Here is a 142,836-nt window from a genome sequence, read left to right on the forward strand (position 1 = left end):
CACTCTCTGGAAACCATTTGGATCCATTAAGTGGCGGGGGCGGACCATCCGAATCGGCCCCACCTCCCTGCAGAGGGGATGGGTCGCGGAGAAGTCCAGTTGCACCAGGAAGTGATCTGACCATGGCACTTCTTTCGTTTCGCTTTTACTTAGTGTCAGATCACCAACATCCGTAGAGGTAAACACCAGGTCCAAGGCATGTCCGCGGCTATGGGTTGGGCCAGACTTATTCAGGGACAGCCCCATGGAGGCCATGCTTTCCACGAAGTCCCGAGCGGCCCCTTGTAAGGTCGTGTCGGCATGGATGTTAAAATCCCCTAGGACGACCAAGCTAGGTGTCTCCAGGAGAACATCCGCCACAACCTGAAGCAGCTCGGGCAGGGAATCCTTGGTGCAGCGGGGAGGTCGGTACACCAAAAGGAATCCTGTACTTCCCCTATTGCCCAACTTCCAGAACATGCACTCAGAAAACTGGGTCTTCCCAATAGGACGCCTGGTGCAAACTAATGACTTCCTAAAAATCACTGCAACCCCCCCTCCCCGCCCACATGACCTGGGTTGCTGTGCGTAAGAGAAACCTGGTGGACAAGCAGCGGCAAGGACAGGCCCATCTGCTTCATCCAACCAAGTCTCTGTTACACATGCCAGGTCAAGTCCTCCATCCATGATCAAGTCATGGATGGCAGTGGTCTTATGAATCATTGACCTGGCATTGCACAGCAACACTTTCAGGTCATGTGGGTATCCCTTGCTGATTCTAGTATTCATCCGGTCAGGACCAGACCCAGAGGCAGGGATAGTCCTCAGACAATGACTAAACCTGCCTCCTCTGTAATGACATGGTCTGGTCTTAGCGTAACTCCTCCTCCTACCCGTGATCACTGAGATCGGTTGTCCCAGTGCATTCCCCCCTGTGAAGCATATCCCAGCCATTTTGTGTGCTGGGGCCCATTCCCCGGCAGCCCTGACCCCTCCCCTTAAGAACAAAATAACCCCTTTAAGAAACAAACAAACAAAAAAACACACAAATAAGACAATATAAACAAAAAACAATAAAAATTACAAAAATTACAAAAACATAAAATCAAACAAATTCCCAGGCCCAATAAACATCCACCGCACCCCCCCCCCACATACAAAAAATTCAAAATAAAAATTTTAAAACATTTTAAAAGCACTCTGCACCCCTCCGGCAGTAACAGCAACTGTTCTAGTGAGGCCCGTCAGGCCCTGCCCCAGGCCAGATGGTGAGTGGCAGGAAGGAGCAGGACCCCATACACTCACACAGGAGAGTCCTCCCGGGCAGCAGAGTCCAGCAGTCCTTTATGAGGCTTCAGGCCCCGCCCCAGGCCAGATGGTGAGTGGCAGGAAGGAGCAGGGCCCTCAGACACTCACATACAGGAGAGTCCTCCCGGGCAGCAGAGTCCAGCAGTCCTTTATGAGGCTTCAGGCCCCGCCCCAGGCCAGATGGTGAGTGGCAGGAAGGAGCAGGGCCCTCAGACACTCACATACAGGAGAGTCCTCCCGGGCAGCAGAGTCCAGCAGTCCCTATGAGGCCCCAGGCCCCGCCCCAGGCCAGATGGTGAGTGGCAGGAAGGAGCAGGGCCCTCAGACACTCACATGCAGGAGAGTCCTCCCGGGCAGCAGAGTCCAGCAGTCCTTGTGAGGCCTCGGGCCCCACCCCAGGCCAGATGGTGAGTGGCAGGAAGGAGCAGGGCCCTCAGACACTCACATACAGGAGAGTCCTCCTCTCAGTTAATATCTTAAATTTTATTCAAGGCTTCTTGCCCTGCCAGACAAATCTGGAAATATCTCTCTGCCACTTCTTGAAAGAATCCATCTTGTCCAAAATTTGCAATGTTTGAAACAAAAACAACATCCTTGGCAATATATTCATTTTTATCGTAGCAATTCGACCTAGCAATGATAACTTCAAATTTGACCATATTTCTAAGTCCTTTTTCACTTCAATCCAACATTTTTCATAGTTATCCTTAAACAAGTTCACATTCTTGGCAGTCATGTTAACCCCTAAATATTTCACTTTCTTAACCAATGTTAATCCTGTCTCCTCCTGGAACTTCTCTCTCTCATTCACAGTTAAATTTTTCTCTAAGTCCTTAGTTTTCATTTTGTTCAACTTAAAGCCTGCTACCTGTCCAAATTCTTGAATCAGTTCCAGTACCCTTATGGTACTAGATTCTGGCTCCTGTAAAGTCAATACTAAGTCATCAGCAAATGCTTTCAGTTTGTACTGTTTAGCTCCCACTTGTATACCTTTAACCAATTGGTCCTTTCTAATCATATTTAACCAAACCTCCAGGACCGATATGAAAAGCAATGGAGAGATTGGGCAGCCTTGTCGTGTTCCTTTCTCAATCTTAAACTCTTCTGTCACTACATTGTTCACAATTAATTTTGCCTTTTGTTCTGAATAAATTGCACCTATACCATTTTCAAAACCTTGACCTACCCCCATCCCCTGTAAATTCTTCTTCATAAAGCTCCAAGAAATATTATCGAAAGCTTTCTCCACGTCCACAAATATCAGAACTGCCTTAGTATTAATATTCACTTGTAGTTTTTCTAAAATATTAATTATGTTCCTCATATTGTCAAACAAATGTCTGCCCGGGAGAAAGCCCACTTGATCTTTATGGATTTCTTCTACTAGCACCTTTGTAAATCTTTTAGCCAAAATGTCTGCAAAAATTTTAAAATCCACATTAAGCAGCGATATGGGGCGGTAATTCTTAAACTGTGTCTTTTCAATCTCTGTTTTCGGTATAAGTATAATATAGGCTTCCTTCCACTACTCTGGTGCCCCTTTCCCTTCCAATATTTCATTACAAACTTCCTTCAATGGTTGTATTAACCATTCTTTCAAAGATCTGTAATATCTTGAAGTCAAACCATCCGGTCCTGGAGATTTACCCAATTGCATGTTCTGGATGGCCCCTTCCACTTCCTGATCCGTTATTTTATAATTCAACATTAACTTATTTTCCTGAGAGATTTTCTGTAGTCCATTTATTTTCAAAAATCGATCAATGTCCATTTCTTTCTGCTTCTCCTGTGTATAAAGTTGTTTAAAGTACCTCTGGAAGCACTTCCTGATCTCCACTGGGTTCTGTATATTCTTTCCTTCCACTTCCAAATTCGTAATATTATTAAGTTTTTGTCTTTTTTTCATTTGCCAACAATTTTCCACACTTATTTGCCGATTCAAATGTCTTTTGTCTCATCTGTTTAATCTTCCATTCTATTTCCTGATTCATCATTTTCATATATTGTACTTGATATAGCTTTATCTTTTTCAGGATCTCCTGTGACTTTGGTTTTGCTCTCAGTTTCTTCTCTCCTTCCTTTATTTTCTCCAGGGTTTTATCATTTTTTTCATTTTGAATTCTCTTCTTAATTGCATTCTGTTGTATCAAAAATCCTCTCATAACCGCTTTACTTGCGTCCCAGATTCCTCTTTTTTCCACTGTAGTATTCATATTTATCTCAAAATAATCTCTCAAGGTCTTTTGGGCCTTCTTGGTCACTTCTTCATTCCTAAATAAAGTATCATTCATCCTCCATCTAAAAGAACCAATTGGTGTCAATTTCAATTCCATCTTCACTGCATTATGGTCAGAACAAGTTTTGGGGCAAACAGATATAATCTGCCCCAAACAGATATAATCTTTGGTCTATCTTCTTAATACCTGCTCCCACCAAACCTAGCAAAAATTCTTCCAGCTTTTTGGGAAAACTATACTTAAACATCTTTTTAAACTCATTATAAATCAATTCCCAAAATTCTTTTATTTTATTCTGTGACCACCACATGTGATAGAAGTCGCCGTCCTTTTCCTTGCATTTCCAACAGGTCTTACTACTTGTCCTATATATTTTTGCCAATTTGGTGGGAGTGAGGTACCAACGGTAAACCATCTTCATAACATTCTCTTTTAAGGCAGAGCAAGCGGTAAATTTTAAACTCTCCTTCCAGAGTTTAGCCCATGCATCGTGGTCTATGTTATGTCCTAAATCAAGAGCCCATTTTATCGTGGCCTCTTTTATGAATTCATCTTTTGTGTTCCATTCTAGTAAGAGATTGTACATTTTTGAAAGTAACTTGGACTTACTTTCTATAATATCTGTTTGGAATTTTGATTTTTTATCTTCGAATCCCAATTTTTTATCATCTTTAAAAACATCATTAACTTGATGGTATTGCAACCATCCTGTCAATTTTCCGGCAATGCAGTTATAGGGCTTCAATTTCCAACCTTTCTCTGATTTCATTAGAATCTCCTCATAAGTGGCGCCTCTCCCTTCTGTGTTCAATTTTTTGACTGTTAACATATCAATTGGTGACACCCACCACCGAGTTTTCCTTTCCAACAAATTCTTATTTCTGTCCCAGACTTCAAATAAAGCACCCCTTAGCACATGGTTTGTAAACCCTTTATGCACTTTTGCCTTACCATACCAGAGGTAGGAGTGCCATCCAAATCTATTGTTGTATCCCTCCAGATCTAACAAGTCTGGGTTCTCCTGGGTTATCCAATCCTTTGTCCAACACAAACACGCCGCTTCGTAATAGAGTTTTAGGTCAGGTACAGAGAATCCCCCTCTTTCCTTCTTATCCGTCAATATTTTGAATTTAATTCTTGGTCTTCTCCCTTGCCATATAAAGCACGAGAGAGTTTTTTGCCACTCTTTGAATTGTCTTAGACCTTTAATTATCAGGATTGTCTGGAACAAAAATAGCATTTTCGGTAATAAATTCATTTTTATTGCTGACATTCTTCCAATCATTGACAGCTTTAAACTATCCCATATTTCTAAATCTCTTTTAACCTCCTTCCATACTGGTTGATAGTTGTCATTAAATAGATTTATGGTTTTTGCCGTCATCCAAATTCCCAAATATTTTACTTTTTTGACCACCTTAATTTCACTTTCTTGTTCCAATCTTTCTACCTCCCTCACTCTTTTCTAAGTTTTTGCCTAAGTTTTTCGTCTTTCTCTTATTTAATTTAAATCCTCCCAGTTGTCCAATTTTTTCCATTTCTTCCAATGCTATTTTGACACTTTCTCGAGGTTCTTCTAAGATTAGTACCAGATCATCCGCATAGGCCTTGAGCTTGAATTCCTTGGCACCTATTCTGACCCCTTTTATCTCTGTCATTCTTCTCAGGCAATTTATTAATACTTCTAATACTATGATAAACAGTAACAGGGACAAAGGGCACCCTTGTCTGGTACCCTTTGTAATATCAAATGAGTCTGTCAAGGTGTTATTCACAATTAATTTCACCTTCTGTTCTGAATAGATTGCCTCGATACCTCTTAAAAAGGTGCCACAGATCCCCATGTTTTCCATACTTTTCTTCATAAATGACCAAGAAACGTTATCAAATGCTTCTTCAGCATCAATGAACATCGATATGGCTGGCTTATCGTTTCTTACCTCCAGGTATTCCAATACATTAATAATATGTCTCGCATTATCTTTTAATTGCCTGCCTGGTAAGAAACCTCCTTGGTCTTTATGAATTAAATCATTTAATATTGTCTTCAATCTGTTGGCCATGATATCCGCAAAAAGTGTATAATCATTGTTTAACAATGATATTGGTCTGAAATTTTTGACACTCTGGTGGTCTGTGTCCTGTTTGGGGATAAGCGTTATATACGCCTCCTTCCAGGAGTTTGGTACTTTCCCTTTTCCTTGTAAAATAGCATTCTTTACTTCCCCTAGGACCGGTATCAGCTGCTCACCAAGTGATTTGTAATACTTAGTGGTTAAACCATCTGGTCCTGGGGCTTTGCCTTGTTTCATTCTCTTTATTGACCTTTGGATTTCTTGGTTTGTTATTGGGGCATTTAATAGTTCTCTTTCCTCTAATGATATCTGCTTCCCTTTATGAATTTCCAGATATCTTTCTATCTTTTTTATGTCTTCTTTTTCTTTCCGGTAAAGCTCCTTATAAAATCCTTGAAAAGCTCTTCTTATTTCTTTTGGGTCTTCCGTTAACTGTTCCCCTATCCTGATTTTGTTGATTATGTTTTGACTTTGTCACTTTCTCAGCTGCCATGCCAAAAGTTTCCCAGTTTTATTTGCTGATTCAAAAAATTTTGTGTCTCATTAGTTTTTTGTTTTTTTAAATAAATATTTATTGAGATTTTACAAAATCATAACAAAATACAGCGAGAAAAAAGAAAAAAGAGAACAGAAAAATACAAGATACAAAAAACAAAAAGTGGATAAAAAGAAAAAGAAAAAAGAAAAAAAATCAATCTTTCCTTTTTTAACTTTAAAGCTCATTACCTTGCTTCCTTGACCTCCTCACACCTCCCCTTTTTGTATTCCCATTTACATAATCAAATCAGCAAATCCTTGCCCTCTTTCAATTTATCATCTTTAACTTTGTATCTTAACATATCACAACTCAAATATCTTCATCCATCAATTCATTTTTGCATACTCTTTCTAACTTTATCACTAATGCCACTTATTTTTAATCCAACATCATTTTAGCATTCATAAATATATAAAATTTGTGTCTCATTAGTTTTAATTTCCATTCCACTTCTTGATTCACCAAGATGGAATACTGAGTTTGTAACATTTTAATAGTCTGTTTAATTTGTTCATCTTTTGGTCTTATTGTCAATTTTTTCTCATTTTCCATGAGTTGAACCCGGATTTCCTCTTTTTTCCTTTCTCTTTCTTTTTTTTATGACTGTTTTGCTGAATTAGAAAACCTCTCATGACAGCTTTACTCGCGTCCCACACAGTGTCCAAACTAGTTTCTTTGTGTAAATTCCAATCAAAATAATCCTTTATTGTCTCTTTCACTTTCTCTACAATTTTTGGATTTTCAAACAAAGTGTTATTCATCCTCCATCTAAATGAGGATTGTTCTTCACCTTTTAATTCCAAATAGATCGAATTATGGTCCAATAGAGTTCATGGAGTGATCTCAATTTTATTTACTCAATTTTATTTATTCTTTGGAGGCCCAAACATAGTCTGTCCGACTCAAGCTTTGGTGGGGCTCCGAGAAAATAGTGAACTGTTTTGTAATTGGGTATTTCCACCTCCAAATATCTCAAAATTCTCAACCAATTCAAAGAAATTCCTGGGGAGTTTACCCTCATTTATGTTTTTTCTCTTTGACATTCTATCCATTTCTGGCATTACCACTCCATTACAATCTCCCATCAGAATTATCTTCTGGTTCATAAATGCCACCAATCTTTCCTCTAATCTTCCAAAAAATTCCGCCGTATTATCATTAGGGGCATATATTCCCACAAGGATTATCTTCTCACCCTGCAATGAAATTTGTACCACAATGACTCTCCCCTCATCATCTTTGGTAATCAATTTTGGGTCTAATCTCTCCTTTATATATAGCACCACCCCTCTTTTTTTGTTAACATCAGAGGTTACAAACTCTTTTCCCAGTCTTTTATTGATCAGTACATGTCTATGTTTTTTAGCAATGTGAGTTTCCTGTAAACAGATTACATCAACATTGTTTTTCTTCAAAACATGTTCAATTTTATTTTGTTTAGATTTTTCATTAAGTCCATGAATATTCCAAGTTATCAATTTCAACGTCATTTCTTTAAACATTTGTTACAGAGAGGGGAAATTAAATTCAGGTGGTTTTGCTAATGTCTTCTTCATCCTCTTCTTCTTCTTCCTCTTCTTCTTTGTTTTGATCTTTATTTTTCTTCTTTTTGTTTTCCTCTTCCCCATAGAGGTCTGCTCCGATGGTTCTGGGTCCAGTAAGGCTTCCTTCTATCTTACCTAATTCTTTTTCATATCTTCTGGAGAATTTCTTTACCTCTTGTAGATCTGTTGATCTAAATCTTTTATCCTTGTAATAAAAAGAGATTCCTTCAGGAAACTCCCACCTATGTTGGATTCCGTTTTTCTTCAGTAACGTCACCAGTTGTTTGTACCCGTCTCTTTTTCGTAGGAATCTAATAGGAATCTCTTTACATATGATAATTGGTCTTCCATCAATTAATAACCTGTTATTATAACTCATTCTCAGAATTGCATTTCACATCTCTAGTGAATTAAAGATCATCAAACAATCTCCAGGTAGTTTTTTAGTTTTAGCTTTTACAGATCTCACCTTCATTCTAAACACATTCTCAATTGTGTACTCAATTTCTTCTTCCTTCATATCCATCCATCTTGCCAGTTCTTTAATCATTTTTGTTTTAATATCTTCATTTGGCTCTTCTACTACTCCTCTGAATTTTAGGTTTTTCTGTTTCTGCCTCATCTCCATCAGAGCCATATTGTCCCAGATCTGCTCTTGTATTTTGCTGACCTCAACCAAGTCCTTTTTTATTCTATCTGACTCTTTTCTATTTTCCTTAACTTCCTTCTGAGTTCGTTTCACTAGCTCTTCTGTTGTTTTAGATCTAACTGTTAAGTCTTTGATTTTACTTGACAGTTCCCCCCACCACTCCCTCTATTTTTTTATCCAGGGTTTCTTGCACTTCCACCAATTTTTTCCTCCATGTATTGTTCATTTTGTTTGAATTCTTCCTTTATTTTCAACCAAAGAATATCTAAATCGTTAATTTCATCCTGTTTTGACTGTCTTCGGTCACCTGGAGTTCCTCCAATTCCCCCCCCATTTTTTCCTGACATTTTTATACAAATAAATCAATATTAACTACTTTCACCACTGAGGGGGGGTAGTTACACCAGAGAGCTGGAAATCGGGTTTGAAGGAAATTGTTAGATAATGGCCTCTAGGGGTCTTTCTTTCCCTTTTCCTCACATTGACTTAAAGTTCTTATCTTAACCAAACACTTCAAAATTCACCCCTTTGCACCTATATCAACTGTATGACAACTATATATCAAATATTATTCTGAAGAGAGGGGGAGAGAGATAGGGAATACTACACATCAAAGATATATAAACATTATCCCAAATTGCATCACAGTTTAAATGTCACCTTCCCAACTCAGTCCAAAATGTTTATTTCATCATAAAAAGCCCATCTAACAATAACTCAAATACTGTTTAGTTTGAGGGTCCTCTTCTGTCCTCTTCTTTTCTTCCACCTCTTATAAACTCAGTCCAACTTAAAAGTCCAAATAAAAGTCCAAGCAAGTCCATATAAGTCCATAAATCCAAATATAACTGTAATCAGCTCAGGGAGTCGGAACATAAACTTCTAGCCACTTGGAGGCTTAAACCTCAAAAAAATATAGATATAAATATAGGATATTCCCCCAGTTAGTCTTCTTTCCTCCTTTCGTACTCCAGGGGCGATGAGCATAGTCGCAGTTTAATTTCAAGCCTCTGCTATATCCATTAAATCCAGGGGAAATAAGGAAAATAAGGAACAAAGATACTTCTAACTGCTCCACTTTCCCTTGTCAGTCCCTTACGCTGTTGCAGACCTCCCCCCCTTAGCTTTATACAGGGGTCTATACAAAGTAACCAAGGCTCTGGATTGAGGTTTGAACACGTTACTGTTTCTCCGACCAAGTCATCAAGTCTTCTCAGAGAAGAAGGAGATACAAAGTTCTCAGCGCGTTACTTCTGAGGTCTTTCAGCTTACACTTACTCAGAAGGAAACTTTCACTTCTGTCTTGTTCTCATGTCTTTGTTCTCTGCTCTATCTTTGACACAGCAGCCGTGATGGACTCTCTTCTCTTTGATGTCCGTGCTTGACCGGAAGTCCTTGTGTTTTGAGTCAATCTCCTGTCAGAGCAGATCACAGAAGTTCAGCCCATTCTAGCCACAGCTGGGACACTTTATGGCTGCTCTACAGAGAGAAGCCAACTCAGTTCACCAGAGTTCAGATTGCATAAACCTCGGGTTACCGATGCTTCAGGTTACAGACACTTCAGGTTACAGACTCCACTAACCTAGAAGTAGTACCTCGGGTTAAGAACTTTGCTTCAGGATGAAAACAGAAATCGCACGGCAGTGGTGAGAGGCCCCATTAGGTAAAGTGGTACCACAGGTTAAGAACAGTTTCAGGTTAAGAATGGACCTCCAGAACGAATTAAGTACTTAACCTGAGGTACCACTGTACATTATTAATAACACTAATACTATGTTGTTGTTGTTGCCACCCATTCTGCATCTGAGGAAGTATGCCCTACAAATAAATACAATTAAGTCTTTAAATTGCCACAGACCTTCTCCTATTTTTATATACAACTTAGATAAAAAGAAGCAATGGGGAGGTGGGGAGACAGGGGACTGTTTGATTTTGTTGTAAAATTCCAAAAATAAATAACAAAAAGTTGTTTGCATTGCTAATTAAAAGTAAAATGTTGCATTTCTGCTGTCTGGATGTCATTTGCTAAAACCAAATGTGTTTTAAAAATTGAACCTATACAGCAGAAATACGCACCACTGTGTTCAATGGTGCTTACTCCCAGCCATGCACAGAACTGCAGTCATGTGCCATAAATTTAATTGTGTGATTTTATTAGTAATTTGTTGTGAATGTCTGTGTTTTTAAGGTGGAGGGATTTTTTAAAGCAATGTGTTAGAAAAGCATGATATTTAAATCCCGGTGGCCTGACTCTGGATTTCATTATGGAGCTGTCATTGATGCACTACACAGTTAGGAATAGCCCTCAAATGTTGCTGGGAACTGCAAATGAGGAGGAGAGCACTGTAGCGCTCAGTTGCTCCTTGAGGGCTTCTCATAGGCATCTGGTTGGCCACAGGGAGAACAGGATGTTGGATAAAATAATAAAATTGCTGTACTTGCATAATCATTACAAGTGACAGTATTCAGTTTGTCATAGTATTATTTATTTAGCTCTGGGAGGGTGAAGGACATCTATAAAGCCATTCCATTTCACAAACAGGTAAAAAAATACATACATCTGGATGTGCTCTTATTCTCCAGAAGAAGTGGAGCAGTAGTTTTCTATGCTAGTGAAACCAGCACACTTCTCCAAACTTTGGTTTGGAGAAGACCTTCAGGAGTTTCAAAGCGGACAGAGGACATTCATTTCAAGTCCCGAATTCTTCTCCAGTTTGAATTAAAATGCAAATCAGATACAAGTTCATTCCTCTTGCCCCTTCCATTCAGTGCAATGGAGAAACATTACTTCATTACTTTGAATAGGAGCATAATTGAGAGGGTGAAGGAACCCAAAACAAGAATTCTGAAGACAGAAGAGGAAGACCATTCTTCCTTGGTTAACTTCATAGGTGGACTTCCCCTCACCAATTTTGCCCATGCTGCCTCTGCATTTGTACTAGGGAAACATTTTTCTGTTACACTGAATGGGAGCAGGGTTGAAGGAAGACTGAGAGGAAAGAAATTCTGACAATTCTTTGAAAGTTTTCCTTCTCCAACTCCTCCTGGAGATTTTCAGTCTTCCCTTGGAGAATATTCAGTGAAATGACCTTCCTTATTTTGCCACCCACAAAGTAAGTGGATTACAGATTGGCATGAGCAGATGCTCATGTTAGAATATCTACAATTAGCAAAACTGACGGGATCAGTTAGAGGAATATCAAAACAAAAAACAACTAGAGAACGGATAATATTTAAGAATTATGTAAAACTTTATTGTACAAATAACTCCATATTAGCAGAAATTGAGTGATATTTGTAAAGAAAAAAATCAAAGGAATCTATACCAAAGAGAAAGAAATGATATTATACAATGTAAACCTGTGTAAAAAAGAATGTTATATCAAACAGTATAATGAGAATGATGGGAAGGATCGTGCCGATGAGTACTTTTACTATGTAAATAACTCTGTCTTCTTCTTTTTTTGATTTCTTTGTTTCTTATCTTTGTTACTTCTTTATTTTTTATTATAAATTTTCTATTTTATATAATTTTCTTTTTTTTACCTGTTAAGAGATAGTACATAATGTCTGTATAGACATGCAATTTTTTTAATCAATAAAGAGATGAAATTTTTTACAAAATGTCTACTATGTGCAATAGTCTCTAGCGAGATCCCCAAAGTAACAGTTCCACAACAAGTCAGGTAAGAAGATAGGGCTCCACACCTGAGGAGATATTGTGTTATGGGTTTTTTGAACAAAGATTTGCCAGGCTGCGACTTTTCCACATGTGCAGCCCTCCTGAGGCAGGCTTTTCAGCGAGGGACAATGCAGAGCTGATAGGGCCGAGGGAAGTTGCCTATGCCACTCAAAGCCGATGTGAGATCGATGTCCTTGGGGTCAATGATGGACTTCAGAGTGAAATTCTGTAATATGGTGGTCAAGAACAAGAAGATCTCCATACGGGCCAGACCTTCCCCCGCACATATCCGCTTCCCTGCAAAGGAAACCCAAAGTGTAAGATGCATAACAACCACTTTGGCTGTTACGGAGAAAATAACAATCATGCAAATGGAGCAAAGGTGCTGCTCCAGAACAGCTCCTAGGAGAGTCACTCTTTCCACCATTTCCTTTGTTTCAGCTGGCCACAGGAAAGGTGCAAGGAGTTCTGATGGACCCAGAAGCCTCTGCCCCTCCCTGACAAACTGCGAGCCCTTCCAGTTTAGGCTGCAGGAGGAAGACGGTTCCCCCTCATTGCCCCGACACCAGCCGATTAGGGAGACGGAAAAGACCTGAGCTGGCCAAGACCGCAGCCAACTGGGGAAGCAGAGATCTTACCTGCTGAGAAAGGCATGAAATAGTCGCTCTTCCTGAAGGTGCCATCTTTGTGCAAGAAATGTCCTGGGTGAAATTCTTTGGGGTTTGGAAATTCTTTGCTGTCATGTAGCACAGATGTCAGACTTGGATATATGGTAGTGCCCTGCAGAGAGTGCAAAGAAATGGGCTGGATGGCCATGACACCCAACTAATGGTGTGGGAAGGCACTAACAGGAAGGAAGGTACTTGGTTGATACAGAAGAAGATTGGATCAGCTTCAGAAGGCAATAGGGTGTTTAAAACGAAGTCCAGGCTTCAAGATGCCCAGCTACACTTTAGGTGTTGGGCATAACTACTTCCCTTGCTTGTACATTAGAAGAGAATAAAAGCTCTGCTGGATCAGTCCAGTGGCCCCATCTGGTCCAGCATACTGTTTTCATGGTGTCCAACCAAACGCCCATGGGAAGCCCTTCAACATAATCTAAGCAAGACAGCACTCTCAATTCCTGTGGTTTCCACCCACTGGTATTCAGAAGCATGCTGCCTCTCACCATGGAGGTAGAATATAGCCATCATGGCTAGCAGCCTACTATTACTACTCAGAGCCTTGAAAAGAGCTGACCTTTGGAATGACATATTGTCTGAACGGTGTGTCTTTGAGTACTGCATGTGGAGCGCTCAGTGGGGCAATAGAGATGAACCTCTGGATCTCATGGATGACAGCATCTGTGTAAGGCATTTCCCCACGATCTGCCATGCAAGGACTTCGTGATCGGCCAATAACTCGGTCAATTTCTTCATGCACTTTCTCTGCAATGGGAAGAATGAGGTTTAACACCAGTGCAGGAAACATTACAGAAGAAATTGAAACTCATTGGGAATGGTTGCAAGGCCCTGCACATTTTGGAGCTTTCAATTGTTTCCTGATTCCAACTTTCTACTAACTCATCACCACAGGCAAGTTATTGTAGCTCACCTTCAGTAATCCATCTGTAAACAGGGAAACATAGTATAACTGCAATTATTTATATATTAATTTAATTTCTATCCCAAAGGAGCCCAGCGGGACAAAAGCTTATGGAATGTTATAGGAGCAAGTGATGGTCCAGCTTAGAGAGATTCCTATTGGAGGCACTGTCCTGCAGTGATTCTGATCCTACCTGAGGACCCTTTGGCCCCTGGCCCTTGTGTTGTGCCTTTGTCTAAAGCAGTGGTGTCCAAACTTTTTTCAAAGAGGGCCAGATTGGATGAAGTAAAGGGGCCGACCAAAGGGCCAACCAAAGTCATGGATCTTTTTTTAGGATTTTACCCCAGGAAATAAACGGCCACTGGGGCAGCAGGCCGGATTAGGTCCCCAAAATGGACTTTGGACATGCTTGGTCTAAAGGATCTGCACTGGCTGCCAGTACACTACTGAGCCAAATTCAAGTTGTTACTGTTTGCATATAAATCCTAGGGTTTGCAATATGGTCAGCTGTAAGAGCTCATCCACACTTCTGTTTTTGCTGGGATTTCTAGGCACAGCTCTGTGGTTACTAGGCACGGATATGAGCATTTTGTCCAACCCCCCACACCCACTGTTGTCTCCAGGAAAGCCTTCTGTCTACTGCAGATGTCAGTCAGTGATGATTAACATTCAGCGATGAACAGTGGGTTTTCCTAGGGAAAGTGGCAGAACAACCATCTCTTGGACCTGTGACACATAAATCTGGGAAAGAACTAGAATAATAAGAACTAATAACGCATCTGTTTTACCTTGTATCTCTGGGTATTTGAGGAGGATCATGAACCCGTATCGCAGTGTGGTGCTGGTGGTCTCTGTTCCAGCCCCAAACAAGTCAACTGTGCTTATGGCCAAGTTTTCAATGGTGAAATGGGATGCCCTATTACCTTTTTCCTGCAGAAACACACAACACAGTCAGTGGAGTCAACTCAATTGTTCTGAGTACAACATAACAAGAATTTAACTGTGCCACTGGGACCAGCTCCCTTCCCAAGACACATCTTATCTCAAGTCTTTTTATAGCTCGTTCCTCTGGACATTCCTTGCCCAGAGGGCTAATCATTAGAAAGAACTTCCCACTTACTGCAGGAACAGGTCAGCAATGGGAAATGAATCTACTCCAATGGGGTGTGAGCAGGAATCTCTTTCCTTGGCATTCCCCACAAGAAGCTGGATGGAAGTCTGCTGGTTGGGAAGCTTCAGGAGTGGCAGGAGAACCCACGTGGAGAGTTCTGTGAGTTTTCATGATTACCTGATCCATTTTCATAAGGAAGCAGTCGATAAAATCCCGAGGTGAGCTGGGGTCCAGAGTGGGCTTGTGTTCTTCAACCTCCTCCAAAACAAACTCTCTGAGTGCCAAGTTGTTTTTCAGCACTTTGCGGTGGGGCAAGAAGGAAAGAGGTTGTAGAGCTAGAAGAAACACCACAAGAGACCCTTTGGCACCAACCTCAGTCAGGGTTTGTCCACACTCAGGCTTCAGTATAACTTTGGCCACTGTTGCCTTGTGTGCATTTCAACTCTGTGGTCCACACACCAGCATTTTCACTACCAATGCCTCCCAAATCTATGTAGATGTTCCCCATCTGCATTACTGGGTGGTGCTTCATTGAGTGTACTGCACTGTATTGCGCGGACAGGCGGAGTCCCCAGATCCCGAGTGGTCCCCCCCGTCACGTGGAATAACGACTCTAGACAACGTGCTATGGGATTAAATTGGCCACAACTTTATTAAATTTCAAATGTGGGTAGACCTTGGCTCAGGCATTGGGCGTTCTCCCTCCCCAGTCCCCAGCTGGGGACCTAGGGAGCATCAGGGTTATCCAGTGTGGGGGGGGATGGGCCGGCTCTGGAGAACATATGTTCAAGCAGAGATAGCCGCCCCCGTTACGCCGCCGCCGCAGGGGAGAGCAATGACGACCTTTCGGCGTACGGCCAAAGCCTCCCTTCAAAAACCCCTTTAATGTGGAACCCTGGTATCGCCGCCGCAAAGAGGAAGATGGACTAAAGGATTCCGCCCAAGGCCTGATACCACCAAAGTTGTGACGTTTTGCTACGGGAAAGGCGAAACCTGCCAATGCAGGGAAATTCCTTTCCGGCCCTTTAACAGCGACCTTATCGTAGCAGCGCCCGCATACCTGTGGAGACAGGTTAACCTGCAAAACCTATGAAGAAAAGTTAACCTGCAAAAGAAGACATTAACTGAGGGTGGGTAGGGTGGGAGAAGCTCTGGAGCCAAGTGAGGATTACCAGGTAAGATCCACCCTCTATTGTGTGGGCAGGTAATCCCTCCCCCTACCTGGCCTGGTTTCCCTGGCTACGCTTCCCCCAGGTGGGATTGGACAACTCACTGGGGTAGGCGGGGACCTCCAGGTATCCCTCCTGAGGGAAGGCAAAGCCTATGCTGATGGGGCCACTCCAGATCCAGGGCTGCACGTGTCCACGCAAAGGGCGCCCCCCGTTTTAAGTGGGGAGCGGTCATTATCTTCCCTTCCCCTCAATTAGTGCTTTCCTACTCTCTACCTAATGTTTGTTGAGGTCATATGCAGATATTTTTTTAATTTCACCTATGTGTACCTTTAGAAAAATCTGAAAAATCATGCAACATTCCCCCCACCCCTGTTGCCAAAACCGCAACAGCTGGGTAGGAAGCTGTCTTATATTATTATTATTATTATTATTTTATTATCATTTATTGAATTTATACCCACAGGTCTCAGGGCGGTTCACAGACTAAAATCAAAATATAAAACCACAAAATGCATAATCAAAATAAGAGCAACAACCCAATTACCCCCCCCCCAAAAAAAAATTTCCACATGTTGAAAGGTATATACTGAATGAGACCACTGTTCTCTCAAGGTCAGTACTGCCTATGGAGCTGCTCTGCTGGGTATCATTCAGGAGTCCCATTCCTAACTAGGGATGCTACTAGGAATTGACTCTGGGACCCTATATAAATAAGCCAAATGGTGTAAAGCTGAACTATGGGGTTACATACATATCTCTAAATTTAGTCCCATCTGCTCCTCCTGTTGAAACCAGGCTGTGTACAGCAAGGCAGCAAGGCAGAATAGATATGGATTGTGGCTAACGTCATGTATTCACACCTTCTCAAACCAGTAGTGGAAGCACACTGGATGCAGAGGCAATGGCAGTGTATATACATCCCAAGTGATTAGTTCCTGTGGGTTTTACTGGTTAAGCTTTACTTCCTGCTCCACTGGGCTGCTGTTAAGTCAAACCTTGGTTACTAGACGCAGGTGCATTGTGTGCCTTGACTGGATCTCCAAATTAAAAACATAGGAACGTATGAAGAGACTATTGAATCAGGCCAGTGGCCCATCGTGCTGTTACAGTGGCTAACCAGTTACCCATGGCAAGCCTGCAACTAGGACATATGAAGAGGCAGAGGCATTATGGGCCATGAGAAGCCTGGAAGAAAGATATTTAAACAGCAGGAAAATGGCCACAGCCAGAGGCAGTATCTACATAAAATAAATATTCCACATGCAAGTAAACTTTAGACTTTGTGGAAAAGAATGCATTTAACCAGATGGCACCTACCTGTCCCCAAGGAGAGCTAAAAACCTGAAAGTTTTCATTTACTAAACTTAGCATGGATAGCAACTTCTTGTCATTGTAATCGTATCATTTCCCAAAGATAATTGCACAAATGACATTGGAGATGGCGCAACTGAGTGAGAAGGTTGGATCCAAGGGCTTCTCTGAAAGAACAAGAAAAAAATAATTATACCCATTACAGGTTTTAGGCAATAATCTAGTCTGGAATTTCTGAGCTGTCATTTCCTGGCTCCTGGCCTCAGTGGTCAGACAGGGAGCTGCCTTTCTCACAACAATTCTGGAGGCATGGGCATCTTCAGTGGCTATGAGTGGTTTCTTCCAAGGACTTTCCAAGGTGCTTTCCTCCAGCTTCAGCCAATATATCCTTAGATAGGATAGAGTGACCACAGTGGTGCAGGCCTTGGTGAAGGCTAGACTAAAACTAGGGAATCTAAAGCACTTCAGATGCTGCTAGACTCTAACTTCTGGACCACTGTTGACCGTTGGGGCTGAAAGCAGCTGGAAATCAACAATATCTGTGGAGGACTCTTCCAGTTGATAGAGAAGCAGCAGCCGGACTTTAGATGGAACTGGTCTGTGTCAGCATATTACACCCCTGCTGAAAGCTATGCATTGTTTGCCAGTACATTGACAAGGTAAGTTCAGTGCATTACTGGTGTGTATGAAGCCCTCAGTGACCTAGGACCATGTGGTGGTTCATAATCTGTTGTAATGTACTCCAGATTCTGTTGTGATGTTTTAGGGGGTCTGCTTGATAAGCCTATGTGGATGAGGGGCAATGGCAACCCACCCTGAGTGTCCTGGAGCTTTTCTAGCAGGAACTGTGCTTCCTCCTGGATCCTCTCCTCAATACTTTTCTTTCCCATGCCAAAGTTGTGCAGGATGGTAAGGGCAAAACGTCGGAGCTGCTTCCATACCTCCCCATTGCTGAATACAATTCCTGGAAAGCAGAAGAGGAAATGGGCATGAAGGAGATGGATGGACTGAAAGGGAGAGCAGAAGAAGCAGGTTGGAAGAGCAGGAGGCTCTTATTCTTGGCTCCAGACCACCTGGAGACTTGGTACTTTGGCGCCTCCTTATTCCATAATCAGTAGCTGGCCAGTCTTCTGATACATGCCCTTACTGTAAAATATATGTGTTTAATGTGCATAAAATGCTATGTTTGTGTGTGTTGTGTATGAAACGTAGTGGAGGTTTGCATTTGCAGAATGTCCATTTTTGCAGCTAAAGCTTAAAAAGAGGTTTCAATGTTTTGATATTTATGTTAACTGATAATTCATCTCTTGGAGTCTGGGTCGTTCTCTGAAGCTGCCAGTATAATGAAGAAGCAATAGTTCTTGGACTTTATTAACCAGAAAGAACTTAAAGAAAACTGGACTACATTGCTAGTTGTTTAAGTAAAATGTGTTGATTTGTATTTATTTGTTTTCTTGGTAACAAATTTATAGATAGTTTGCAGTAACTTTGAAACACTTACTGCCCACACCAGAATTACCCCAGACCATTATTTTTAAAGGCTAGAGACTCATTCAATCCTTCTTTAATTTTTGGAGCTATTTGCTCCAGCATATATATAGCTATGCCATTAAAAGGCTGCTAATTATCTATTGCTACTGTCCAGTGGGAACATTAATTAGGAATGTTTATCTCAAGATGCAATGACTTGTCTTTGCAACCTTTCATGATTTATTTTCATGAATAGAGGGATTTTCCTGTGCCCCCCTCCATTGGTCAACCAGCATAAAATACCTAATCCCTTGTTGACATCATCAGCTAATGGCAGGTGTCCCCTGGCAGCAAATTCATCTCCACGGTCGATCAGTGCTTCTTTCACTGCATCATAGCCATGCAGCACCACAACCCATTCTGTTCCAAAATACATTGTGAACACAGAGCCATACTTCTCACCAAATTGTAAAAAAGATAGAGAAGGACACACATCTAGGTGGGTTTGCGGGTTAGGAGATAGTACAAGAATACTTGGCAAGTTTAGATGTATTCAAGTCCCCAGGGCTCCAATCCATAAATCTTCCAACACTCAGCTTTAATTGAAGACTCCAAGTTTTAGCATTACAGACCCTTCAAGTGTCCCTATTTTCCAGGGACATCCCTGATTTAGAGAAGCCATCCCAGTTTGATCACAGAATGTCCTCAGGCTGTCCCTATTTTCATTGGAGAAATGTTGGAGGGTATAGAGTTATCCGACCCCCTCTGAAGGCAATCCTGAATAGGGAAGTGTTTTTTTTGTTTACAACCCAGTAAAGTGTGTGGGCTATAGTAAAATTATTGTTATGGAATGGGATGTTCCTCTTTTCATTGGAGAAATGTTGGAAGGTATGGAATTATGAGAGGGGGGTAAAAGTGTTTTCCCGTCCACTTTCTCTATACCATGAATATGAGTATATTACTCTGTTATGTCTCCCTCACACTCATTTTTCTAAGGGAATTCTTAAAGTACCTTCCAACCAAGCACATTCTGGGGGAAATAAAGGAGCAGCTTTTCAAAATACAAGAAGACTATGAACTCCACACTGTCCAGCAGAGGCTAAAACTGTTCAGAGGGCAAAAATGCCCAAACCAACCATGTGTGGAGGGAGAATTGGAGCCGCCCCACCCCCTGTCTCTAAAATAGTATGAAAATTGCACTATTGCTTTTTAAAGTTCGTTACTCAGAAGGGGGCTTTATGGCTTTTATTTTAAGCATAAAACAATAAAATGACAATAAAACAACCCCCTTTCTGGAGTTGTGGGACCTGCTCAAAGTCCACCTCTTTTCTGTGGAGCCTTTGGGACAAGTCCCTGCTCCCCATCCCTGCTGATGTACCCAAGTGCAAGTCCGTGCCACAGAAATCACAGTGATTCTGCGATTCTTTTCCTCTGATCTGGATGCCTCCCCTCCCTTTCTTGCTTCTCCTCTGTCAAAGTGCAGTCTGTTGCCTTATACTCTGCAAATGTGCCCTGCACCCAGATGGTACCATCTACAAATAAACAAACTGACAATGGATTGTCCCCTTCCAAAAGAGTCAGATGGAAAGATGCTTGCAAACAGGTAACGGTCATCAACAGACAGCTGTTGAGGAAGGTGCTCATCTTTGGCTTACCTCCTGGAGAACCTGGGCCAGGTTGTTGGTCTTCAGCTGCAGAGCGTTCCCTACGATGGGCAGTGGAGGTGGGCCAGGTGGCAGCTGCTTTGCATTCTCTGGCGTCCTGCTCCTGACTGCAAGGAAAACAAGGCAAGAGATACATATGCTCATCAAAATGGTCACTGTCCCTAGAGGCTCCATGGCACCAGCTAACAGTGACTGAAATGACTCTAGACGAATTAATTTGCTTTCCAATTTTATATACTCTGAGGAGGTCACATATACATGGACTTTCACCAATAGGAATTCTAGGTTTCTCTGAGTAAATGAGATTAGCCATTAAGTAGATAAGATTGCAGAATCAAGAAATGAACTTCTCTGAAATTCAGTCTGTTTTCTTTTCAATCATTAAGCAGAAGTCAGTTGTGGTTCGAGGACCCAAACCCTGCACAGTGGAATGAAACACAAGGACACGTGATATAAGGTTAATGGGCAAGAAAAGGCCACAACTTTATTGATTACAGCAAGTGAAAATGTATTGGCTTAGGCATTGGATTAAGTCAGCTGACTCCACCCACTTGGAGAGGGGTGAGTCTAAAAAACAAAAGGGGTTTATTCACCAGTAGGTGGAGCCTGTTGATGCTAATCCAACTATAGGCTCTCCCCCGATGTCACCGAGGGTCGTGCCATGGCCTCCCGCCAAGCAGGCATCGGACAGAATACACGGCCGCCAGATACCTTTAACGGAATACCCAAAAATTGAAGGCGCAGCCGATGGCCACACCTAGCCCTTCGACACCACAACACATTATTCCAATGCGTAACCTACCCACCAATACCACGAAAGTTGTGACGATTGCTACGAGGTAGGCGAAAAAACCAAAAGGCCTAATGCCAAATGGAAAAATTCCTACCAGGCCCCCTGGACAACCAGGGAGACCAACCTAAGGTCCATAGCAAGGCCAAAAGAAAACTGGAAACCCTGCTCTAAGGGAGTGGAGGGTGGGTGACTCGTGACAGGATGACAAAAAGTGAGGGCTGGAGGCTGGCGTCGCAGCAATTCAGGCTGCTGTACACGCCCCCTTGAAGGCACCTGGTTGGGTGCCTGGCCGAGGGCGTGGGCGCCAGCCAGGTGAGTGGGAGGCAGGGGGCAAACGCCCCCTGCTTGAGGCGGAGTCCGGCTCCTGGCCACAACCACTCCCCTCTCTTGCAGGGAGGAGAGTCTTTGTGGTTCGAGGACCCAAACCCCGCGCAGTGGAATGAAACACAAGGACACGTGATATAAGGTTAATGGGCAAGAAAAGGCCACAACTTTATTGATTACAGCAAGTGAAAAGGTATTGGCTTAGGCATTGGATTAAGTCAGCTGACTCCACCCACTTGGAGAGGGGTGAGTCTAAAAAACAAAGGGGGTTTATTCACCAGTAGGTGGAGCCTGTTGATGCTAATCCAACTATAGGCTCTCCCCTGATGTCACCGAGGGTCGTGCCATGGCCTCCCGCCAAGCAGGCATCGGACAGAATACACGACCGCCCGATTCCTTTAACGGAATACCCAAAATTGAAGGCGCAGGCAATGGCCACACCTAGCCCTTCGACACCACAACACATTATTCCAATGCCTAACCGCCACCCGAGCCCAAAAGGGGCTCGCCGCCAATACCCTCACAGCTGTAACCAATCCCTGATGCTGCTGATGATGCTAGTTAACCAAATGTCATTCCCTTGGTCTTAAAGATGAACCCCATCATTCCGGTACAAGGCTTGGTCGCCAATCCAGATACGGTCATGAGAGATGACTCGGCCATACAAAAAGTGCACCCAACGAGCTATTGCACGATTTAAGAGTTTGCTGGATTTTTCAATGGCCATACAGTTCTGCACACTGCGCCACACAATTCTCTTCAGGAAAGAGGACCAGAACACCGTTGTTCCGGGACACAAGGCAGCAATCTCATCCAAATCTCTCTTTATGTGCCACGACAAGTCCACACTTCTTCTGCTAACAAGGTCATTTTCCCCTAATTGAAGGATAAGGATGTCAGGAGGGCCAAACGCGGGAACTCTCCCTCTCAGCAATGGCATAAGCAATGCCTCGTCTCGAAAACCAGGAAACTCGCACTCCAGGTGGCTGTCAGGAGGGCCAAACGTGGCAACTCTCCCTCTCAGCAATGGCATAAGCAATGCCTCGTCTCGAAAACCAGGAAACTCGCACTCCAGGTGGCTGTCAGGAGGGCCAAACGCGGCAACTCTCCCTCTCAGCAATGGCATAAGCAATGCCTCGTCTCGAAAACCAGGAAACTCGCACTCCAGGTGGCTGTCAGGAGGGCCAAATGCGGCAGAATCAAGAAATGAACTTCTCTGAACTTCAGTCTGTATTCTTTTCAATCATTAAGCAGAAGTCAGTTATGGATTGGAGACCAGGACAGGGCCCTGTTTCGATTCATTCACCTTCATCAGCTGGAAGTATCAAATATTAAATGAAAATACATTTAAATTCTTACAGGGCACCTTCATCAGGTAGTATATTTAATAACAAGAACTCCAACTTATAAAACATTGTAATGTAGCCTTGTGGCAAATTGTTCTGCTTCTAAGGTTTCTACAGGAGAGCTTCTTCTACACTCTGAGTGCTTGGTTGGACATTTCTTGCACCTTAGATGCCCACAAATGTGACAAATTGTGTCAGAAGTGTAGAGAAAACTTGTGTTAATTTTTATTTTAAAAATCAAAGGTATGTATGCCAGCTGCAGTGATCATGGAGCCCAAGAAAGTAAAATCTCTCACTGCCTGACAGCAGTCATGAAATTAAAAGACACCTGCTTCTTGGGAGAAAAGCAATGACAAACCTAGACAGCATCTTAAAAAGCAGAGACATCACCTTGCCCACAAAGGTCCATATAGTTAAAGCTATGGTTTTCCCAGTAGTGATGTATGGAAGTGAGAGCTGGACCATAAAGAAGGCTGATCAACCAAGAATGGATGCTTTTGAATTCTGGTGCTGGAGGAGACTCTTGAGAGTCCCATGGACTGCAAGAAGATCAAACCGATCCATTCTTAAGGAAATCAGCCCTGTGTCCTTTTCTTCATTGATTAGTAAGGCAATGATAACGGCATTACTGCACACAAGGTCTACAATGTAAGACAACCAGGGTTTCAGGGTTTTTTCTGCCAAACATTGTAACGTAGCCTTGAGGCAAATGGTTCTGCTTCTAAGGTGCTTTCAGGACCAGGTTCCTGCAGGAGAGCTTCTTGTATACTCTGAGTGCTTGGTTGGAGGTTTCTTGCACCTCAGATGCCCACAAATGTGAAATAAAATTGAAATAAACTTGAAGGCAGGTCCATAATGGAGCTCAGCCTAAGCAGTTAGGAGACCTTGCAGCTTGGGTGAAGTAAACTGAGAGGTTTATGTACAGTTTCTGGATTTCTACAGCTTTATTCATGCAGGAACAGAATTATCTTAGCAAGAACGATTTACAGGATGAGTAGAGATAAAAAGAGAGAGCAATAGCAGGCATCTTATCAGGAGAGAACAACAAAATGCTTTTACAGGTGGAGTTAACTTAGAAAAAGACTACGAGCAAATGCTGGCTTGCTTGCTACACAAACAGTGCTCTTGTGTGGTTTAAAGTAATACATGCATTAGCTAGAGGTTCAGGAGAAGGAAGTTTATTTGCTTTCCCCCAACAATCCCATCTAGCACTACCCACTAATGTGGACAGGACACACCAAGATAGATTTTGGAGACATAAACCTGGAAGTGCTTTTGTATTGATGAGACACACTAATGTGCTTATCAATGTAGTGACTCACATGTGCCCTTGTGGGGACAAAACCATGGTCACTAGTGTACATGGTGACACAGAACATTAACTTCTTGTTTTCATTTAGTCCAGTTCTTCCATCCACCTCTGGAAATTATTATTTATTTATTTATTTATTTATACCCCACCCATCTGAATGGGCTTCCCCAGCCACTCTGTGCGGCTTCCAAAAGAATATTAAAATACATCAAACATTAAAAGCTTCCCTAAACAGGGCTGCCATCAGATGACTTCTAAAAGCCTGGTAGTTGTTGTTCTCTTTGACATCTGGTGGGAGGGTGTTCCACAGGAAAGGCGCCACTACCGAGAAGGCCCTCTGCCTGGTTCCCTGTAACTTGGCTTCTCGCAGTGAGGGAACCGCCAGAAGGCCCTCGGTGCTGGATCTCATTGTCCGGGTAGAACGATGTACAAGTATTTAGTACAAGAGGGGAGCATGCAGATGATGGAAGCCTGCGAAGTTATTTATTTAAAGTATTGAGCGGTCCCCTTTTAAGGGGTAGCTCCTAAAACAGGAGTGATCATATCCTAAAGCATTTCAAAAAAACGATGTCAAAAAGAAGAGATTAAATATCCCGTTGTGTATATTAGCTGGCCTTTTTACACTGATTCACAGCTTAAACACACTCCTGGAACAAGTTATAGACATCCATAAAATTACTGTAATTAGCTGGGATAATATCTCCCTTACACCAATGTTAAATTCTCTTTCAGACTGACTTGTGAGTTCAGTTTGCATAAACTTATTTGAACTCATGGTTCAGTTCATAAGCCAAAGTGCACCAGGTCTTCTTGCCAACAACTGTTGCTGCTCTGTGTGTTTTGAGTCAATCTCCTGTCAGTGCAGATCACAGAAGTTCAGCCCATTCTAGCCACAGCTGGGACACTTTATGGCTGCTCTGCATAGAGAGGCCTACTCAGTTCACCAGAGTTCAGATTGCATAAACTGAGTTTCTTTGCCAGAGCAAATGGTGAGGTGGTAAAGCCTCTGCCTTACAAGCACATGGTCCCAGGTTCAAGACCCGTTATCTCTCAGTAGGGGCCTGAAGAGCCCTGTGACTCGGGATAAGCCAGCTTCTTACATTCTTGTGTCAGGGCAAGGCACCATGATCTGATTATTATAAAGGCAGTTCAGGGGTACCTCGGGTTAAGTACTTAATTCGTTCTGGAGGTCCATTCTTAACCTGGAGGGATGCAGGGGTACACATACCCCTAAACATTTTGTGAATCTAACGGGAGAAGAAACTAAAAAAATTAAAATATTTAATTTCTTCTCAGCGTGGTGAATCGGCAGTTCTGTTGCTACCCCTGATGGCAGCCTTTAGTCCATTTACTGCATTTATTTTCCCCTCTCATTTTGAATCAAGAAAATCACTATTTTATAGTTCAAATTAGGAAAAATAAATGCAGTAAATGGACCAAAGGCTGCCATCAGGGGTAGCAACGGAACTTCCACTTCACTACGCTGAGAAGAAATTAAATATTTTAATTTTTTTAGTTTCTTCTCCCGTTAGATTCACAAAATGTTTAGGGGTATGCGTACCCCTGCGTCCCTCCAGAAAAAAGCACTGTACAGTGGTACCTTGGGTTACAGACGCTTCAGGTTACAGACTCCGCTAACCCAGAAATATTACCTCGCGTTAAGAACGTTGCTTCAGGATGAGAACAGAAATCGTGCTCCGACGACCCGGCAACAGTAGGAGGCCCCATTAGCTAAAGTGATGCTTCAGGTTAGGAACAGTTTCAGGTTAAGAACGGACCTCCAGAACGAATTAAGTACTTAACCTGAGGTACCACTGTACATTATTAATAATATTAATACTATGTTGCTGTTGTTGCCACCCATTCTGCATCTGAGGAAGTATGCCCTAGCAAATCTTACTCCCTTTACAAATAAATACAGTTAAGTCTTTAAATTGCCACAGACCTCCTCCTATTTTTATATACAACTTAGATAAAAAGAAGCAATGGCAAACTGCTTAAAAGTGTGGGCATGGGAGAGGGTTTTCGTCAGCTAATATAAGCTTGTTCAGTGGGGCAGTTTGAGACAAAATACTACACTTTAATCCTGTGTGGATGTGGTCTATAAATGTCTGTAAATTCTGGATTGCTTGCATTGTTACATCATAAGCAGCAGGTCATCCTTAGATTAGATGTGTCAGGGGAATCGATAGTGAAAGTACAGGTTTGCCACTGATCATACAAACAAATACAAATGCAGTGGGTTGGGGAGGGGAAGAGGATTAAGGGCAATTGGGGCTAGGGAGGAATACAGAAGTTTGGGGGCATGTGAGGAAGGGGGAGGATGCATAGGGGAGGTGGGGAGACAGGGGACTGTTTGATTTTGTTGTAAAATTCCAAAAATAAATAACAAAAAGTTGTTTGCATTGCTAATTAAAAGTAAAATGTTGCATTTCTGCTGTCTGGATGTCATTTGCTAAAACCAAATGTGTTTTAAAAATTGAACTTATACAGCAGAAATACGCACCACTGTGTTCAATGGTGCTTACTCCCAACCATGCACAGAACTGCAGTCATGTGCCATAAATTTAATCGTGTGATTTTATTAGTAATTTGTTGTGAATGTCTGTGTTTTTAAGGTGGAGGGATTTTTTAAAGCAATGTGTTAGAAAAGCATGATATTTAAATCCCGGTGGCCTGACTCTGGATTTCATTATGGAGCTGTCATTGATGCACTACACAGTTAGGAATAGCCCTCAAATGTTGCTGGGAACTGCAAATGAGGAGGAGAGCACTGTAGCGCTCAGTTGCTCCTTGAGGGCTTCTCATAGGCATCTGGTTGGCCACAGGGAGAACAGGATGTTGGATAAAATAATAAAATTGCTGTACTTGCATAATCATTACAAGTGACAGTATTCAGTTTGTCATAGTATTATTTATTTAGCTCTGGGAGGGTGAAGTACATCTATAAAGCCATTCCATTTCACAAACAGGTAAAAAAATACATACATCTGGATGTGCTCTTATTCTCCAGAAGAAGTGGAGCAGTAGTTTTCTATGCTAGTGAAACCAGCACACTTCTCCAAACTTTGGTTTGGAGAAGACCTTCAGGAGTTTCAAAGCGGACAGAGGACATGCATTTCAAGACCCGAATTCTTCTCCAGCTTGAATTAAAATCAGAGACAAGTTCCTTCCTCTTGCCCCTTCCATTCAATGCAATGCAATGGAGAAGCATTACTTCACTACTTTGAATAGGAGCATAATTGAGAGGGTGGAGGAACCCAAAACAAAAATTCTGAAGACAGAAGAGGAAGACCATTCTTCCTTGGTTAACTTCATAGGTGGACTTCCCCTCACCAATTTTGCCCGTGCTGCCTCTGCATTTGTACTAGGGAAACATTTTTCTGTTACACTGAAAGGGAGCAGGGCTGAAGGAAGGCTGAGAGGAAAGAAATTCTGACAATTCTTTGAAAGTTTTCCCTCTCAAACTCCTCCAGGAGATTTTCAGTCCTCCCTTGGAGAATATTCAGTGAAATGACACTGGCAATCACACAAGGTTCCCGGACATTTGATGATCTATTGATCCCTGTGCCACCACTGTGCTCGCTTCCCCGCTGCCACCATCCCGTTACTCTCGAGTACACACTGAGTCCAGACAGTTGTTAAAATTAAATCAAATAAACAAGTTTATTTTGTAAGCATTAACAAACATGGTTTCTCAGTTAATTTTCTTGTCAGTTTCTAATTCTTAGTTTTTTTACCGGCCTATACCTTTCTAACACCTTCTAACTGATTATCCCAACTGTTTAACTGACTCCTCTTAACTGATTCTCTCACGTTCTCACATCAAACTAGCCCAACCCACAGACTTATCCTCCCTCTCTCTTCTCTAACTCTCCACTGACTTCTTAACAACTCTAACACTAACTCTAACTCCTCCCCTTGGGTTCCTATAGGTTAGTCATTTTACAATTAGTTAACCCTTTCCTTATGAACCCAGTATGATGTCACACACCTAGGAGGGCAAATGCCACAATGACCTTCCTTATTTTGCCACCCACAAAGTAAGTGGAGAATGTGAGGGAGGGCCGTTTTCACTCTGTTTCTCATCCAAGTTCATCCAAGGTGGGCTTGGGAGATCTTGCCCATCTATGCTCTGTGCCTTTCTTGAAGATATGCTTCCCAGGACTAGTAGATTACTGGATCCAACTTAGTTCATTCCCATACTTACTCAGAAGTTCAGTTGCATCCAGTATTGCTATCTGTTCTTTAGAAAATGGTTACCCTTAAAGGGATTTTTGGCAAACATTTGTAAATGTCAAGTCTCAAGGATGTTCTACTAGGTGAAAGGGGCAAAGATTTTAAAAGCTATTGATTTCTGCAGCACCCTCCAAAGACTTTCCTTCTTAGCTCAGGAAAGACACAAAGAGCAACAGGACTTCTTCTCAGTGGCTAAAAGCTTCCATCTTGGCAGATTGTGCCCATCACACTCATACAGTGGTGGAAGAAGGGGGTGTGGGGGTGCAGTCTGCCCTGGATGTCATCATTGAGGGGTGTGTGACAAAATGAGTTTTTAAAACCACATGTGGTTTTAGCAGAAATGATATAAAGGATTAAGTAAAAATGGATTGTTAATTGGTGAAAGAACAGAATGCAAAATTATAGTATATTAAGATAAATTATTAGGATAAAAATAAAGATGGAAAGAATTTGCTGAAATATCTAATTGAATTAGAATACAAAAAAGGGAGGTGTGAGGAGGTCAAGGAAATAAGCAAAGGAAAGAAAGTTATGTAAAGGATTGATTTGTTGTTGTTTTTTTAATTATCTGCATCTTTTTTTCTCTCGTGTTTTTTTTCCTTTGTTCTTGTATTGTTCTGTATTTTTATTTTTTTATTTTTTCTGTTTAAATATGTTCTTTATTTTTTCTTTTTGTAACCTTTAAAATCTCAATAAAAATCTATTGGAAAAAAAAAAGACAAAATGAGTTTTTATAAAATTGGGCTCATGAAATTTTTTTGAGTGACATGGTGGCTTAGTCACCTGCAAGTTTCGCGCTGCAGCGTGGGATTTGTGTCTGCCTACTGCCTCTCCCTCAGACACCCAACAGCTGAGGGGGAGGCGGCGGAGAGGCTCCAAGCATTGGAGAGGGTTCGCCCCGCCCCCATGGGTGGCTCGACACACCCCTGGCTGCAGGACACGCCCATGCACCAGTCATTCCAGCGGCTAGATATGCTGCTGCACACATATACATATGAAGGGGCAAGAAAGATTAGAATGGGATTTTTTTGTGTGGGACTAATTTCTAAATCCTGCTATTTGTCCTTTGCAATAATGTCTTCAACGTGAAATAGTCTCTAGCACGATCCCCAAAGTAACAGTTCAACAAATAGTCAGGTAAGAAGATAGGGCTCCACACCTGAGGAGATATTGTGTTATGGGTTTTTTGAACAAAGATTTGCCGGGCTGCGACTTTTCCACATGTGCAGCCCTCCTGAGGCAGGCTTTTCAGCGAGGGACAATGCAGAGCTGATAGGGCCGAGGGAAGTTGCCTATGCTGCTCCACACCGGTGTGAGATCGATGTCTTTGGGGTCAATGATGGACTTCAGAGTGAAGTTCTGTAATATGGTGGTCAAGAACAAGAAGATCTCCATACGGGCCAGACCTTCCCCCACACATATCCGCCTCCCTGCAAAGGAAACCCAAAGTGTAAGATGCATAACAACCACTTTGGCTGTTACGGAGAAAATAACAATCATGCCAAAGGAGCAAAGGTGCTGCTCCAGAACAGCTCCCGGGAGAGTCACTCTTTCCACCATTTCTTTTGCTTCAGCTGGCCACAGGAAAGGTGCAAGGAGTTCTGATGGACCCAGAAGCCTCTGCCCCTCCCTCACAAACTGGCAGCCCTTCCAGTTTAGGCTGCATGAGGAAGGAGGTTCCCCCTCAATGCCCTGACACCAGCCAATTAGGGAGACGGGAAAGACCTGAGCTGGCCAATACCCCAGCCAACTGGGGAAGCAGAGATCTTACCTGCTGAGAAAGGCATGAAATAGTCGCTCTTCCTGAAGGTTCCATCTTTGTGCAAGAAATGTCCTGGGTCAAATTCTTTGGGGTTTGGAAATTCTTTGCTGTCATATAGCACAGACGTCAGAATAGGATATATGGTAGTGCCCTGCAGAGAGTGCAAAGAAACGGGCTGGATGGCCATAACAACCAATTAATGGTGTGGGAAGGCACTAACAGGAAGGAAGGTACTTTGTTGATACAGAGAAGAATGCAGCAGCTTCAGAAGGCAATAGGGTGTTTAAAACGAAGTCCAGGCTTCAAGATGCCCAGCTACACTTTAGGTGTTGAGCTAAACTACTTCCCTTGCTTGTACATAAGAAGAGAAGAAAAGCTCTGCTGGATCAGTCCAGTGGCCCCATCTGGTCCAGCATCCTGTTTTCCTGGTGTCCAACCAAATGCCCATTGGAAGCCCTTAAATATAATCTAAGCAAGACAGCACTCTCAATTCCTGTGGTTTCCACCCACTGGTATTCAGAAGCATGCTGCCTCTCACCATGGAGGTAGAATATAGCCATCATGGCTAGCAGCCTACTATTACTACTTAGAGCCTTGAAAAGAGCTGACCTTTGGAATGACATATTGTCTGAACGGTGTATCTTTGAATACTGCATGAGGGACGCTCAGTGGGAGGAGAGAGATGAACCTCTGGATCTCATGGATGACCGCATCTGTGTAAGGCATTGCCCCACGATCTGCCATGCAAGGACTTCGTGATCGGCCAATAACTCGGTCAATTTCTTCATGCACTTTCTCTGTAAAGGGAAGAATGTGGTTTAATGCCAGTGCAGGAAATATCATAGAAGCAATTGAAATTTCATGGGAGTGCCTGCCAGCCCCTGCACATTTTTGGAGCTTTCAATGTTTTCTGATGCCAACTTTCTATTGACTCATCACATTAACTCAGACAAATTATTGTAGCTCACCTTCAGTAATCCATCTGTAAACAGGGAAACATAGTATAACTGCAATTATTTATATATTAATTCAATTTCTATCCAAAAGGAGCCCAGAGGGACAAAAGCCTCCTCTTTAGGGACGTTTTAGGAGCAAGTGATTGTCCAGCTTAGAGGGATTCCTATTGGAGGCACTGTCCTGCAGTGATTCTGATCCTGAGGGCCATTTGACCCCTGGCCCTTGTGGCTGTGCCTTTGTGGGCTACCCTTCAGGCTGGCACAGAAAGTCCAGCTGGTGCAGGATGTGATGCCTTTGCCTAAAGGATCTGCACTGGCTGCCACTATACTACTGGGCCAAGTTCAAGTTGTTACTGTTTGTATATAAAATCCTGGGGTTTGCAATATGGTCAGCTATAAGAGCTCATCCACACTTCTGTTTTTGCTGGGATTTCTAGGCATGGGTATGAGCATTTTGTCCACACACACATCCCCACTGTGGTCTCCAGGAAAGCCTTCTGTTTACTGCTGATGTCAGTCAGCAATGGTTAACATTCAGCAATGAACAGTGGGTTTTCCTGGGGAAATTGGCAGAACAACCACCTCTTGGACCTGTGACACATAAATCTGGGAAAGAACTAGAATAATAAGTACTAATAACGCATCTGTTTTACCTTGTACCTCTGGGTATTTGAGGAGGATCATGAACCCGTATCGCAGTGTGGTGCTGGTGGTCTCTGTTCCAGCCGCAAACAAGTCAACTGTGCTTATGGCCAAGTTTTCAATGGTGAAATGGGATGCCCTATTACCTTTTTCCTGCAGAAACACACAACACAGTCAGTGGAGTCAACTCAATTGTTCTGAGTACAGCATAACAAGAATTTAGCAGCGCCACTGGGACCAGCTCCCTTCCCAAGACACATATTATATCAAGTCTTTTTATAGCTCGTTCCTCTGGACATTCCTTGCCCAGAGGGCTAATCATTAGAAAGAACTTCCCACTTACTGCAGGAACAGGTCAGCAATGGGAAATGAATCTACTCCAATGGGGTGTGGGCAGGAATCTCTTTCCTTGGCATTCCCCACAAGAAGCTGGATGGAAGTCTGCTGGTTGGGAAGCTTCAGGAGTGGCAGGAGAACCCACTTGGAGAGTTCTGTGAGTTTTCATGATTACCTGATCCATTTTCATAAGGAAGCAGTCGATAAAATCCCGAGGTGAGCTGGGGTCCAGAGTGGGCTTGTGTTCTTCAACCTCCTCCAAAACAAACTCTCTGAGTGCCAAGTTGTTTTTCAGCACTTTGCGGTGGGGCCCAGGGATGCATTTCATCAAAGAAGGAAAGATGTTGTAGAGCTAGAAGAAACACCACAAGAGACCCATTGGCACCAACCTCAGTCAGGGTTTGTCCACACTTGGGCTTCAGTATAATGTTGGCCACTGTTGCCTTGTGTGCATTTCAACTCTGTTGTCCACACACCAGCATTTTCACTGCCAATGCCTTGAAAATCTGTGTAGATGTTCCCCATCTGCATTACTGGGTGGTGCTTCATTGATTGTACTGCATTGTATTATCTTCCCTTCCCCTCAGTTAGTGCCTTCCCACCCTCTGCCTAATGGTTGTGGTTCGAGGACCCGTACCCCGCGCAGTGGAATGAAACGCAAGGACACATGATATAAGGTTAATGGGCAAGAAAAGGCCACAACTTTATTGATTACAGCAAGTGAAAAGGTATTGGCTTAGGCACTGGATTACGTCAGCTGACTCCACCCACTCGGAGAGGGGTGAGTCTAAAAAACAAGGGGGGTTTATTCACCAGTAGGTGGAGCCTGTTGATGCTAATCCAACTATAAGCTCTCCCCTGATGTCACCGAGGGTCGTACCATGGCCTCCCGCCACGCAGGCATCGGACAGAATACACGACCGCCGGATTCCTTTAACGGAATACCCAAAAATTGAAGGCGCAGGCGATGGCCACACCTAGCCCTTCGACACCACAACACATTATTCCAATGCGTAACCTACCCACCAATACCACGAAAGTTGTGACGATTGCTACGAGGTAGGCGAAAAAACCAAAAAGCCTAATGCCAAATGGAAAAATTCCTACCAGGCCCCCCGAACAACCAGGGCGACCAACCTAAGGTCCATAGCAAGGCCAAAAGAAATCTGGAACCCTCCTCTAAGGGAGTGGAGGGTGGGTGACTCGCCACGGGACGACGAAAAGTGAGGGCTGGAGGCTGGCGCCGCAGCAATTTAGGTTGCTGTACACGCCCCCCCTTGAAGGCACCTGGTTGGGTGCCTGGCCGAGGGTGTGGGCACCAGCCAGGTGAGTGGGAGGCAGGGGGCAAACGCCCCTGCTTGAGGCGGAGTCCGGCTCCCGGCCACAACCACTCCCCTCTCTTGCAGAAGGAGAGTCTTTGTAGAGATTTTTTTATTTCTCCTATGTGTACCTTTACAAAAAACTGAGAAATCATGCAAAAATCCCCCACCCCCACTGCCAAAACTGCTTAAGCTTTACTTCCTGCTCCACTGGGCTGCTGTTAAGTCAAACCTTGGTTACTAGACCCAGGTATTGGCATTGTATGCACCGACCTTGACTGGATCTCCAAATTAAAAACATAAGAACGTAAGAAGAGACTATTGAATCAGGCCAGTGGCCCATCGTGCTGTCACAGTGGCTAACCAGTTACCCATGGCAAACCTGCAACTAGGACATTAACAGAAATATTAAGAGGAAAGGCAGTATGGGTCATGAGAAGCCTGGAAGAAAGAATTTAAACAGCAGGAAAATTTAGACTTTGTGGAAAAGGGCCTTTAAAAAGATGGCACCTACCTGTCCCCAAGAAGAGCTAAAAACCTGAAAGTTTTCATTCATTAAGCTCATCATGGATAGGAACTTCTTGTCATTATAATCGTATCGTTTCCCAAAGACAATTGCACAAATGACATTGGAGAGAGCGCAACTGAGTGAGTAGGTTGGATCCAAGGGCTTCTCTGGAAGAACAACAAAAAAAATATTTATACAACCCCACTACAGGTTTTAGGCAATAATCTAGTCTGGAATTTCTGAGCTGCCATTTCCTGGCTCCTGGCCTCAGTGGTCAGACAGGGAGCTGCCTTTCTCACAACAATTCTGGAGGCATGGGCATCTTCAGTGGCTATCAGTGGTTTCTTCCAAGGACTTTCCAAGGTGCTTTCTTCCAGCTTCAGCCAATATATCCTTAGATAGGATAGAGTGACCACAGTGGTGCAGGCCTTGGTGAACTCTAGACTAAAACTAGGGAATCTAAAGCACTTCAGATGCTGCTAGACTCTAACTTCTTGACCACTGATGACTGTTGGGGCTGAAAGCAGCTGGAATTCAACAATATCTGCGGATCACTCTTGCAGTTCATAGAGAAGCAGCAGCCGGGATTTAGTTGGAACTGGTCTGTGTCAGCATATTACACCCCTGCTGAAAGCTATGCATTGTTTGCCAGTACATTGACAAGGTAAGTTCAGTGCATTAGTGGTGTGTATGAAGCTCTCAGTGACCTAGGACCAGGTGACTTAAGGACCACCTTGTCCCATACACACTGCTCAGATCACTATGACCATCAGGAGAAGTTGGTGGTTAATAATCCGTTGTAATGTACCCCACAATCTGTTGTGATGTTTTAGGGGGTCTGCTTGATAAGCCTATGTGGATGAGGGGCAATGGCTACCCACCCTGTGTGTCCTGGAACTTTTCTAGCAGGAACTGTGCTTCCTCCTGGATCCTCTCCTCAATACTTTTCTTTCCCATGCCAAAGTTGCGCAGGGTGGTAAGGGCAAAACGTCGGAGCTGCTTCCACACCTCCCCATTGCTGAATACAATTCCTGGAAAGCAGAAGAGGAAATGGGCATGAAGGAGATGGATGGACTGAAAGGGAGAGCAGAAGAAGCAGGTTGGAAGAGCAGGAGGCTCTTATTCTTGGCTCCAGACCACCTGGAGACTTGGTACTTTGGTGCCTCCTTATTCCATAATCAGTAGCTGGCCAGTCTTCTGATACATGCCCTTTCTGTAAAACATATGTGTTTAATGTGCATAAAATCCTATGTTTGTGTGTGTTGTGTATGAAACGTAGTGGAGGTTTGCATTTGCAGAATGTCCATTTTTGCAGCTAAAGCTTAAAAAGAGGTTTCAATGTTTTGATATTTATGTTAACTGATAATTCATCTGTTGGAGTCTGGGTCTCTCTCTGAAGCTGCCAGTATAATGAAGAAGCAATAGTTCTTGGACTTTATTAACCAGAAAGAACTTAAAGAAAACTGGACTACATTGCTAGTTGTTTAAGTGAAATGTGTTGATTTGTATTTATTTGTTTTCTTGGTAACAATTTTATAGATAGTTTGCAGTAACTTTGAAACACTTACTGCCCACACCAGAATTACCCCAGACCATTATTTTTAAAGGCTAGAAACTCAGTCAATCCTTCTTTAATTCTTCGTGCTTGCTCTAAACCAGAGGCGGAGCTAGCTGCTCCAGCATAAATATAGCTATGCCATTAAAAGGCTGCTAATTATCTATTGCTACAGTCCAGTGGGAACATTAATTAGGAAAGTTTATCTCAAGATGCAATGACTTGTCTTTGCAACCTTTATTGCTTTATTTTCATGAATAGAGGGATTTTCCTGCGTCCCGCCCCCCACTGGTCAAAAAATACCTAATCCCTTGTTGCATAAAATACCTAATCCCTTGTTGACATCATCAGCTAATGGCAGGTGTCCCCTGGCAGCAAATTCATCTCCACGGTCGATCAGTGCTTCTTTCACTGCATCATAGCCATGCAGCACCACAATACGTTCTGCTCCAAAATACATTGTGAACACAGAGCCATACTTCTCACTAAACTGGAAAAAAAGATAGAGAAAGACACACATCTAGGTGGGTTTGTGGGTTAGGAGAAAGTCATATAGCTGATGTAGAGCCTCGCTGCCCCCAGACTCACTATGGGCATCTGAACCACATGACTCTTAATAACATACAGAAGAGTTCTGCAGCTAGATCAGGCCAAAGGCCAACTAGTCCACGACTGTTATCACAGTGGCCAACACAGTTCTTCTGGGAATCTCAAAAACAAGACTTGAGTGCAATAGCACGCTCCCCTCCTGCAGGTCCCTGGAACTGGTGGAGGTTCAGCATCATCGCTAGCAGCTATGGGTAGCTTTATCTTCAATGAATTTTGTCTTAACAAAATTCCACAGTGAATTCCATAGTTTCAATATGCACTGTATGAAAAACTATCTTGCGTTTGTTGTAAATCTTCCAGCACTCAGCTTTAATTGAAGACTCCAAGTTTTAGCATTACAGACCTTTCAAGTGTCCCTATTTTCCAGGGACATCCCTGATTTAGAGAAGCCATCCCAGTTTGATCACAGAATGTCCTTAGGCTGTCCCTATTTTCATTGGAGAAATGTTGGAGGGTACAGTATAGAGTTATCCGACCCCCTCTGAAGGCAATCCTGAATAGGGAAGTGTTTTTTTGTTTAATTTCTAATGTTTTCATTACGTTTTTATATATGTTGGAAGCTGCCCAGAGTGGCTGGGGCATACCAGTAAAGTGTGTGGGCTATAGTAAAATTATTGTTATGGAATGGGATGTTCCTCTTTTCATTGGAGAAATGTTGGAGGGTATGGAATTATGAGAGGGGGGTAAAAGTGTTTTCCCGTCTACTTTCTCTATACCATGAATATGATTATACTACTCTTTTATGTCTCCCTCACACTCATTTTTCTAAGGGAATTCTTAAAGTACCTTCCAACCAAGCACATTCTGGGGGAAATAAAGGAGCAGCTTTTCAAAATACAAGAAGACTATGAACTCCACACTGTCCAGCAGAGGCTAAAAATGTTCAGAGGGCAAAAATGCCCAAACAATCCATGTGTGGAGGGAGAATTGGACCTGCCCCGGCCCCCTGTCTAATATAGTATGAAAATTTTACTATTCCTTTTTAAAGTTGTTTACTCAGAAGGGGGCTTTATGCCTTTTATTTTAAGGATAAAACAATAAAATGACAATAAATCAACCCCCTTTGTGGAGTTGTGGGACCTGCTCAAAGTCCACCTCTTTTCTGTGGAGCCTTTGGGACAAGTCCCTGCTCCCCATCCCTGCTGATGTAGCCAAGTGCAGGTCCGTGCCACGGAAATCACAGTGATTCTGCTATTCTTTTCCTCTGGTCTGGATGCCTCCCCTCCCTCTTTTGCCTCTCCTCTGTCAAAGTGCAGAGTCTGTTGCCTTATACTCTGCAAATGTGCCCTGCACACAGATGGTACCATCTATAAATAAACAAACTGACAATGGATTGCCCCCTTCCAAAAGAGTCAGATGGAAAGATGCTTGCAAACAGGTAACGGTCATCAACAGACAGCTGTTGAGGAAGGTGCTCATCTTTGGCTTACTGTTATGTACTGAGTTGAATAGGATCCAAACTGCAGCAGTCTGATTGGTCCTAGAACAATAGGCTCCAAAAGGCAGCAGTCTGATTGGTCCTAGAACAATAGGATTCAGAATGCAGCAGTCTGATTGGTCCTAGAACAATGCAGCAGTATGATTGGTTAGCAGGAACCACCCAATCATGCTCCAGATAGAAGTGAATCCACAACCTGATTGGCCTACAGTAGAATCCTGGAATTAGCCAATCATGTGCAGCCCATTGTGTAAATAATGTATATAAAGCAGATACTTTGAGGGGACATTCATTCATTCCTCCTCACCACTATGAGCTGAATAAAGAGCATGAAATCACTTTGCGACTCTGAGTATATTTCACTGGTGACGAGGATGGGATCCCGCTGAGCTGACTGCCACACACAGCACCGCAGCACCGCCACCTGCCGCACCGCTGCCTCGCACCGTGTATCCAGGCTTCAGCTCCGGGACACAAGGAACTCAGAATGGCAACTGACAGCAGCTTCTCGCCATTCAACCCAGCATCTGGAGACTGGGAAGCGTACGCCTCCCGTTTCACCTTCCTCCTAGAAGCCAAAGGGGTCACCGATGAAGAAGACGCCAAGAAGAGGGCAATATTCTTCAGCGTCTGCGGAGAGGAGACATTTGAAATCGCCCGGGCTCTCCTTGCGCCTGAAGACGTCGCTACTGTTCCATACAAAACAATAATGGAACAGCTGAAGGGGCACTTTTCGCCACAGCCCTCAGTGGTGGCTCGTCGAAATGCCTTCTACGCAAAGCGGCAAGCCCCTGGGGAAACCATAACTGGGTTTGTGACCTCTCTCCGCCAAGCTGCCCGGTTCTGCAACTTCTCAGAGCTGGAGAACATGCTTCGTGACCGCCTCGTCGGTGGCCTGAAGGATGAGAAGCTGCAACGACGCCTCTACGCTAAGAAGAACCTAACGTTCCAGGTCGCTCTGGAGGAGGCCCTGGCAACGGAAGCTGCTGAGAGGTCGACGCAAGAGGCACGGCTGAGCCAGCCATCCCAACCGAGGGTCCACCACGAAGACCTCACCAACGACTCGGGATCCGACAGGGAGGAGGTGCACCGAGTACAGCAGCGCACTCAAGCAGCCCACATACCACAGCTGCCTCGACGAGAAGGAGGGAACTGCGCAAGCTGTGGAGAAAGTCACAAGAGGAGGACCTGCCGTTTCCGCAACGCAGAGTGCAGGCAGTGCAGAAAATTGGGACACATCGCCCGGGTGTGTCGGGCTCGGCCCACCCGAAGCCAGGCATCAGATGACCAATCCAAGAGCCCCAGGTCCCGGGGCCCAACGCACCAAGGCAACTCGACGGAGCTCACAGACTTCCAGGTATACCAGTTGCCCCACCCCAACGTAGAGAAAATTTATGTAGAGGTACAGATAGAGGGGGCCCCATGCCGCATGGAGCTTGACACGGGTTCAACTCTATCCATAATCTCGGCAAGGACCTTAAGGAAACTGTGTCCTACTGGGGGTCCCAAACTCAGGCCGGCCCCATTCACCCTCCGGGACTTCCAGAAACGTAAGGTCCCCACAATGGGGGTGGGGACCTTCAGGGTGCAATACCGAGGGCGGACGCGGCAACTGGACTTGCTTGTGGTCAAGGGCCCCTACATTAGCTTACTGGGGTTGGCATGGTTTGGACCACTGGGACTAGCCATCACCGGGGTGAACCACATGAGCTTACAAGTGGACGTGGACGCCATATGCAAGGAGTTTCCGGGGGTTTTCGATGGGAAATTGGGACAGTATACGGGCCCCCCCATTGCTCTACAGCTTGACCCCGCAGTACGACCAGTCAGGCTCAAGGCCCGCCGGGTCCCATTCGCCCTGAAACCCCGTATAGACGAGGAATTGGACCGACTCGTGGAGCAAGGAGTGCTGGAGCCGGTGCCTAATGCCCCCTGGGAAACCCCAATCGTCACACCCGTCAAGCCTAATGGTTCGGTCCGCATCTGCGCAGACTACAAATGTACCATAAACAAGGCCCTCATGGCCCATGCATACCCAGTGCCAGTGGTCAGCCATGTCCTTGCCACCCTGGCTGGGTCGAAAATTTTTGGCAAGCTGGACTTGGCCCAAGCATATCAACAGCTGCCAGTAGATGAGGCCACAGCAGAGGCACAGACGATTGTGACGCACAGAGGAGCGTTCAGGGTAAAGCGGCTGCAATTCGGGGTCAGCGTGGCACCAGGCATATTCCAGAATCTAATGGACTCTCTCCTTAAAGGGATTCCTGGTGTCACCCCCTTCTTTGATGATGTGTTGATTGCCGGGCCCACACCAGAGGAGTTTGAGGACCGCCTCCGCACTGTTCTGCACCGTTTCCAGATGGCGGGTCTCAAGGTGAAGCGGGAAAAATGTCTACTAGGAGTGCCTCAAGTGGACTTTCTGGGATTTATGGTGGATGCAGAAGGGGTTCACCCGACTGGGGACAAGGTACGGGCCATTTGTGATGCCCCAGCGCCCAAGAACAAGACTGAACTTCAGGCCTTCTTGGGATTATTGAACTTTTACCATTCCTTCCTTCCCCACAAGGCGGCGGTAGCGGAGCCCCTACACAGACTCCTGGACAAGCGGGCCCCTTGGGTGTGGGGCCAGCGCCAGGAGGCCGCATTCCAGGCAGTCAAGGACTTGCTTGTCTCAAACTCGGTCTTGGCACACTTCGACGAGAGGCTGCCGGTGGTGCTAGCATGCGACGCCTCGCCCTATGGCATCGGCGCTGTCCTGGGACACCAACTCCCGGATGGAAGAGAGGTACCGGTAGCATACTTTTCCCAGACACTCAACGAAACCGAGCGGAACTACTCGCAAATCGACAAGGAGGGTCTGGCAATCGTGAAGGGAGTAAAAAAATTCCATGATTTCTTGTACGGGCGGCCCTTCACCGTGGTGACTGACCACAAGCCGTTGCTTGGCTTGTTTGCCCCCGAAAAGCAGACCCCCCAAGTGCTGTCTCCTCGCGTCCTCAGGTGGTCAATTTTCCTTGCCAGCTACCAGTATGCACTGATTCACCGCCCTGGAAAGGCGATGGGCCATGCAGACGCCCTCAGCAGGCTACCACTACCGGAAACAGGCCCCGACCCAGCACCTGCACAAGAGGTTATGAGCCTGGAGCTGCTTCCTGACCGCCCCATTCAGGCACAAGAAGTTGCACACCATTCCAAGAAAGATAGGGTCATCTCCCGGGTCCTGGACTGGGTGTGGAGGGGATGGCCCAGCCGCAGCCCCGGGCCAGAATTCGCCGGCTACACAACCCGCAAACATGAACTGTCAGCCCACAAGGGGTGCCTGTTATGGGGAAGCAGGGTCGTTGTTCCCCAGCCCCTCCGCAAAAGGGTCCTCACAGCCCTACACGAGACACACCCAGGGGTAGTAAGAATGAAGGCCCTTGCCAGGAGTTATGTGTGGTGGCCGGGGATCGACGGAGAGATAGAGGCCTGGGTCAAACACTGCCAGGCCTGCCAGGAATCCCGCCCAGATCCCCCAAGGGCCCCAGTCCAGTCCTGGGAGTCCGCCCGAGCACCATGGTCACGCCTGCATGTGGACTTCGCTGGCCCCTTTCAGGGGAAAACATTCTTCATAGTGGTGGACTCCTACACCAAATGGCTGGAAGTCGCACTGGTACCGTCCACTTCTACGTCCGCAGCCATCCGGGTACTACGCAGGCTGTTTGCAACCCACGGGCTCCCTGACACTCTCGTCTCAGACAACGGGACTGCATTTACATCAGGAGAATTTCAAACCTTCACAGTGCAGAACGCCATCCGCCACATCCGTTCGGCGCCATTCCACCCTGCCACCAATGGCCAAGCAGAACGCATGGTGCGGACCACCAAGGACACCCTTCGCCGCATGACGCAAGGGGATTGGGAGTACCGCCTTGCCACATTCCTTCTAGCACAGCACAGCACCCCCAGCTCAACGACTGGCCGGAGCCCCGCTGAACTACTAATGGGTCGGCGCCTTGCAATCAGATTGGACCGCCTTCACCCCGATAGAGCTCAGGATGAGGTAGTGGTGGGGGAAGGCAGGAACCCCCGGACCTTCGAGGCCCAGGACCCAGTGTACGCAAAGAATTTTGGGGCAGGCCCTGCATGGGTACCTGCCACAGTCACCAGGGTCACGGGCCCCGTGTCGTACGAGGTGCTAACAGATGGGGGGCAATGCTGGCGCCGCCACTGCGACCAGATACGGCGACGATTCCCGGGAGAAAACCAGGAGGAGGAGGACAGGTCAGAGGAGTCCCAAGGGAACAGTGGGGCAGTGAGGCCCATAGAGCAGCAGGGGCAAGCAGGAGAGGCAGAATCAGTAAATACAGAGAGGACCCGCGAGGCCGAAAGGACACCGGAACCAGAACCACGACTAAGCGAGCCGGTTGCGCCAGACCAAACAGCCCCATCCTTGGAACACGAGCCAGAACCTGAACCCCGGACCAGGGAACACCCCAGGCCGCAACGCACACGTAGGCCACCGGCGTACCTTGAGGACTATGAATGCGACCTTCCGGGCAGGACTGGAACTTAGAGGGGAGGGGTGTTATGTACTGAGTTGAATAGGATCCAAACTGCAGCAGTCTGATTGGTCCTAGAACAATAGGCTCCAAAAGGCAGCAGTCTGATTGGTCCTAGAACAATAGGATTCAGAATGCAGCAGTCTGATTGGTCCTAGAACAATGCAGCAGTATGATTGGTTAGCAGGAACCACCCAATCATGCTCCAGATAGAAGTGAATCCACAACCTGATTGGCCTACAGTAGAATCCTGGAATTAGCCAATCATGTGCAGCCCATTGTGTAAATAATGTATATAAAGCAGATACTTTGAGGGGACATTCATTCATTCCTCCTCACCACTATGAGCTGAATAAAGAGCATGAAATCACTTTGCGACTCTGAGTATATTTCACTTACCTCCTGGAGAACCTGGGCCAGGTTGTTGGTCTTCAGCTGCAGAGCGTTCCCTACGATGGGCAGTGGAGGTGGGCCAGGTGGCAGCTGCTTTGCATTCTCTGGCGTCCTGCTCCTGACTGCAAGGAAAACAAGGCAAGAGATACATATGATCATCAAAATGGTCACTGTCCCTAGAGGCTCCATGGCACCAGCTAACAGTGACTGAAATGACTCTAGACAAATGAATTTGCTTTCCAATTTTATATACTCTGAGGAGGTCACATATACATGGACTTTCACCAATAGGAATTCTAGGTTTCTCTGAGTATGGTAAATGAGATTAGCCATTAAGTAGATAAGGTTGTATAATCAAGAAATGAACTTCTCTGAACTTGTCTGTATTCTTTTTCTTCATTGATTAGTAAGGCAATGATAACGGCATTACTGAGCACAAGTTCTGCGATGTAAGATAACCAGGGGTCAGTTTTTCCCCCTGCCAAACATTGTAATGTAGCCTTGAGGCAAATTGTTCTGCTTCTAAGGTGCTTTCAGGACCAGGTTCCTGCAGGAGAGCTTCTTGTATACTCTGAGTGCTTGGTTGGAGGTTTCTTGCACCTCAGATGCCCACAAATGTGAAATAAAATTGAAATAAACTTGAAGGCAGGTCCATAATGGAGCTCAGCCTTAGCAGAAATACATCCCTGTTAGGAAACCTTGCAGCTTGGGTGAAGTAAACTGAGAAGTGTATGTACAGTTTCTGGATTTCTATAGCTTTATTCATGCAGGAACAGAATTATCTTGGCAAGAAGGATTTACAGGATGAGTAGAGATAAAAAGGGAGAGCAATAGCAGGCATCTTATCAGGAGAGAACAACAAAAGGTTCAGCTTTTACAGGTGGAGTTAACTTAGAAAAAAACTACGAGCAAATGCTGGCTTGCTTGCTACACAAACAGTGCTCTTGTGTGGTTTAAAGTAATATATAGCTAGAGGTTCAGGAGAAGGAAGTTTATTTGCTTTCCCCCCAACAATCCGATCTAGCACTACCCACTAATGTGGACAGGACACACCAAGATAGATTTTGGAGACATAAACCTGGAAGTGCTTTTGTATTGATAAGACACACTAATGTGCTCATCAAAACAGTGACTCACATGTGCCCTAGTGGGGACAAAAACATGGTCACTAGTGTACATGGTGACACAGAACATTAACTTCATGTTTTCATTTAGCCCAATTGTTCCAACCACATCTGGAAATCATATTTAGTACAAGAGGGGAGCATGCAGATGATGGAAGCCTGCCAAGTTATTTATTTAAAGTATTGAGCGGTCCCCTTTTAAGGGGTAGCTCCTAAAACAGGAGTGATCATATCCTAAAGCATTTCAAAAAAACGATGTCAAAAAGAAGAGATTAAATATCCCGTTGTGTATATTAGCTGGCCTTTTTACACTGATTCACAGCTTAAACACACTCCTGGAACAGGTTATAGACATCCATAAAATTATTGTCATTAGCGGGGATAATATTTACCTTATACCAATGTTAAATTCTCTTTCAAACTGACTTGTCAGTTCAGTTTGCATAAACTTATTTGAACTCATGGTTCAGTTCATAAGCCAAAGTGCACCAGGTCTTCTTGCCAACAACTGTTGCTGCTCTGTGTGTTTTGAGTCAATCTCCTGTCAGTGCAGATCACAGAAGTTCAGCCCATTCTAGCCACGGCTAGGACACTTTATGGCTGCTCTGCATAGAGAGGCCTACTCAGTTCACCAGAGTTCAGATTGCATAAACAGTTTCTTTGCCAGAGCAACTGGTGAGGTGGTAAAGCCTCTGCCTTACAAGCACATGGTCCCAGGTTCAAGACCCGTTATCTCTCAGTAGGGGCCTGAAGAGCCCTGTGACCCGGGATAAGCCAGCTTCTTACATTCCTGTGTCAGGGCAAGGCACCATGATCTGATTATTATAAAGGCAGTACAGGGGTACCTCGGGTTAAGTACGTAATTCGTTCTGAAGGTCCGTTCTTAACCTGGAGGGACGCAGGGGTACACATACCCCTAAACATTTTATGAATCTAATGGGAGAAGAAACTAAAAAAATTAAAATATTTAATTTCTTCTCAGCGTGGTGAATCGGCATTTCTGTTGCTACCCCTGATGGCAGCCTTTGGTCCATTTACTGCATTTATTTTTCCCAATTTGAACCATAAAATGGTGATTTTCTTGAGTAAAAATGAGAGTACACCTACACTATACTGAACAGAAATCGCACGGCAGTGGCGAGAGGCCCCATTAGCTAAAGTGGTAGCTCAGGTTAAGAACAGTTTCAGGTTAAGAACGGACCTCCAGAACGAATTAAATACTTAACCCGAGGTACAACTGTATATTGAATTCTTCCCTGCTTTGCACCATAAGGTCCCATGGCAGGTTACAGCAATCTAAAATATCAATATTAAGCAGTATAGTGTAGGTGTACTCTCATTTTGACTCAAGAAAATCACCATTTTATAGTTCAAATTGGGAAAAATAAATGCAGTAAATGGACCAAAGGCTGCCATCAGGGGTAGCAACGGAACTGCCACTTCACTACGCTGAGAAGAAATTAAATATTTTAATTTTTTTAGTTTCTTCTCCCGTTAGGTTCACAAAATGTTTAGGGGTATGCGTACCCCTGCGTCCCTCCATAAAAAAGCACTGTACAGTGGTACTTTGGGTTACAGACGCTTCAGGTTACAGACTCCGCTAACCCAGAAATATTACCTCGGGTTAAGAACTTTGCTTCAGGATGAGAACAGAAATTGTGCTCCGACGACCTGGCAACAGCAGGAGGCCCCATTAGCTAAAGCGATTCTTCAGGTCAAGAACAGTTTCAGGTTAAGAACGGACCTCCAGAACGAATTAAGTACTTAACCTGAGGTACCACTGTACATTATTATTAATATTAATACTATGTTGTTGTTGTTGCCACCCATTCTGCATCTGAGGAAGTATGCCCTAGCAAATCTTACTCCCTTTACAAATAAATACAGTTAAGTCTTTAAATTGCCACAGACCTCCTCCTATTTTTATATACAACTTAGATAAAAAGAAGCAATGGCAATCTGCTTAAAAGTGTGGGCATGAGAGAGGGTTTTCGTCAGCTAATATAAGCTTGTTCAGTGGGGCAGTTTGAGACAAAATACTACACTTTAATCCTGTGTGGACGTGGTCTATAAATGTCTGTAAATTCTGGATTGCTTGCATTGTTACATCATAAGCAGCAGGTCATCCTTAGATTAGATGTGTCGGGGGAATCAGTAGTGAAAGTACAGGTTTGCCACTGATCATACAAACAAATACAAATGCAGTGGGTTGGGGAGGGGAAGAGGATTAAGGGCAATTGGGGCTAGGGAGGAATACAGAGGTTTGGGGGCATGTGAGGAAGGGGGAGGATGCATAGGGGAGGTGGGGAGACAGGGGGATGTTTGATTTTGTTGTAAAATTCCAAAAATAAATAACAAAAAGTTGTTTGCATTGCTAATTAAAAGTAAAAGGTTGTGTTTCTGCTGTCTGGATGTCATTTGCTAAAACCAAATGTGTTTTAAAAATTGAACTTATACAGCAGAAATACGCACTACTGTGTTCAATCGTGCTTACTCCCAACCATGCACAGAACTGCAGTCACGTGCCATAAATTTAATCGTGTGATTTTATTAGTAATTTGTTGTGAATGTCTGTGTTTTTGTAGATTAAAAAAAGAAAGAAAAAGAATTAAACAAATCAATACAATACAATACAATACAATACAAAAACAAAAACACTAAAACATTGAATTAACAAAACAGAACAAGAACAATTAAAAACACTTCCAATATTTTCAAGCTTATCTTTCATTCACTTGTTTCATTGACTTCCTCACGCCTCCCTTTTTGTGTTCCACTTCAATTAACTGTTTTAGCAATTCCTTTCCATCTTCCTCTGTTTTCTGTCCTGTAATTAATCTTAACATATTCTAACCTTGTTTTTTCCCCTTAATACATTAACAATCTATGTGTACCTAGTTCCTTATAACATTTCTGCCAAAGCCATATAACTTCATTCCACCATTTTTCTAAAGCTCATTAATTTTACAATATTTCTGTAAATAATCTTTAAATTTTTTCCAATCTTCTTCCACCGACTCTTCTCCGTGGTCTTGGATTCTGCCAGTCTGTGTTTTGAAGGTGGATGGATTTTTTAAAGCAATGTGTTAGAAAAGCATGATATTTAAATCCCGGTGGCCTGACTCTGGATTTCATTATGGAGCTGTCATTGATGCACTACACAGTTAGGAATAGCCCTCAAATGTTCCTGGGAACTTCAAATGAGGAGGAGAGCACTGCAGCGCTCAGTTGCTCCTTGAGGGCATCTCATAGGCATCTGGTTGGCCACAGGGAGAACAGGATGCTGGACTAGATAGGCCTTTGACCTGCTCCAGCAGAGTTCTCTTATGTTCTCTCTCCCAGGGCAGGTTAGACTGCCAGAATCTTCTGAGAGCAGCCATTCAAACCACCCTAAAAAGCTACCTAAAACAACCCAAAACAAAAATTCTGAAGACAGAAGAGGAAGACCATTCTTCCTTGGTTAACTTCATAGGTGGACTTCCCCTCACCAATTTTGCCCATGCTGCCTCTGCATTTGTACTAGGGAAACATTTTTCTGTTACACTGAATGGGAGCAGGGCTGAAGGAAGGCTGAGAGGAAAGAAATTCTGACAATTCTTTGAAAGTTTTCCCTCTCAAACTCCTCCAGGAGATTTTCAGTCCTCCCCTGGAGAATATTCAGTGAAATGACACTGGCAATCACACAAGGTTCCCGGACATTTGATGATCTATTGATCCCTGTGCCACCACTGTGCTCGCTTCCCCGCTGCCACCATCCCGTTACTCTCGAGTACACACTGAGTCCAGACAGTTGTTAAAATTAAATCAAATAAACAAGTTTATTTTGTAAGCATTAACAAATATGGTTTCTCAGTTAATTGTCAGTTTCTAATTCTTAGTTTTTTTACCGGTCTATACCTTTCTAATACCTTCTAACTGATTAGCCCAACTGTTTAACTGACTCCTCTTAACTGATTCTCTCACGTTCTCACATCAAACTAGCCCAACCCACAGACTTATCCTCCCTCTCCCTTCTCTAACTCTCCACTGACTTCTTAACAACTCCAACACTAACTCTAACTCCTCCCCTTGGATTCCTATAGGTTAGTCATTTTACAATTAGTTAACCCTTTCCTTATGAACCCAGTATGATGTCACACACCTAGGAGGGCAAATGCCACAATGACCTTCCTTATTTTGCCACCCACAAAGTAAGTGGAGAATGTGAGGGAGGGCCGTTTTCACTCTGTTCTAGATTTTTAAGGACAGTGAGAGCCTCAGTTGGGCTCAGGAGAAAAAAAAAGTTTTCTCATCCAAGTTCATCCAAGGTGGGCTTGGGAGATCTTGCCCATCTATGCTCTGTGCCTTTCTTGAAGATATGCTTCCCAGGACTAGTAGATTACTGGATCCAACTTAGTTCATTCCCATACTTACTCAGAAGTTCAGTTGCATCCAGTATTGCTATCTGTTCTTTAGAAAATGGTTACCCTTAAAGGGATTATTGGCAAACATTTGTAAATGTCAAGTCTCAAGGATGTTCTACTAGGTGAAAGGGGCAAAGATTTTAAAAGCTATTGATTTCTGCAGCACCCTCCAAAGACTTTCCTTCTTAGCTCAGGCTGAAAGTGAAAGACATTTTGTTCTAGCACCGGGAAACTCCAAACTGAGTTTATTGGAATATCTTTCCAAACAAAATTGTCTCCCTGTGCTTTATTATTAGCATTGAGATACCTGCCAATCTCAGTGTACAGATCTATAGAAGGGTTACCAAAAAAGCTTATGTTGTCACTCAGTTAAACAACTTTGCTGTATCTCAGGTACGACATGTGAGGGAATGAAAAGGTCATCTCAGACAGGGGTCTCATCCCACCCAGCTTCTACAGCCTGCAGCACTTCAACCCACCAATTTAAGGTTGGAGATTTTGTTGCTGGACTGCAGCTCCCATTATCTCCAGCCACCTAGCCAATGAAATGGGATTATGGGAGTTGTCCCAACTGAGCCCTCATGGCAAGAATGGGGAACCTGCAGCCCTTCAGATATTCCTGGACTCCAGCCCCCATCTGCCCCAGCCAACATCAGGGGTGATGGGCGCAAGACTCCAACCACCATTGAGGGTCACCAGTTCGTCTGTGGTTGACTAAGTTCCTTCCACTCTGATTGGCTTCATTTAGCACAAAGAGTAACAAGACTCAGTGGCTAAAAAGCTTACATCTTGGCAGATTTTGCCCATCACACATATACAGTGGCGGAGGAAGGGGGTGGGGGGGGTACAGTATGCCCTGGATGTCATCATTGAGGGTTTGTGTGACAAAATGAGTTTTTAAAAAACTGGGCTCATGAATTTTTTGGGAGTGACATTGTGGCTTAGGCACCTGCAAGTTTCGCGCTGCAATGTGGGATTTGTGTCTGCCTACTGCCTCTCCCTCAGATGCCCTACAGCTGAGGGGGAGGCGGCGGAGAGGGTCCAAGCATTGGAGAGGCTTGCCCCACCCCCATGGGTCGCTCAACACACCCCTGGCTGCAGGACATGCCCCCGCACCAGTCACTCCAGCGGCTAGCTACGCTGCTGCACACATATGCATATGAAGGGGCAAGAAAGATAAGAATAGGATTTTTTTTGTGGGACTAATTTCTAAATCCTGCTATTTGTCCATTGCAATAATGTCTTGAACGTGAAATAGTCTCTAGCAAGATCCCCAAAGTAACAGTTCAACAAATTGTCAGGTAAGAAGATAGGGCTCCACACCTGAGTAGATACTGTGTTATGGGTTTTTTGAACAAAGATTTGCCAGGCTGCGACTTTTCCACATGTGCAGCCCTCCTGAGGCAGGCTTTTCAGCGAGGGACAATGCAGAGCTGATAGGGCCGAGGGCAGTTGCCTATGCTGCTCCACACCGGTGTGAGATCGATGTCCTTGGGGTCAATGATGGACTTCAGAATGAAATTCTGTAATATGGTGGTCAAGAACAAGAAGATCTCCATACGGGCCAGACCTTCCCCCACACATATCCGCCTCCCTGCAAAGGAAACCCAAAGTGTAAGATGCATAACAACCACTTTGGCTGTTAAAGAGAAAATAACAATCATGCCAAAGGAGCAAAGGTGCTGCTCCAGAACAGCTCCTGGGAGAGTCACTCTTTCCACCATTTGTTTTGCTTCAGCTGGCCACAGGAAAGGTGCAAGGAGTTCTGATGGACCCAGAAGCCTCTGCCCCTCCCTCACAAACTGGCAGCCCTTCCAGTTTAGGCTGCATGAGGAAGGAGGTTCCCCCTCAATGCCCCGACACTAGCCAATTAGGGAGACGGGAAAGACCTGAGCTGGCCAATACCCCAGCCAACTGGGGAAGCAGAGATCTTACCTGCTGAGAAAGGCATGAAATAGTCGCTCTTCCTGAAGGTGCCATCTTTGTGCAAGAAATGTCCTGGGTCAAATTCTTTGGGGTTTGGAAATTCTATGCTGTCATGTAGTACCGACGTCAGAATAGGATATAAGGTAGTGCCCTGCAGAGAGTGCAAAGAAATGGGCTGCATGGCCATGACACCCAACGAAAGCATAAAATTGATTCTCACAAAGGAATGGTGTGGGAAGGCACTAACAGGAAGGAAGGTACTTTGTTGATACAGAGAAGAATGGGGCAGCTTCAGAAGACAATAGGGTGTTTAAAATGAAGTCCAGGCCTGAAGATGCCCAGCTACACTTTAGGAGTTGGGCTAAACTACTTCCCTTGCCTTGATGTATGGAAGTGAGAGCTGGACCATAAAGAAGGCTGATCGCTGAAGAATTGATGCTTTTGAATTATGGTGCTGGAGGAGACTCTTGAGAGTCCCATGGACTGCAAGAAGATCAAACGCATCCATTCTTAAGGAAATCAGCCCTGAGTGGTCACTGGAAGGACAGATCCTGAAGTTTAGGCTCCAATACTTTGGCCACCTCATGAGAAGAGAAGACTCCCTGGAAAAGACCCTGATGTTGGGAAAGATGGAGGGCACAAGGAGAAGGGGACGACAGAGGACGAGATGGTTGGATAGTGTTCTTGAAGCCACAAACATGAGTCTGACCAAACTGCGGGAGGCAGTGGAAGACAGGAGTGCCTGGCACGCTGTGGTCCATGGGGTCACGAAGAGTCGGACACGACTAAACGACTAAACAACAACACTTCCCTTGCTTGTAGATAAGAAGAGAAGAAAAGCTCTGCTGGATCAGTCCAGTGGCCCCATCTGGTCCAGCATCCTGTTTTCATGGTGTCCAACCAAATGCCCATGGGAAGCCCTTAAACATAATCTAAACAAGACAGCACTCTCAATTCCTGTGGTTTCCACCGACTGGTATTCAGAAGCATGCTGCCTCTCGCCATGGATGTAGAATATAGCCATCATGGCTAGCAGCCTACTATTACTACTCAGAGCCTTGAAAAGAGCTGACCTTTGGAATGACATATTGTCTGAACGGTGTGTCTTTGAGTACTGCACGAGGGACGCTCAGTGGGAGGAGAGAGATGAACCTCTGGATCTCATGGATGACCGCATCTGTGTAAGGCATTGCCCCACGATCTGCCATGCAAGGACTTCGTGATCGGCCAATAACTCGATCAATTTCTTCATGCACTTTCTCTGTAAAGGGAAGAATGTGGTTTAATGCCAGTGCAGGAAATATCATAGAAGCAATTGAAATTTCATGGGAGTGCCTGCCAGCCCCTGCACATTTTTGGAGCTTTCAATGTTTTCTGATGCCAACTTTCTATTGACTCATCACATTAACTCAGACAAATTATTGTAGCTCACCTTCAGTAATCCATCTGTAAACAGGGAAACATAGTATAACTGCAATTATTTATATATTAATTCAATTTCTATCCAAAAGGAGCCCAGAGGGACAAAAGCCTCCTCTTTAGGGAAGTTTTAGGAGCAAGCTTAGAGGGATTCCTATTGGAGGCACTGTCCTGCAGTGATTCTGATCCTACCTGAGGGCCCTTTGGCCCCTGGCCCTTGTGGTTGTGCCTTTGTGGGCTACCCTTCAGGCTGGCACAGTAAGTCCAGCTGGTGCAGGATGTGATGCCTTTGCCTAAAGGATCTGCACTGGCTGCCACTATACTACTGGGCCAAGTTCAAGTTGTTACTGTTTGTATATAAAATCCAAGGGTTTGCAATATGGTCAGCTATAACGTCTGTTTTTGCTGGGATTTCTAGGCACAGGTCTGTGATTACTAGGCATGGGTCTGAGCATTTGGTCCCCCCCCCATCTGTTTTCTCCAGGAAAGTCTTCTGTTTACTGCTGATGTCAGTCAGCGATGATTAACATTCAGCAATGAACAGTGGGTTTTCCTGGGAAAAGTGGCAGAACAACAACCTCTTGGACCTGTGACACATAAATTGAGGAGAGAACTAGAATAATAAATACTAACATCGCATCCATTTTACCTTGTATCTCTGGGTATTTGAGGAGGATCATGAACCCGTATCGCAGTGTGGTGCTGGTGGTCTCTGTTCCAGCCACAAACAAGTCAACTGTGCTTCTGGCCAGGTTTTCAATGGTGAAATGGGATGCCCTATTACCTTTTTCCTGCAGAAACACACAACACAGCCAGTGGAGTCAACTCAATTGTTCTGAGTACAACATAACAAGAATTTAACTGTGCCACTGGGACCAGCTCCCTTCCCAAGACACAATATCTTATCTCAAGTCCTTTTACAGCTCATTCCTCTGGACATTCCTTGCCCGGAGGGCTAATCATTAGAAAGAACTTCCCACTTACTGCAAGAAAAGGTCAGTAATGGGAAATGAATCTACTCCAATGGGGTGTGGGCAGGAATCTCTTTCCTTGGCATTCCCCACAAGAAGCTGGATGGAAGTCTGCTGGCTGGGAAGCTTCAGGAGTGGCAGGAGAACCCACTTGGAGAGGTCTGTGAGTTTTCATGATTACCTGATCCATTTTCATAAGGAAGCAGTCGATAAAATCCCGAGGTGAGTTGGGGTCCAGAGTGGGCCTGTGCTCTTCAACCTCCTCCAAAACAAACTCTCTGGCTGCCAAGGTGTTTTTCAGCACTTTATGGTGGGGCCCAGGGATGCATTTCATCAAAGAAGGAAAGAGGTTGTAGAGCTAGAATAAACACAAGAGACCCATTGGCACCAACCTCAGTCAGGGTATGTCCACACTCGGGCTTCAGTATAATGTTGGCCACTGTTGCCTTGAGTTCATGTCAACTCTGTTGTCCACACACCAGCATTTTCACTACCAATGCTTCCCAAATCTATGTAGATGTTCCCCATCAGTTGTCTTATATCATTATTTTTTATTATTGTTTATTGAATTTATACCCACAGGTCCCAGGGTGGTTCGCAGACTATAATCAAAATATAGAACCACAAAATGCATAATCAAAATAAAAACAACAACCCAATTACCCCCCCCCCAAACTCCACATGTTAAAAGGTATATACTGAATGAAACCATTGGTCTCTCAAGGTCAGTAGTGCCTATGCAGCAGCTCTGCTGGGTTTCATTCAGGAGTCCCATCCCTAACCAGGAATGCTACTAGGGATTGACTCTGGGACCCTATATAAACAAGCCAAATGCTCTAAAACTGAGCTATGGGATTACATACATATCTCTAAATGTAGTCCCATCTGTTTCTCCTACTGAAACCAGTCCGTGTACACATCCCTGGCTTAGAATTCAGCAAGGCGCAACATTTCATAAGAAATGGCATGTTAGATATCGATTGTGACTAACATCATGTATTCACACCTTCTCAAACCATTAGTGGAAGCACATTGGATGCAGAGGCAATGGCAGTGTATATACATCCCAAGTGATTAGTTCCGGTTACAGTATTGAGCCTGTGGGTTTTACTCGTTAAGCTTTACTTCCTAATCCACCGGGCTGCTGTTGAGTTAAGTCAAGCCTTGGTTATTAGACTCAGGTATTGGTATTGGCTCTCCAATTTAAAAACATAAGAAGAGACTATTGAATCAGGCCAGTGGCCCATCGTGCTGTCACAGTGGCTAACCAGTTACCTATGGCAAACCTGCCACTAGGACATTAACAGAAATATTAAGAGGCAGAGGCAGTATGGGCCATGAGAAGCCTGAAAGAAAGACATTTAAACAGCAGGAAAATTTAGACTTTGTGGGAAAGGGCCTTTAAAAAGATGGCACCTACCTGTCCCCAAGAAGAGCTTAAAATCTGAAAGTTTTCATTCATTAAGCTCATCATGGATAGGAACTTCTTGTCATTATAATCGTATCGTTTCCCAAAGACAATTGCACAAATGACATTGGAGAGAGCGCAACTGAGCAAGTAGGTTGGATCCAAGGGCTTCTCTGGAAGGACAACAAAAAAATAATTATACAACCCCACTACAGGTTTTAGGCAATAATCTAATCTGGAATTTCTGAGCTGCCATTTCCTGGCTCCTGGCCTCAGTGGTCAGACAGGAAGCTGCCTTTCTCACAACAATTCTGGAGGGATGGGCATCTTCAGTGGCTATGAGTGGTTTCTTACAAGGACTTTCCAAAGTGCTTTCTTCCAGCTTCAGCCAATATATCCTTAGATAGGATAGAGTGACCACAGTGGTGCAGGCCTTGGTGTACTCTAGACTAAAACTATGGAATCTAAAGCACTTCAGATGCTGCTAGACTCTAACTTCTGGACCACTGATGACTGTTGGGGCTGAAAGCAGCTGGAAATCAACAATATCTGCGGAGCACTCTGCTTCAGGTTAAGAACTTTGCTTCAGGATAAGAACAGAAATTGTGCTCTGGCAGTGCGGCGGCAGCGGGAGGCCCCATTAGCTAAAGTGGTGCTTAAGAAAAGTTTCAGGTTAAGTACGGACCTCCGGAACGAATTAAGTACTTAACCTGAGGTACCACTGTATTTCACAAGTGTTTTTAGGCAATTTATTTGATTCAGTGTTGGTCACTTGTTCTGTGTTTTACGATTTTATTTTTAATGATTTCCTTGTACCTACCATGATATTTCTTTATGAGTTCGTGGTTAATAATATGTTGTAATGTACCTCAGCATCTCTTGTGATGTTTAAGGGGGTCTGCTTGATAAGCCTATGTGGATGAGGGGCAGTGGCTACCCACCCTGAGTGTCCTGGAACTTTTCTAGCAGGAACTTTGCTTCCTCCTGGATCCTCTCCTCAATACTTTTCTTTCCCATGCCAAAGTTGCGCAGGGTGGTAAGGGCAAAACGTCGGAGCTGCTTCCACACCTCCCCATTGCTGAATATAATTCCTGGAAAGCAGAAGAGGAAATGGGCATGAAGGAGATGAATGGACTAAAAGGGAGAGCAGAAGAAGCAGGTTGGAAGACCAGGAGCCTCAATGTTTCGATATTTATGTTAACTGATAATTCATCTCTTGGAGCCTGGGTCTCTCTCTGAAGCTGCCAGTATAATGAAGAAGTAATAGTTTTTGGACTATATTAACCAGAAAGAACTTAAAGAAAACTGGACTACATTGCTAGTTGTTTAAGTGAAATGTGTTGATTTGTATTTATTTATTTATTTATTTATTTATTTATTTATTTGGTAACAAATTTAAAGATAGTTTGCAGTAACTTTGAAACTCTTTCTTGGTGTGGAGAGCTTATTGATTCACAAGATCCAGGCCAGGGAATTCTGCTCAAATAACTCTCACACTTACTGCCCACACTAGTATTATCCCAGAACATTATATTTAAAGGCTAGAGACTCATTCAATCCTGCTTTGATTTTTGATGCTTGCTCTGGACCAGATGTGGAGCTAGCTGCTCTGGCACCTGGAGCGGACTGCGTGGGCAGGGGTAAGCACCCGTGGGTGTAAGGCAGTGTGCGGTGGAGGGGAGCTTCTAGGGTGTGCCGGGGGCGCCACCTGTTGCTTTATTTTCATGAATAGAGGGATTTTCCTGCCCCCCCCCTCCATTGGTCAACCAGCATAAAATACCTAATCCCTTGTTGACATCATCAGCTAATGGCAGGTGTCCCCTGGCAGCAAATTCATCTCCACGGTCGATCAGTGCTTCTTTCACTGCATCATAGCCATGCAGCACCACAACCTGTTCTGCTCCAAAATACATTGTGAACACAGAGCCATACTTCTCACCAAACTGGATAAAAGATAGAGAAAGACACACATCTAGGTGGGTTTGCGGGTTAGGAGAAAGTCATATAGCTGATGGAGAGCTCCGCTGCCCCCAGACTCACTATGGGCATCTGAACCACAATGCTCTTAATAACATACAGAAGAGTTCTGCAGCTATATCAGACCAAAGGCCAACTAGTCCACGGCTGTTATCACAGTGGCCAACACAGTTCTTCTGGGAATCTCAAAAACAAGACTTGAGTGCAATAGCACGCTCCCCTCCTGCAGGTCTCTGGAACTGGTGGAGGTTCAGCATCATCGCTAGCAGCTATGGGTAGCTTTATCTTCAATGAACTTTGTCTGAACATTTCTTTTAAATGATCCAAGTTGGAGGCTATCATCGCTACTTCTTTGGGAGTGAATTCCACAGTTTCAATATGCACTGTATGAAGAACTACTATCTTGCGTGTGTTGTTAATCTTCCAACACTCAGCTTTAATTGAAGACTCCAAGTTTTAGCATTACAGACCCTTCAAGTGTCCCTATTTTCCAGGGACATCCCTGATTTAGAGAAGCCATCCCAGCTTGATCACAGAATGTCCCCCCTTTTCCTTAGGATGTCCCTATTTTCACTGGAGAAATGTTGGAGGGTATAGAGTTATCCGACCACCTCTGAAGGCAATCCTGAATAGGGAAGTGTTTTTTTGTTTAATTTTTAATGTTTTATTATTTTTATCTATATGTTGGAAGCTGTCCAGAGTGGCTGGGGCAACCCAGTAAGGTGTGTGGGCGATAGTAAAATTATCATTATGGAATGGGATGTCCCTATTTTCATTGGAGAAATGTTGGAGGGTATGGCATTATGAGAGGGGGGTAAAAGTGTTTTCCCATCCACTTTCTCTATACCATGAATATAGTTATGTCCCCCTCACACTAATTTTTCTAAGGGAATTCTTACAGTACCTTCCCACCGAGCACATTCTGGGGGAAATAAAGGAGCAGCTTTTCAAAATACAAGAAGACTATGAACTCCACACTGTCCCGCTGAGGCTAAAAATGCTAAAAATTTTTGCAGACATTTTGGCAAATAGATTTAAAAAAGTACTGAATGAAGTGATTCACAAAGACCAAGCAGGCTTTCTCCCGGGTAGGCATTTGTTTGACAATACGAGAAACATTATTGACATTTTGGAACTCTTACAAACAAATATTAACACTAGAGCGGCGTTAATTTTTATTGATGCGGAGAAAGCCTTTGACAACATTTCTTGGATGTTCATGAAGAAAAATTTGGAAGGGATGGGAGTGGGACGGGGGTTTGAAAATGGTATAGAAGCAATATATTCAGATCAAAAAGCTAAATTGATAGTAAACAATGTGGTGACGGAGGAATTCAATATTGAAAAAGGGACACGACAAGGGTGCCCTCTATCCCCATTATTGTTTATCTCGGTCCTGGAGGTGCTTTTGAATATGATTAGAAGGGACCGGTCAGTTCGGGGCATTGAGGTCGGAGTGAAACAATATAAACTGAAAGCATTTGCAGATGATTTGGTACTAACATTACAGGAGCCAGTTTCTAGCACAAAAAGAGTTTTGGATTTAATATCTGATTATGGTCGGGTGGCGGGATTTAAGTTGAACAAGCAAAAGACTAAGGTTTTAGCTAAGAACCTAACGTCTACAGAAACAGATGAGTTTTTGAAAGAGACAGGATTAAATGTGGTTAAAAAGGTAAAATATCTAGGGGTGTTCTTGACTTCTAAAAACTTGAATTTGTTTAAGGACAACTATGAGAAATGTTGGTCAGAAATCAAAAGGGATTTGGAAACTTGGACAAGACTAAAACTTTCCTTGTTAGGCCGAATAGCAGCTATAAAGATGAATGTTTTGCCGAAAATGTTATTTTTGTTTCAGACCCTGCAGATTGTGGACAAAGTGGTATGCTTCGGAAAGTGGCAGAAGGATATTTCTGAGTTCGTTTGGCAGGGCAAAAAGCCCCGAATTAAGTTTAAAATACTAACAGATGCGAAAGAAAGGGGGGGATTTGCCCTGCCAGACTTGAGGTTATATTATGAATCTGCAGCCTTCTGCTGGTTGAAAGACTGGTTTTTGTTAGAGAACACCGATGTCCTAGATCTGGAAGGGTTCGAGAACGCTTTTGGGTGGCATGCGTATTTGTGGTATGACAAGGTTAAAGTTCATAAAATGTTCAAAAACCATATTGTTAGAAGAGCAATCTTTATGGTCTGGACAAAATATAAAGACTTATTGGAGAGCAAAACACCAAGGTGGCTTTCACCGGCAGAGGCCAAGGCACGTAAGAGACTTAACATGGAGGCCTACTGGCCAAAATATTGGGAATTAATAGAAAAAGATGGTGACAATTGGAAGCTGCAGAGTTTTGAAAATGTAAAAAGCAAGGTGCGAGACTGGTTGCATTATGCCCAAATTCGGGAAATTTTCAAAACAGACAAGAAGGTTGGGTTCCAGGTGGAAAAATCGAAATTAGAGACAGAATTGTTAGAACCTAAAGACAAATTACTTTCAAGAATGTATAACTTGCTGCTTAAATGGAATACACAGGATGAGACAGTCAAATCCGCCATGATAAAGTGGGTACAGGATATTGGACATAACATAATGTTTGAGGACTGGGAAAAGTTATGGACCACCGGATTGAAATTCACGGCATGTAGTGCCCTGAAAGAAAATATTATGAAAATGATATACCGGTGGTACATGACCCCAGTCAAGCTTGCTAAGATATATCACCTGTCTGATAATAAATGTTGGAAGTGTAAAGAGGCGGAAGGGACGTTCTTTCATCTCTGGTGGACATGTCCGAAAGTGAAGGCCTTTTGGGAAATGATCTATAATGAGTTAAAAAAGGTATTTAGATATACCTTGCCTAAGAAACCGGAGGCCTTCCTTCTGGGCATTGTAGACCAGAATGTGGTAAAGAAGGACAGAATTTTTTTTATGTATGCTACAACAGCAGCAAGAATTCTCATCGCAAAGTGTTGGAAGACACAAGATTTACCCACACTGGAGGAATGGCAGACGCAGTTGATGGACTATATGGAACTGGCGGAAATGACTGGCAGAATCCGAGACTTGGGAGAAGAAAAAATGGAAGAGGACTGGAAAAAATTTAAGGATTATTTGCAAAAATACTATAAGCTCTATGAATGTTAAGAAAATGCACTTTTTAGGAAATACTAGCCCCAGCAATGGTAATTAGGTGAAATGAAAACTAAGGTACAAGAAAAGAGAGGTGAAATTAAGGAAAATTTTTATTGCATTATGTTTTAACCACAACATATAAGATTATGGTTACAATAACTTTGATTTTGGTAACATGAAATTGAAAGATACAATAAGTAATGAATTGAAAGATACAATAATGAATTGAAAGATACAATAAGTAATGAAATAAGATAATAATATAGTTGAAGACTTCATATTATGAATATTGGGTTACAAATATATTGAAATGGGTAATATGACAAAATGAAAGATACAATAAGTGATGAAATAAGATAACAAAATGCTGAAGTTGGTATTATAAATAATGCAGATTCGGGAAGATGTGGGGAAGTCCAAAAGATCCTGTAAAAGAAATATGTTTTATGAAACTTTTGTATTTTATTTTTTGTTCTTTTTTTATTCTGTGAAATTAATAAAAATATTTAAAAAAAAAAATAAAAATGTTCAGAGGGCAAAAATGCCCAAACCATCCATATGTGGAGGGAGAATTGGACCCGCCCCCGCCCCCTGTCTCTAAAATAGTATGAAAATTGCATTATTGCTTTTTAAAGTTCTTTACTCAGAAGGGGGCTTTATGGCTTTTATTTTAAGCGTTAGACAATAAAATGACAATAAACCTTTGTGGAGTTGTGGGACCTGCTCAAAGTCCACCTCTTTTCTGTGGAGCCTTTGGGACAAGTCCCTGCTCCCCATCCCTGCTGATGTACCCAAGTGCAAGTCCGTGCCACGGAAATCACAGCGATTCTGCTATTATTTCCTCTGGTCTGGATGCTCCCCTCCCTCTCTTGCTTCTCCTCTGTCAAAGTGCAGTCTGTTGCCTTATACTCTGCAAATGTGCCCTGCACACAGATGGTACCATCTATAAATAAACAAACTGACAATGGATTGCCCCCTTCCAAAAGAGTCAGATGGAAAGATGCTTGCAAACAGGTAACGGTCATCAACAGACAGCTGTTGAGGAAGGTGCTCATCTTTGGCTTACCTCCTGGAGAACCTGGGCCAGGTTGTTGGTCTTCAGCTGCAGAGCGTTCCCTACGATGGGCAGTGGAGGTGGGCCAGGTGGCAGCTGCTTTGCATTCTCTGACGTTCTGCTCCTGACTGCAAGGAAAACAAGGCAAGAGATACATATGATCATTAAAATGGTCACTGTCCCTAGAGGCTCCATGGCACCAGCTAACAGTGACTGAAATGACTCTAGACGAATTAATTTGCTTTCCAATTTTATATACTCTGAGGAGGTCACATATACATGGACTTTCACCAATAGGAATTCTAGGTTTCTCTGAGTAAATGAGATTAGCCATTAAGAAGGTAAGGGTGTATAATCAAGAAATGAACTTCTCTGAACTTCAGTCTGTATTCTTTTTCTTCATTGATTAGTAAGGCAATGATAGCGGCATTACTGCACACAAGGTCTACAATGTAAGACAACCAGGGTTTCAGGGTTTTTTCTGCCAAACATTGTAACGTAGCCTTGAGGCAAATTGTTCTGCTTCTAAGGTGCTTTCAGGACCAGGTTCCTGCAGGAGAGCTTCTTGTATACTCTGAGTGCTTGGTTGGAGGTTTCTTGCACCTCTGATGCCCCCAAATATGAAAGAAAATTGAAATAAAATTGAAGGCACGTCCATAATGGAACTCAGCCTTAGCACAAATACATCCCTGTTAGGAAACCTTGCAGCTTGGGTGAATTAGACTGAGAAGTTTACACACAATTTCTGGATTTTTACTGCTTTATTCATGCAGGAACAGAATTATCTTGGAAAGAACTCTTTACAGGATGAGTAGAGATAAAAAGAGAGAGCAATAGCAGGCATCTTATCAGGAGAGAACAACAAAATGGTTCAGCTTTTACAGGTGGAGTTAACTTAGAAAAAGACTACGAGCAAATGCTGGCTTGCTTGCTACACAAACAATGCTCTTGTGTGGTTTAAAGTAATACATGCATTAGCTAGAGGTTGAGGAGAAGGAAATTTATTTGCTTTCCCCCAACAATCCCATTTAGCACTACCCACTAATGTGGACAGGACACACCAAGATAGATTTTGGAGACATAAACCTGGAAGTGCTTTTGTATTGATAAGACACACCATCATCGAAACAATATGCCCTAGAGAGGACAAAACCATGGTCACTAGTGTACATGCTGATACAGAACATTAACTTCTTGTTTTCAATTGAACTCGTGGTTCAGTTCATAAACCAAAGTGCACCAGGTGTTCTTGCCAACAACTGTTGCTGCTCTGTGTGTTTTGAGTCAATCTCCTGTCAGTGCAGATCACAGAAGTTCAGCCCATTCTAGCCACAGCTGGGACACTTTATGGCTGCTCTGCAGAGAGTGGCCAACTCAGTTCACCAGAGTTCAGATTGCATAAACTGAGTTTCTTTCCCAGAGCAACTGGTGAGGTTGTAAAGCCTCTGCCTTACAAGCACATGGTCCCAGGTTCAAGACCCATTATCTCTTGATAGGGGCCTGAAGAGCCCTGTGACTCGGGATAAGCCAGCTTCTTACATTCTTGTGTCAGTGCAAGGCACCATGATCTGATTATTATAAAGGCAGTACAGTGGTACCTCGGGTTAACTACTTAATTCGTTCCGGAGGTCCGTTCTTAACTTGAAACCGTTCTTAACCTGAAGCACCACTTTAGCTAATGGGCCTCCTGTTGCTGCCGGAGCATGATTTCTGTTCTCATCCTGAAGCAAAGTTCTTAACCCGAGGTAATATTTCTGGGTTAGCACCATAAGGTCCCATGTCAGGTTACGCAATCAAAAATTTCAATATTAAGCAGTATAATGTTGTACCCCATTTACACCGCTTGATTCTATTTGTTGTCCTCACATATGCAGGAGCCACACCACGGGATAGCCAGGCATCAAGCAGCCTCTGTGTGGTCATGGTTTGTCCTGTTGCAGAAGGAGAAGCCCATAGATTGGCCTATTCTCTAGCACCCATTCATCTGCACCTATCTAGCGTCAGTCAGCATGAGGTTCCAGTTATTTTTATTCAATCAATTCCATTGATGAACTACTTCCTAAAACACCGCAAAGCAATTTAACAACAACAAACAATCAACCAACAAGAATATATATATGTATGCATATATTTTATATGGGAAAACAATTCATATTAAGTAGGCTCCTGGCCTTCGTCTGCTATTCTTAAACTTTAAAAAAGAGGATGTCTTTGCCTTTGGAGAGCTGAGGGTTGAGGCTCCAGATATAGTGCTCTGATGATTGAAGGAGGATTGTACCACTCTGCCTTTCTGTTTTCTTTTTGTTTTGTCTTCCTAGATCCTCTTCTTCTGTTGTCTTCCCTTCTTCTGGCTGTCTACCACAGACACCAATCACTAATCAACATGGACTGAAGCAGATTGACTGGCACCCAGCCATAAATTCACTCCTGCTCCCCACCACCCAGTAGTCTTAACTCCATCCAACCACATTATCCAAATTATTCTAAACCTGCACTCACCAATTGAATATGTGCCTATTATCCTTACTTTACATACTGAGAATTGTAACTCATAACTGTCAAAGTTCCACAATACAGTTAAACTAATTTTCACCAGACCAGATGGAAAACTTCCCTGTTCCATTATGGTACAAAGGTAAAAACGCAATACTGATTAAAACACATTACACTGGCTAGGCGTTGTTAATATGTGATAAGAAATTAAGGTTTTTAACTTATAAAACACGACAGTGCAAAAAAGCCCAAGGGAATGTCTCCAAATCTTAAACCCTACGAGAGAGGAAGAAATTCTTCAACTCCTAAATAAACCCACGAAGAACAGGAGGGTATAGGCTTCAGCCTCCATAACTATTCCATTTATTTTCTTAACAAGATCTGTTTGCAACTTTCCCAGAGCCCCAAACCTCAAATCTGTTACAGAATGATTTTGTTTCAGGAAGTGACTGGGTTTCTTGTACCACAGATTCCATCCTATTGTTGCACACCATCCCATCCCTTCCACCAGACAACTCCTCAACCAGCATGCTGACGTTTCAACTTCAGCTATCAATGATTGAAACCTAACTGTTGAGAAGCTGTACTAGGGAAGGGGGTGGGGAGAACAGAAACCAAGGCAGAGCAGAGAAGCCCAGCAAAAATGGGCTTATTCACAGTAAAGGAGAACAGATGCCCCCAAAACCAACTAGGGAAAGAGTGGTCTGCAGTACCCAATGGCCTCCCAGCTCCTGTTCTTTGGAGTCTGGGACTGTTCCCTTCATATTATATAGTTCCCTCCCCCTCCCCTTTTTAAATCTCACCTTCTTACAGTGAGCTGAAGGTGAGGCATATGGTCTCCCCATTATATCCTCACAAGGCTGAGATACTGCCACTAGGTGCAAGGTCAACTTGTGAATTATGTGGTTGAGGGGGGATCTGAGCTCTGCTCCCCCAGGTCCTACATCCATCGCACCAGTCTGGTATATGTATTAAATGCATTCCTGTACAGTAAATGGTTAATAAATATTGAGGTTGAGTGAAGTCCAGCACCAACAAAAACAGAAATAAACTTACTAAATACTAATCTTATTGTTCCATATGTACTCTATCACCAAAAGTACATCCTAAAATATCATTTTACTCTAAAAAAAATCAAGAAAATCTTTACCTAATATTTTCTTAATTACATCAATGTAAATAAATAAATAGCAGTACTGTAAATAAATTATAGCATTTTGTATCAAAATTCTTCTTATCTGCTAAAATGGAACACACAGGATGAAACGGTTAAATCAGCTATGATTAAGTGGGCACAAGATGTTGGTCATGATATTATGTTTGCTGACTGGGAGCAGTTATGGACCACAGATATTAAATTTACGGCATGTAGTGCCTTGAAAGAGAATATAATGAAAATGATCTATAGGTGGTACATGACCCCAGTCAAGCTTGCAAAGATATATCATTTGCCCAATAACAATTGCTGGAAGTGTAATGAATGCGAAGGAACTTTTTATCATCTTCGGTGGACCTGCCCGAAGATTAAGGCCTACTGGGAAATGATCTATAATGAAATTAAGAAAATCCTTAAGTGGACATTTATAAAGAAACCAGAGGCTTTTCTCTTGGGCATGGTGGGCCAAACGGTTCCAAAGAAAGATAGAACATTCTTTATGTACGCAACAACAGCAGCAAGAATTCTTTTGGTGAAGTATTGGAAGACTAAAGAAGTACCTACTCTGGAAGAATGGCAGACCAAGGTGACTGAATTCATGGGACTGGCAGAGATGACCGGCAGAATCCGTGACCAGAAGAGAGAGACAGTGGAAGAAGACTGGAAAAAATTCAAAATCTATCTTAAAAATTGTTGCAAAATTTCGGAATGTTAAGATGTCAAGGGATTGGATATAAAGAATTACAGCTGTAAAAATTGAAATTTAGAAAAAAAAAGCTTTAAAGAGAATTAAATATAAAAAGGGATGAAGGATTGCTAAAAAAATTTTAAAATAAGGATGCAGTGAAGGGGAGGTTTGGGGAAGTCGTGTTATGTTTGTTTGTTTTTTGTTTATGTTGTAAAATTAATAAAAATTATTTTTAAAAAATAACCAACAAAATTGTTCTTATCTTGGTTGGCTTTTCCATATTTCAGTTCTTTGTCAGCGACTTGACAGCTATGATTCAAAATGTGGCATAAAATGAACATTATCCTACTTACCTTGCATGCATGCATGTATGTACCAGTATTTATTAGATTCCTTATTCACCCATTACCATAAGCTCCCGGGTCAGGTTACAACAATCAAATACATAATGCTAAAACAAATAAAGCATTTACAATCCAGGAGGTTTGCAGACAAGCAATATTTCCCTGCAATATTTGGGAAGTGAAAAAAAAAGTGCATTTAATTTACATTACTTATGCTCCTTATGATAGAATAAAAACAAGATGGGTTTTAAAAAACTCTACAATACTGTGTGTCTTAGTTTTCCCCAAGTGAAATGGGTGTATGGGACAATTGTTCATGGAGCTTACTTTCATCCACTTTGCCACATTCAGCACCCCTTCATAATCCCATTCTTCTTACAAATTGGAAGTGCTGCATGTATCGGTATGGCTGCCTTGGGATTATATCTGGGTGGAAAAATGACCTCACTACACTGCACACCAAGTATAAACTATAAAAGATCAATCTCATGAGCTTGCTCTAAGGCTTAAAACAATAAATGTTGCAATTTCTTTTTTTAAAGTATTTCCAAAATTGATTACTTTATATTACTACTGCTGTTCATTAGGTTTGTCATTTATCCACCACTTCCTGCGATATAAATGAGTGAATTTATTAAGTGTGCCACCTTGGGGCATGTCAGAGGCCATTTTATATAAGCACAGAGTAATCAGCTCCCTGGCTGTGATTTTCCTCTGTGACATTTGGGCCGTTGACCCTGAGAATCTTGCAGGAGCCTGCTTTCATTTCCAGTGCTGAGAAATAGTATTGATGCTTCCATTAGCAAAGCTGTTCTGTTAGTTTTCAGGCAGTATTGATTAAAAGCAGACATTATTTTTAATCTGATGCATTAGGGCCAAGCACAAGAGTTATTAGCATTCTAAATGGTATTGGATCATTATTTAATTTCATGTACAGGCTGACATTTATGTTACATTTTCAAGGTAGTTGCCCTTTCCAAGGCAGTTGCCCTTTCTCTGTAACAAGAACCCGGTAACATTATTTACCGTCTCACATTGTCTTGTTCCAGATAGTTCTAGGTAGAGATGCTTGAGAATCTTTTTCTTTTTTAAATTAGATTTTATTAAGGCTTTTCATAATACATTCCAATAAAAGACAAACTAATGTAAACCAAAAGAAAAAGAGAGAAAAAAGAAAAATGCAAAGTCCTCTCTCACTGGTAACTCTTAACTCTTGTCTCACACAGAAATGGGAGCGGGGTCTACCGGAGCAACTGCCCAAGGCACAATTTTTTTAGGGGCTCACCACTGCAGCTGCCACCTTGACCAGAGGGGTGTGACAGAAAAGTTTGTTTACTGAGCAGGTTGAGTCACCAAGTGTTTTTCTCCCTGCCAGCAAACAGTTAACTAGCAACAGCTCCTGATTGGCCAGGGATCCAAGGGAGGCAGATGGAGTGGAGTGAGAGAAGGTGCGCAATATTCTGTTGTGCAGCGGTAAATTAATCAACACAGAGTCTTCTTCATAAACAGAATAAAACTTTTACTTGAGAAAATAAAGTTGTTCATAAACAGCATATCAACAATAACAACAACAACTTATTTATACCCCGCCCATCTGGCTGGGTTTCTCCAGCCACTCTGGGTGGCTTGCAACAAAATATTAAAATACAATAGTCTATTAAACATTAAAAGCTTCCCTAAATAGGGCTGCCTTCAGATGTCTTCTAAAAGTCTGGTAGTTGTTTTTCTCTTTGACATCTGGTGGGAGGGCGTTCCACAGGGGTGGGTGCCACTACTGAGAAGGCCCTCTGCCTGGTTCCCTGTAACTTGGCTTTTTGCAGCGAGGGAACCGCCAGAAGGCCCTCGGCACTGGACCTCAGTGTCCGGGCAAAATGATGGGGGTGGAGATGCTCCTTCAGATATACTGGACCGAGACTGTTTAGGGCTTTCAAGGTCAGCACCAACACTTTGAATTGTGCTCGGAAACGCATAGTTAAAGAGCATACACAGAGTGCTCATAGCAGCTATCTGACTCTTCACAGAGGCACAGTCTTACTTACTGATTTACAGTGGTACCTTGGGTTACAGATGCTTTGGGTTACAGATGCTTCAGGTTACAAACTCCGCTAAACAGGAAGTTGCTCCAGGTTAAGATCTTTGCCCCAGAATAAGCACAGAAATCGCGCACCAGCAGTGCAGCGTCAGCGGGAAGCTCCATTAGCGAAAGCACACCGCAGGTTAAGAACCGTTTCAGGTTAAGAACGGACCTCTGGAATGAATTAAGTTCTTAACCTGAGGTACCACTGTACAGTCATACCTCGGGTTGAATGTGCTTCAGGTAGAGTGCTTTCAGGTTGCGCTCCGCGGCAACCCGGAAGTAACAGAGTGCGTTACTTCCAGATTTCGCAGCTCGCGTATGCGCAGATGCTCAAAATGACGTCACGCACATACGTGGAAGCAAAACGCGACCCATGCATGTGCAGACACGCCATCGCGTCCGGAACAGATCCCGTTCGCATCCTGAGGTACCACTGTACTAGAGTCCTGGCACAATTTTTGTTGGCACAACACAACACACACACTGGCTGAGATACATACTCACACAGACACGCACAGAGACTGGCTACTTTTATAGGGAGAACGAGTCATCCCTCAAGATGAGTCACGAATCACAGTGACTTAGCAGTTTGCTGTTAACAGTTAGCAGTTAGCAGGCTTGAATGATTGTGTAGGCCTTGTAGGCCTTACTGCTTCTGCTCTCAAGAACCTTTGTCTCATGACAGATTTATGGGGTCTGGGAGTCGGATTCTGTCAGGAGAGTTTGTTCTGACAGGTGGTAGAGCTGAGGAGAGCCGAGAACTCTCAGTATATGCTCTAAGGTTGTCAGGAGTATGTGCAGGAGCCAGCCCCTTGTTAGTTTCTGCTTGCCGCTGAGCAGCTGCTTAGAGTCACAAGGCTCTGTTTACATTCCAGTCCACGCTATTTGAAGTCTCACGGGAGAAGGGAGATGGATGTGACGTACTGGTTTCTCCGTTCCTTTGTTCCTTTGTAACAGTTGCTCTCTGCTTTCATAGAGAGCAGATGTACATTTCTTTGCTGTCTGCGTAGTAAGAAATAAAGCATAGCGATGTAGCCATAAATCTCATCACCTCTGCGTGCTGCTTTGATTCTCTGCTGAATCGGAACGTGCCTGGAAGCCTCATCAAAGGCTCAGGTCGTTTTTAAGGTAAGATAAGGTTAAAGAAATTAATGGTAAATTGAACAACAGAATATAGTAAAAATTGGAAAGGATATGTTGAGTTAACAAAACAAAAAAAAGAGACAGATTGTTAAGATAAATTATTTAAATAAAAATTGAGAAGTATGGGAAGAATTTGCTGAAATAATGAATTAAGTTAGAATACAAAAAGGGAGGTGTGAGGAGGTCCAAGAAATAAGTAAATGAAAAGATGTAATTTGGATTTGGATTTTTCTTTGTTATCTATGTTTTTTATTCTTTTTTCTGTTTTGTTGTATTTTCTTGGTTTTTGGATATATTTTTTTTGTATTTTTGAAATTTTAAATAAATATCATTTTTTTAAAAAAAAAATCAAAGGCTCAGGTCGTTAATTATTCGTCAGGAGGGCGATTCCGGAGGAAGATGAGTTTTATCAGCTTGGCCGAACAAAGATCCCAACAGCCCTGTAACCGGTAGAGCTTCGCAGGACTGGGGCTTTCCTAAGTTTGTTCTCAAGAGGCAAGGCATGGCCACACAGGTGAGGCCGATTGGTAACTCACAGGACCTGGTGGCAAGAGCCGGGAAGGGATATAAGGTCAGCATTTCCCTTTGGCTCTTTGCCACAGCAACACGTTCCCTGCCTTGCTGTTTTTGGCTTCTTGGCTCCTTGCTTCCTGATCCTCGGACCCTTGGCTTCCTGACTCCTGGCTTCCTGACTCTCGTTCCTGCTCCCCCCCCCCCGCCATCTTGCCCGCAGTCCCGACGTCCTCTGCTAGGACTTCGACCACCCGTAAACTGGACCGTGACAAAGCTTCTGAATCGCAGAACACGGGTAAAACAGAAAATACACAGTTCTACATGGTGTTTGCAGGGAAAAGGGTCCTCTGAGGGAATACTCTGACATGAAAGGGCGGTAGTGATTCTGAGGCCAAGGAGGATTTGGGGGTCTGTAAGGGAAACAGTCTTGTTAAAATCCCAAGTTTCTGAACTGTGAGTGGAGAAGTCTGATCTATGGAAGATGTGTAAAAGAAAGTAACCTAAAGACTGAACAGCATACAGCCTATAACTTGGAACAGTATACGTTTTAATAAAAAGCAACAGCACTGTTTGTTACATTTCTGTGGAAGAAGAAGAACCAAAACACCTTGTTTACATCTGTTATAATAAAGATTGTTTGCAAACTGTTTTCCCAAAAGAAAAACCCACTGTCGCTTGTGATTCATTCTCCATTGGGGATTTCACCTGAGGGAAAGGGAAACAGAGGCCTGGCGCAGTGGTGCAAGGGAGAGAGAGTGCCGTTCCGCCGTTTCAAGGGGCTCCCTGTTCTGGCCCACCTCATGCTGAACAGGAGCTAGGAGAGGATGGGCCCTTGCATCCCTTGGCCAGGTGGCATCCCTGTTGGAAGAGGAGGTGGGCGGACAGCAAGACTCAGAGTGATGGCAGTGCCCCAGCCTGAGGAGGCATGCACACATGTTCCAGCACTGCTCTGCAGGTCCGTCGGACAGCAGCAGCAGCAACTCATGGAGCCGTTGATTAGGGACTGCCAAACTTTCCTTGCCTTGGGTCCTGGCAACCCATGCTACACCACTGGCTCACCTGGACAGCTTCCCTTTCTTCTCCCAGCCTCCCACTCTGGGAGGTCTTCGCTTCCCTGCTTCTCACACAGGGTCCTTCACCTTCCATCCATGTGAATTCCAATCTGAACAGACTTGATCTGCATCTCTGATACAAATATATGAATAGTGATTTGGTGGGGGGACGACTCATAGCTGGGGAGCAGAGAGTTCACCCTCCCCCCCCATGCCCATAACTCTTCCTTCCCCAGATGCAACCCCACTGTCTAAAATGTCTGCTACTCCTTAATGAGACATACAATGCTTATTTCAAGCCTAACCACAATAGAAGAGAAGGAATCCCAGGATGGTCACAACTGGGGAGGGAAGGATTACCCCTTCCTCCCCCTTCAGCTCTGACTTTTCAGGCCATGATTAAGCTTCACAGCCAATCATATGCAGTTGTGGTATCTGTGTGGTTGCAGTGGATGTGCAGTTTCTCCAGTTTGCAAATGTGCTCTTGGGACCAAAATGGTTTGTGACCCCACAATGGAATGGTCTTCATACTGACTCCTCAGTAGCAGAGGGAGAGAGATGCCTACTCGATCCCTCTGATCTGATGAACTGGCACTTTTACAAGTGCCACATAATGTTTCTTCTGCACTTGTATGGAATCAGTATTTTCAGCATGGCTGCACCTATACTTTGGCATTAGGCAGGCATCTTTGCTGTACTGTTTTTGGCACCTACTAAAACCTTTTTCTTTTCTTTTTTGCTTAGGCAAAAGCTAACATGTATTTTAATATGTAATTTTACATTTTAATGCATAGCTTTTAACTGCTGGGGTTTTTTATATCTTGGGAAGATATTAGGTCAATTTGTTTTTAACTTCTGTTTTTTATCAATCATTTTAATGTATATTTTTAAAAATGTAAATGGCTTAGAAGTTTTTACAATTAAGTGGTATACAAATTCTGATTTTTAAAAAGATTTTTTTTAATTTTTTTTATTACACTAATATTGGCTCCAGGTAAAGTATCTGGGCACTGAGGGCATCAAACCTGCAAAATTAAACTGAATTTAATAGTCATTCCCTCTCCACAGTTGACTGTGGGAAATCCATAAAAAAAAAAATAACAGCACCTTCACCATACCCAAGATTCTTTTGGAGAAGCCACACTGGAATAAAACCAATATATATATTTGTAGGATATATTAAAATTGGGTTCTTTGGGTGTCTTACCAGACAGAAATGAACAATCAGCTTTCTTAATGTAATTAATGTACATGGAAGCAACCTGTACTGTTGTTAGTAACCATATTTAAATAAATGAATAAAATTCACTGTTGGCCAAAATATACAAAATCGCCAAGACAATATTTGGAGAATGAGTCAAATGCACTTTCACAGCCTTCCAAAGTACAACTGCTGTTTAGATATTATGTGTATTGTGCAACAAAGGAACTGAGAATTGCATCATTTATTTTATAACGGCGAGAAACATAGTTGGAATATACAAACAGAGTTTATATAACAAATCAACTTAAACTTAATTTCACAACCACAGTTGGAAAACAAACATATCAGCCTAACTGAGACTCAGTAAGAAAGCAAACAGTCTATTGGGCACTGATTCAAAATAATTTAATGGTTAGGAGACTCTTCTGCTCCCCATAGTTTTGTAAAACCCAAAGGGATATGTTGATAATTGTCTTGAACTGAATATAAATATATACCCAATACTAAAGTTGATAGAGCACAAGACTATTAATCTTAGGGCTGTGGGTTCGAGCCCCATGTTGGGCAAAACCTTCTTGCCTTGCAGGGGGTTGGACTAGATGGCCCTTGTGGTCCCTTACAACTCTATGATTCGATAATTTTGTAGAAGCCTAACAGTCTACCAATGTCTACTCAGAAACACAGACACACGCACACAACACCTTCCAAGGATCTCAAGATGGTGTGCATGGTTCTTCTTGTCCCCATTTCATCCTCACAACAACCCTGTCAGGTAGGTTAGGCTAAGAGATGGTGACTGGCCCAAAGTCACCCAGAGAACTTCATAGCTGAGTGGGGATTCGAACCCTGCTCTCCCAGGTCCTAGTCCAACACTCTAACTCAGGGGTCAGCAAACTTTTTCAGCAGGAGGCCTGTCCCTCAGAGCTTGTGGGGGGCCGGACTATATTTTGGAAAAAAACCTGAACAAATTCCTATGCCCCACAAATAACCCAGAGATGCATTTTAAATAAAAGCACACATTCTACTCATGTAAAAACACGCTGATTCCCGGACCGTCCATGGGCTGGATTTAGAAGGCTCCTGGGCCGGATTTGGCTCCTGGGCCTTAGTTTGCCTACCCACGCAACCATTGCATCACTTAGCAGGCTGTGCCTTTAACTGCATTTCATCCAAAGCAGGGGTCAGCAAGGTTTATATTGTCTGGGCAGGCCCAGATCGGTCCCGCGGAGATCCCTCCATGGGCCGGACTGTGCATAAGTGTGAGTGCCTGCAATTGTCTGTGTCTGTGCAGATGCAATTTCCAGCGCTGGACTGGTTTAGCGCAGCACGCAAGCGGGCAGCTCATTTCGGGGTGGCTCATGGGCCGGTCAAACGTCCTCCGCAGGCCGCTTCTGGCCCATGGGCCCTAGGTTGCTGACCCCTGATCCAAAGTGTATCAATGCAGAATCTAAACTACATATTGATCTAACAAACGTGTGGATCACTGTTTGAATGCTCTGAATACAGAAGCTTGCAGATTGTACTCCTGTTTCTGTTACTTTAAAATATGTGCTGGGATTAAGGGCTAAGTACAGGTTACATTATCCACTTAAAAAATAAAAAAGTGTGCCTAACTGGCATGGGGGGGGGGGAGCTACCATGTAGCCCTGATCAAGAGTAAAGAACACTATGGGCAAGATTAGTCTTCCCTTGAACTAGCCATGGTTAGTTTGCCAGCTAATCAAAGCCATTGCCTGCCTGTTTAGGAGAATGGATGGCTGTAGGAGCACCTCCAAATTGTGCATTGGTTCTTTCAGAGATTGGCTTCCACTCCTCCAGCAAGTCCGTAAACACCAAAATACATAGAATTAGCAGGCGGAAAGAATCAAGATCATTCAACCCATACTTGCAAAAAATGAGCATGAAAGACCCTTTCACCCACAAATCAAAGCATTTATGGTAATGCATTGACATCCATCTGTGTTGATTTGTCTGCAGAACCTACTATAAATATTCCACTAGTCCCTGCAGTGTCTCCCGTTCTGTATATGGGATTTTAAAAGAGATTTGTCTCCTTATGCTTTTCCTCCTTTGTCTTCCAGCTTGTCCTTATTGGCAAAGCTTATTTGTTTTTTAAGTTGTTCCCTAGAAAGAGTAGAAGATGAATTTTCCCTCAAAAGAAGAGAGGATGACCTTGTAAGTTCTTCAGACTGCAGTGCTTTTGTTTCCTCTACGATCTGTTGTTTCCTCAAAATGGACTCCTGAATGAAAAGAGAGAAAGGTTCTTAATAAAGCTTAGTTTCTAAAAGGAGAGTGGCTTAAGCTGAAGTACTGAGAAAGTGTCTTGCAAATTCACATGGAAAATTAATCTTGCACAACCCATTGGGATGGTTCGCACATAGCTCTAAAACAGCTATCCAGATCCTGGTGCTCTCCAGATGTTTCAGTTTACAACTTCCATCATCCTTGCTCACGAAAGCTCATACCAAGAACTGACTTAGTTGGTCTTTAAGGTGCTACTGGAAGGAATTTGTGCTGTTTATAACAGTCATGGATAAAATGTTACACTCAGTCTTGGGGTGGTTTCACTTACCTGGATCATGTCCAGCTTGGACCGCAACGTCATGTCGTCCAAAGGGCCATAATGAGGCATGTAGCATAACTCTGCCATGTTGTTGATTGCTAACACCATCCTGCTTAGATCTTGCCTCTAAATGAGCATAAAGAGATGGATGAACTTTGTCCTTCTCACCACTATACATCCACGTATACTTGGAGAGCAGTGAAAGAAGACAACACTTATCAAGAGTGAGGTTAGTACTTTTTTTAAAAAAAAAAAAGGAGATGCAGCTGGTTCATCATCTTCATTATCAATATAAATCCAGTTTCATCCCAGCTTTGCAATTCTCATTTCAGATGGGACACAGCAGCAAATTAAATCCCAGTTCAGTCATCAGTCCTGCCCCTCCACTATCCTCAAAGCAGGCTTTTTGCAAATTAAGACAGGCATGGGGAACTTTTAGCCCTCCCGGGGCAGATTTACACTTGTGGTTTATAATGCTAAAAATCCATTGCTAAAATGTGACACTAGAGGGCCCTGCAGAGCAGAGGGCAAAGGGAAACTGTAACAAATGTTATAGACCATTATATTTAATAATGTTTCAAAGATCAATGTAGATCCAGCCCAGATACTGTTGAACTCCCATGCTGGCTGGGGCTAATGGAGCTGTATTTTACTTTATTTACTTAAAAGCAAAAGTATTTATAAACCCTGTAATATATACATTTTTAATCTCTAAGTTGTATACAACATCCAATCAATAAGCAGGAGCTTTGGGGTGGGGTGGGGACTCAGAGAAGCTTACCTTTTGATCGATGAGACATTCCTCATTGTTAATGTGGTGACACAAGTGTTTCTTTTTTTCTTGTAGTGCACTTTTCTTTGACTGAAGTTCAGAAATTTTGCCGAGCAGCACCTAGGCAAAGCCATAAAATGGGAATTTAGGGATGCGCTGTTCGTACATTTATTTTACGGCATTTGTAATCTGCGTTTCACCCAAGGATCTCAGGGCAGCATACAGTAAACATTAATGTAATACAGTGGTACCTCTGGATACGAACGGGATCCGTTCCAAAGCCCTGTTTGCATCTAGAAGCAAATGTAACTAGCGATGGCACGTCTGCGCACGTGCCTGTTGCTTTTCGCAGCTTCTGCGCATGCGTGATGTCATTTTGAGCATCTGCGCATGCGCAAGTGGTGAAATCCTGAAGTAACGCACTCCATTACTTCTGGGTTGCCGCGGAGCACAACTCGAATGCACTCAATCCGAAGCGCATTCAAACCAAGGTATGACTGTAATTAACAATAAAAATATTAACCAAGCTTGCAAGAGGAAATAAGAGGCTTTGCAAGTGATTTCACCCACCTACACATGCAAATATATGCAGAAACACTTCACAGTCGCATTAGACTATTTGGAACTGCATGGCAGCTGAATGAAATAGAAATTGTATCTGGAGAGGTTTTGAGATTTCCTGATGGGCACATAGGAGCCCTGTTGGAGCATGCCAAGGGCCCATCTAGTCCAGCACTCTGAACCTGAGCACAACAGCACTCACCCCTTCAGTGTCTGGCAACGGGTATTCAGAGACAAACTTCCTTCAGCAGCTGAAGTAGAACATAGCCATCGTAGGTACTAGCCAGGGAAAGTCAGGGTAGAGTATTTCAAGGCTCCCAGGCTTCCCTGAGAAAAAGTGAGCAGCACTGCCCAGAAAACAGCAGCGGTTCCTAATAGTAAGGAAGGGTCTGGTGCTGTAACAATGGTTCTTTTCCTCCACCACAGCAGCACTTAGGCTTATGGGGAAGAGCCATAGCTCAGTGATGCAGTACATGCTTTGATTGCAGAATATCCCAGGTTCAATCCCAGGAGCATCTCCACTTAACAGAACAGGTAGCAGGCCATCTTCTACCTGAGATTCTGGAAAGCCACTGCCAGTCAGAGAAGACAATACCTGCCACTATTGTAACACCATTCGATACTAATAGTATTAAGACTAATACTATTAATAGTACCCATTGAGAAGGAAGATGTACACTAGTAGTACACAATGAGAGGGAAGATGCAAACTAGTAGAACACAATGAAACAATAGCAGCAGCAGCAGTACACTAGCAGCACACAATGGGGCAAGAGGGGGAAGCCATAATCATATTTTTCGAAAAACCTTTCAAAAAGATCATTCGCCCACTTCCTGCAGAAAAAGAAAACAACAGCAGCAGCAGCAGCAACAACAAATCCTCTCTGAGGCTTTGTGGTGTGACCAGTTATAGTGACAATTGGACCCTGTTCCGAAGGAATCTACAAGTTGAGAATCCTAATGAATTACACAGCATGGGTTTCCTATGTGCTGCAAATACTTCTCAAAGCTTTGTTGGTTTCAGAAGACAGAATTGACCTTCTCTAAGGTTTCAGAAAAGAACCAGCACACTCGGTGCTTAGTACAATCGGACCTGTGGAATGAATGGATTGGGCGTCATAAAAACTACATGCTCAGTGAAAATTACAAATGTCGTGGTATTGTATTCCTCTCGCAAGATCCCTAATTCTTTTTGCGTTTCCTCAATGTGACACTGCTGGATGGACAAATTCTTCATCAAGCTCTGGTTTTCCTCAAACAGTGTCTTGTGCCTTTTGATGAGGGCTTCAACCATGGAGTCTTCCGGATAGCCAAGAAATCCTGCAATGGAAAACAGGGAGGATTGTGCTATACATGGAAAACACATATCAGGGTCATGTTTTTATTGTTTTGGAATTTTTGTGCTACTCTTTATTTTTGATGGCTCTTCAAAAGTGGTTTATGAAAGATGTCTTGTGGATCCTTTTATGAGTCAAAAGGCAAGAAATCTAAATACGTATTTGTCAAGTACAGAGTCCCCCCCCCCCAAGTAAAGTGTAACTGTTTAATGATCATACTCACCTGGTGTGAATGTGGCGGTAACTTTCTTCAGGAAATCTTCGAAGCTTTTGTATTTTGCCATCTTCTTCTGTAGTTTCTTTTTTCTGAAGAAATATATATTAGGGGCGCTTGGAATGCCTCAGACGTTAAAAATCGTCTTATCAACAAATGACTAGAATTCCTGGAAAGGGATCATAGCTGTAACTCAGTTACGAAATGTGAGGGACAATCCTCCCCCATCTCAACCTTGACTGCCATGGGCAGCCAAACATCTGCAGAGATGGCCCATGTTTAGTTGCACCACCAGTTCCTGCCAGCTGTGCGTTTGAGTGACGGACCAGCTTAGCCCAGTGTTGGCTGGCTGGTGCCCATTGGGACTGGTAGGCAGGAGGGCAGAGAAGTCAATGAGCCAATGATGAGCAGAGCCAACTAACTCTAGTTATGTTCTCATCCTCCTCCCTAAGGAGTTCTGCCGAGGCAACACTGAGACTGAGTGTCTGCCTGTGGAGTAGATGTAACTAAAAAGGCAGGCAGGTAGGGGCTGGCTGGGGGCACAGTGAAGTTGGTGGAATACTGCCCCTTTTGCTCTAATGGACCAGCCTTCACTGGCTCAAGTTGGTGATGATGATCACTGCATATATATTTATTTATATGCCGCCTTTTCCCCCTGACAGGGACTCAATGTGGCTTACAGATAAAAACATGGTCAGCACCATCAAGATGTTGTCCTGAGGACCCAAAAGGGTCTTGGCTTTTGTTTCATTCATTTATCAAAATATTTGTGACCAGTTCTATATCAAAATGTACTCAGAGCAAGGTACACGGATATATTTGGAACCACCCTTTTGTTAGGTAAGCAAGCAGATAAAAATGAACGAATGAATCACAACCATCTTAAAACACAGAGTGGCTGATCCCCTTATTATTACAAAGCAGAGTTAACAATTAATAAACCCCCAAGAAAGCAGTTGGGGTCTTCTTAACCTAGGGCCAAAGTTGAAAGTGAGGTAGGTACCAGCAGAACTCAGAGGGAAATATATTCCACAGCTGGAGCGCCATTGTGTTTTTAAAGGAGGGAAAGGAAAAGCTGGCTGAGTACTGTAAAGGTAAAGGTAAAGGGACCCCTGACCATTAGGTCCAGTCGTGGCTGACTCTGGGGTTGCGGCGCTCATCTCACTTTATTGGCTGAGGGAGCCGGCGTACAGCTTTCAGGTCATGTGGCCAGCATGACTAAGCCGCTTCTGGCAAACCAGAGCAGCGCACGGAAACACTGTTTACCTTCCTGCTGGAGTGGTAATTATTTATCTCTTTGCACTTTGATGTGCTTTCGAACTGCTAGGTTGGCAGGAGCAGGGACTGAACAACAAGAGCTCACCCCATCGCAGGGATTCGAACTGCCGACCTTCTGATCAGCAAGCCCTAGGCTCTGTGGTTTAACCCACAGCGCCACCCACATCCCTCTGGCTGAGTACTGTACTCTTAGATAATTAAACATTTGCTCTATGTAAATATGTAAAAGATTAAATTTAGGAACACAGAAAGCTGCCTTATATTGAGTCGACCATTGGCCCAGGTAGCTCAATAATGTCTACACTGACTGGCAGCCCTACGTAGAGATGACAGGGATTGAACCAGCGACCTTCTGCATGCAAGGCAGATGCTCTCCCACTGAAATACAGCCTTCCCCATTTAAGCTATGGCCCTCTTAGCAAGCCCCCATTCTTAAGAAATATAATTTTGATGATGATTCTATTCTGCCAGGGCACAGGACCTTCAGATCAGGAAAGCCAGCCATGCTGGCTGGCTGGAGAATAATGTGCAGTGGTGTTATCAGGAGAAGACTTTGGGACTGAAGTCCAGGGCCCCACTCAGAGGAATGTCCCAGCAGGAGAGTCCCCAAATACAGCAAAGCTGGCTTACGACATTTTGAAGTAAGTGGAGTAATACACACTGGCATCTAACGATGGGGCCTCCAGAAGTCCAGTGTCTAAGATTGCCTCACTGCACCCCTGCCCAGATACCCGTGGCTCAGTCTCAAATCCGTCTTAAAAGCATCAGTCACATACCTAACTTGGAGTTTCTTAAGCTCTTTTTTCAGTTTGAATACCTCACGCTTCTTGAGGGCTTTCAGCGCATGTTCCTGGTGGTACAGCTGAATGACACGCTCCTTCTTCTGATGACACTCTTTAATATATGCGTCAAATTCAAGAATTCGGTTCTTCCTCTGAACCAAGAAGGAGAAAGAAGGCTTAATCAGTTTTGCATAGTTTTGCTCAGTATTCAAAGGTGGGAGCCCATGAAGGGGAAGTCATTTGTTTCAGAGAAAATGAGAATGAATTCATCCTACCATCCTGGACACTAACCAAAAATGGAGGGAAGACTGATTAAGCTGCAGTCATTTACACACTTACCTAGGACTAAGTTCACAGCAACTTCGGGTTCCTTCACACTTCCACTTTTCCCATGCCTAGGAAGTATGGGCCCAAGTGGTTTTCCACTTGTTCCACACTTTTTAGGTATGGGTCCAAGCACTTTTGCCTTATACCTCGTCAGGCTGCTGGTTTATCTTGTCCAGTATTGCATATTGCAACTAGAAGGAGACTCTTCAGGGTCTCAGGCAGGTCTTGCTCATCATCTGACATTTGAAGCTTTTAAACAGAGATACCAGCAGCTGAATTGGGGACCTACCAAACAAAATGCTAGTGTTCCATCTCAAATCCCATATACATCCTCTGCTATGCTGCCCTCTTGTGATCAGGCTGCCGGCCAGCACAGTGCTCTGGAGCTACGGTTGAGTATGAGTGAGTGTCATTTCCAGTTTCTTTCACTTTCTCATTTTTCCAATTGTCTGGAGGAGGCTGAGCACTGAGCCATGCTTAGATCCGCACTCGGCCTCCTCTGCCCCCTCAACATTGAGGGGGCCTGATCCCCTTCCAACAAATACAGAGGGGGTTGAAGACATCTCGGCCCCCTATAGCTAGCACACCTGACTGGCCCCCACTTCCGGCTTTGCATCATTACAACTGTGTGAGAATGGCAGTTCCTGATATGTGGTGGAGTTGCACCCCGATTAAGTACTTCTGGGGAGAAATACATGAGTTGAAAAAAATGCTTAAAATCCCATTAACAAAAAAAACAGAGGCTTACCTACTGGTCCTTTTAGGAAAAGAAATACCGAAATCAGAAAAAAGAATTTTCTTATATGCGACCACCACAGCTAGGATAGTAATGGCATCTAAATGGAAAGCTAAAGAACTACCTACCAAGGAGGAATGGATTCTCAAATTTAATGAATATTTAAAATTGGTTAAATAACAGCATGCATACGATAGCAGTCAAATAAAAAACTAAAAAATGAATGGCAATGCTTTGATGATTATATGACAAAATATTGCTCTAAAAAAGACATGCTAATATGCTCAGGTTAAGAATGTAAATGCATGAAAACAATAAATTATCAATGACGTATGTATGTATACAGAGAAAATAAAAACAATCAGAATGCAATGATAAGGGTAAAATTGATTGTAGAGAATACAAGTAGTGGTGGAGGGAAGTTAAACAGGGTGTTGGGTTTATTTTATTTTGTTTATGTTTTTCCTTTTTTTTTTGGATATTGTATAATTATTTAATGTATAATGAGTTAATGTTTCTTTTCTGTTAATAACGTTTAACAGATCAATGCAGATCCAGCCTAGACCCCAACTCCAAGTGCCCTCCTTATAGATGCAGAGTGATGCTTACATCCTGATCTTTTTGTTCAAGTGCCTCTCTTCGTTGGGCCAACACTTCCATCCTCTCTTTGAACTCTTGCTTCTTTGCAGTCAGTTCTGCAGAAGCCTGCTCATTTTCAATTTCTTTCTTCCGAAGCCGAAATCTTTGCAGTGCTTTTCTGCGATGCTGCAAAATCTCACTGGTGCTCTAGAAAACAAAACTGGTTTTTACAAATATACAGAGAGAGAATGATGGAAGGAGAGAGAACTGTAGGGTTTGAAGGGCCCCCAAAGGTTATCTAGTCCGTGTGTGTGTGTGTGTGTGTGTGTGTACACACACAAACACACACGCACACACCCCACACACTACTTTTTTTCTTTAAAAATGTTTAGGGCTACTCTCGCAATGAGGGAACTACCAGAATGCCCTCAGAGCTGTACCTCAGTGTCCAGGCTGAATGATGGGGGTGTAGACGCTCCTTCAGGTCTACAGGGTCAGGGAATGATGGGAGTTGTAGTTCAGTGCCATCTGGAGGGCCAAGGCTCCCCATATGCAGGGAGCCTCAGCCTGCATGAGTCAAGCAAGCTCTCCGCTGCAGATGCTGACAAGAGGACAGAGCTGACACGTTCATTCCTGCTCTCCCCTCTTGCATGTTGAATTAGCACAGAAGGCAAACTCCCAAGTAGGGCTTTAACAGTTAGAAGAATATGATCTTCCCTGGATACCAGTTCAATCCCCCTGGCACAGTTATTATCAGAGAACTGCTTGACTTCTGCCAAAGCTCTGCTTTTGGCACACCTAATAAAAAAACAGAAGCCGTGTCCTATATTTAACCCGGCCCTCTTGTCTGAGAAAGAGAATGACAAAGGCAGCTGACCTCTCGCATGACAGGAATCTGAGGCACATCTTCATCCTCTTCTTCCCTATATATATAAAAAAAAGGTAAATTGTTGTCATAGACCCATAGTACCTAGAAATGGCTCTCCGTGTATGAAAGGCAGCTCCCAATGTTCCATCACACTTTGGTGTGACCAGACATCACCCTCATTTTTCCCCCTCCCCATTTTTCCCTTCCCCCTCCCCAGACTTCCCTCAGCTCCTCTCTCTGGTTTTTCAGCATTTGTTATTCTCTGCATGTCACAGAATTGTACAGATCTTTAATTTATCTATCGAAATATTATTAATAAAAAGTTTGTGTATGTTTTTTCAAAATCTGCCAAGGAGACCAGTTCATTTTGTTGTTTCTTTAAGTACTTTGTGAAAGGTTTCCATTCATCTTTAAAGTCACAGTTATCCTTGTCATGTAATTTATGTGTCACTTTTGCCAATTCTGTGTAGTCCATCAGTTTCTCTTGCCACAGTTCTTTGGTCGGGATTTCTTCATTTCCCCCTCCTTGTGCTATTAAGACTCTTGCCGCCGTTGTCACATACATGAAGATATTTTTCAGTTTCCTTGGCAGGTCTTTCCCTACAATCCCTAATAAAAATGCTTCAGGTTTTTAAACAAATGTTAGTTGGAACATTTACTTCAATAGCATATTACAGGCAGTGGCATAGCATGGGTGGTTGGGGTAGCATGGCACAATTTTTTGGAGGGCCCCCGACCACAGGCCTGTGAAAGAGCTGTGGAGGCAGCATTTTTGCATGGCGGACCAACACTGCCAACTGCAGCTCCACTCCGGGGGCAGAGAGAGGAGAGCTGGCTGCAACATTGCCGGCCCTTTTCTTGACTGCATTGTGGCACCCAATGTTGCTGCTGAGGCAGCTTTCTTGTGCCTGGGCCCAGTCGCAGCTCCACTCCTGGGTCAAGCCTGATCCGGGATGCAGCAGGCTCCCTCCATGCCCTGTGCCCCTATGATATGAAGGTCTACTTGGAAGTAACCCCCACTAGGTTTTGTGGGGTTACTCTGAACTAAGTATACAGAGAATTTCTTTTCTTTTTATGTAAAGCAGACCAAAACAACTACCATTTTAGAAAGCAAGTAAATGTAATTCCTCTCTAAATTTTGTGTGCTCACATTCAGACATGCGCACACATACTTCCATGATGGAAGCATAACAATTTTATTATTATCTGTTGTATATACACACCATGAGATATAACCCAAGTAGGGAGGGCAAGGACTACATACAAATTCTCCTCAGTCTATACAAAATCAAAATGGAGAGAGATAATGATATTTAAAACAAATCCTTCAGAAAGCCATATTTCACACATAGGCAAAGCCATACAGTCCCAGAGGATATTTGCAGCACTGTAAGAAATGAAATACCACCACATGGCCTGGCAACCTTCTGGAGCTTCCAACATTTAAATTATGCCCTATTTCCCACCACCACCACCACCACCACAATGTTCCACACATGGGGAAATTTGCAATTCTTGCAGTCTTCCATTTTTGTACAACAGATGTCCTAGCTACTGCCAACAACCATGTAATGAGTTTTTTGTATGCCCTCCTTGAGCCTGATCGCCCCATAGATTTCAACACAGAAGCTGTGGAGTCCTTTGAACAGGAGTCTTACAAGCAGCAGGGTTTTTTTTCCCCTCAAATGGGGGGTGGATGTTTTAAAAAAATGAAATCCCGCCTTCTCCATTTACTGAGAAACTATATAGCAAGATGGAGGGAGGCAAAGCCAGCAACAATAGTGATAAAATAAATGGAATGTAGGACCCTGCAGAAAGAAATGAATAGTAGCAGGTTTTGGGGGTTGCGTAAAATGGCAATGGGGCCACATGAAGCCCCCAGGCTGCAAGTCACCCACCTGTCCATTCTCCTTAAAACTCCAGGATATAAATCTATGCTGAACCTTTGGAGACTGACAACAGTGGCAACAGCAGTATCTAGGAGTTAGGGGAGATAGCGGGAAGCATCACAATGGCACCTCTATGGCATCTTGCTTCATCCTTGAGCACCTACCCTATACAGGGTAAATCCCTTAACATACTAGGTTTACAGGAGATGTCTCCCCCTTTCAACACAAGGAAGCAACACTTAAGGGGAGTAGTTTGGCAGCGGCTCCTTCCTAAATAGTACCGCTAGCGACATAGGGTTGAAAGGTCACAACTCAAGAGATCCAGGTGGGACCTTTACATTACTCCATTCAGGAGGAGACAACATAGCCATAGTGCCACCTGCTGGGTTCGTTCCATGGTCCTATCACTCAACTGCTATCATTAGAGCAGTCTTTGCCAACCTGGTGCCATCCAGATGTATTGAACTGCAATTTCCGTCCACTGATGGGAGTTGTCCTCCAAGAAATCTGGGTTGGCACACACTGCAGTGAGAGGTGTTCAACACAGTTGAAGAGGAACCAGGACTGATGACAGGACAAAGGAAGGAAATTAGGGTTTGATCACATATTACTAGATTTGTCACCCAACGAAAATTCAGGCTGCCTTCACATATGCAGTTTTCTAAGAGTCAACCTCATTGGGCTTATTTATGAGTAGCCATATGGGATTGGGCTGTTAGCTGATTTAATATATGTTTTAATTGACCAATTAATGAATGTATTAATATACGTTAATTTACATAGTTCTTCTGGGAAATATGGAGGGCACAAGGAGAAGGGAACGACAGAGGACGAGATGGTTGGACAGTGTTCTCGAAGCTACAAACATGAGTCTGACCAAACTGCGGGAGGCAGTTCAAGACAGGAGTGCCTGGTGTGCTCTGGTCCATGGGGTCATGAAGAGTCGGACACGACTGAACGACTAAACAACAACAACATAGTTCTAAAGGGGGGAAACCTGCTTTGGGTTGTATCCAAATAAGGACCACATCTGTATTATAGTTTTAAAGTAGCATAATACAGTACTATAGTCATGGTTTCTCCCAAAGTAACCTGAGAACCGCAGTTTGTTAAGAGTGCTGAGGGTTGTTAGGAGACACCTGTTCCTTTAAGTGAGCTACAATTTCCAGAGGGATTGAGAAGAGGGATTAACTGTGGTATGCTGTTGCTTTAAATGCATATTGTGGAGTTGGAGCTTAAGACCACATCCACATCATAATTTTAAAGCGATATTATGTCACTCATGGCTTCCCCCAAAGAATCCTAGGAACTATAGTTTGTTAAGCATGCATGAGGTTGTTAGGAGATCCCTATTCCCTCATTCTTGATCACTGGCCATGCTGGCTGGTGCTGATGGGAGTTGGAGTTGGGAAAGCCTTTTCTACATAGAGTCCTCCTGACCATCTTTGCAGGCAATTGCTGTAAGCACACCTGAATGAATCGGATTAAATGGCTAGAAAAGAAGCCCATGGCAAATCAAGGTCCTAGGGTGAGCAACCAAATGTGGAATGCAAATCCAAGTTGCAATTACACATACTCTAATCCTGCAGCTGTGCTTTGCAAGGGATCATTTTCTATACTAACAAGTCGGGTTGCCACCTGATCAGGAAAAACCAGATGCTTGCCTGCTCTTGTGCTGGAGCAGAAAGTGCAAAAAATTAGCTCTTCAGCACAAGCTGTTAATCCTCAGTCTGGATCAGATGATATGATACCTTCAATAATTCTACATATTTTGGGGAGTAAGAAGAACGCTCTTCCCTGCTCAACCACCCAGCAGTAATATGAGGCAGTAACTTTTTCCAATGCTTTATTTTCCCACAGGAAATTTTCCAGTTCAGAATGGCACCAGGAGTCTACTGATACTCAGGGGCTCGTCCTTGTTTCTGCTTGCCCACGCTTATTCTAGGCATGGATCTGAGCTGTTTCCCCATTGTTTTCCAAGAGAAAACCCATTCTTTAGTGATAGATTGGAACAAATGGCAATCTGGGGAAAACCTGAATCACTGTTTGCTCCAACTGAGCACTAAAGAGTGGTTTTCTCTGGTGGAAAGCAGCGGGGAGTATGAATAAGCCCTCAGTCAAAAAACCCTGATGACCTTCCCCATATTGTGTTGGGGACTGAGTGGGGAGCGGGCATGATGACACTGGGGGTGAGGCTGGCCTGAATGCCCTGCCCCTCCCCACACTTTCACCATTCACATGTTCAGGTAACACAGCTGAAGTCTTGGAGAAAGAATCTCCAGGGCTGTGAAGTCTACTGTAAAGCATTATCTGGCAGACCAATGGCATATTGCAGACAGCTAAAGAGACGCCCACATGTAGAAGCTGCAAATAATTCTTCAAATCCACCCAGGCCTTTTCAAAGCTGTCTCTGCCAGCTGAGCATCTAAGTTTATGAGGATGCATGGGGGTTAGTCAGACCTCCCTACGATCGCCACAAATTCAGGGCCCACGTGTTTTGCTGCTCTCTGCAAAGTTCTCGCTTTGTTTTCTCACGAGTAAATGTGGGGAGATCTTAAATGACGTCAACAGCTTAAACAAATTCCATGGTGTGTTTCTACAGCATGAAATCTTTTTTGCCCCATGCAGCGCAAACACCAAATGCAGGGTTGACTGTGGGAACTGTTTTATATGCCATGTTACTGTTGGTCTGGCATTTTAACGCTGCGGAAAGAGGCAGCAGTGACATCATCCCTGGCGCCAGCCGTGCAGTTTGATGAGATCCACTTGAGCCGTACCACCAAGTGATTTGATCGGAATAAGAATGGGTTTGTTAAGTTTTTCTGTATCCTGTTGGAAGCCTTTGGTGTGTAACCTGGAAACGATAATTTCCTTGAGCAAGCAGTCTCAATGATGGCAGACAGTGAGTGTGGAGTAGTGGCTAGGGTCTTGGGAGACCAGGGTTCAAATCCTCACTCAGCCTTGAGGCCTACTGCGTGGCTTTGAGCCAGTGGCGTAGCGTGGGTTGTCAGCACCCAGGGCAAGGCAAGTAATTTGCGCCCCCTAACCCGTGGATTTGCGCCCCCTAACCCTAACCCCCAGGTGTTGCGCCTGGTGCAGCCGGCCCCCCCTGCACCCCCCACGCTACGCCACTGCTTTGAGCCAGCCTTTGTCTCTCAAGCCTGACCTACCTCACAGGGTTGTTGTGAGGAATAAATCGAGAGGAAGATAAGTGTTTGCTTCACCTTGAGCTCCTTGGAGGAAAGGGATGGGCATAAATGTGCTAATTAAATAATAAGAATGAAAATGTGACTAGCCTGCCAGAAAATAGGTATGCCCATCTAACATGTATACAAATCAGTAGCATGCCTGTAGGTACATCTATCTTTTCCATGGCTAGAATGTAACCCACTCTACAAGGGGGTTAGAGCAGCATCCCCTGACCCCACTCAGCTTGGCATGTGGCCCCCAGATGGTTTCCCAGCTGACAGTGCGGCCCTCAAACTGAATAAAAGTTCCCCCACACCCGTTTTAAGGAATGCATCACACACATCAAGGGCCACCTTACCTGTGTTCTCCTAGCTGGGTCACGAAAACATTTCCTGGCCCGTTTTCCACCTGCAGAAAGTATTTGGGATCATGGTCCCTTGTCATCATCAGAAAAGTCATGTTTCTTTAGGAAGGAAGGGAGGGGGGTTGTGGAAATGCTTCCCCCTCCACTTTTCTGCAGGAATCCTGTGTACTGTCATGCGCAGCAGTTTCACCCCCTGGGAAATTGGTCAAGAGGAGAAAGAAGTGTCCAGTTTGCCTCTGTTTGTCTAAAGCTTATCTCGGCACGACCAAATGAGCCCGACGGTGCTGCTTTCGCTGCATCGACAGAGACAGACGTGTGTGAGCAGCAAACCCAGATCTAATTGCAAAGCTGGAAGCGCAGGGCTCAGCGTGGCAAGTGAGCTTTCTGGGTTGCTACTTCAGTTACCTTTCCGCCTGCTGCTGCTTCCAGTGTCCCCCTGGCAACCCCAGCACACAGTGTGGATCAAGGCCTAGTGTGCCCAGGGAGAACTGTCCTTGTGTTTCCCTGGGGAGTGAGCTCTCTCCCTCTCCCCCCCTCCCCCCCTCTCCCCAGCACAGCTGTAAACAGAACAGCGCAAACACTGCATGAAATATACTCGGAGTCAAGAGTGGATTTCATGCTCTTTATTCAGCTCATAGTGGTGAGGAAGAATGAATGTTCCCCCAGAATATCTGCTTTATATACATTACAGTGGTACGCTTCAGGTTACATACGCTTCAGTTTACAGACTCCACTAACCCAGAAATATTACCTTGGGTTAAGAACTTTGCTTCAGAATGAGAACAGAAATCGTGAGATTGAGGGTACATTCTTTCACCTTTGGTGGACATGCCCAAAGATTAAGACCTTCTGGGAGATGATCTATAATGAAATGAAAAAGGTATTTAAAATACCTTCCAGAAGAAACCAGAGGCCTTTCTCTTGGGCATGGCCGGCCAATTGGTGCGAAAGGAGGATAGAACTTTTTTTATGTACGCCACAACAGCAGCAAGAATACTCATTGCAAAGTATTGGAAAACACAAGATCTACCCACTCGGGAAGAATGGCAGACGAAGGTGATGGAATACATGGAACTGGCTGTGATGACTGGCAGAATCCGGGACCAAGGAGAAGAGTCGGTGGAAGAAGATTGGAAAAAATTTAAAGCTTATCTTCAAAAATACTGTAAAATTAAGGATTGTTAGAAAGATGTTGGAAAAAGAAAATTATGTGGTTTTGGCAGAAATGACATAAAGGATTAAGTAAAAATGAATTCATGAAAGAGAGAACGTAAAATTATAGTATATTAAGACAAATTATTACGATAAAAACAAGGTTGGAAGGATTTGCTGAAATAACAATTTGAATTAGAATACAAAAATGGGAGGTGTGAGGAGGTCAAGGAAATAAGTAAAGGAAAGAAAGCTATGTAAAGGTTCAATTTGTTCTTTTTTTTTAATTGATTGTATTTTTTCTGTATTTTTTATTTTTCTTTTTTCTCTTTTTTCTTTTTGTAACCTTTAAAATTTGAATAAATATTTTTTTAAAAAAAAAGAGAGAACAGAAATCGTGCTCTGGCGGTGCAGCGGCAGCGGGAGGCCCCATTGGCTAAAGTGGTGCTTCAGGTTAAGAACAGTTTCAGGTTAAGAACAGACCTCCGGAACGAATTAAGTACTTAACCTGAGGTACCACTGCATTTGCACAATGGGCTGCACATGATTGGCTAATTCCAGGATTCTCCTGTAGGCCAATCAGGTTGTGGATTCACTTCCACCTGGAGCTGGATTGGGTGGCTCCTGTGGACCAATCATACTGCTGCATTGTTCTAGGACCAATCAGACTGCTGCATTCTGAATCCTATTGTTCTAGGACCAATCAGACTGCTGCATTTTGGATCCTATTCATCTCAGTACATAACACTGCAGCAGCCTCTTTGCTAAATCGCTTTGGATGAAGATATTTTTTGTCTGCCTGCTCACAAGTATAGCATGAAACAAGGCATAGTATTTGTTTGTTCATTTAGAACAGTGTTTTCCAATATTTGTGTCGCCATTTGTTTTTGGACTACAGTTCCCATCATCCCTGACCATTCGTCTTGCTAGTTAGGGATGATGATAGTCCTCTGGGTATAGGGCAGTATATAAATTCAAATAGCTAGATGATAGATAGATAGATAGATAGATAGATAGATAGATAGATAGATAGATAGATAGATAGATATAGATGGATGATAGCAGCACATGTGAAAAGGATCTAGGGGTCTTGGTGGACCAGAAGCTTAACATGAGTCCACAGTGTGATGCAGCAACGAAAAAAGCTAATGCTATTCTAGGCTGCATCAACAAAAGTATAGTGTCCAGGGACTCAGCTGGACACTATAAATGCATAAATAACATTGTGACACAAGATGGCACTGTAGAGTTCGATCTTTGGCAATGTGATTTTGCATTACTGTACAGTGAAACCTCAGTTGTCAAACATAATCTGTTCCTGTTGTAAACAAAAGCCCATTCGGCTTCCGAAATGTTCAACAACTGAGGTACAGCTTCCTATTGGTTGCAGGAATTTCCTGCACACAAGCGGAAGCCGTGTTGGACATCCAGATTCCGAAAAACATTCAGAAACCGGAGCATTTACTTCCGGGTTTTCGGCGTTTGGGAGCTGAAACATTCCAAAACAGAGGCGTTCGGGAACTGAGTCTTGACTGTATGAGATTTACAAAACGTTTTCCTAAAACATTTTTTTGATGTGTCTAGATCCAGCCCAGATCAAGGGAAGTAATAGTACCACTCTATACTGCCTCAGTCAGACCACACCTTGAGTACCTTGTCCGCTTCTGGGCACCACAATTTAAGAAGGATGTTGATAAACTGGAACATGTGCAGAGGAGGGCAACCAAGATGACCAAGGGTCTGGAAACCAAGCTTTATGAGTAACAGTTGAAGGAACTGGGTCTGTTTAGCTTGGGAAAGAGGAGTCTAAGAGGAGCTATGATAACTATCTTCAAATATCTCAAGGGCTGTCACATGGAAGGTGGAGCAAGCTTGTTTTCTGCTGCTCTGGAGGGTAGGACTCGAACCAACGGATTCAAGTTACAAGAAAGGAGAGTTTGGCTAAACATCAGGAGGATCTTTCTGACATAACTGGCCAAACAATCTGAATAGTTGTGCAATGGGTCACCTACACCTGGAGAAATTGTGCAGTTGTTCTATTGTGTTAAGGGGGGGAAAACAACATTTTCTGAGTTCAGATGGGGATGGGGGTGGAATCTGAACAGAGAAAATATGGGAGCAGGATGTTATGTTCATGATATCACGCAGATGCCCTGTAAAAAAGTGAGTGAGCAAACTGTGGTTATTCTACAGTAAATGTGCAGTGTGGAAGCAGCTCCTGTTTCAGAGTACTGTTTTCAGGATAGGGTTACCAACTGGTCTGGAGCAAATTTAGAACAGATCCCGTGTCATTCTCCATTGAATCACAGGCTTAAAATAGAAAGCTCAGACAAGGGTCCCAGGGAGGGTATTCTGAAGTTAGGGTGCCACCATGGAAAAGGCCTTGCCCCAAGGTTAGGAGAAAGCAAAGAAACTTATTTTGAGTATTGGTTGGCTTTCATTTCATGATCTGAAATAGATAATAGATACTTTTGCATATATATTTTTTCAGTCACTCATTTTAGGACTTCTGCAGTTCAAAAATTTGGCTGTTGTCTGCTGCTTGGAAAAATACTGAAATGTTTATGTGTTTGTACATATATAATGGCCATATAATAGTTTATTTATCAGTCATCATCATCATTTTATTTGTATGTCACCTTTTCATAATCAAAAGCATACTCAAGGTGGCTTACAACATGTAAAAAATTACATAATACCCCCACCTCCTTCAAAATTTTGTGTAGGCTTTATTTTATTTGTTAACGGCAGGTGCTTTTTTGTCCTTTAGTTAAAATTGCTTAAAATGATCTGTACTAGTTGCTAGAAATAGAGAGAGATCATCCAAAAACAGATCAAGCATAAGATAACTTGTTCTACTCGTTTGTTGGATTGTCTCTGTTCAGTCTTCCCTGCATACCTTTGACCTCTATTACTGCAGTAAAGTTTGTTTATCACACTATTTGATATAATACAGGAGCCTGCCACATTTGTCAAGTATATGACTATTTTTAACCGAGTTAAATGCTACACGCTCTTATGGTATGTTGTGCAACAGATATCCTCTTGTGTCATCTGACATTTTGCCCAGACACTTGTGCTAAATTTAGCTTCTCAGGAGGGATGCAAGACAAATGAATAAATGTCAGTTTTTTGAAACAAGATTGTGGCATGGGAGGGTTTGATTTCTTGAAGAGAAACGTCAAAGAACTAATAGCTGTTTCAGTCATTGCATGCTGCATTTTTAATACTGCATTGGATTGGATTTTGCTTTTGTGCTCTGTAAAGGCAACCAGAGAATATTTGTTGATGTATGTTTAATAAATAATAAATTAATAATATGGATGTTTCATGGGGAACCTAACCTTTTGAATGGGGTCCTTATTCACCTTTGAGGTTGAAGTGGGAATGCATTTGTAGCCCTGCTCACAAACATCCATAAAAGCAAATAAATTATACAAGAATATATACCAAAGATCGCTGGCAACACATTGAGAATCTTTATACCACTGCCTAGCATTCCAAGCAACAGCAACCGCAGTCAGTTGCACAAAGAATCTCCAGATGAGTAAACTGCTTGATACAGTCAATTGACTTCCACATGCTTTTGCAATGGGGAAACTGGCCCTAAATGACATGTGTTCCAGGAAAGTCAGCAAGGTAAGCCATGTTTTGGTAATTTACAGGAGCATCACAAAATTATTTGGAGTGCTGCCTACACACCCTTATGAACCTCCCAAAGAATCATGGTGTCAGGCTTCAGGGAATTGCCTTCCTCCCCCTGTGGCAGTAGATAAGCAGAACAAAGGAAAAGGAATCATCTTACCCGTTAGAAACTTTAATAATCACAGCGAGAGAACAAAGAACCCATCTCCTAGGAATGGCGGTGCTCCCAGTTAAGAATCCCACCCCCTGATGTCCCCATTAATCCACGTCACTCCTATGTCTTGTAATCTTGAGCTGGTACCCTCTGTGCTTTGTGTGCTTTCTGTACCGCCACTTTCTCAGCTCTTCTTGACCTTCGGGAGAGCGGGTGAATGCTTTCCAAAGACAGTGAATCTGTTAACCCTCTCTCTCTCTGTGTTTCTTCTCCTAGCTGCTCCCCATCCAGTATTTCCCAGCTTCTGCCTTCTGAACAATGTCCCTTCTCAAACCACCGTTCCAAATCTATACTGTCCTCCTGCTCCTGGGAAGATTCAGGATTCGGATCAGGAGCAAGGGGAGGGGAAGGGGGAGGCTCCCACCATTCCTCCTCAGTGCAGCCCTCCTCACGGGGCTGTGAGTTATTAGGAGACTGCTATTCCCCTCACTGAGCTAAAATGCCCAGTATGGTGCCAATTCGCAGTGGCCCAGCTGTTTTGGCTCCCTCACAATTTTTTTGCCGCCATGCCCCCATGTTGAAAAAAATGCCCCCATGTTGAAAAAAATAGGGCCGGAGGAGGCCGAGTGTGGAATGGCTTCAGTGGTCGGCTCCTTCTTCTCCTCCTCCTGCCATGGAGGGGAAGGAGGGGAAAGTACCCCCCCCCCCAGTGGCGGTGGCAAGAGGAGGCTGAATGTGGAACTGGGCATAGCACAGCATGACTCCATTGGCCAGCAGCTCCTCTTCCGGCTGTGTGAGGGAAAGATGGGGAAAACAACCCACGGCCAGCGGCAGGTGGAGAAGGCGGTGTTTCCGTGTGCTGCTCTGGTTCGCCAGAAGCGGCTTAGTCATGCTTGCCCCATGACCCGGAAGCTGTACGCCGGCTCCCTTGGCCAATAAAGCGAGATGAGCGCCACAAGCCCAGAGTCGGCCACGACTGAACCTAATGGTCAGGGGTCCCTTTACCTTTACCTTTACCTTTACTGTCCCCTTAACCAACTATAATATAGTTCCTGGGATTCTCCGGAGGAAGCCATGACTCTCAAAGTGGTACCACAGTGCTTTGCATGTATACTGGGGATGTGGCCAAGGTTGTGTGGGGTAGGTTTGTGGCTATTCAGTGTCACTTTGCACATGCTTAAAAGATTCTGGGCTGAATCCTAGGGCTGAAAACTAGAGTCCTTTTGAACCCTAATTCAAGTTAGTTCTTTTCTACACAGTAGGAAAGCGCTTGCCATTCTATTGTCATGTTTATCTCCCCCCCCCCCCACACACACACACTTTTCCTTTGTTTTTGCTAATTACAGGACCGGACCTTTCCCCACATTTCCTAAAATTCAGGAACGCTTTAATTAAAAATTCCCATTAATCCTCATGGTGAAATATCAGTGATATTTGCCAAGCAAACAACGGCTAAACAGTGGTGTTTACTCACCAAGGCAGTGTGTGCTTGTTTAGATTCACCTTAGTTTTGCTTAAATTCCTGTTGCATTTGCAGTTTTGCGCACTACCCCTCCATTGGTTGACCCCCCTCCATATCAAATCTGTGTACATGATCTGGTGATATTTACACAGAGAGAGCCTGAGACTCATAACAGTGAGTTCCCCTAAGGTTTAACTTGTCAGCCTGAGTCAGCAATCAGCTAAAATGGTGTTGAGGAGCTCGGATAACAATATTGCTTCCCTCGGGGTATGGTTCCCTGTCAATCGTAAAGAAAGGGCTCTTCACACAAGAGGCTGTTTTCCTCCAAAGATATCCCTCCTGTGTTTGGGCTTTGGGGGAAGTACAAAAAGGTGGGCACTGTCACTTACGAAGAAGGTGCGTCCCTCCTTTTCTTCACATGTACACCCCCAGGAAGCAGGAAACCGTGGAGCAGCAGCAAAGGAATGGAAAAATACTCAAGTGAAGAACCAGCGTTTGCCTCTGCACAGCTGGACTGAGCAAAGTCAACCGGAGTTCAACCACTGAGCTAAATTTGCATGACCCATTTACATGACCTGATTTCCCCAGCTGTAAAGGAGTAACAGTATTTTGTGTTTTTTTCCATATTGGCCATATAATAAGTAGCCATCTCTCTGTCTGTCTGTCTGTCTGTCTGACTGTCTGACTGTCTGTCTGTCTGTCTCTCTCTCTCTCTCTCTCTCTCTCTCTCTCTCTCTCTCTCTTTCTTCCGTGCACATTGACTAAATTTGCATTAATGTAATGCAAACATTAATGTCTGAGTGTATACATGAAAGGTACAAGGAAAACATTTTACCCTTGCAGAGAAATAGCAAGTACCTCTTTTCACTGGAGGGGCAAATAATAGCCTGGGAAAATATTTTAACAGAAAATTTGTGGGAGGGGGATCACACCCACACACCCCATCATCATCATCCAAACTGAGGGTCTAGGTGGCTGTTCCTAACTCTTAAAAAGCAAACAAATCAATAGGTCTTCTTCATGGATCTCTCATGTGATGTCTAATCTGGCCTCCAGATTAAATAATGCAAAACAAGCATATTGGCAAGCATGTGGTCAATGCGTAATTTTTCTGTTTCAGCTAGGCATGGTGGGAAGTGTCAAGGAAGACCTGAGTTATGAGTTCTCCCATAACCAGTCTTTCCCATTTCCGATTTCAAATTATTATAGCAGACCAACCATCATTACAGGGATACTCTCTGCTAGGAATGGGTGAATCTGTTGATTTGGTTTCTCTCAGAATCCAATTTCACAATCTTCAGTTCAGTTCATCCACCTTGCCATGTCAGTTTGTGAATTGTGTTTCCCCCAAAAAGTGTTTATGAAACCTCAACAGCATTTTTGTGTGAATTTCTCTTAAAATAGACATGTTTATATGCCATTTTTGCAAAGCCATTTCCCATAATATAATGTGTATTGCTATTTCTCTCCCCACCCCACTAATACATGCATTACTGTGCATATTACATGACTAGAGAACAGCACTGGAATAGTCAGAGAAGTGCAAATTTCAAAGGCAGGTGCATTGGAAATGTGCAGATTGGGTAAATTTGCCTTTAAAAGTGAACAAAATCAAATTTCTACCCTGCCCTCTCTAATAAGAAATCAAATTTGTTGTATCCAAACCAAGGCACAGCTGAGCCATCAAAGGAGTTCATAAACCAACCTGTTATGAGTTAGTCTAGAGTTGAAGGAGAGGTTTGAAAGACTTGTTTTAGCAGTCGCTGCTGGCTCTTTTGGGCCAGAAAGCAGAAACAAGTTTTCAGAACTTGCACTTCTCTTTTCACACTGCTACTTTCACATCCTCTGTTGTCTTTGCTTTTGCCAGTCTTGAAGTGACAAGAGCTCATGGATTTAATTTCGCAGGCGACAAGTTATAATCTTTTACAAATGCTTTGAGACTGATTGCTAAATTAAGAGTTCCTCCGTATTATTGCAGCCTTTACACTGCTAATAAAGCCTAATTACTGTTTTGAGACATTCCCAATTTGTTCAGTTGAAACTTTGAGCTCCTTTTCCATTGTCTGTTAAATTCAAACATGCAAAAAACAGGGTGACTTCAGTTTGAATGCTTTGCCCTCAAAATAAACATAAGAGAATGAAAGTATCCCTTGAAAGATTCAGCAAAATCATTCAGTCAAAAATAATTCACCTTCACTATAAAGCAGGGGTGTTAAACATTTGGAGGATTTTTAGCTGATTAATAATCTGTCTTGCAACTGATTAATCAATTACTTAACACTCCATATTACCAAAATCTCATTGTAAGTGACTTTTAGGGATACGGCGAGGGGAATTGTACAAAAATGGAGAGTCAAAACAAAATAATGCTACCAGTATTGTTAGAAAGACTTCTTTACATTTTTCTTTCTCATAATCTGGGTTTCTTTGCATTAGTGCATGGGTCAGCAAACTAAGGCCAGTGGGCCGGATCAGGCCCAATTGCCTTCTAGATCTGGCCCACGGGCGGTCCGGGAATCGCCACGTGGATCACCAGCACATTGATCTCCAGCGCACGCGTTCTTTCCCTCTCCCCCCTTCTCCCTCACACAGTGACGCTTTTCTCCTCAGGGACGGAGCAATCTTGTTCTATGCTGGGCGCTGTCGCTGGTGGGAGTTGGCTCGCCAGCCTGCCTGCCTAAGCAGGGTGGTGCTGTGAAGGGTGTGTGTGACACCGGCTGCCGGTTGCTGTTGTGTTTTCCTTCTGCTCCTCCTTCCTCTCCCTCAGTCCATCCTTCCTTCCTTCCTTCTCTGTGCCCCTTTTCTGTGCCGCTTCCTCACACACTTTCTTTGTCGCCACCTGCCTGCCTGTCTGCCTCCCTCCTTCATTTCTCCCATGGCGTTCAGGCGGGTCATTGCAGTGGCTGCGGCCGCCACTTGCAGGTTGGTGGGTGGCTCTGTCTTCTTCTTCTTCTTCTTCTTCTTCTTCTTCTTCTTCTTCTTCTTCTTCTTCTTCTTTTTGGCGGCTCTGTCTTCTTCTCTGTCGTGCCTCCCTGGCAGCAGCAGCAGCAGTTGGTGGGTTAAATCTCCGGCGATGCCTCAGTTCCCCTACCTCCTCCTCCGGGGCTGCTGTTTCTGTCTTCGCCAGCAAACACAGCCTCCTACGCCGCAACGGCGCCTGGCTGGCTGGAGAAGCCCAACTGCAGCTATTGGGACGAAAACTGGGACACATAAAGCGAAGCATCTTCAGGCCTCTTTGCGGGCGGGCGAAAATCATTCATTCCCCCTCTCCCCAAAAAATATAGTCCGCCCACCCCCCAAGGTCTTGGGAACAGTGGGCCGGCCCCCTGCTGAAAAAGTTTGCTGATCCCTGCATTAGTGTAATGGAGCTGTGAACACAAGATGGAGAGGTTCAAAGCTAATGGTTGGTTGGGCACAGCATTCCAAATTATAGAAAGTTAGCGTAATTTACTGATGTAATGTACCCCCATTCCAAACTGCCCAAGCCTGGCCAAGGCAAAAATAAGCCTTTGAAATAGAGTTTGACTTGCACCATCTTTTTCACCGGTGCATATGTCTCTGGCTTGCTAGGTTATGTAGCTGAGCTGAAAGGAGTTTGGAATAGAGGTTAGTTGGCCTCTGCCCTGCTGCATCCCATAACACCCTTGTTCCAAGAGTTATCACAGCCTGGGCTGAGCCAGCTGATCCTCAGCAGAGCTGGGGTGTAGAACTTTTGCCTGTGTATCTCTACGTTCGTTGGAGGGGGATTTCAGCTAGCATTGCCCTGACTGAGCCAGCTGGGCTTCACCTGAGACCCACCTCTCCCAAATCTCCCCTCATGTCCGGGAATCGTCTGAAGATGAGGACTGGAGAATGCATTCTATGGCAGACCAGCTTCTCTCCGATGGAGATCTGGAGGGAGAAGAGTTGCCTCCCTTGTCCACAGCGTGTTCAGAAGCAGAGAGAGAGGCAGGAGATGAACATCTTAGGGGGGAGTTACCCAATTATGAGATAATGACAACAGAACCAGAAGGGAGGGGGCAGCTAGCTGAGAGCGTGGGGGACCCCCCTCACCACAGACCTGGAGGTCCAAATGTATCAGAGAGTAAAGGAGTCAGAGGGAGGAACTTCCCATTGGCACCCAAAAGGCTACGGAAGTCGGAAGGAGGATTAGAGTAGCCAGCTGCGGAGAGCTGTGTATTTGTGCTCGCAACGTGATGCTGTAATAAAAGGACTATAAATCTATCAACTGCTTGTTAATTCTTATCTGTGAAGTTACCAAAGGGAGGGGAGGACTCTCCATGCCTGACACCTCATCCTAGTGGATCTGGGGTTCAGATTGCTCCCTAAATCTCCCTCTTTTCAGGTTTTCTTTCTTTAATGTTCTTGTTGTTTAGTCGTTTAGTCGTGTCCGACTCTTCATGACCCCATGGACCAGAGCACGCCAGGCACTCCTGTTTTCCACTGCCTCCCGCAGTTTGGTCAAACTCATGCTGGTAGCTTCGAGAACACTGTCCAACCATCTCGTCCTCTGTCGTCCCCTTCTCCTTGTGCCTTCCATCTTTCCCAACATCAGGGTCTTTTCTAGGGAGTCTTCTCTTCTCATGAGGTGGCCAAAGTATTGGAGTCTCAGCTTCAGGATCTGTCCTTCCAGTGAGCAGATACCAAATGGATGGCAATCAGATAGTTGAAGCCAGAAAACAAAATTAGACAAAAGTCATATGGACAACCTGAAACATCATTTTAAAGTTCTACTTTAGGCATTTTCTGTCTGTCAGTCTGTCAGTCTGTCTGTCTGTCTCTCTATTTGTTACAGTGAACCTTCAAAACAAGAGGCCAGATTTTTATAATGTTTGTTGGTGTAGATCAGTCAGAATAATGTTCTTTATCACCGCCTAAAGGTCTTGTCTTAGGAGTGACAAATAATTCCCATAGTATGAAGTCTCACCATGGACGATGGTCAGCTGCATCTGATATTTCTAAGGAAAGCAATGTCCTTGCATTCCTTGATACAACCAATGATGTCTTCGCAGCCTGCAGAGTTCAAAGAATAGCACAAACAGATGCTCTTCTTGATAGATGCATGCCTTGAATGCAGAAATGATGACCTATATTTTGTTCTAGGAATGGCAGGAAATGTCATGTCTAAGACACTGCATTGCAGTTAGTCTTCTCAAGGTTTGCAGAAGACTTAACAACAAGAAAATTAACATGGACAAGAGTGTTAACAAATATCCTTTCCTTTGTTTTACGTAATGTTTCTCCAAATTGTGTGGAATTTTTTTAAACAGCAATTTTGATAAACATAGTACATAAAACCACAGAAGAGGTGTTTTTACATGACTACAAAAACTTTAATAGGACCAAACAAAATGTCGCAAATTACTGAGTGAGCTTTCAAGTTCTACAAAATACTTCATCAAACTGAATGTTAAACGAAGTAGAGGTAGACCTAGGACACTGTGACAGCACCTGAAAGAACCTCATCAATTTACTGTGCATTTCTATACACGTCAAGGCAGAAGTACATCCAGCTGAGGTCAGTTGAATGTACTTCCAGGTAAGTTTGTACGATAACATTGCAACCCAGCAGTACAATCATGTGCACACCCACTCTGAAGTAAGTGTCAGTGAATTTGAAGGTTCTTACTCCCCTGTAAGTGCACATAGTAAGTGTGGAGAACCTTTGGCCCACCAGATGTTGCTGAACTGGGAAAGTAGATCTACACTCATGGTTTTTTACATTAAGGAAGGGGTTTGATAACATGGATGGATGCATGAAGTCATACTTTTTACATTCATAAAGCGTTATTACCTTGTCTTTTTATCACTTATTTTTTATCATTTTCTGCAGCTGTATCAGTGAAATACTGCCCATATGTCTCTATGTAGCATTTCACCTTTCTATCTTTTTTTTTACTGTATTCAAACTCTGACCCCTCTCCAAATGTATTAGAGGGGCAGTGTTCAGTTTCTCCTCCTGCCTTTTGCTTCTTCCATTCTAGCAGTTTGTTTTCATTTCATTGTTTTCATTTCCGGTTTCTCTTTTGCAGTCCATGCAACAAACGACACCGACACGGAGGGAGGGAGGGAGGGAGAATTAAAAGGTGGCGCCAGAGGGCAGAGCAGAGCGACCAGCGACCAGCAACAGGAAAAGAAACCATTTTGGAAAATGGTGTGGTATTACTTACATTGGACAGGGGGAAACAAGGTAAAAGACATTTTAACTAACAAGTATGCCCTGTGACATTTTAGAACAACATATCTAATATTCTAATGGGGGAAACAATAACAACAACAACAACAATTTATTTATACCCTGCCCATCTGGCTGAGTTTCCCCAGCCACTCTGGGCGGCTTCCAATCAAATGTTAAAAACAATACAGCATTAAATATTAAAAACTTCCCTAGACAGGGCTGCCTTCAGATGTCTTTTAAAAAGAAGATAGTTGCTTATTTCCTTCACATCTGAAGGGAGGGCGTTCCACAGGGCGGGCGCCACTACCGAGAAGGCCCTCTGCCTGGTTCCCTGTAACCTCACTTCTCGCAATGAGGGAACCGCCAGAAGGCCCTCGGTGCTGGATCTCAGTGTCCGGGCTGAACGATGGGGGTGAAGACGCTCCTTCAGGTATACAGGACCGAGGCCATTTAGGGCTTTAAAGGTCAGCACCAACACTTTGAATTGTGCTCGGAAACGTACTGGGAGCCAATGCAGATCTCTCAGGACCGGTGTTATGTGGTCCCGGCAGCCACTCCCAGTCACCAGTCTACCTGCCGCATTCTGGATTAATTGCAGTTTCCGGGTCACCTTCAAAGGTAGCCCCACGTAGAGTGCATTGCAGTAGTCCAAGTGGGAGATAACTAGAGCATGCACCACTCTGGCAAGATAGTCCGCAGGCAGGTAGGGTCTCAGCCTGCGTACCAGATTGAGCTGGTAGACAGCCACCCTGGACACAGAAGTAACCTGCACCTCCATGGACAGCTGTGAGTCCAAAATGGCTCCCAGGCTGTGCACTTGGTCCTTCAGGGGCACAGTTACCCCATTCAGGACCAGGTAGTCCCCCACCCCCGCCCACCCCCTATCCCCCCAAAACAGTACTTCAGTCTTGTCAGGATTCAACCTCAATCTGTTAGCTGCCATCCATCCTCCAACCGCCTCCAGGCACTCACACAGGACCTTCACTGGTTCTAATTTAAAAGAGAGGTAGAGCTGGGTATCATCTGCATACTGATGAACACCCAGCCCAAACCCCCTGATGATCTCTCCCAGCGGCTGCATATAGATGTTGAAAAGCATGGGGGAGAGGACGGAACCCTGAGGCACTCCACAAGTGAGAGCCCAGGGGTCTGAACACTCATCCCCCAACACCACTTTCTGGACACGGCCCAGGAGAAAGGAGCGGAACCACTGTATAACAGTGCCCCCAGCTCTTAGCCCCTCTAGACGGTCCAGAAGGATGTTATGGTCGATGGTGTCAAAGGCCGCTGAGAGATCCAGCAGAAATAGGAAACAGCTCTCACCTTTGTCCCTAGCCCGCCTGAGATCATCGACCACCACGGCCAAGGCAGTTTCAGTCCCATGGTGAGGCCTGAATCCCGACTGGAAGGGGTCCAAATGGTCCGCATCCTCCAGGCATGCTTGGATTTGTTCAGCAACCACCCGCTCAATCACCTTGCCCAAGAATGGAAGATTTGAGACTGGGCGACAGTTGGCCATAATGGCTGGGTCTAAGGATGTTTTTTTAAGAAGCAGTTTAATGACCGCTCTTTCAGTGGGTCTGGGAAGGCTCCCTCACAGAGGGAAGCATTCACCACCCCATGGAGCCCATCGCCCAGCCCTTCCCGGCTTGCTTTTATCAGCCAGGACGGACAAGAATCAAGAAGACAGGTGGTTGGTTTCACTCGTCCAAGCAGCCTGTCCACATCCTCGGAGGTAACAGATTGAAATTGATCCCATATAACATGACTAGACAGAACTCTAGCACTCTCCCGCCCCGGCCCTGCTCCCATGGTGGAGTCTACCTCCTTCCAAATCTGAGCGACTTTATCTGCAATAAAACTTTGCAAAAGCATTGCAGGAGATCTTGGGGTCCCTACCTGGCCCCAATGACGAAGGTGGTTCCGATAGATTACGAACCACCTGAAAGAGTCTCCTGCTGTTGTTTTCTGCAGATGCAATAGAAGCGGCGAAGAAGGTCCTCTTCACCATTGCCATTGCCACTTGGTAGGCTCGACCTTGAGCTCTAGCCCATGTTCGGTCTGATTCAGAGTGAGTTTTCCGCCATCGGCGCTCTGTTTCATCACCCTCAGCTCCGGGGAAAACCACGGGGCTGTCCGGGCTCCATGCAATCGGAGAGGGCGCTTCGGAGCCCGACAGTCAATAGCCCTGGTTAACTCCATATTCCAGCGGGTCAATAACGTTAAACAGGTCAGTGTAGATCTAGCCCAGGACTCTGAACTAGATGGGCCATTGGCCTGATCCAGCAGCAGCTTCTTATGTTCTCCAAGCATCCCTTCTCATTGACACAGCTTGCTGGGGCTGATGGGAGTTGTAGTTCAGGAATATTTGCAGGGCCAGAGGTTCCACTCCTCTACTCTGGGTTTAAAAGATTGCAGCTTTAGACTGCAATCTTTCTGAGTTCCATGTTAAATTTCCTATGTTTTAATCAGGATTGGGATTACAGAGGGGGACAAAGGGTTAAAGTCCCCTCCTTGTCCCACCAGAGTCCCCGTCTGACAAGAGATGCAGCTCTAGGGTTTCTTGACAATGTAATAATTAACAAGTCACCAGTACTTTAGAAGAGCCTTGTGGATCAGAGCAAAAGCTCAGCTAGTCCAACTACCTGTTTCCCATTGTTGGCATCCATCTGTCTTGAGATACAATGGAGTGCTCCTTCAGCGGTGAAGTCAAACTGCTGCGTTAGCAGCACTGAAGTGACCTCCCTGGGATGCAATCCTGGGCAGTGTGTATGGAGGCCCTGGGTTGTCCAGATGACAAGATGCCCCTCTTGGCTTCACTGAAGTGGTCCAAAGGTTCTTTAGAAGATCACAGACCATAGGTGTGGCAGTTTGGTGTGCTTCTTGTAGCTTTTTGCACCTTCTGCTTTTGACTTAGAACAAGTTATCCATCTTCTCTCTCTGTTTGAAGGCAGTATGAGGCATTTTCTTATTCCCATAGTGGCTGACCAAATGCCCATGGGAAGCCCACAAACAGAACATGTGGTAGCACTTTCCTGCTCATGTTTCCAAGTAGCTCGCAGCCACCATGACAAATACCCTTTGATAGCAGCAGTGCTTTTTTCTGGGGGGGATGCAGGGGGACTAATACCCCTATTTGTGAATCTAAGTTTGGCCTCACTGAGGGGCAGAGTAGGAAATGAGTGTACCTATCCCTAAACATTTTTTTTAATAGGAAAAAAGCACTAGATAGTATCAATAAGTCACCAGCTTGGCTATTCTTAGGCTGTGTATACCTTCAAAGCATATTTGAAACGCATTCTGTCCCTCAAAGAATTCTGGGCATCGTAGTTTAACCCTCACATAGTTATAATTCTTGGCAACCCTTGACAAACTGCATTGCCCAGAATTCTTTGATGGAAAGAATGTGCTTCAAATGTGCTTTAAAGGTGTGGTATGTATACAACTGTAAAGAACTCAAATGTGAAATTGCTGATCTTCAAAATACGTAACGCTCTGAGACTCAGGCTTTCTAACTGAAGACAGGAAAGAAGCCAAGGTAACACATCTGTTTGCCCTCAGAACTCTAATTCTCTCCCTGGAAGAAGTCAGTTCAGGCACAAGTATCTACCCTACATCTTTTGATGTCTAAAGAATGAATGTAGCATCTCAGTAGCCTGTCCAGTTTTGCAGCCTAATAGGCTGACCTGTTTGGATTTCCCTTACTTGTGACAAAAGTTAGCTGCTAAACTATGGCATAGTAGACAGACACTCGGACTTAAAGTAGGTAAACTCAGGTTCAAATCCTTGCCTGGACATGAAACACATTGGGTACCTTTGGGCCTTCCACTGGTCTGGTTTGTATGATACTCAAGCCAAACCATAGTTTACTGGGACTATGCAAATGTGTAAACTTTGCTCATTCCCTAAGTTTTTTGCTTGTTTGTTTTTTGCTCCCATGGCTTAGTGAGTGGTCTGAACCCAGATTTGTGGTAAAGGGTTTTTTTTGGGGGGGGTTACTATAGTTCATAGTTAGTGAGTAGGAAGCTCTCCGATAAGCCTGGCTTTGTACATCACACAAAACCAAACCATCACTTGACTCAGCATGCTGGTTGCACAATCCTGGTAAGCCATAGTTTGGTTTACCAAGTTGCAAAACCAAGCCAGTGTCTCCCAGAATGGCTTACTTTGCAATGTTGTTTTGGGGGTTTAAAAACTCTCTCTGTGTGTATGTATGTGATGTGTGTGTAACCGTGTGTGTGTAACCCTGAACTCTTCTGAGGAAGTATGGGATAAAAAACTGAGATTACATGTGCTAAAAACAACCCTTGAAAAATATCAGTCCGGCCATAGTCATTTGAAGATTGCATGGCCATTCTAAACTCCTTTCCAACTTTCAGCAACATGGCCATATATGGTTTACTTGTACAGGGCAATAAATAAATAATGATGTAACAAAAAGGTCAGGCTTATGTCATTTCGGAAAGGGATGTTGCAGAAAGCGAAGTTCTACAGATTATAATGCTGCAGGGAGAAAACTTGAGAGGGGAACAAGTCACTTTGCCACAGACTTCACACAGGAAATCTGAGATTCAGAGCAACTTATATTTTGGCTTGTAATCGTCGATCATGGGGTGATCCAGAAATAAACTCCGCACTTCAAAGAGGGAGAGAGTTCAGAGCTGCTCTGCAGTTTATCAACACACAGAGACGGGAGAGAGATGCACCCGAAAGGGGATTTTCTGAATTAAGAGTTCACCAAGGAAAATCACTTCGGGGTAAACTTTGTTAGCCACAGCAGCTATAAGGTAATGCAGTTATGCATGCTTTGAATGCATTGGTTGGGTGCAGAACCTGTAATTTGCTTACAATGTGCATAACCGTTCCTTTCTCCAAATGTAGGAATGCATTAAATTAACTATGGGAAATGACTTACACATACGAAATCTTGGAAGACAAAGGACTTTTTAAACAGAATTTACTTTGCATCCTACTAAAATGTAAATATGTAATTTATCACTCCTCTACCATAGCATATGCATCCATTCAAAAGGAATGTTTTGATGTCTTTACTTCTGAAATATTATATGCAGAGGTGATTGATATTAGAAGAGGAATCTGGATGTCTATAGTGCCTGATCTTTCAACAGACCCTACAGGGAAATGCTAAAGCCATCTTAAGTTACTGTTTCTTTCAACCAGATTGTTTCTGTTATTTCCATGGCTATGGCAAGATACAACAATTGTGATGATGGATGCCAAGTGGTATGAATGTTGAATGTTGGGAGATTCAGGAGAGATAAAAAAACACACTTATTTCTGCAGCACATAGTTAAATGACGGAACTTGCTTCCATAGGAGGCAGTGATGGCTATCAATTTTGGATTAGACAAAGTCATGGAGGAAAAGACTATCAATGGCTGTTAGCGATCATGGCTTTGCTCTTCACAGTTGGAGGCATTATGCTCCTGAATACCAGTTGCTGGAAACTGCAGGAGGAATGAGTGCTTCTTTGCTCACATCTTGCTGGTGGGTTCCCATATAAGCATGTGGTTGGCAACTGTTAGAACAGGATGGTGGGCTAGTTGGCTGACTGGCCAGATCCAGGTACTTATGGTAAGGACTAAAGTATAACAGATATGGGGGTGGGTGAGCGGGCCAATTGCATGGAAGTGTTGTTGTTGGCATCCAAGATGTGCCAAGGCAACTTCATAAACAGTTTGATGTATCTAGACAGCTGGGGACTGGCGGGATCCATTTACTCAGAAATGTTTCATCATCTAGAAACTTGGTTCCCTGTGCTTTAGCAGACTGCAGTAATCGTTGTGGCAAAAATATATTTGCCTGACCTACATCCTATGTAGCTGATCTAAAAATATTAAGTCTCAAGGTCCGCAAGTTCCATCTTACATGTTTAGGATTCGGGTGTCTGGAAATATACAGATCTTGCAACAGGCAATTGTGGTCAACAAACCAGAAGATTCCAACTGTACAAAAGCAGCTGGTGAGCTAAACCAAGGAAAACATTTAAACAACAACAACAACAACAGGGCAAGGAGGCAGAATTTAAAGGTGGCCAATCTGCACCCCCTGCCTCTGAAAGGAATGTGTGTGCATTTCATTATTGTAAATATATTTGCACATTTAATCCTTTGGATGAAATGAACACATACCCTGCAAGCATACCAGAAGAAAAGGCCATCATATCCCCCCCCCCATGAGCGCACGGTGGCTATTTTGGGCATGGTGTTCTCGTGAGATTTTGCACCGAGATCTGACCCTGAAAAGCACTTTTTGCAGGGCCACAATCTTGTGTGACATCCCAAGACACATGTTTTTGGATGCCATGAGAACACGCCCCCTCCAAAGTGTGTCTTGGGGGCTCCATTATCACTCATGGGTCAAGTGACTCATGTACAGACAGGAAGACATGCGTCCTGGTTTTGAGACGCTACATATTGGAGGGTATGTGGACACAGAAGACATTCTAGTTGTGGTAGCTCTCTCTCTCTCTCTCTCTGTGTGTGTGTGTGTCCATGCAATGCATTGGAGCACCCATGATCCGAAGATGATTACTGGACTGTTGATCACCCTTGACCATTCTCCATGCTGCCTGGAGCTGATGTGAGTTGCAGTCCAAGAGAGCACCAGGTTGATGAAGGCTGATGTAGGCTTTGTACTACTAATCAGAACCCAGGTTTCCTGAGCCTTACATGTCTACAGCTGCTCATGTGGAGAGACCCTTCTCACATTCCACTTGATGTACAGTGGTACCTCGGGTTACATACGCTTCAGGTTACATATGCTTCAGGTTACAGACTCCACTAACTCAGAAATATTACCTCGGGTTAAGAACTTTGCTTCAGGATGAGAACAGAAATCGTGCTCTGGCAGTGCGGCAGCAGCAGGAGGCCCCATTAGCTAAAGTGGTGCTTCAGGTTAAGAACAGTTTCAGGTTAAGAACGGACCTCTGGAACGAATTAAGTACTTAACCCGAGGTACCATTTTACATAGGAAGGATCAGCAGCCACATGCTGATAAAGAGCATGGCTAGTAGCTATAATCCAGCCTCTCTTCCCATGTAATTGAGCATGTGGCCTGGAGAATATCAAAAAGGGCTGTAGTCACCAGTAGCTACCAGGAGACCTCTCTGATGTGGGTTAACGCTAAAAAGAGGGATTCTGCCAATAACCTAGTTAAAAGCCGATTTGAAATCCGATTTAATGGGCAGGATACCCTTAGCCCTTCTGCAGATCAAGAAAGGTCAAGAGTCTGGCCCTGACTCCTTTGTCCTCAGGTTCCTTGAGTTCAGTTAGGGGGAAAACCACTCACTGAAGGACTTCTCCATTTCAGTTCCCAGGTTCCTTTTTCACAGAATGACACAGCTGTATTTTTGTTTTGTTAATGTTGGGCTCTTGTCATCACATTTAGATCAGACTTCCCCAACCTGGTGCCCTCTAGATGTTTTGGACTACAACCCCCATTAGCCCCAGCAAGCCTGGCCAATGGTCAGGTATGAGGAGCATCCAAAACATCCTGAGGGCACCAGGTTGGGGGAATCTGATATAGATCACCGGATTAGGGTTGCCATATTCTGGCTATCAAACTGCCCCCCCCCCCCCCGCTATTGGGGCACCCTGCCATCTCACATCTCCTTCGCTCACCCACTCCCTGCCGCTAACCCCTTCCTCGTCCACCTGCTCCCCACGTCTTCCCTCCCCTCTCTTACTTTTGTTGTCTTACTCCTGCTCATGATGGGAGGCTGAGTAGCCCTGGGAAAGCCCTGCAAGGCCTGGTGGCAGCCGGGAACAACACCAGACCTAGCACGACCCCCGGCAGGCTGCTCCAGGCTACCCGATATGTGTTTTCTGTTCTGGGGCACAGCGCCTTCTGAGCATGCGCGTTCCCCACAAAAAATATTTTAAAAACCAAAAACATTAAAATAATAATAATAAAAAAAATAAAAACCCATAACCCGGATATTTAATCCAAAATGCAAAAATCCTCCCGGATGGGGGTGCTGTCCCCCCAAACATTTCTGGGAAATCCCGGACACATGGCAACCCTACAGCTGATAGAAGCACCAGTAAGGCTTTGCACTTAGCATGTGGCCATGAGGCAGGTTGCTGCGTTGAGGAACCGAATCCCAATAATTTGACTGATTCCTCTCTCTGCTGTACCACAGCAAGACATGGGATTGGGGAAGTCTAGATACGTGTTCAAAGATAGGCAAATGCAAGTGTGAAAATGCAGCTCTGGCAAACTTCCCTGAAGTTGTTACACCAATGTCTGCCTTGGGGTTGCCTTACACGCTACAGTACATCTTTAGATGAAAATGCCGTGTCTAATGTGGCAGACGCATGTGCCATACGCATACACTCCACAGGGGAACCATGACGGCGGCAGCTCTCTCTTGGGTATACTCAGGTTTCCCTCGGGGTAATGTGTGAAATGGCCGTCAGGTGGAAGGTAAGATCCTCCTGGGATCTGGCAGCTCCATGGTGGAACTATTCCTAGCAATCGCTTCTTTCTGTCTGTGTGCCAGTTTGTATCAAACTGGTTAGCTGACTTATATCAGGCTTCCTCAACTTCGGCCCTCCAGATGTTTTGAGACTACAATTCCCATCATCCCTGACCACTGATCCTGCTAGCTAGGGATCATGGGAGTTGTAGGCCAAAAACATCTGGAGGGGCGAGGTTGAGGAAGCCTGGCTTATATGCTAAGAGCAGAGAGGGTGAAATTTGGACAGCACCTCAGGCAACGGGAGTTGACTTAAAAATTCAGCGTGAGTTCAGCTTTACCTCATTGTGAACAGTCAGTATATTGACCTCAGAAGCTTAGAAAACAAAATGGCTGCCATTGTGTGTGTGTATGTATGTACAGGACTTTGAACCCTCTTCCAGCATATTCAGACAATTGTCTTAGTACTGTCACAAACACCCACTGTGATTCACGCAGTGCCCTCCTGAAGGAAATGTTCTTCCCTGCAATGCTCCTCCTCACACAGTGACCTCCTGTGAGCTGTTTATTTTCCTTTATGTGTCATATGAAATACTTGGCAAATGTCAAGTTGCAACCTGATCTCTAATGGAGTATTTTTAAAGGGTGACACAACTCAGGAAAGGAGGACCTGGGAGGTAGGAGGGGAGAGCTGGTACGTGACAACTCTAGCAAGAGTCTCTTTTTGGTTTTGCACAAAAGAATGTAGTGGCCTGAAACTTAACACCAACTACTGGGAATAATCAGCTTTCTGTGATAAAAAAAAGTCCTACCTCACCCTCAGTTTTATTTTGCTCCTAGAAGTGAGGGCAGAAAGAAATTTGCGCGAAACGGCAAAGCTTTGTGAGTGAAGACAAAGGAGAGTTGCTCCTTGAAAGGCTGCTTTATTAAAGCTCAGTTGGTCAGAGTGTGGTACTCATAACGCCAAGGTTGCAGGTTCGATCACCACATGGGACAGCTGCATATTTCTGCATTGCAGGGGGTTGAGCTAGATGACCCATAGGGTCCCTTCCAACTCTACAATGTGATTCTATAAGGCGTCACCTCTCCAACCCCAATTTATATATGAACAGACTTCCGTGTGTGTGTGGAAAGTGGGGTTACGTTGAAGGAAAGCAGCCAGCACAACCCTCCATTTCCTCCCTTGTGGACAATTTTTATAACCTTTGCTCTTATGCTCTTGCAAACCTATTGTACCTGCATGGGTGCCCGGAATGGAAAATGAGAGGGAATTATAGGGACAGTACTACCCAAACTATATAGAAATTTATTCATGTATGAGACTACAGTGGCAAGAATGTTACTTGCCCCAAAATGGAAAGATGTCCCAGCAAAAGAAGAATGGATACAAAAACTTGTGGAATATGCAGAAATGGCAAAACACACCGGAAAAATAACAAAATCAAGATATCAAACTTTTAATAAAAGAATGGAAATGGTTTATTGAATATTTACAAATAAATTGTAAACAGATAAGAACATTGGCAGGTTTATTGTAATAACCTGCAGTTTCATAAGTTTATATTTAAAGTAGATGAATAAATGAGTAAATTAAGTTAATTTGGATATGCAGAAAATACTAAAAATAAATTTAAGGAACTGCAGAAAGAGGGGGGAAGGAAGTCAACTTTTGAAATGTAAAAATGATTATAAAATTATTGAAATGTACAAAAAGGAAAACCGTAAAATTAATTAATTAATTAATTAATTAGGTTTTTTTTAAAGGAAAGGGAGGAGTGGCAGAAGGGTGGGACAAAGCAACAGCATCATGCAGCTCAGAAACATTTTGTGAAGCTCCACCCACTGGTGTGGATGTCAAGTGGTGGAGCTTCAATGGACAACCACGACTGTGGGGGGGGGGAGAGAGAGAGACAGTGTGCGATCAATCTCCTGTCAGTCATGCGCATAGGAATATCAGGTCCACATGGCCTGTTTGCCGCCCCCATCATGACACAGCCTAAGTCTCATTTCTGTGCATTCCAGGTGTTTGGAGCCGTCTCTTTCCGACTTAACAGGGAAGATGGCGACACAAGTCACGGTGGCCAGGAATTCGCAGACGGGAGCTCTAGGACATGAGGACTACAGCCTCTATAGCAGTATGAGTGAAGATGAGCTCATTGAGTTGGCCATCCAGCAAAGCCTGACGGAAGACCCTGCAGAGCAAACAGCTACACAGAAGACAACCACGCCGACCCACAACGACCCTTACTGCCAGAATTTCTACCTTTACCCTTGGCAAAGGTAAAGAAGCAAGGAAAGAAAGCAAACACAAAACACCCCACCTCTTCCTACTGTAAATTCACTGCATGTCCTGCACCCCAGTCCTAAACATTTGTGTTAGTGCTTCTGTGATTACTCTGTTATAGGTAGGTTAGATGTTAACTCTGGCTCTGTTGCCTGATACGGTTGCCGCTCTGAGGCTACGCAAGCCCTGCCCTGACTAGTAACTGGGCTGGAGATAGTCCAGAAAGACACCTCACAATATCCCCAGATAGCACATTCTATAGTTGGGAAAGTTCCAGAAAATGAGAACCAAAATTATCAAGGGGTGGAGCAAGCCCCCTATGAGGAAAGGGGAGTAACAGGGGACACCATGGAAGTTTATACAATGATGCATCTGGAGAAAGTTGGCAGGGAAACAGCTTTTCTCTCTCTTGCAAAACACGAGGACTCAGGGATATATCCAGTGAAGCTGCATACTGGAAAATTCAGAACAGGCAAAAGAAAATATTTCACCCGGTACCTAGTTAAACTCTGGAATTTGCTCCTGCAAGAAGAAGTGATGGCCACCAACTTAGATGGCCTTGAAAGAGCATTAGATAAATTTATGGAGGATAATGCTATTAATGGCTACGAACCACAATGGTTATATTCTGCCTCCATGGTTGGAAGCAATGATGCTTCTGAATATCAGTTGCTGGAAACCACAGGAGGGGAGAGGGTTCTTCTGCTCATCTCCTACTTGAGGGTTTTCTACAGGCACCTGGTGGGTCGTTGAAAATAGGATGCTAGACTAGATGGAGCATTTTCCTGATGCAGCAGGATACGTCTTATATTTGTCTGAAATCCTTGGAGGAAGAGAAGGGCAGAAATGTGTTGGTGGTGTTTTAAATGTCAGGTTTTAGAGCTGAGCGAAATACTGATTATCTGCCAAGCCCTCAAATTGCTATTTGAATCTTCTGGTAAAAAAAATATTTGACACAGGACTAAACCACATTACATTAAACACATTTTTTTTTTAAAAAAAGTGTGCCTTTAGAGTGCCACTTTATTTTCAAGGAAAAGCAGTGCATGAACCTGCTGTCTGGATCACACTTTCAAGCATGATCCAGATTGAAGCTCTCCACAGCTGCTTTTCCTTCAGAATGGAATAGACAAATTGCAGCCTGAGATGGTTCCGTTGGAGCTTAGAAGTACAGTGGTACCTCAGGTTAAGTACTTAATTCGTTCCGGAGGTCCGTATTTAACCTGAAGCTGTTCTTAACCTGAAGCACCACTTTAGCTCATGGGGCCTTCTGCTGCTGCCGCACCGCTGGAGCACGATTTCTGTTCTCATCCTGAAGCAAAGTTCTTAACCTGAAGCACTATTTCTGGGTTAGCGGCGTCTGTAACATGAAGCATATGTAAACTGAAGCGTATGTAACCTGAGGTACCACTGTATGCAATATGACCCTTCAGACAATAGAACTTATTCATCTTAGCATTACAGAGTAAAACGAAAGTGCAACTAGAACTTACATGTATGCAATGAGCATACAACAGCAGCTATTGGTTAAGATGAAATTAGTGAAACTAACATTTGGACCTAGTCCTGTGCTCTCAATTAAACGTTGGGTGAGATCTAACAGAAAATGTCACATTTGAGAATAGTTTTTTCCATGTGTGTCTGAACATCCTTATGTCAGTGCTGCTTAAAACTGTTACATATGTCTGTTTCCACTGCCAAAAAGTATATTTGACCCAACTCTGGAACTTTTTTTTAAACAAAACATATATCTTGCTGACTTGAGCCATCCTAGTGATCATCAGAATAAATAGGGCACTTTAGTTTTTCTTGTGCAATACTTTATGTTTATGTGTTACTTCACCGTGTTAGTTTACAAACTGGGTCAGATGACTGGCTCATAGTAGCAATTGCATAGATGTATGAAATCACCCTTCGGGGAAATCCCCACTGACCACAGTAAACACGATTATTTTAAAATTAGCTAACTTGGCAGTTGCAAAATTAGGAGCAGCATGACCCAGGAAAGTGTAGCAAAGTCATTTGAGCAGTTGTGGGGGGTACTCTGTTTTCCAGATTTGCAAAGTTCAATGCAAGTCCATTCTTGAGTTGCATATGGCTTAGGAAGTGCTTGATATATTCATTATATATTATGCTGATAGAGATCAATGTCATGCTAAGATCTAATAAATTCAAAGCAATATGCATTTACCCCTCCTTCTTAAAGGAAAGACTTCATCAGACCGTATTAAGATCATGTATTACAAGTTTTTGGAGGAGGGCACAAACTCTCTTTCATCTTTTCTCTTGTCTGATGTTTTTATCTAATGACCTAGGAAAAGGCTAACTAGTGCCTCCCACTGTGTTTCATATTTTATCAAGTTATATTTTAATATTCCTGTTCCTCTGTTGATTATGTCCTGCCTTTTATATGATTGGAAAGGAAAACCACTTTTTTAAAAGGCTTTTAAAACAGAGCTCCACCAAGCGCAACCTCTCCCTTCACTGTAGATCTGTGATAGGAAATCTGCCACAGTGTGGTACAATGGTCACAGCTGGTGTGGGGTAGTGGTTAGAGTGGAGTCTAGGGTTCAAATCCCCACTCAGCCATGAAGCTCACTTCACACACTTACGCATCTGGTGAAATTCTGTCTTCAATGTAATTCTGCAATTCTGAAAGATATAGCAGGCCATCTTGTTTGGACCTGGCAACCCCAGCGATCTCTTCTTGGTCTTCATCTGAAAGTTTCTTGCAAAGCTTTCATTCCCACAGCTGTTTCACAACAAAAACTATCCAGCCATCCTTCTCCCTGAAGCGAAGAAGGCCCTCAAACCCTTTCTCTGCCTGTTGTGTGGTGATGGAGGGATTCATCTCCCCTGTTGTCTTATATGGTCATTTGAATCCCCTGACACTTCCTCTGAAGGCCAAAAATAATCCAGAACCGAGAGAGCAGCTGAGCCAGAACAAGCCTGCCTTTGTTTAAAGACCCAGAGGGGGCTGCAGGTCCACTGGATACTGTCTCCTTCAGTGGCTTTCTCAGCCCCCAGGCCCACCGCTAAGCAACCCGAGACATGACCTGCTTTTCTTATTCGGAGTATTTTTCATTATTTCATTCGTGCCGTCATCACTCCAGGCGATCAGCACAGAATCAAGCGGCCAGTTCAGGGGTCAGACGGAGGTACGATGGCAGCCTGTTCAAAACACCCCAACCGGAGTAAGTCCTCCTTACCTTCTTTCCTGTACTTTTTTTCATTATTAGGCTACATTTGTTGTCGTGTGCTTGGCTTGACTAGACAGCTAGAAGGGGTTGGGGGGGGGGAGGCGTGCGGTGACAATTGTAGCATCATTTTACGTCTTCTAAGGAGTTTGCATAACTGGCCGAGGGAAAAGGGACTGACTTTTCCCATTCCCTCTCCCTGCCTTCCCTTCTCCCTCCCACCTCTTCCACCCACCCCGGAGGCCTGCTGATCTTGAAAGCGTCCCTTTCTAACCCCATCTTTTAGGACTCTCTCCGTTGCACTGGAGTGACTGACTCAGCGGAAACAGGATCCTTGTCTAGCAATTTAGTTAGATCAACCAGTTCCCATGTCAAAATAGTAAACAAAGCTGACTGCGATTATTTTTAGCTGTGTTGCCATGCGTGCCTTCAGTGTGCAAAATGGGAGAGCCAATGCACTAAAGAGCATGAAAATAGGGACACAGGGATCTGTTCTCAGTTGCTTTTGGAATATATAGCCCTCTGTGTTTGCTGGCTTGCAGGTGGGTGGGAGAGTTTGTTTGGGCCTCTGTGTAGTTTATTCAGCCACATAAAATACGAGTGACTTCAAGGGGGTGGGGGAACAGCCCCATAAGTTCAACCACCATAGTGGATGGTTTCACAGCCAGGGCATGGATAGTGCCGCCATGCCATTGCAAATGTCAGAAGCAATCCTGCAAAAAGTGACAAGTTTTCAACTTTGTTTTAAAAGAGTGTTGGATCCTGTGGTGTCAGCAATCCAGAGAGGAGATGAAAACGCACTTCTTAAAATGATGCAGTCGGGGGAAAACCTTGCACAGCCTAACAAAGATGGATGGTTGCCCCTCCACGAGGCTGCTTACTATGGACAAGAGCGCTGCTTGAAGCTGCTGTATAAATGCAAGTATCAGGAAAAAAAGAACTGATCAGATCAGACCACAAAACCATCACAGGGTATAGATTAACCCGTTGAGTCAAATCACTCCCTGAAAGATGCAAGCTTGCTTATTCAGCCTATTTTTGTACATTCAGGGAATTTCATGATTATACACCCCCCCAAAAAAGGTTAAAGGCTAATGTATTTATCATAAATAGCATTTTCACCATATCTTCTGCCCCTCATCTCCATCCCAGTGGATCATGCATAGCAAGCGAAAGCGCATGTTACCCAAATTAAACATCCTGGTAGCTGTTTTATGGAGAGTTCTCTTGGCAAGTGCTGAAGGTTTCTTTCTGCATGTCCTCTAAACACTTCCTGCCCCGCCCCATTTTGCATGGCAATAAGCTCTTGTGGTGGCTTTTAATGGGAACACTGTGATCTCACTTAAATGTACCAAAAACGTCACCGATAAAAATGGCAGGAGAGGGTGGTGAACTCAGGCGATCAGACTTCCTAAACTTACTCTGAAAATGTCTTCTAGCACAATTGGAGCAAGAAATTTTTTTAACCCTGATGAAAGAGTGAGACTTGCAAGTTGTATGTGGGTGGTTAGCTATCACATAAAAGTTTGACACTATTGAGCACAGTGTCTGATGTGAGAATTATTCGTGTGCATTACACGCCTCACTAAATATGGATCAACGCTTTCTCCATAGCTTATCCTGGGTTACTTGATCAGCGTACGCTTCAGGAGGAAACGGCACTCTACTTAGCAACAAATAGAGGGAATCTTGAGTGTGTGCGTTTATTGCTGCAGGCTGGAGCAGAACCTGATATTGCAAACAAAGCGAGGGAGACCCCACTTTATAAAGGTAAGCTGCTTGATTCTCATAGGTCTTGAGTGCCCACGAGTAGACGACTTTTCTAGTTGGAAACAGTGTGTGCCAGGGGCACCAACTTGGACCCCCAACTGTGGGTGCCCAGCACGCCGTGCACAACGTCGTGACGTCATATGACTTCATGCTGTTGCAGTGTCCACAGGCATGTGATGGCTCCATAAAAAACCTGGGCCACTGCCCGCCACTGCGACCCCAGCCCGCGGTAGTTCAGAAATCAGGGCTGGTTCCAGGTTTGAGAAGGCACTGGGCAAAGTGTCCCCTAGGGATTCTTCTCCTCTGTTAGTGGGTCCTGGTGGGCATATCTGGCCAGGGTGGCAATGCTCTTATTTCAAGCTGCTCTTGAAATAAGAAGATAAAAGGAGTCCTGCTGGATCAGGCCCAAAGTCTAAGTTGTTCAGTGGTTCCCAAACATTTTTGGGTCTCTTCCCACTTGGTGGCATAAACTCATCCCTAGTGTCCCCAACCTTATAAAAAGCATTAGTTAGTAGTAGTAATATTACAATAACAATAATAAATTATAATAATATTATAAACTATTATTATTCTGAATAGTGGTTTGCACGACACACTAAGGAAGATAATAACACAACAAAATTCTAAACAGTAACAATTAATTGTACATTTATTCAAAATTCAATTAAAATTATTTAGCTCAATTAAGTCAACAAAACTGATTAACTTGATCCAGTTATATGAGCTATTCTCTTTTTTTTCAACATTTTTTATTTTTATTTTTACAAATACAAGCACCATTAAACACTTATCCAGCAGTAAATATAATGGTGTTTGTTCTCACCATTGACTTTAGACATAAACTCACATACTCAGTGTTCAAACATATTGCTTAATGTAGCCTCTCTATTTGTTTGCTCAGACTTTTGCAAGGTATTTGTGCCTTGTCTGGGTTTGTTATGGTTGCTATTCTACTGGTTGCTGCTTTGTTAATCTTTTTTATTATTGTAATTTGCTTTATCCTTTCTGTGTTTTAATTGTACCCTTCCCTGAAATTGCCTTGTGATGAGGAAGAGGCTAAATATACCATCCCTGCCATGTGGTTAGTAGGCTGCTGCCATTTTCAGAGCAGGAAAGAAGATAGGGAAACTCTATACAACAGAGATTTGAGATAATGAAATCAATGGGAGAGGGAGTCATTTTATATCCTTGATATATGGATATTCATCAGAGTTGCAAGTTCATCACTTTGGGAGGGGCTGAAAGTGGTGTGTACATATTTTTTTTTTATAAACAGATAAATAAGGACTTGTTTTTGTGTGAGTATCTGAAGCAATGCAACAATCTTGAATGTTTATTTTGCATGTTTGTGGGGGAAAACATTTGGAAAACAATCCTCTTGTACCCCAAAAAGCAAACAGAAATCTATGAATTCATTTTAAAAATGCAGGAGAAAATGTATGTGGGATAAAACGAGGCCTTTCTTGGACAATGAGCAACGTCTTGGTGAAATTGTCTGAAATGAAACTTGTTTTCGAGGCTCAGATACGGAAACCTAAACTTTCTTTTCTTTTTTGTCACCACAGCCTGTGAACACAGAAATGCCGAAGCTGTACAGGTGCTATTGGAGTACAATGCTGACGCGAACCATCGCTGCAATCGGGGGTGGACTGCCCTCCACGAAGCTGTGGCTCGGAATGACTTGGAAATAATAGATCTTTTGGTCAAAGGAGGTGCCAAGGTCGAAAGCACAAATTCCTACGGGCTCACTTCCTTTTTCGTGGCAGCTGAGAGTGGCCACTTAGAAGCCTTGCGATACCTTGCCAAGTGCGGTAAGCAGTATTGTAGAAGCAGGAGCATTTCACGTGCAGCGGCTGAGATATGCAAAACCATCTATTGATTTTGTGTGTTGGGTTTTTCAGTGGCCAGTTCATAATTTTGGATTTGCTTTTTATTCATCCTATACGGCAGTCTTGCAAAGGAAGACAGAAATTCTAATTTCTACAAGTTCTTGTCGGAGGTAGCTTATTGTGCATTGGTTTCCCACACTTTCATAAACTATAGTACAAAGAAGGCAGAACCTTTTCCAGATTTCAAGTGGGAGATTCTGAGGTGATTGAACCTTGATCTCCAAATTCTAGTCCAACCCCCGAGGATACAGAAGTACAGGAATTTATTTTAAGCCTTAAAGGGATAAAACAACAAATTGGGATTTATTATACTCATTAACCATGGAATGTTTAGTGTCTGTTGGCAAAGAAAAATGAAAAACTCTCTGTGTGGTGCTTTACTTAAGCTCCTTAGAGCTTATAGTATAGTATAGTATAGTATAGTATAGTATAGTATAGTATAGTATAGTATAGTATAGTATAGTACAGTATTTATCCATGGCTTGCTGGCTGGCAGGGACCCTGAACAGGAGGACTCTACGTATATGAAAATGCATGGCCAACTTTTGTTTCAGGTCCTACTTGTCCTCCTCTCAGATGTATCTTACAGAGACTTAGCATTTCTCCAAGAGGCAAAAAAAGAGGGACAGAATAAAAACAGTGTTTTACCAGAGACAGGGACAACAATGAGGGGGTTGTCCCTGGTAAAGAGGGGCAGTTGGAGCATATGGGACTGAACGTTGTCATTGACGAATCGCAAGTTCAGTATCTGAAAGGTCAAGGGAAAATTGAAGAGTGTCTGAGCTTGGTTTTCATTTCCCATGGTCAATTATGAACAAAAAATAATAATCAGAACAAGAATATACAATAAAACTGCACTACTATTCCAAGCTTTTAAAGCCCCTCTGAGAACCCCTATAATAACTTTATTGCATCTGTACAATGCACAGTGCTTGTCATAAAATAAAGATTCCGTTTCTCTCCCTCATTTAGTTGTATCCCCATGGTGGGCTTTGCAGTTGTGTTGCTAGTTACAGTTGTAAGTACATTAAAGCTTCAAATGCAATGGAAAGACTTTGCCACAAAGGAGCAAGTTTTTCTTCGGCAGACACTTGTGCAACCAATTTCTACACATGTCTGTTTGGAAGCAAAGCTCACCCTGTTCAGGGGAGCTTACTCCCAAACTAAGTGTGGATATTTTTTGTAATCAAGCAAATAGAATTCTGGCACAATATAATTTCCTAGTACGGGACTAAGGTTGAAATTCCGCAAACACTTACCTAGGAGTAAGTACAGTTGCCATATTTCTAAAAAGTGAAAATCCAGACACAACAGTTGTTGAGCTTTTCTCTTTTTTTTCGGCCAAAGTTTTGGAGCTATTTTTCTTTTTGAAATTCACCAAAGAATCAACACTTCCCAGATATGTCCAGGAAATTCCTGACTTATGGTAGCCCAAGGAGTAAGCCCTACTGAAGTCAGAGACACATATGTCTGAATAGACATTATAGAATGGCTTATTCGTTTTATGTGTATTCATCTAATACACATAACAGAGAGGGAAATTGTGTAGCAAAGGGAAGCAGTGGGTACATCCAGTCTCATTTTACACTGAGTGTGAAGGTATAGATCCAGTAATTTGTAGAAGGTGTGCAAGTTTTTAAACTTTTAATTACTCCACTGTATTTTGTTCTCAGAAGTTCCATTTGTTCTGCTATTCATTCATTTGCTTTTCATTTGTTTTCATAACTAATTCAGGTTACTCTGAATTATTTCCATTCATGATTCCACAATTGATTTCAAGGCAAAACCTAGTCAGTCTTTTGTTGCCAGAAAGACACTGGTGCTTTTCATCCAAATAACATATCCTCTTCAGGAATTCTACTATTCATTCAAAGCATCACCCTTGCCACATTTCAGACAGGTGGGGAAAGGGGTTGATGCTTAATTTAAAAGGGCACACATCCTTTAAGCTGCCCATTGCTTCGGATAGGAGATGTAGCTAAAAGGATCTGACCTGACAAATTTCAGAGAAATAGTACAAAAACTCATGATTTTATAAAAACCACTGTATATTTTTCACTGCTTTTTCTCCCTGTAATCTTTCTCTGACCTGGACAGGCTGTCCCAGACAGTTTCCACTTTTCATCCCAATAGAAACAACTGAAGCTAATACGAACCAAATGTCCCCCGCCCCGCCCCCCCACCTCATTCAGATCTCATTTGTTTGAATTCCCATTCATTTTTATAAGTACGTAAGGGGAAATGAGCAAGACTCTTTTCTCTAATTGCTAGTTTGTTTTAGAATGCACACCAATACAAACCTACTTCTGATGAAGATATGAAGCCCTGATCATAATGGCTGCTAAATTCATTGTGTCAGGGCCCCCTCCTCCAAAGGGCATGTCATGGCAAGGGCATGTCATTGCAACCTTCATTGCGATAAGCATGATGCCTGAATACAAGAATCCTGTGTGTGTTGAAAACCCAGCACTTATGTGGTTTGTGCCACTTCATTGGCATATACACATCTTAAGGCCCTCTTTTGTTACCTAAATTTCAGGCATAGAGACAGGGCCAGATTTAGGTTTGATGGGGCCCTAAGCTACTGAAGGTATATTTATATGTCCAGCTGTCATTTGTCAACAACAAATTGTCACTGGTTTTTTTGTTGAATATAGGCTATATGGTAATTTATTGACCTAATAGGTATCTAACAAAATATGTATTTTATCAAAGTAATTGTTGAACTGAAATACAATTAAGAAGAAGTATATTAATAGTGAGATACAATTTTTTTTTATTTTATATTTTGGAAATGTACATCCAGGTGTTTTTTCCTTTAAATTTTTTTGGGGCCCCAAGAGAGTGGGGCCCTAAGCTATAGCTTGTTTAGCTTATACATAAATCTGGCACTGCATAGAGACGTATGCTGTTGATTTCCAGATGTTCTGAAAGTGAGCCTTGCTTTATATTTCTTTCATTTGCAGGTGCTGACATCAATACCCAGGCGAGTGACAAAGCATCTGCCCTTTTTGAAGCTTGTAAAAATGGACATGAGGAGATTGTGGAGTTTCTCTTGTCCCAAGGAGCTGATGCTAACAAAACCAACAAGAATGGCCTCTTGCCTATTCATGTGGCCTCCAAAAGAGGCTATTATGAGTAAGTTACTTTATTCCTGAGGGTTGTTGACAGATTTGAGCATTTCTGCATAAAGGTTAACAGGGGTTCTTTAAAAAAAAAAAAAACACCATATAAGTTTGTGTATATGAATCCACAGTTACTATGGGGATTGGGGTAGCAATGAATGTACTACAGACAAGATCCAAAACAAGTTGTTCTGTTTAGAATAGTCCCAGTTTGCACTGGGGACATGTTGCCTTCTAAGAAGGCATTTTCTCTGCCATCATCTTCTTTCCAGTAATCTCACATCTAATGCAAAGTTTATCCTCTGTTATTGGAGGGGTTATTATTTTATTTGTTTGTTTGTTTGAAATATTTCTAAGCTGCCATGGAAAGTCTTAACTAGAGGTTGGGTGGCTATCTGTCATGTATGATCCAAAATAAATAGATCCATAGACTTCACTTGCTAAAATCACACAGGTTGATGTGTGGTTGAGATGCTGGTTGAAATGTAATAACCAAACATAATCGCTGCAAGTAAGTTATTGGACTCCGCTCTGCCCAAAATAAAAGTAGATTATTTTACTTTGCAAAGCTCTGTCAATGTAAAACTGCATTGATACATGAGATCACAATTAGGTTGAAGACCCAATGTTTTTGAATAGTTAAGGATCAAGCACTTGTTAAAAGGTTTCGAGGTGAAAGTATTAAAGAGCTTCCCATCTTTAGCTGCTTGGACAAAATATTTATCCAAGTGGCAAACTTTGCCCCCGCATGGCCAGTCATTTTAATCCCTTTGGTATTCTGAATAACAACACTCTTCACAGTGACCTCTCTTTGTAAGCATGTGGATTTAATACATAATTCTGCAGGAATTCTGCATTCAGACTCACTGCCAGGACACGAAGCCTCCATAATATGAAAAAAGCCAAGGGGATCGTTTCTATTTTTTTTTTAACTCTTGTTGCTTGACGTTTGTTTATTGTACTTAATGCTCTCACCCTGTTTGGAAGGCTAATGTGAAACTGTATCTTGTCAAATCCATGACCTTAGGCACATATTCTTTAACTCATACAATCATGAATATTTGTAGCTGTGAAGTGGTTGGAATTTATTCCTTTCTAGATATAGTATTAATAGATATAGTATTTATTACGTTCTTTATTAGCAGTATGAGACTCAGAAGAGTGGGACCTGATGAACAGTGTGATGAACCTATCAATGTAGCTGGGAGAGAAGAATATTAAAAAGCAAATCCGACAGCAGGATCACACTAAAAAGGAGCAGACGGGCAGTCATGATAACTAGGAATTCCTAAGGGATTTTTCACATGATCACTCTGTGCTGGTGTTGTGCAGTGCTGAATCGATTGCCTGAATAGCACTTCCTCACAAGCACAAATTGCCACTGCTAAATTCATGCCAAGCCATGGTTTGTAAGGATGAGTCAGATAACCCTGATTTAGGAACCATACGCACAGTGCAATCTAGTTTGGGAGAAGAGCTGTATGAATTAGTCCTGAATAAGAGAATGTAAGTTTGCAACTTCTAGTGCCATGCCTGTTTACAGAGGAAGATGTGTTTGCATAGTCTACTTGACAAATGCCTTTTAAACTGTATTTTGTTTTGGCATTATTCAGGGCTATAGATTAGCTTTCTAATTTCATAATTATCCACTGCAAGTCTTGGGGAAGGGGTTGACCTATACCGTAGGTGAAGCTTTTGCATAATGTTGGCTTTTAAGATATGTACTGAACCATCTGTCTCTCCAACATCCAGCAACTGAGAAGCAACTTATGTATATTCTTTACATAGCAGTGACAGTCATGCTGGAATGATTCTCCTTAGACTTTGTTGGTGTAATACTCTTGTTATTCTTAGAGTTGCATGAATTTCCTTTCAGATCAAGGGATGAAGTCCAGATGTTGCTGGACCTCAGTTCCCATCATCTCTAACCACTGGCCATGCTGGCGAAGGTAAATGGGAGATGGAGTCCAACAACATCTGGAGAGCCACAGGTTCCCCATCCCTGAACTAGATCATTCCTTTAAAAAATTGCACCACAACAGCACAAGGAGCAACTAAGTAAAACAACCTCCCCTTACAAGCACCTTTCTTCACAAACCAGGTGGATACGTATTGGTGGTAATCTGAAGGTTCTTTGAAGTTGACCCTTCCATCCTACCCCATCTAGTTGCCTGCCATAATTTAGTTTAGATTTACATCCAGAAGAACATGGCTTCCTCTGTTTCAGAGATGCATTTGACTAGGTTCTTTAATACCCATAAAGGTTATGCTTCTTTATGTCCAACAAGGTATCGGTCCCTAACTGGAAAAAAAAAGCCTTCAATTCCTCTTTAACTCAGCTCTAACAAGCTTGCTTGAGCAGCAGAATAATCTCAACCCTTAAATGTTAATAAATCCCAGTAGAATCCAGGATGACTAATGCTAGTGCTTGGCAAACTCTCATTTCGGCACTGTGTGTGACTTTTCAGCTATTATGGCTATTACAAAGCATTTGTTAGTGGTGGATGTTTGCCAGCTAAACAGCACCCAGGCTTCCCGCCTTCCAGGGAGCATCACTGCTGGGTGAGGTCAGCCTTTCTGCTTTGAGAAATGATCTGCACATGAATTTCCTCCTGTGGCTTTGATTATTTTCTTCTGATGAGGGCATAATGTCTCGAGAGCATGGATAATGCAAGGCAGGCTGGTAGCTGTTGTTCCGAAGACTTTTCCACTAGTGTTCCTGTTCCAGCTGTTGCCTAGACCTTTCCCCTACTTTAACTGTACATGTTGAACTTCTTCATGCCATAGGCCTGTCTCAAATGGATTTGCTCAATAATGTTTCTGATAGAACCAGTCATGCTGCCTGTCTGCCCATCCCACTCTTGAGCACTGGGTGCTTACCTGTTTCAGTCCACATTGTGAAATTACATGCCTCACCCCATAAAAACCAATGACGATGCTCATGCAATGTAAGGAGAAATATCAGGGGGAAACCATTCACTACGGCAGCCTATATCAATATAGTTTATAGCTCTCATTTAGAAAGAGTGCCCCTTTAAGAAAAGCACAGGATCTAAGGACTGAAAATGGAAGAAAGGGGAGTTGCAAGCTGGGATGGAACAGCTTAGTTTTATTCAATAAAGTTATCCCAGGTTGGTATGGAGTTTGGCTACACAAGAACAGGCCTTTTCGGTGGTAGCCCTGATTTGTGCAGCGATCTCCTCTTGGAAATGCACCTCGTGTAGACCTCCACTGTTGATCTTTAAAGGACCAGGCTGTCATTGCTTATTTGCGTGGACAGGCGGAGTCCCCAGATCCCGAGTGGTCCCCCCCGTCATGTGGAATAACGACTCTAGACAACGTGCTATGGGATTAAATTGGCCACAACTTTATTAAATTTCAAATGTGGGTAGACCTTGGCTCAGGCATTGGGCATTCTCCCTCCCTAGTCCCCAGCCGGGGACCTAGGGAGCATCAGGGTTATCCAGTGGGGGGGGGGGATGGGCCGGCTCTGGAGAACATATGTTCAAGCAGAGATAGCCGCCCCCGTTACGCCGCCGCAGGGGAGAGCAATGACAACCTTTCGGTGTATGGCCAAAGCCTCCCTTCAAAAACCCCTTTAACGGGGAACCCTGGTATCACCGCCGCAAAGAGGAAGATGGACTAAAGGATTCCGCCCAAGGCCTGATACCGCCAAAGTTGTGACGTTTTGCTACGGGAAAGGCGAAACCTGCCAATGCAGGGAAATTCCTTTCCGGCCCTTTAACAGCGACCTTATCGTAGCAGCGCCCGCATACCTGTGGAGACAGGTTAACCTGCAAAACCTATGAAGAAAAGTTAACCTGCAAAAGAAGACATTAACTGAGGGTGGGTAGGGTGGGAGAAGCTCTGGAGCCAAGTGAGGATTACCAATTAAGATCCACCCTCTATTGTGTGGGCAGGTAATCCCTCCCCCTACCTGGCCTGGTTTCCCTGGCAACACTTCCCCCAGGTGGGATTGGACAACTTACTGGAGTAGGCGGGGACCTCCAGGTATCCCACCTGAGGGAAGGCAAAGCCTATGTTGATGGGGCCACTCCAGATCCAGGGCTGCGCGCGTCCACGCAAAGGGCGCCCCCCGTTTTTTAAGTGGGGAGCGGTCATTACCCAAGCCTTTGGTAGTTAAGTTGGCCTCTGCTGTGGTGCTAATCTTTCAGTGGCACAGGAAAGACTTGTCCTTCCGGTTGTGGTGTTGGATGAGCATGATAAGAATGTTTCATTGTACAGTTTTGGGCTTTTGGTTGCTTTTATCCGTATGTATTTTAGCCTTGTATTCAAGGCTAAGGAAAAACACCACCCATACCCAGCCTTAGCATTCAAGATCATTCCTCAGGTGCTGTGGCCCCCTCTCTCTCCCCTTGCCTTAATAAATCTTAAGCAATCTGAGGGAAGATGATTTCACTGCTGTTATATATGCCTGCAGCGCCTATCGTAACAGGACAGCCAGATACTGCTATAGAAGCAATAACTTTGCTGGAAAAGCAAGCTTAAGCTCACGTCTGGCCCTTGATTCGTTTCTGCTAGGATTGTGAAAATGCTGCTCCCGGTCACCAGCCGCACTAGGACCAAACGCAGTGGCATCAGCCCTCTGCATTTGGCAGCTGAATGCAACCGCGATGATGTCTTGGAAGAGCTGGTTGAGGCTGGCTTTGACGTGAACTTCACTCTCTCTCCTGAGCGCTCGCGGCTCTACGAGGACAGGCGCACCACTGTCCTCTACTTCTCCGTTTTTAACAACAACGTTGAAGCTGCTCAGCTGCTGCTTGAGGCTGGGGCCAATCCCAACGTCGACCTCATCAACCCCCTGCTCATCTCCATCCGCCATGGCTGCTTAAAGATGATAAAGCTGCTTATTGACTATGGAGCCAATATTGATGCCTACGTCGCTTCCCATCCAACGACCTTCCCTGCTACCATCATGTTCTCGATGAAGTATCTTTCTCTGCTGAAATTTCTGATGGATCTAGGCTGTGATGCCATCTCTTGCTTTAAATGTCAGTATGGGTGTGGCCCACATCCTCCCATTGAAGCTAAGAGAGACAGGTATCATGATCCTCAGGTGAATAAAGAGCAGAGCATTGTACAGGTGAGTCTACCCTTACTAGCTCATATTTTCTGTGACATTTGGAGGAGCTGTGGTTATGGCCTTTCCTTAGGAAAGGCTTCAGGTCCAGTCACCAGCTTTTTCATTCTAAAGCAGCCTTTTTCAATCCAGTGCCCTCTGGATGTTTGGGACTATAGTTCCCATTAGCGCCAGCCTGCATGGGTAATGGTTAGGGATGATGGGAATTGTAGTCCAAAACATATGGAGGGCAGTAGAATGGGGAAGGCTGGTTTGAAGTATGTAAAGTTGGTCTGGGAAATGCCTCATTCTGAAATTCGAGAGAACCATTACCAGTCTGGGTAACAATACAGCAGAGAGCTAGCTGAGTAATTAGCTGAACAGCATAATCCTATGGAAAAAAGGCAACATAGAAGGGTTAATGATACTTGATAAAACTCCCAAACTACTGCATGTCAGATGTTTTTGAAACTTCTTATGGGCTCATATTAGATAGCTCTTATATATATTTCTCGAGTCAGCCACCAATATTTCCTATTGAATAAGAAATTCTGTTTAATGAATGCAACATCTGTCCATCTTGTGCATTTTGTGCTTTTATGTTGTAACCCACCCGGTGATGTCTGGATGAAGGGCGGTACAGTGGTACCTCAGGTTACATACGCTTCAGGTTACAGACTCCGCTAACCCAGAAATAGTGCTTCGGGTTAAGAACTTTGCTTCAGGATGAGAATAGAAATCGTGCAGCAGCAGCGCAGCGGCAGCAGGAGGCCCCATTAGCTAAAGTGGTTCCTCAGGTTAAGAACAGTTTCAGGTTAAGAACAGACCTCCAGAACGAATTAAGCTCTAAACCTGAGGTACCACTGTAAGTTCTTAACCCGAGGTACCACTGTATATATATATATATATATATATATATATATATATATAGGATGTAACCTTGAGAAGTAATTTATCTGAACGCCACTAGAGGGCATTTAAACTATTTTTACAGAGAGTGAAATAAGAGCTGTTAGCAGCAGAAGCGCGATTTGTTCTTGTTTTCTTCCCCCGAAGGGCCAGATTTTAGAGTTGATCTGCACAGCACACAAATTGAGGTAGTAGAATTCTAGATTTTGCCACTTCAGGATATATGTGGTCATAGTTTTGAAAGCTCTCATCATGATGTAAACAAACACATCAGAGAGTGGGCCAAGTTAAATATTTCTCCCCGGTATACTTGCTTGCTACATGCAGGAATGGGTAATAATAACTATAATTTGTTTATTTATGCCCCACTCATCTGCCTGGGTTCCCCCAGCCACTCTGGGTGGCTCCCAATAGAATATATAAAAAAGCGACAAAACATCAAACATTAAAAACTTCCCCGAACAGGGTTGCCTTCAGATGTCTTCTAAAAGTCAGATAGTTGTTTATCTCCTTGACATCTGATGGGAGGGCATTCCACAGGGGGGTGCCACTACCGAGAAGGCCCTCTGCCTGTAGGCCCTGTAGCTTTATGCTAAATGCAAGCATTCAGAATGCATGCTCCCCACCTCTAACTTTAAATGATAGGGTGAAGGATTCTGCAATATCCTTCTGTATGACATGTAGACCTGCTTTCCCGCATCTTGATTGTAAGGCAACCAGGTGAATCTGTTGTAAATCTGAGCTCTCCCAGCAAAGTTCATGACCTTCCACCACCTCTTTTGCAGGTTGCCTGCTAGCGGGCTACTTTGGATTTGGGGAAAGGGTGGGCCGTGGTGAATGTTGCTTTTCTCCTACAATAATCAATTTTGTATATCTCATTTTTGCCCCCAGTTTTGTGAAATGGTATCAACTCCAGAGATGAGTCGTTGGGCTGGGCCTATTATCGATGTTCTTCTCGATTATGTGGGCAATGTGCAACTTTGTTCCAGGCTCAAGGAGCACATTGACAGTTATGAAGACTGGGCTGACATTAAATACAAAGCAGGTTAGTTAAAATAATTCTGAGTAATCTAAAATAGAAGCTAAAGTTTTCAAACTCCTCCTTCACCAGAAGAGGCAAGGAGAAGTGAGAGCCTGAGACTAAGCTATGCAAACCATCCTGGGATTTTTTTACTGAAGGGTTTAAGTTTGGAAACTTCAAAAACTAATTAGTGAAGACATTCGCTTCTGTAAAAAAAATTCATAACGTTCTCTGGTGACTATTTCAGTCCCCCCAAAGCAGCATAAAATTGTATTTTTGCTTGCTCACTCACTTACCCTACCATATATTCTCTTTTCCAGAGCCACCAAGGCCACTTGCTCACCTCTGCCGGATCAAAATTCGAAGTCTGATTGGGAAGAGCCGTATTTCTCTTATTGACACTTTGCCTGTTCCAGGGAGACTGATGCGCTATTTACAATATGATTATACTCGCTGACCTAAGGTGAACTTGGCAGTCAATCATTTCCTAGAGTGACAGCCACAAGATGGAGACAGACTGAGATAATGGAAGAAAAGGCCGGCTTTGCTATGTAAGAAGGAAAAAGGATATCTGAAAATCAGAATTGCAGAAAAGGCAAATCCAACAGTATTTAGAGTATAGAAAATAAGTGAAGAAGTTGGGATAAAAGACACTGGTAGCACATGGCAAGAAAGTGCTATGCTATTTTGTAGAGAGAAACATTAAAAGTTCTAAACACCTCAGTATCACATGTAAGGAGAATATGGAAGAGTTCACAAGACACAAGCAATCTCTAAGTATGCTCTCACACAGACAAATGTAATGTATAAACCAGATGATCCCACACAGTTTTAATAAATGTAGTGGCATTTTATTTTGTTTTTGCACCTGTGGCAATCACATGAATTATTGTCAACTATATTCATCATCTGCCAGTTTACACATTGTATTTGTCTGCATAACTGGTTGTACACCAGAAGCAATCAGGATTGCTCACAAGGACAGCAAATGTATTTCTGGAATGGTCCTATACTCAAAAAAGCATCTCACTCTAATGCAAAGATCTAAAATTCCCCAGTAATAGTTACATTTCAATTAATTGGTTAAGCTGCAGTTTAGTTTAGTTTGCAGGATTGCTCAAACCTTCTGGCTGCTATTTCTGTCTCATTTGATACCACCTTACATTTTCGTCTAGTTTAGTTGGCCTTTCTGGATATATAGCTGACTTTTTTCCTTAGTGATCAAAGTCTTTGACAATATTTTTGTTCCCACGTTAGTCATTTAGTAAATACTGAATCTAGTAAAAAACTTGTGATCCCAACTAAAATTAAACAAAGACTTAACAAAGTGTGTGAGCTGAAGGATTTAACCCACAATAATTATGTGTATTATATTAAATAGGCAAAGGAACGAGGTGGAATTCTGTTTTATTATACTACATCAGCCTTCAATTCTTATGTCACTGAAGCCAATGGTATTTAACCCTTCTGTTAAAGCAGTAATGAAGGAAAGAGCTGATTCAGCACTTGCATTGCTTTGGAAAGAAGAAAATGATCCATGTATTGTTGCTGGAAAGCACTGGCAGTTATTTGCAGGGCTTCAGAAGAACATTGAATCAGCTTCAGATCAAATACTCTGGCATAACTTGGGTTGTGATTTGGGAACTCAGATGCTTAGCTGGATGATGCCTAAGCAACAATCCAAGCAGAGTATTTTTAACACTGATTGACTTATGGCTTGTATGCATGAAGCAGTAACCAAGTTTGCTGTTAAACCTTAGAACAATTCCTTCAAAGAGGAACCATGACTTGGCTGAGATGCATAAATGAGCTAAATAGGCCATTGTGAGGCAAATTGTACACCCACTTTCACTGACGCCTGTGATTATCTTCCATTGGCATTCTCTTCATGTTGAACCCTTTCATGAAGAAGTGTCATGGTTTTAACCCTTCCTTTACCAACCATTTCTTTACCAACGCATAACAGTGAAATAGATCTTTCAGGTAAATACAATTTGTCCTCCACTTGTTGTAGTTGAAGGTTACAGCCGTTAGTTATTGTTTGAGAAGAGTGACAACCCTAGTGACTCTGAAGCTGAGGCACCACAGCAGAACCAAGCACATCATTACATGCATCTCAAAAGAGCTTGGTGGAAATGCCCAAAATAGAATGCATGACACTTTTTGCAGAGAGAATGGTCTCAGATTTTCACATTTGAAAGCACGGGTAGGGTGTAATAAGGAACACATAGCCCAGGTTTGACTACTTAGTAAAATATATATATATATATATATATATATATATATATACAATTCCCATGTACAGTATAGTAACAAGGCTTCAGTTTTGTTTATAGCTTGAAATGTTCTAACTGGTTGTGAATGGAACAACAGTACTAATTCTTGAACTAACAGTCCACTGTTTATAACATATAGGAGTGTGGTCAGCTCCTTATTTTTTTAAAAAAGAAACTCTTTTATCCAAGATATTGAAGAAAAAGAAGCAGAGACAATACCCTCCCGGGTTTTTCTCCCATCATACATGAATGCGTAGCCTGGAGAGCCGACTTCCCCGTTCACATGCACATATACTAGGAACAACCCTAGTTGAGCCGATTGGATCCATAGTGCAAAAAGTTAGCACAAACCTCAGGAGATAAAGGTGTCGCTAGCTATGTGCATAAATTGGGGTGGGAGGTAGGGAATAGTCTGCTTAAAAGCTCCCCTGACAATTGTAGTTTCACTTGATTCTTTTCGCCATCTTTTCTTCATGGTTGGTTTACATTTATTTGCACATAGTGCATGCATGCTACCTCTCCAACTCCCTCCCCCCCTGCCCCAATCTAGCAACAGAAAGCCATTTACAGAAAGGTTTTCATGCACAGGTTAGCTGGACTGGATTTGAAAAAGGCTACTGGATGAGGACAAGACTGTTTGAACACTGGGTTAATGAATGCAAATCGGCACAAGTTACCTCACTTAAATCCTCATGCAGCAAGCTGTGCTAGGGAAATACAGGCCCAGTTGTCTTTCTGCTGCACCAGTGAATTCCTGGATCTGGGGAACTGAATTTTCACCACACACATTTCACTAGTTATACCAAATTTGTACAAACTCAACTGCCTTTTATAAAATTCAATGGAGATGTATAGAAATGGTTGTAAATTTGAAAGGTAGAATATTTACTACTTTATATAACAAGTCCTGCAATTCCAGGATATAGAATGCATTAACGGATGGTCAAAAAATCCTAGTCAGCATATATATTTAACATTCAAGGAATAGCCTAGGCCCCCGCCCCCGAACATTCTAGCATTCTGTGACCTGATTGATGTATTATTTCCATAGGCATGTGTGCAATGATTGTGTCATAATGCACTTTTGAAGCCTTTAGTTTTGTTACTATAGCTTTTTTAAACTGTGGGGTTTGGTCGGGAGGGATGGGTGTGTGCAGTATTGATAAAAGTGTTATATTTTTAGGTTTTATTGCCTGCATTAAATATGAGTAAAAGTACCTGCTGTGACTATTTTTAAAACTATTATTATTATTAATCACCTAAATAAGGAATTTCAGTGTTAGGTGGTGCACATGGAAGAAGGGCCTAAATTAGTTTAGACTGAAGAAATCTGAGCCAGTCTAAACCATAATAATTGCTGCAGAGGAAACTGTATTTTCAAATGTGATGTGCTGCTGTTTTTCCTCCCACCATGAACTTATGAGGCATTGTAGGCTGATCTGGAGTTCTATGTGCATTTGATACAGAGCTCTGGCATGAGTAAACATTCCTAATCCCTTCACTGGAGTGCGTATAGCTGCATACATGCACAAACCAATGAGCAGGAGGAGTTGCTTCCTTCACTGAAGTGAGTACATGAGGTTACACGTAGTCAGTGTGGGCACTAGGTAGTTAAGTGTCATGGTAAGCTTATTGAAGTTGATATCAGAAGCCAGAATGACAATGATATGCATAAGCCTCCTACACTTGTTCCTCAGTCTCTTCCTCCTCAAAACACATGTCCACCCCTATGCTGGCAAAATATTTTTTTATATGATGCAATGGTAAGTCAAAATACAATGGCATGAAATATAATTCTCCTTGCATGCTGGAACAGCCTGGGAAATAAATTCCCCAAAGTTATCAGTCCACAAATGTTTACTAGCCTGCCCACATATACGTACATTAGCCATTTGTGGCACATTGCCAGACTGAAAGAAAGAGAAATGTTTCTTTCAATTTACAAAAGCTTCCCTGTCTGGTTACCTATATTCAATTCTGTCTTATCACAAGTGATGAGGTAAGTGGCTGTTTACAAGCCAGCTCTTACACTTGCTTTGTCCTGTTAAGTAACTTAAAATGGTGCAGGAAGAATAATATAAAAGACAGATTTTGACCCTCACTGCTGCTTTTTGAGGGCACACAATTTGACACCTGTGCAGTCATTGAGGCATGCAGCAAGTGATTAAAGTCTACTCTGAATGGATAACAGCTTGCAAACAGAGCTGGCTGGCTGGCTTACAGTCACAGTTCGACTGTCCTGTTTCTGTAAATACATGACATTTCAGTAAAGTCTACATTCCCTGTGTTAGTGAATGCGTGACTCTTATTTACTTTCGCTATAGTTAATAGCTAGAAGATAACAATTAACTAATTAAAGCAGATATGCTCTCAAATAGAGTCCCTGGAAAGTTTCAAGCTACCTTCACACACAAGAGCATTAAAGATTTGGAAGACTTTAATCTAAGAAATCATTTCATGATTCTAATATTTCAAAAGCAAGATTTATAACGAGGCTTAGGGTAAATGGAGAGTCTAGGCTATATTAAAGATTAAATTGCAAAAATACTGTGTGCTTCAAGAACACTGGTTGTGGTTATTAACATTTTTAAAATACTGCATAATAAACCAGAAACATGTAAATGATACTGAGGAATAATCACATATGGTCTGAAATATGAAAAGGGAAGGGACTGCCTATCACCCTTCCTAAATGGCGCCTGTGCTATTTCTCTTGACCCCATTATTTTATTCAACATTAAACAGTGCAGCAGTGGAGTATGCAGACTATGTTTCAATTTATATAGTTTCCTTGCTTGGTCACCTATAGCCAATTCTGACTCGCAACAGGTGATTAAGAAAGTTGCTGTTTACAAATCTGCTCTAAGAGAACACCTTAGAAAAAGCCCCCTAGGGACTAGGTCATGTATCTGCAAGAGCCTTATAATCTTTCAAATGTAAGAAGAGACCTCCTAGTTCAAACCAAAAATGCATCTAACATCACCCTGTTTCTCACAGTTGCCAACCAGATGGCTCCGGGCAGCTCACAAGCAGCACATGAAGACAGCAGCTCTCTCCAACTGCTGCTCTTTGGCAACTAGTATCCAGCTACTTGCTGCCTCTAAACATTCTATTTAGCTATTATTTCTGGTCGCCATTGACAGATCTAGCCACCAGGATTTCCCCCTATTTAAATATATTCTTCCTTCATAGGGCACTCACATCTGTCCCATGTTTCCCAATGTTTAAGCTAGTCTAGTTTTGATGAGAACTGGTTCATATCACTGAACTAGTGAGCAAAACGAAATCCATAAAATTTAGGGCTCTTTTGCTAGTAGTTTACCTTCAATATTGGTCTCTCATAGGTCCATGCAACTTTTGCTTTTAAAAGGTAGACAGGGAACATAAGAGCTCCAATGGATCAACTCAAAGTCCAACATTCTCTTCTCACTGTGGCCACCCAGATGCCTAGTGGAAGCCTGCAAGCAGGACCTGGTTGTAACCTCACTCAGAACCAACACTGTCACTGCCATTATATCCAGCAAAATAATTGAGTGGTTGTATACATGGCACTTTCTGCAATAACGTGCAATGCAACATTACAGAAATCACTTCTTTCTCCCCACCTCCCTGCTCCCCCAAACATTTATTTGCAAATAATGAAGCAGCTTTATTTGGTCTAGCCAAGTATGTTCTGCGTGGACTGGCAACAGTCTGTAAGCTTTCAAGCATCAGGAGATCTTTTTTTATACCTGCTATATGAGATCCTTCTACATGTAAGTTGTAGGGACTGATCCTAAGTCTTAGGTTTTGGTATACAAAGCACATTCTCTGCCTCTAGTATGCCCCCTTCCCACCGTGACAAACGTGTGTTTCCAAAGGCATATGTTACTTGTCAGTGATAAAAAGATTTTAATACATATTGTGATGGAAAGTCTCTCATCCCAAAGTGTGTAATGGATGCCTGGTGAGAGCAGTGCAAGACCACTTGCTTCAAGCTGACAAAAACACCCAGAGAGAATCATGCAGAGCTGGGAATCACCCTAGAACAGGAGTGGGGGACCTTTTTCAGCTGGAGGGCCACATTCTCTTATGAGCAACCTTTTGGGGGCTGCATGCCAGTTGGATATGCCAGTTGGCTGCATTCCAGCAATACAAAAGCCTCATGTTCTTCTACACATGCATAGATCTCCATCCAGCCAAGCGAGAGGCATCATTACATTCAATGACACATTCCAGATTAGCTGAAACACTGGAGGGAAGCGCAGAGTAGGGCTGTGGTGAGCAGAATGGGCTAAGGAGAACCTCCAGGGTCAGACATATTCTGGTAGGCCATATTCAGCACCAAACATATTCAGCCCCACACTACCTCCTTGTAGGCCATATTCAGCCCCAAACATCCCCATCCCTGGCCTAGAGATCAGACTCAACAACTACAGGTGGAAAGAGCAATTGCCATACATGCAGGAGAAGCAAAGCAGCTCCCTTTCACCTTTCTTTTGCGGACAGGAAGGCAAATACTTCCCCATCTGAAAGCATTTGAAGGGTGGAAACTCAAAGAAAACAACTCATTGGCTTTTTATTTTCTTTAGTGCCCTTGGTATTTACATGCCAGGAGGAACGCAGTTCTCGTTTGCAGAAGCCCCTATTAGTGGCAGTGAAGCTTTGCACTTTCCTTGCACATCCTCTTCTGCAGCTGTACGGGGGGAGGAGGGGGGGAAGGTAGCCAACTCCTGAATAAATTCACCATCATGATTTTTGTTCCTGATGCCTCCTTGGCCAACCCAGCCAGGGGGAGAACTCGGGTGGTCCGTCCTTGCGGGGGTCCGGATTCTCGCCCCACACGAGAGAGGGAGAGCAGAATCAGGCCGGCCATTCTTTCAGGCCTTTGTCCCCGCTCCCTCCATCGCCGGCGAGGCGGCGCTGCGGACGGTCCAGCGAGAGGCGAGGCCCTCGCAAGGCGGCGGCGACTATAGGCCCGCCAGGCCTAGATGTACCCAAAGACGCCGAAGATGGGGGGCGGCGCGGCGGGCTTGGTGGGGATGGGCTTCCACACCACCGGCCGGTGCACTTTCGGGCCTGCCCCGCCGCCGCCGCCGTCCGCCTTGCGGAAGGGCTCTCCCTCCGCCGGCGAGGCCGCGTTTTTCCTCCACAGGCCCAGGCCCGGGAAGGGGCCTACCGGCGGAAGGGAAGCGGCGAGCGGCGGCGGCGGGTAGACGCCGGCAGAGGCTTGCGGTCCGTGGTACTGAAATGGACAGCAGCTCCAGGCGCTCAGCACCTGCGCGGCCTCAGCGTCCGGCCTGCTTCCCGGCGGGCTCTCGGCAGCGCTAACCGTCCCGCCATCCGGGCTTTTTTTACTTTTCTTTGCCTCAAGGACGGGCAAGTCCTTGGAGGAGGAGGAGGACGACGACGGTGACGAGGAGTTGGAAGCGGCTCCAGCCGGGAAGGCGACGCCGTTCCCGCCCAGAGGGCCCGGAGCCGGCCGGGGCTCTTCCCAAAATGAGGCGGGCAGCTGCCTTTTCCTCATGGGCACTTGGTCGGGCCTAGCGGTCGCCTCAGAGACGCCCTGCTGCTGCTCGCCGGGCTCTGCGGCCTTGCAGGCCTTGCTGTCTCTGTCGCCCCGGCCGACAGGAGCCTCGAGGCCTCCTCGCGCTCTCTCCTCAGGCGCCTTCCGCTCCCTGGCGGGCTGAGGCGGCGGCTGCTGCTGCTGCTGCTGCAGGTGGTGGTGGTGGTGATGGTGGCAGCGAGGCAGGCGGGAGTATTTCTGGGAGAAGCGCTTGAGCTGCTTCTGTAGGTACTTCCTATGGTCGACGGAGCGCCGGCACGGAGCCGACTTGTCCAGGGCCGCCTTGATGTCGCTCGAGGCCAAGTTGACGAAGTTGAGGAGAGTCTTCACCTCGCTGTCGGCCGAGGCCATCTCTCACAGCTCCGGGACCGGGGAGGAAGGCCCGTCCATGAAGAGGAGGGATCCGGCTCCCGCGCGGCTCGGCAACCCCGAGTTACACGGCAGGTGATGATGCTCAGGCTAGGCCAGTGGTTCCCAAACTCGGGTCCATGGACCACCCCCAGTGGTCTGCAGAGTGTCTGTGAAAAGGCAATTCAAAATCATGCAGCATCGAGCGAAGATCATTGCAATAGATACAACAGGCTAAAAGAAAGGAGGGAAGGAAGGAAGGAAGGAAGGAAGGAAGGAAGGAAGGAAGGAAGGAAGGAAGGAACCCTCCAAAGACACTGCAATTTTCAAGTGGTCTGTGGGAAACACTAGGCTGGGCTAAAGGGGGACGACGAGTCGCCCTTGGCATAAACCCCTGAGGGAAGGGACAAAGGCAGACACGCTAGAGAACTTTTGCAAAGATAAAATACCCGACACGCACCATTTTCACATTTTCCTTTTGCACACCCCATGCATTTGGAGCATCTGCGAACGCACGTGGCGGGATGCGATTCAGGACATGTGTGTGTCTCCTGTAACGTGTGAAAGTAGAAGGCGGTATCCCTTTTGTTTTTAGCCGCATGCAAAGTGGAGATGCATTTAGTTTGATGTTAAGAAGTGGCATGGGCTTGTGCTGCAGGTCTGTTGCATGTACATTAAAGACCTTTTTATCCTTTCCTGCAAAAGGTTCTGCCTATGTTACCTACAGTGTTAAAAAGAAAAAAAAAGACTCTCTTCCCCAATTTGCTGTAGTGCTGCTTTACTGACATCTACATATACACTTAGGGCAAGAGAGACTAAGATGTGCTTTTAGTGTCGCTTATGAAAATGCCCAACTTATTGACATGTTCCGCATCTCACACATCTATTATACACAGCTGTTTGTGTGTGTGTGTGTGTGTGTGTGTGTGTGTGTGTGCGTGGACACACATTCTTAATGCCATTGATAGCTGCTTCACATAGTTATCCACAAAGCTGTTAAAAGCTCCATTCCGATACCCAAATACAATTGTGTCATGCACACTTTCTCTCATGCACACACATTCAGGTTACTCTATGCAAAATACAAAAGCGGCACTTGAGCTAATAACTTTAGATAAACATGCATTTGGTCCCAATAACTAGCCAAATATAAGTATTGTCTCACATGCTTGTTTCTTCCCATGTAGACTCAGGACCACTGTGAAGGTGCTGCTGTACTAAACACACATTTCTTTGCAACCCTTTTACAAACTCGCCACTGATGCATACACTCATACCCTATCTGACATATTCCTTCCCCTCTCTCCCAGTCTTACAGTCATCATTTTCTACTACTATGGCCCCACTCGTCAATCTTGTTAGACAGGTAGCATTTAACCACTGATTAGAAATCTATGCATCATTTTCTTGGCACTCGATAAGTCAAACACACACACCCTCCCAGCTAGATTGTCTCTTAAATATTGAGTGTTACTGTAACTGTGGTAGAGAAGAAGCTCACCAGCTAATCTTGTTACATAGGTTAGACACTACCAACCTTTAGAGAAGCAGCCGGACCCTGTGAGTGTTTTGCGGCACTTGAGTAAACTGAATGAATATCAAGTCCTTCTAGTTAGGAGGCTTTCTCAGGCCAATCAGAAGCCACTTTGCCAAATACAAAGCATCCCAATCAGGCATTAGGCTCCCCGTTCTCACATTCTTTGCCATCACAAATTGTCACCATGGGGACAGCCACAGAAAGACAGCTAATAAATACGATCATTTCCCTGTGATGCCTACCATTCCCCCCCTTTCCAGCCCCCCTGCCCCCCTTTTCTTAAACACAATCAAAAATGATATGCTGAGGATGAGTAAAGCAAGTTTGCTGAGGCCCTTTTCTCTAAACTACTCCAAAGCTGTCTGAAGGCTGGCAGTAGCCATGCTTGAGTAACACTGGACAATGCTAGTTTCGAAGACCTGGCTAGCCTACTTTTTAAACTGTTCTTGATCGGGGCCTCTGCTCCCCCCCCCCCAAATAAAAAATACACCAAAGGGAGGGTGATGTCAGAAAAAGGTAGGAATGGAACAAATCTCTAAAGAGATGTGCAGATATCCATGGAAAAGGAGCTTGAGCGCACAAGAATCTTGTCTTTATGTTTGCCCCCTCAATTGAGCCACACAAAAGCTGAATTACCCATTCAAACCACCGGGACAAAAGGATGGAGTTGGATAGTACTCTTGCATCTGTAGTCAAACAGTTAGAGACTTAAATCGAGTCGTCATGATGGAGAAAGAGTTAGACAAAGCCCATAGAATTGCCATCAGCAAACATTTTCCTGTGTCATATTAGTGGGTCTCCATGACTCCCCCTGGCCCAGGGACAATAGCACAAGTTTGCACACTCGACTACTGTCACCCTGCCAACGCTGGCAAGGAGCAGAAACAGGACAATCCTTTAAGGGGAAAGCATGCCCACTGCAGGGAAGGTAAGAAGAGAGGGAAGAAAAGCATGTGAAATGCTAATTGAGCTGCTTCCTTTATTGATTCAGAGTTATGTGAGTCCTCATCCTCCTTGCAGGATTGTCCTTAGGGGTGGCAATAACTTAATAGCATGCTAAACCTGGGAGTCCCACACTGTGTGCTATCCCCACAGAGATCTTTAAGAATAGCAATGGGGGGAGAGTGAAGTTACCCTGAATGAATTTCAGAAATGCTAGACATTCAGGAATAAAGCCAGCTTGCAATGTGGTACGTCCACTCACAACTGAGACTGGAGCAGACAGGAGTCCAAGTGTTTTTCAGTCTTAGCACACACACTGCGGACTTCATGTTATATAAAATTCGGTATGAACACTCAAATACTGATGCTGATCAGGGCAGCAAAAGCTGTACCCCACCGGGGCACTAGCTTGTCAACCAATGTTTAAAAACAACAACAGCTCTATATGATTGGATTGAAGTTGAAATATCAGAAGAGCTTTAGAAATAAATTAAACTAACATCCCGATCCTAACCTTAATTTTTCAGAAGCAAATTTCATTGATATAAATGGAGCATACTCCTAATTAGCTTCCTCCCAATGAAGTGCATGGGACTGTAGCGTTCTATTTTGTGAACATTTATAAAAGTTCTAGAAAATATACCTAGATTTTGGATAATTAAAATTTATCATCTCTCTTTGAGTCAAAACTGTTTATTTATTTTGATATTTGTCCCCTTGGAGCACTGTGTAGCTGTGAATTGGTTAGCAATTTGTGTAGTTTGGATTTGAGTTAATTACCACAAATTAAGGGTAAACTCACATAACCTTTTTGGAATGTCAAGAAGTAGGTTGTGCAATTGCATACCGACACCAAATTGTTGCTGAAGCATTTAATCTTTTCTCTTACCATGGAAAAAGAAAAGTTAACTTGAATAATTTCAAATTATGCCAATCCTTATTTTAATGTTCTAATTCCTTTTCCAGCATTTATTTCAACAGCAATGACCCTTAGCTGGAAGATGCAGTACAGACAAGAGGTTGCTATTTTTGTGAACTTGCTTAGAGCAGTTCTTCTTGACAGTGTCTGGAAGCTTGTCTACACCACTGGATAGGCAATAGATTTGATAACCTTCTGCCTCCCAATTTGAACAGCAATAGACACACCAGCTGCTCATTGCTTCTGACTTGGCTTATGCAAGGGGCCGAACGTCTGAGATGCCTAATAACGGGAATGCTGTGCCAAAGCCTCTTGCTGTTCACACTGAAGAAAAAAGTCAGTAAGTCCTATCTTTGTGTTCACAATAGCTATACTCTGCCTCCTATAGGGAGCGGGTGGCGCTGCGGTCTAAACCACTGAGCCTCATGGACTTGCTGATCGGAAGGTTGGCAGTTCGAATAATAATGGGGTGAGCTCCCATTGCTCTGTCCTAGCTCCTGCCAACCTAGCAGTTTGAAAGCACACCAGTGCAAGTAGATAAATAGGTACCGCTGCAGTGGGAAGGTAAATGGCATTTCTGTGCACTCTGGCTTTCATCACAGTGTTCCGTTGCGCCAGAAGCAGTTTAGTCCTGCTGGCCACATGACCCAGAAAGCTGTCTGTGGACAAACGCCAGCTCCCTCAGCCTGAAGGGAGATGGCCGCCAAACCCCATAGTCGCCTTTGACTGGACTTAACCATCCAGGGGTCCTTTACCTTTTACTTTTTTTACTCTGCCTCCACAGTCGGAGGCTATTCTGAATAGCAGTTGCTGGAAATCAGAGGAGGGACATGCTATGTACATTGGAAGAGAGGTGGTATAAAATCTGTGGTCAGGCTAGAGTTGCAAAGAATGTTACCTCATTTTGACTTTCAGGTCAAACTTTTCAGTAGGCAGAAATACGTCCTGCTAAATTACCTTTTAGAAATCCCGCTCTTTGCTATCGCTTCCCCTGTTTGCTGCTTCTTTAGTGTCTTTTTTGCCCTGCTTCTGTGATGTCTTTTTTCTGGATTCATACATTCATTACATATACTTCTCAAGCAATCACTGAAAAATCTGGAGCACCATTCAGTTCTGCTGGGCGGGGGGGAACGGGGGACGAAAAGCAGTGAATGCTCTTGGCTGAATGAGCTCCTGCCCAGAGTCATTGCAAGAAAGTTTAACGAGGTACAAGTTTTACAGATCACAGCAAACTTATGCCAGATCCTGAGTGATTATTAGTAGCAATGTGTATGAAAAAACACCAGTAGGGATGCAATCCCATACTATATTCTTAACATCACATTCCCTTTTGCATTATTATTTAGGACCTGATGTATTTAATGTTTTAAGACCCCCAGCTAAATACTCCATGCTGCTGCAGAAAGTTGTTCTTGATGTGCCGACATTCCCTCCTTTAGAGACCCCGTTCCCCTGCCGCTGGATGACAATAGGGCAATGGAGTGAAGAGCACGGTTTTCTGAATAAAGGAAACCCTTTCAAGGTCAGACTCAGGTTGAGCTGCACAGGGGTTTTCCAAAGAGGCCACCGGAACCCTTTTGTTCCTCTCTCCTTTAGCCATGTACGTCCCAATGTACATCTGAAAGAAACAATTAACAATAGGGCACTCTTCTTGGAGTTTCTAATGCACTTTGAAGTGCCCACTGAGGAAAGGCATAAGAATGATACATCATTTTAACTGTGAGACTGTCAGAGTCATACAGCAGTTGAAAAAAATGCCTCCACATGCCTTCCCAGCATGCAGACAGGGACCAGCTGTAGAGCCACTTCATATCTGACATGTCACTCTGTTGACAGCTGGCTTCCTGAGTGTTCTGGTATGTGAAGGTTTGAAAGGGGTGGGGAATAGTTCACAAGAGCAAATGCATTTAAAATGCGGCAAACCTTCCTATCTTTCAAAACCTCTTTCTTTTTCTCAAAAGAGGAAAAGGTTGGGTTTGTGGTTTTTTGTGTGTGTTTTTTAAAAAAACTACTTAAGATGATGTCTTGAGTTTGGCCATCTCCAAATTAAATACAGAAAATGTATGTATACAGACAGACAGACAGACAGACAGACAGACAGATGTAAGACTTAGTAAGAAGTCATAGTTGTGTACTCTTTGCTAGAGATGAGAAACTATTCACCCCATGTGCTCAGTTGGTGCAAGAGGGTCACCACAGAATGTGGCCAGGTTTATTCACTACCTTCCAGGTACCCCAGTGCATTCAGTGACTGCTATTAACTTCTTTGGGGGAAATAATGCCTGTACTTGTGGACAAAATTTCAGTGGGTATAAAATGGATGACTCCACTGATGGAGAACCACATAGAGTCACAAAATGCCTCTGTTGGTAGAGTCATAGGGATGTATTCCACCATTTTGGGCATCACATGGCAGGACAGAGTCTCAGACAAAGATGTACTCTCCCAAGCCCACATTCCCACCACGTTCACACTCCTGTCTCAGCAATGTCTACAACTGGCTTGGTCATGTCCACAGGACATGCTCTATGGGGAGCTGGCTTCAGGCACCAGGCCCATTGGAAGAACAACTCTGCATTACAAAAATGTGTGCAAACATGACATGGAGGCTGGCAACATTAACCCCACCATATGGAAATCCTTGCAGATGATCACAGTGCCTAGAGATGGAGAAGCAAAATCTGTTGGGAGTGTTAACTAAATACATGTAACTAAAACCATGCATCCTGTAGTCTCCATTGACCTTCATTCTAATGAAACCAACCCCTGGCTAAGCACCGGAACCTCTTGACACTTGGAGAGCGGAGTAGTGCATAATAATAAATAAAGGTAAAGATGAATTAGATGGTTTATCAGAAAAAATAAAGAATAAATCAAAACGGGAGGTTGGGTCTTTAGTGTTAAGACCAATAGATGTTTTATTGTTTGCTAAGAAAATTATGTGTCTATGGTTATTCTTGTGTGTAATTTGGTATTTGTGGGTTTTTTTCTTGTGGTCTCAATAGAAAACTTTATTTTTTTTTAAAAAAAGGTAAAGGGACCCCTGACCATTAGGTCCAGTCATGGACGACTCTGGGGTTGCGGCGCTCATCTCGCTTTATTGGCCGAGGGAGCCAGCGTACAGCTTCTGGGTCATGTGGCCAGCATGACTAAGCTGCTTCTGGCAAACCAGAGCAGCACATGGAAATGCCGTTTACCTTCCCGCCGGAGTGGTACCTATTTATCTACTTGCACTTTGACGTGCTTTCAAACTGCATAATAATAAATACTAATAATAAATGAAATAACTAACAATCTGCTGCCTTTTCATGACACTCAAGATCAGCTGCCTGGGATGACTGCCTCATTCTGTCTAGTGGTAGGGCTGGCCCAGACACCCATTATTTCCTTCTTCTGTACCCCAAATCAATCTGCAGGGGTGAAGTGGGGCAAATGCCTTTCCCAGGTTTCATGGGGATCTGTCCCCTGATCACTGAACTACATCACTTTCTTACTAGCCTCATATTAAGCATGTGGCTCATAGTAGGTAAATTATATCAAAAAGAAACAGAAACTAAGCATCATAAGTTAAAAGAGGACATCTCAGAGGATGGTCTAGACTCTAAAGTCATGTGGCATGCATTTCAGCTGCTGAAGTTTAGCAGGGTCAGGACCCTATAAGCTGCCTGCAAGCTATATGTAAGCTTCTTTGATACCCTCTTTTTTCTTCAAGGATGGATAAATAACATTTAATTTTGGGGGCTTGCAGAGACACATTATCATACCCTGCTTGAAATTCAAACCAGGCTGATTGGTACCAGCTAGCTGAGGTTTAAAGTTAGAGACCAGCACTGCAGAACATTCCACTTTTGAGAGTTAATAGCCCAGCTTGAGCATCCTGTCTTCTTTTGTCCAGTTCTCATGCACCAATCCAAAAGTGCAGAATCTTCTTCCTGTTCAGGAAAGGGTGCAGTTGACTCACCAGCTAAAGCAGATGATAAGCACCCTTCGCCACGGAGGTCACCTGGGCCTTGATGGACAAAGGTGGTTCCAAGAGCACTCATAAACAGCATTCTTGTACTTTCAGAGGAAGTGCAACCCCATCAAGAACACTCAAACCCCCAAATTATGGGACCTGGAAACCACAGTGTCTCTGTCTAAGGAAGATTAGTATTACTAACACTACTACTAGTAGTATTTATTATACATGTTACCTGATCTTCACTCCTGGAGTGGGTTAAGTGCCCTAACAATAAGAGTTCAAAAGCCCACAGAAAAGAGACATGTCTCCAATGGCTGTCTAAAGCTGTAAAGAGAGAAAACAGTAAGAATGCCACAACATGAGGCATCATGGCTGTGTACTTAATATATCCATCTGTCAGCTACTGAAGGGGCAGTTGCTCCAAAGCTTGCCTTTTCCTTTCCCAGTTTCAGCCCTGTATACCTGAAGGAATGTCTCCATCCCTGTTGCTCAGCCCAGACACGGAGGTCCAGCACCAAGGGCCTTCTGGCAGTTCCTTCACTGCAAGAAGTGAAACTACAGGGAACTAGGCAGAAGGCCTCTCAAGGATGAAGGGGTGTTCATGGGGTGGGGTGTCAATATTTGTTTTTTCTCAGCTTCTCATTTCTCCAGTCCTAATTTCAGGTAATCCCATCCATTTGCTTCCCCCGCTTAAAAGTTTGCACAAAAATTGAATTTGTCTTCTCACACACTTTTTTCTAATAAGTGCATTTTTGTACCCAATTTTGCCTCATGTATGCATTTTCATCAGATGCATTTTCAGTAATATGTAATATGTGCATTTTTGTGCATAGATTTGGAAAGTGTAAAATGCAAACTGGACCAACTCCTTTCCCATCCTTATGAGTGAGTGGGAAGCTAAATTGACACTAGAGCTCTCAGTTGATCCAAAGTAAGCTTGTGTCCATAAAACTGGATGGATGGAGAAACTAACAGACAGTTACATAGATGGATGGATGGATAGATAGACACACATATAGTTACATATATTTAGTGCAACCAACTCCATTGCTTTTCTGGGGCTGGGT

At 43.6% G+C, this 142,836-nt stretch overlaps 5 protein-coding genes, 1 long non-coding RNA gene and 1 pseudogene across 13 annotated transcripts; 2 read left to right on the top strand and 5 right to left on the bottom strand.

The window, feature by feature from the left end:
• Positions 1-10,794: 10,794 nt before the first annotated feature.
• On the bottom strand, positions 10,795-60,051 carry LOC309342438 (cytochrome P450 2C19-like). 2 transcript variants are annotated; one of them, XM_081862916.1, is made up of 10 exons: positions 59,819-60,044; positions 55,429-55,591; positions 54,590-54,739; positions 53,661-53,821; positions 52,422-52,598; positions 51,919-52,060; positions 50,924-51,111; positions 49,860-50,001; positions 47,688-49,518; positions 10,795-11,419 (listed from the first exon to the last, which is right to left on the bottom strand). In XM_081862916.1, the coding sequence occupies exons 1-9, from the start codon at positions 59,999-60,001 to the stop codon at positions 49,337-49,339; spliced, it is 1,488 nt and encodes a 495-aa protein (XP_081719042.1). In that variant the 5' UTR covers positions 60,002-60,044; the 3' UTR covers positions 10,795-11,419; positions 47,688-49,336. The 2 variants fall into 2 exon arrangements, with proteins under 2 accessions (XP_081719042.1, XP_081719043.1); XM_081862917.1 differs by lacking the exons at positions 10,795-11,419; positions 47,688-49,518; positions 49,860-50,001 and adding an exon at positions 50,511-50,782 and having other exon boundaries at positions 59,819-60,051.
• LOC309344780 (cytochrome P450 2C19-like) lies at positions 12,048-20,610 on the bottom strand (annotated as a pseudogene). Its single transcript, XR_014161641.1, has 9 exons — positions 20,316-20,610; positions 18,964-19,126; positions 18,005-18,154; positions 17,197-17,357; positions 14,885-15,042; positions 14,385-14,526; positions 13,252-13,439; positions 12,651-12,792; positions 12,048-12,309 (listed from the first exon to the last, which is right to left on the bottom strand). The product of XR_014161641.1 is annotated as a cytochrome P450 2C19-like (transcript).
• LOC309342414 (cytochrome P450 2C19-like) lies at positions 29,507-42,625 on the bottom strand. 2 transcript variants are annotated; one of them, XM_081862914.1, is made up of 9 exons: positions 42,404-42,625; positions 35,744-35,906; positions 34,743-34,892; positions 33,868-34,028; positions 32,210-32,386; positions 31,710-31,851; positions 30,710-30,897; positions 30,110-30,251; positions 29,507-29,768 (listed from the first exon to the last, which is right to left on the bottom strand). In XM_081862914.1, the coding sequence occupies exons 1-9, from the start codon at positions 42,584-42,586 to the stop codon at positions 29,587-29,589; spliced, it is 1,488 nt and encodes a 495-aa protein (XP_081719040.1). In that variant the 5' UTR covers positions 42,587-42,625; the 3' UTR covers positions 29,507-29,586. The 2 variants fall into 2 exon arrangements, with proteins under 2 accessions (XP_081719040.1, XP_081719041.1); XM_081862915.1 differs by lacking the exon at positions 35,744-35,906 and having other exon boundaries at positions 42,404-42,624.
• Positions 60,052-72,387: 12,336 nt separating the features above from the next.
• On the bottom strand, positions 72,388-86,171 carry CCDC197 (coiled-coil domain containing 197). Of its 4 annotated transcripts, XM_081864532.1 has the most exons (10): positions 82,824-82,848; positions 82,392-82,470; positions 80,503-80,548; positions 79,656-79,832; positions 77,978-78,135; positions 75,933-76,015; positions 75,520-75,692; positions 73,821-73,931; positions 73,049-73,165; positions 72,388-72,716 (listed from the first exon to the last, which is right to left on the bottom strand). In XM_081864532.1, the coding sequence occupies exons 1-10, from the start codon at positions 82,831-82,833 to the stop codon at positions 72,531-72,533; spliced, it is 1,140 nt and encodes a 379-aa protein (XP_081720658.1). In that variant the 5' UTR covers positions 82,834-82,848; the 3' UTR covers positions 72,388-72,530. The 4 variants fall into 4 exon arrangements, with proteins under 4 accessions (XP_081720658.1, XP_081720657.1, XP_081720659.1 ...); XM_081864531.1 differs by lacking the exons at positions 82,392-82,470; positions 82,824-82,848 and adding an exon at positions 85,930-86,171; XM_081864533.1 differs by lacking the exon at positions 82,392-82,470 and having other exon boundaries at positions 82,726-82,958.
• Positions 86,172-103,056: 16,885 nt separating this feature from the next.
• Positions 103,057-128,496, top strand: ASB2 (ankyrin repeat and SOCS box containing 2). Its single transcript, XM_081861390.1, has 10 exons — positions 103,057-103,313; positions 108,989-109,246; positions 112,364-112,444; positions 113,199-113,365; positions 114,062-114,217; positions 115,783-116,028; positions 119,073-119,244; positions 123,774-124,335; positions 126,112-126,265; positions 126,562-128,496. The coding sequence occupies exons 2-10, from the start codon at positions 109,026-109,028 to the stop codon at positions 126,696-126,698; spliced, it is 1,896 nt and encodes a 631-aa protein (XP_081717516.1). The 5' UTR covers positions 103,057-103,313; positions 108,989-109,025; the 3' UTR covers positions 126,699-128,496.
• A 4,554-nt stretch (positions 128,497-133,050) lies between these two features.
• Positions 133,051-137,474, bottom strand: FAM181A (family with sequence similarity 181 member A). Of its 2 annotated transcripts, none has more exons than XM_081865390.1 (2): positions 136,584-137,474; positions 133,051-134,580 (listed from the first exon to the last, which is right to left on the bottom strand). In XM_081865390.1, exon 2 carries the CDS (start codon positions 134,411-134,413, stop codon positions 133,484-133,486), a length of 930 nt encoding a protein of 309 aa, XP_081721516.1. In that variant the 5' UTR covers positions 134,414-134,580; positions 136,584-137,474; the 3' UTR covers positions 133,051-133,483. The 2 variants fall into 2 exon arrangements, with proteins under 2 accessions (XP_081721516.1, XP_081721517.1); XM_081865391.1 differs by lacking the exon at positions 136,584-137,474 and adding an exon at positions 135,948-136,570.
• LOC309345338 lies at positions 136,826-138,158 on the top strand. Its single transcript, XR_014158195.1, has 2 exons — positions 136,826-136,875; positions 137,856-138,158. It is a non-coding gene; the product is annotated as an uncharacterized lncRNA (long non-coding RNA).
• Positions 138,159-142,836: the final 4,678 nt, after the last annotated feature.

Source organism: Podarcis erhardii (genome assembly GCF_964252035.2).
Source record: "Podarcis erhardii genome assembly, chromosome: 1".
Taxonomy (NCBI): Eukaryota; Metazoa; Chordata; class Lepidosauria; order Squamata; family Lacertidae; genus Podarcis; species Podarcis erhardii.

Bases quoted from the DNA above. Each gene is read 5' to 3' on its own strand.
- LOC309342438 (XM_081862916.1), bottom strand. From the start codon at position 60,001: ATGGAGCCTCTAGGGACAGTGACCATTTTAATGATCATATGTATCTCT. The intron at 53,822-54,589 runs GTGGGTAGCCAC...TTGTCCTTCCAG, and splicing joins AAAGTTCCAGGACACTCAGG to AGAAGCCCTTGGATCCAACC. The intron at 52,061-52,421 runs GTAATCATGAAA...GTGTTTCTGCAG, and splicing joins TCCTTATGAAAATGGATCAG to GAAAAAGGTAATAGGGCATC.
- ASB2 (XM_081861390.1), top strand. From the start codon at position 109,026: ATGGCGACACAAGTCACGGTGGCCAGGAATTCGCAGACGGGAGCTCTA. The intron at 114,218-115,782 runs GTAAGCTGCTTG...TTGTCACCACAG, and splicing joins GGAGACCCCACTTTATAAAG to CCTGTGAACACAGAAATGCC. The intron at 126,266-126,561 runs GTTAGTTAAAAT...TCTCTTTTCCAG, and splicing joins TGACATTAAATACAAAGCAG to AGCCACCAAGGCCACTTGCT.
- CCDC197 (XM_081864531.1), bottom strand. From the start codon at position 86,030: ATGACTTTTCTGATGATGACAAGGGACCATGATCCCAAATACTTTCTG. The intron at 79,833-80,502 runs GTCAGCTGCCTT...TTTGTTTTCTAG, and splicing joins AGATTCCTGTCATGCGAGAG to AGCACCAGTGAGATTTTGCA. The intron at 76,016-77,977 runs GTATGTGACTGA...ATATTTCTTCAG, and splicing joins CTTAAGAAACTCCAAGTTAG to AAAAAAGAAACTACAGAAGA.
- FAM181A (XM_081865390.1), bottom strand. From the start codon at position 134,413: ATGGCCTCGGCCGACAGCGAGGTGAAGACTCTCCTCAACTTCGTCAAC.
- LOC309342414 (XM_081862914.1), bottom strand. From the start codon at position 42,586: ATGGAGCCTCTAGGGACAGTGACCATTTTGATGATCATATGTATCTCT. The intron at 35,907-42,403 runs GTAAGTGAAATA...CTTTTTTTCCAG, and splicing joins TGGCCCAGGTTCTCCAGGAG to TTTAGTGAGAAGTATGGCTC. The intron at 30,252-30,709 runs GTCAGCTCTTTT...CACTCTCTGCAG, and splicing joins GACAATATGTCATTCCAAAG to GGCACTACCATATATCCTAT.